Raw genomic sequence first — 144,179 nt, forward strand, 5'->3', positions numbered from 1 at the left:
TAGACATGCTCAAGTTATTTATGTTAGTGTAGGGTGTGCTGCACACATTGGACTTCCAACTAGAGCACACCGCCTCACAGTTAACAGTAAAAGTATGGTTCATAGGCCCATATTACTGCATACAATAGCTGTATGATCAGCAGAGGCATTCAGGTCAGTTAGTGATACATCAATTAGGTTACTTACACTGTGTCTTCCAACGCCTCTGAAATAATGTACATTTGCTGAAGCATTATGACAACTCAGCGACACAATGGTAGGGATTAACTGAGCTGGGCTTGGGTCATTGATAAGTCAGTGTCTCAACGTAGCCTTATATTGCTGTGAAAGGATCCATGAACCCAAATGATTTGGGTGGATCCCATCCTCCATATAAAATGTTCTTTGTTTCCAGAAGGTATCAAAATTGTCAATAAATGTTACGCCAACAGAGCTGCAAGTTATGGATGGCTAAAAGTCTGCTGAAACTTTCAATGCCACGATTTAGGGAGGGCACAGGGCCAGATATTATGGGGCATTTGTTGGTGTCAAGCAGAGACCAAATCAGTTCTTTCAAATTCATCTTCAGCTGTTCTGAGCTGCCCTTCATAATTTAATTGAATCCCACATGAACTATGATAGACTAAATTTCCTGATGCAGATTTAAAATGTTTGGGAACAGCTTATTGATGTCCTGTACTTGTGCTCCTATATAGCACAACGTTTTGCTCCAGGGAATGAAACATTTCTCACCATTGAACTGCCCAATACAACGGCCAGAGAAACTGGTGCTTGATATAAGTAGTGATGTACAGTGCCTTCACAAACTATTCACACCCCTTGACTTTTTCCATATTTTGTTTGTGTTACAGCCTGGATTTAAAATGGATTAAACTGAGATTTTTTTGTCACTGGCCTACATGCCATAATGTCAAAGTAGAATTATGTAAAAAAAAAAATATATATATATATGGTTTATTACAAATGAATTACAAATGAAAAGCTGAAATCTATTTAGTGAATACGTATTCAACCCGTTTGTTATGGAAAGCCTAAATAAGTTCAGTAGTAAAAACTCTAAAAGTCTAAGCCCTAAGCCCCTTTGGGGGAGGGGGGTTCTACTAAGCTAACATAGAATTGTTTTAAGATACCACGGCTTATTTAGCTATTTGATTTGGAATTTTAGGACCCATTTAGGTATCCACATAATTTTCTTTTTAAATACTTTAATAAAATATTGAATTTGGCCTTTACTACTATAGCCCATAGAAACACATTAAATAACACATTCATAAATGGCAAAAAAATACAGTAAAAAAAATACATGATAAGGAATAAGGTTTTGAAGTGTCTGTCCTATATCTAGCAGATATAAGAAAGCTCAGGAAATATATATATATATATTTTTTTTACACATATTTAATCACTTACTTTTGTTGGCTTAAAACTACCTCCATACTTCCATTCATTTGAGTTACCTTCAGACGAGCCCCGTGATACTTGTGGGGTCATATTGTTTCTTTTTTTAGAAAAGGGTTCGGATGCTACAGACAGAGGTTGGCACATCAGCATTACCGACTTCAGACTTGTCCTGTGGGGCTTGTGGGGGTTGTAGAGAAAAACGGAGAACACCAATCCATAGAGTGGTCATATTAGTCCAAACCGTTTGGACACAACAGATGTTTTCGTAAGAAGACCGGTTTTCGGGATGTCTCATGTTCTGACAAACATCGCTGTCGCTCGGCAACCTTCCAGTCCATGCAAAGAAATGGTATCTCTAGCTTAGACTGACAGATTTGGATGTTTTTTTTAATTATGTTACTTAGATTGACATGCTTCAATAGACTCTGAAGGATTAATAGCTCTGAACATAGTTACCTGCATTTGATTGGTTCTCTTTGATTTTAAAACTTCACAATTGCCTTCAGATGAGCAGGAGGTATCAACATTCTCTATAACAAACCAAAGCAGGGCTCTGAGCCCCCAGCTGTAATAAATGGGGGAAATCGTTGTCACAGCCCATGTTTCTCTCTTCTTTAATGTAGTTACATGACTGTACTAGGACATTTATGGACTTCTTGATTCAGTGGTGGTGGATTAAAACAAAATCAAGCCAAACTGGTTTAAACACCCTTTGTGAAGGAGTCTCACAGCATACTGTGCAACAAAAAACATATTATGAACACTGAAGCATTGTTTGATTTTATTTTCCTTTTTTGATTCAATCTATTTTCCTCAATTTTTTTGTTGAGTACCTTCTTCCTGCTTGTGAAAATGGGGTTTGTATTGATGAGCTGGGCCCAATATTGATTTCCCATCATTCCAAGTGTGGACATTTTCTGGTCTATTATACTACAGTCGCAGCATATTCCCCTAGCAGCTGTAAAGTGGATATATGGACAACCTGACCTTGGCAATACGGAGATAATGAAATATCCTTAATGACCCTCCCTGAAAGATTTTACAGGCCCGACTATAGACTGCCAACCCATGTACAATAATAGTTAGTGGAGGGGGATTTTAAAGGCCTACCTAAATCTATAGCTTCCAGTACATATTGGTGAAACGGTTAACTCTTCTGTTCCGTAAAAGTACTGCAACCATTAAGGGCACATGGGTACATAATAGGCCCAAAAACATGAAACACAACCGGTGAGTGAAGTTTATTTTGAAGGGTACTGTTAGATATGGAATATGCAGAGAGAGTTTTGTAAGAGTTATCTCTTTGGCTTGCACTGGTTAGCAGTGGTAACCACGGTAACTTTTGTTTGGAGGCGCTTTCCTGTCACTTTCATTCAATGGATAACTAATAATTATTTTGTTTTACTAAGAGGGGAAATATGAATACTGATGGTAATGACCTAATCCACCAATCTTAAAAACATATATATATACCTTATACTAGTTTTGGCTTAGACCTCAGCTGAGCGTATGCAGGTGAATACTGTAGATCCTTATTCACTCTACTATCTGACAGGCATTTCAGCGATAGGTACCGTAGCGAAAGACGATAATAACAGATTTTGAACATGAAAAGAGCGTCTGTGTTGTATGATTGCCATCCAGAGGCAATCATACAAATACTGTACATCACTTCTAACATTGTTGCCATAGGATAATATAAGCCTAACCATCATTATAGTGGACAGCATCACACTTAATAGGTGTTTGTGAAAGGGCTATTGTAGATATTCCTAATGTGAAGCAAGAGTTGTTTTACAGATTTGTAAAATAACAGTTACACTTGTACTTATTGTGTGGGAAGTCCTTTGAGCGTAGGTTTGTGATTTAAATAAGGTCCTGGCCATCAGTCTGTGTGGCTTTTCTGGGCCTAAATTGAGGAGGGCTGGTGCAGAGGCAGCTGGCTGAGCATGTCTGGTTCAGACACGGCTGGTACATAATGACTATAATCACAGCAGATAAGCAACTGGTGCATGGGAAAGGGGGAGGGACTGAGGGGGTGAGGGAGATAGAAAGAGAGAAAGAGTAATTTAATCTTTTGGACCGACATTTGTATGAAAGCTGTGGGATTTGTGGGAGATGCCTTTCAGTGAATGACATTTAGATTACAGAGGCACCCCTGCTGACATCACGGTCAATACCACCCTCTCCACAACGGAGGTCCTAAGACTCAGCAACACCATTCTCAGAATAAAGCAAACATATTTTACAAGCAATCATTTTTTAAGCCTGTAATCATTTAAATATGGACATGCTCAGGACTTAGAATGAATCAGACGAACATTCATTTCAGTGGAATCTATGATTGCTTTGTTATCTATATCCAATCTAGTGCACTCACTTTCACGGTAGTTTAGCAAAACATGTTGTATTTGATCCTTTAAAACATTAATTGGTCATGTACTGTACTGTACAATTTTGTATTGCATCAGCTTTAGGGTGGGTTTATGGGATATTTGAACAACACTTGCGTTAGGTAGAGAATGCCATCTTCTTTGTCATCATCATAATAATGATCATCATCCTCCTCATCATCATTATCATCTTATTTGTCGTTATCACTGTCATCATCATATTGCATCTCATGAGTAGTCGTAAATCCACATATTTGGTGACCTCCTGTACATTGTTAAGTTTGGCCCCTGATCTACGTATATGTGGACACTAAAACAACAAAATAACTACCCTCATCAGTGTAAGACACAATAACTTAGTCCTTTGCTCCTTCCCTGTTTCCTAATATTAAAGAGATCACATATTTCCCTGCTGACATACTTCAAATGTATCTCAGATTAATGATATATCACGGTAAGGGATCTACAAAAACCGTTAGAAAGCCTGACACCTTGATGTCAGATTTTTTAAAATCTGCAAGTAATCTTTTTGATTTATGAAAGTGTGTCCAGGTTCATCGAGAGTGATTTCAGATTTATCACATCCTGGTTAGAATTATTAATGATTTTCAATTTGTAAATCTGATGCTGCCATGTTCTGAAGTGCTCCGCAGAATCACCAAAGGCTGATATCGGGGTCTAAAGCTTGTTCCTGGAACCATGATTACTTTATCAAAATATCGCTACCTATGAGTTACATTTCACTTATTTTCCTCTCTTGCAGAGTCTCTCCACTCACCTTCATTTATTTCTCCTCACGTACAAGTGCGAAACACATTTTTCAGAAGTGCCTCAAAACAACACAGCCACAACTTACTGTATTTCATTGCCCGGCTAAACTTTTCAGGTAAATAAAACATGATTCTTATATTACTGTTGACTAAATAAAGTTATTTGACCTTCATTGCCTCAAAAAGTTTTCATACCACAAATGTTCAGTGGGGTAGAGAAAGCCACAAAGCTTGCATAAAAGGTAGAACGGCTGTTCAAATATTAGACAATTATGAGTTATGACTTTAAAGGTACTGTTATTACAATTTACATTTAAGATAAACAAACAAGCCAAGTTAAGTTCCTGACACATGCACTTTTCCACACATACCACGCCTTGAAGTGTAACATGCAGACAGCTATATTGTGCAATTATTGATTAGCAGAAAAACTAGACCATCACTTTTGAGATGGTGGACAATGTCTTACTGTTGAGGTTTACTAGATTTTGATGGCTATGATATGTCAACACATTCACAGATCCCCTTCACTCTCCCACTCTCATGGCAGCAACTCAGAGCTGTACTCACTCGTTATGAAGGCTATGTGGGCATTCTGATTGCAATATACCCATGACAGACATGAATAAGGATGGCAATTTGCGAGTTGGCAGTATTACCCCACAAACATATATTGTTTGGACACCTCTGCTGAAATGTGTGTGTTTCAAAAGAGTAATTTGTAACTAACGAAGGCCAAGTTTGCTCTTACCTGTCGAAATGTACATATAAAATCTCTTTTGGTTTGCTTTATTCCAAAGTAATAATTGCTGCATGTTATTTATATACTGGCATACCTATCAGGCTACGATCAGATACTATAACCTTGAAGTAAATAGTGAATCTTATGTGAGAATAACCCCCTAAATAAATGGTGCCCCATGTGAGGAGAATCCACTACTTCACTGTCCAATCTGTTACAGCAACAATTGTACTCTCTGTTTAATTGGTTGACTTTTTCATGTTCCTCTCTTGCAGTAATTTGCCAGTTGGTAAATCAGTGTGATACAGGGTTTATTGCTTTTTGGTAAAGAGCCCAGGGGAGTTTGTGTGTCCTAGTGGGGGTAATTAAGAGACATGAAGGAGTGGCAGGAAACAACTGTGGGAGTTCACACTAAATGATGGCCTATCTCCCTCTCTAAGTGATAACCCCATCCAAGATGCAACATTTATTTCTGTATAAGATACTATTGCTGGAAACACTCACAGAGATGCCCTTGCCTTTAGCATAAAGTGTCAACTGATCAGAAGAGCAATTTGTGCTTAAAAGTTAAAAGTTAAGAAAATATTTACTAAATAAACTAAAGTAAAACAATAAATGAAAAGTAGCACAATAAAATAACAATAATGAGGCTATGTACAAGGGGTAATGGTACCGAGTCAGTGTGCGGGGGTACATTAAACAATGCAGGATATTACCTTCACTCCAATAACCTGTAGAAATAGTGTACATCTTTCAGCTGCAATGCATTAAATGTGACATTCTTTTTGAAAGAGCCCACCATATTTAAATTGTGAATGTTTTCTCAGGTTGGATGGATAGCTCTGGTGTCGCTTTATCCTTGTACCAACTCCCTCTGTGGTGGGGATGGAGAACGGCTCATATTCCCCACCCTCTCATCCCATTTCCATTCATTGTGCTTGCCTGGGGACATAAGGCCATTAACCCTCCAGAGCAGTTGCCTCTTTTCCATTAATGAGGGTCTGGTGCTGCGACAAATGCTGTCATCCATATTGCTCAGCTTCTATATGTTAGATTTGAAGAGATATTATGGGGTCTTTGATCATTACCTTTATTGCGACAAGTATTTTCAGCTAATCCACTGAAAATCCACAAACATTCCTTTGTGTGTGTTTTTTTTACAGCCCGTTGCACACTAAATACAGCAAACCTGAACAATGCCATTCTGAAACATCATCCTGACTCACTCTCATTCAGACATGCAGGTTATTTTCTCATAAGGAATCAATAGGAGGATGGAGAGTGAACAGGGATGTGTAGATGTGTTAAGCAGATGCTCTGAGAGGACACAGAGACAGGCTGATTTCTCTAGGGGGAGCGAGAGGAAAAAGGGAAAATGTGTTCCATACCTCTAGCTAGACACAATTGAAAATGGAGTTTGAATGCAAAACCCTCCATTGCCCCAACTCCTCTCTGAGCTGGGAATTCTCATTGGACGAAAACCTGTTTGTGCTAATTTGGTTTGATGTGCCTCAGTCTGTATGCCTACCTCTCAATGTGGTCATGTGTCCCAGAGGGACTGCAAAGGTGAAGGGTGACAGTTCTTCTAGTAGGATTGTACATTTAATTCATAGCTGTAGAGGCTAATGAGAGAACTGTAATGGAGGCATTTGGGGTTGAAAAAGTCAAGCAAAGGATCACTTCCAACCAGCCCCTACTGCCATGACATACTGTGACAAACGGAGCTGTAAACAAACAGGCTGCCACCCTCTACAGACTTGACTACAGTAGTCTGACAACCAAACAAATTAAGGATGGCTTATGATGAAGTATTGTGGTCCAAGAGGGTAGACTGCAAGTGCCAGGACTTCATTTGTGTCAGACTAGCAATGATGGTAAGTCATTCCTGTGGTGGGCTGGACACTGTGCCAGGTTTTGATATCCATGCCATGAAGACACGAGACACAGATTCTGGACAGGCCATGATGTCATTTCTAGTTGCATCACTTCCTGCATGTATTCTCCTTATATCCATACATGTGGATGAGACCAATTTTTGCACAAAACAAGCAATATCTTTTGAACCACGGCTTAAAAACTCAAAGTGCAAATTCATGTGATTCTCCATGTAGTAACAGAGTCTCGGAGGTCTATAAAGCCTTGGGCCAGAGTATTTTATCCATCCTGTAAATAACCATTTCATTGAGAATGTCAATGAGGAGATCTGGTTACCTATGCTGGATCGGAGGAAGAGGGAGACTTAATTGCTCCCAGTGAGTGCAGTCTGAGGACTTGATTAGACCTCCAACCACTTCTCATGTTCTTCATTTGTATGGCGACAACCTTCCTCCTGACTGAAATCAGGCTGGGGTCGTTCCATGTCTACCGGTCTCCTGAGAGTCATACCCCAATGACTCTCCAACCTACTGACTACATTCCCTCCATTTTACTTCACATTGTTACCCAGTGAAAAAATATATACCGTGTAACTTCAATTAATAGCCTGGTCATTTATTTGCTTTAATCACTAGGCAACTGGTGCTTATTAGAGATGGGCTTCTACTAGAGCCAAGTGTCTATTTCCTTAATGCACGCAGCTTTTGCTCAGTAAAATGTTGCAAACACTACACTGTTTATTGTGACCAGTATGACCAGCATAAACATTACAATGGGTGGCAGATAGCCTAGCAGTTAAGAGCATTGTGCCAATAACTGAAAGGTTGCTGGTTTGAATCCCCGAGCCGACTAGGTGAACAATCTGTAGATGTGCCTTTCAACAAGGCACTCAATGAAAGAGTCTGCTAAATGTAATAATAACAAATCCATCTCGATCAGACGTGCAATGGCTTCCTGTAATACACCTCTGATTTCGTGCTTCAGCACCATGAATTTGATGTTGTGTTTTCTTTTTGGTGGTGCCATGGCTAGCAACGGTGACAGAACATTTTTATGCACTTGACCATGGGAATATCAGAGCTGTGTACATGGTAACATTGTAAACCATTCATTAAGACCTGCCATTTATTTGAAACAGGTGTTAATTTGTTGAAATGTGTGCCCGGCTATTAAAATGTTTTACATTATTCATATCAAGACAATTAGTAAAATAAATATGTGTTGTTTTTTTAAAGTACAAATCATATTAATAGAAAAAAATATTAGATGCCTTTTACTTGAGTAATTGTCTTATTCTGTGACTGAATAATAGTATCTTCACTCCTGTATTTCAATTATGTATTTTGTATTTTTGTACAAAATTAATCCAAATAAACTGTGTTGAGGGAACTGAGGACAGACAGAGCTGTTATCTCTTAAGTGTACTTTTGCTAATTGTATTATCTCAAGGAAAAAAGAGGAACTGCAGCCAGCATCATAAAATGAAAAGAGAAAACCACAATAATAGCGCTCAACTGAGCCGCCTGCCATTAGCAAGATGAATTAGTTGGGTCCATGCTAGTGACAACAGCTACAGAGGGAAACTGATCCTGGTGCCTTGAAGACCTGAGCTCCCAGACACCACCAGGAAGCAGACACAAGGCTGGGCAGACCTCCAAGACCCAGTGGACACACACACACACACACACACACACACACACACACACACACACACACACACACACACACACACACACACACACACACACACACACACACACACACACACACACACACACACACACACACACACACACACACAGAGAAACATAGTTGGCACAGAAAAGCATACCTACATACAATGAATAATCTGAGATCTAAGATACACATTTTTGCAATTATACTTGAGGGAAATTCCAGTATTACTTTTCATACAACATATAAAAAGCACTGACTTTAGTACTTTGGTACTTTGACAAGTGAAACAACGGATGCAAAAAATAAAAGCATACTAATTGCGAAAATTACTTTGCCCCTTTGCTGTATTTTACTTTTAGCTCATGTATTTAAAAGAATCCTTTATTTTGCATGGTCATTGCCTGGAGCCTGGCTCCCCAGTGGACTCTACTCGCCATTCTATCCAGAGGCCTACATAATAAAGTGAGGACCCTTGGTCAGAGGCAGGTTACATGGCAAGCACTGCTGCACATAGGTGACATTGACTACAAATGAGGTTTAATATTGGATTCCAGGCTGGCGGCCCTTGCCCAGACTCCATTACACCAGGGAGCCAGCAGCCGCATGCAGAAATTTGTATCAGATCACATACAGGAGTATTTCAAAAATACGTAGCTAGGGGGAGTGAAAGTCACCTGAATACCATGTTTATGTGGCTAAGGAGGTTCGCTGATGCAAGACCTGAAGACTTGTGTTAGCCGGAACTGATACCTAGTCTTCACGCTTTAGTTATACCTTAATGTTTTGGCTTTGGTGAATGCCCCAATATCATTACATTTATACACAACTAACACTTAAACAACATAAACCAATCAATGTTGTGCTGTGTGCCCAAATATTGTTGATCGAGGAGGCAATGTATTTTTGTGTTAAAAACAACTATAACTGACCATTGAGTCAATTTAAACCTGCTGTTATCAGTTCCATTGAATTTCACATTAACACGTTTGTTTGTCATGATAGTTTTCTTGAATGTTCAGTATCTATATACTCGTCATTTTTAGTGGCCATGGGTGCTGGGATGATTGATGACATGTGAAGTATGACATCATGCCAGTGGGTGGCTTGTAAGAGCGCTGTACCAGTGAGGTCACTGGTCTCCTAATGACCTCCTCAGGGTTCACAGCAGCAGCCGCCTTCTCTTCGGCCCTACTGTAGGTCTCCCCCTCTCCAACCCACCCTGGCCAGCTCAACGCTTGGCTAGCCTCTGAGCTCATTGTCTTTAATCAAGAGTTTGGGGTATTAAGTAGTAATTCATTTGGAATCTCCTTGCCCTTTGTTGATAGAACTTTTTCTGTACACATACAGTGGTGTTGCTATGTATCTATTGATGTTGATATTGTGGATCTTCATTCGTGATAGCATAACTTCTTTCCTGCTACCTCATACTAGTGGGTATAATGTACAGTACATATTCATGAGCTTTAACTGGTCAGGTCACAAAAAACTCATGAACTAAAAGTATGCTTGCATTAAGTATGCTTACAAGTCCTGTAACATGGTTACTATTCCTAGAGAGAGCTACTGTACAGCCTTTATGGTGGTCGCTAAAGATCTGGTTGCCACACAAACATCGCCTCAGCAGACTAGCCACAGCCTCACATCAGTATTTGTTCTGCTCTGAATCATAGGTGGCCCAAAGCTGTCTTGATAAATAGCTACTCCAGGCAAGCATGGAGTATGCTCTCTGACACTATAGGTCACATAACCTTGTTGTCGGGACTAAGACTAATGCAATGTGAAGTGTCAAGTTATTATACTGAAACTAGACTGTGGAGCAGAACCCGAACTAGTCTGGTGATAGGAAATAGGTGAAACAAGGCAAGGTGAATGTAGAAAGGTCACAGAACAAAGAGATAGTGAGGAGCAAATGAGAGGGTACGGCCGGGGAAGTATTACACATTAACGGTGGCCTGTTGGAGCTGGAAAGGGGCATTGGGGGTGCTTGCTAGTTGATGTGAATGATAATAGGCTGCACAGAACAATTGAACACGTGATATGTAATAGCTACTCAATGGAGACTTGGTAGCACATGATGCTTGTAAGGAACTTGTTTGTTTATTTCAAGACTAAATAATGCAATAATAATTCAACTCTCTGTGTCTCCTGAGCAAATGCCTCAGCACCTGCCAGAGATTGTGGTGCGGTGCCTATTGAGAGAGATGCTAGAAGAAAACATGCTATTATAACAAAGCCAAGTAAACTCAAAGTAATTGTCTGCAGATGGTGAAAACAAGCCACAGCTGTTAATATAGAGTGAAACATGAGCTATAAAATATAAATGTAGCAGCAAGGGATTGAGAACACACAGCACCAGACCAAAAGCAAATGACTTCCCATTACAGAATATAACCTACTGATCTGACTGTGTTCTAGGTACATAGAGCATTTAAAGAGAACAATCTATGACTTGCTCATAAGGGTAGGAGGAAAGAGAGAGAAGGAGAGAGAGAGGAGAGAGAAAAGGAGAGAAAAGGAGAGAGAATGAGAGAGAAGGAGAGAGAGAAGGAGAGAGAGGAGAGAGAAAAGGAGAGAAAAGGAGAGAGGAGAGAGAATGAGAGAGAAGAGAGAGAGAAGGAGAGAGAAGGAGAGAGAGAAGGAGAGAGAAGGAGAGAGAGAAGGAGAGAGAAGGAGAGAGAGAGAGGTCTGATTTCACTGATATGCCTTTTTCTCTTTTCTCTTTTTTGGGGGGTGGACTTGATGTCAGTGTACTTTACCAGCACAAAGGAATCCCGTGCTTGCTGACATGCCTCTGCTGAGAGGTAAAGAGAACATCTGTCTCCTGTCACAAGCCTTCACAGGCCTGCCATTACCCAACAAGGGTAAGATAAGCCACCATCAGTTTGGGGAGGAGGCTACTTGAAGCCTTGTTGCTATCCTCATATAAGAACGTACATTGTACTAGCTAAGGAGAGGGAAAGATGGTGGAATGGTTTCAGTGTGCTTTGAAATGAAATTGAGAATGAACTCCAGAGATGCAAGGATAGGTGGGATCAAATGTTAATTAACTGTACTGTTTATAGCTCAAAGGCCACTTAGGACTCATGTCTTTATAGAAATCAGCACTCCAGATTAACTCAGTATAGTGAGTCCATGCCCCATAATGCTCATACTCAATAAATCAAACTAGTCTACAGCTTGAGTCGTGTGCTATATGGACGTGATGAAGCAAGTTCTGATGAAGTAAAAGGAGTGCATTATAAAATAACCATATCCACTGAAGGCAAACTGAAGTTTTTGTGTAATGAGTGTTGACTACATCCAGACTACATCCAGCTTATATTTGCTGAATTCCCTACAACTATCACATTGTCAAAATGCAAGAGGGCATGCAAAATACATGTCCATGCTTTTCAAATAATATTATGCTGCTTCTTTCAGAAGTCTTTTCCCGCTATTAAGGTTGTGCTGGTAGCCTAACGTTAGTGTAGTTTATTTGGTGACAGATGGCAATTTTAAACAGCAGAATAAGCCTACATAATGCTAACATACTCAGTAATTTACATAGATACAGAATCAAACCAAAAACAGCAATCATCTTCCATCTCCATTGCAATTTTCCTGCAGTGGAGATGTCTGTGCACATTGTTGTGTTGTGTTGTGGAAAAGCAATGCATTTGTCTATACATCACCCACCAAGCAGGGAGAGCCAGGCAGGCCCTGTGCAGTAAAGGCCCTGTGCTGTAAAGGCCCTGTGCAGTAAAGGCCCTGTGCTGTAAAGGCCCTGTGCTGTAAAGGCCCTGTGCAGTAAAGGGCCTGTGGTGTAAAGGCCCTGTGCAGTAAAGGCCCTGTGCTGTAATGGGTGTGTGGTGTAAAGGCCCTGTGCAGTAAAGGCCCTGTGCTGTAATGGGTGTGTGGTGCTTCAATGAAATATTAAAGGATCCTAATGAAAAATAGGAAGATTGCCTTTCGCTGCAGAATTACAAATGTGTCTATTAATTTATATTTTAAATCATACCAATTTCATCTGGTGTGAGTAGAGCCAGGCAATAAGAGCAGTTTAAATTTTAATGTATAAACATTGTTTCCCTATTGAAATGTAACATGGGTCTTTGAACAATGTACTAGCAGCAATAAATCAACAAGAGTAGAAAATTGCATGTCAAATTTGCATTTAACAGAATATGAACTCTACCTTAATAAAATCAATTACATCTTTCTTTAATTTAATTGGCGTCAGCTCAGATCTTGCAGAATGCTAATATAATTCAAGATTTCCATATTTAATGATGCACGATTTTCATGGTAAACTTTACTTGGAAAATGTTGTCTTCAATGAACCTTAGAGAGAGCTCTAGTAGGATTCTTATTTGATAAATGTAACTTCTTTATTTCTAAAGGTCTTTTGGTCATTTTTCTTATTTGATTATAAAAAGCCTAATGGATCATATTTGAACAATAAAGAAATACTTCAATGTTTTTTTTACTTAAATGGGTCTTGTGTATTTATTAATGTTACACACCGCATAGGGGTCCTACTGAATGTTAGTGATGGAAAGTTTGACTATTTTTACTGACTGATCTTTTCGCCTCGTTCAGTCAAAAAAACGAATCTTTCGACTAATTTCGTTCATTTGAGTCTGTAATGCCCAGAGCACGCAGGACCCCCTACCGGCGAGCGATGAACTGAGGACTCGAAAGTGTTATGATTCTTCTTCTCATTTAAATGTCGTTCACTTTAGGGGGCTTATTGGAGCTTTAATTTCTGACTGAGACTTGTAAATGTGTGCTTTAAACAATCAAAATTTATTGAGTGCTAATTATACAAATATGATTACTTCTTGGTACATGTATTTTTCTTCTCTATGCTTCCTGCAGCATAATCTATTTTCCTGCGCGCATTTATGACAGACAGTTCATGGTCGGAACACGTTTCTGGACTCGAGCTCCTGAGCGGGAGGAGCGTATATCAAACCTGCTGTAGGACTCAGTGCGGCCAGCAGGTCAAACAAATTACTAAAATGAACAAGTCATTGAAACGAATCATGCCTCTCGAGTCAGTAAAAAGAGTTGTTAAAAAATTATTTCCTAACTGCACATCACTACAGTATGTGCAGTACTCATTCGGAGTATGAGTAGTAGTATGAGTAGTAGTTTGTTACAGTATTGTTGAGCTATACAATATCAATACAACAGTAACAAATGATCTATTCACACTCTTGGTTCATACTGCCTGATGTAGGTATAGCTACAGTAGCCAGTTTGCCAGGTGCTAGCCTAAATTAAATAATGCCACATGAATTACAATGCTGGTCTGTTTTAAATTTGTGGTATTTAATCCATCATTTACAGTTGAAACTGAGCTTTCATAGCGAATATATTTTTTGGTGTATACCATGCTCTTAGCTAGTGTTACGTAGAGTAGATGTCCGCGCCCACATAATAAAAACATTGCCATCAAAATCCCCCTGTTTAAACAAGAAACTATCTGTAACTCTCACGAACGTGTTCTACGTTTTATTCTACAACACCCACAAGCTTCACCAGCCTCGTGTCAACTCGCTAACGCTGGCGTTCCAACTCCGAGCAGGTCTTCTCACAAAAACGTCTGTCAAATCCGAACAGTTTGAGCTATAGACTATGACCCAACCATCGAAAAAAAGGGACTCTCACGAACATTAACATCTTCTCCGTTTTGTTACGACGCCTACAAGCTTCACATCTGAAAACAACCCGATACAGACCGGTAGAACATGAATTAAAATTAATAGGATTTTTTTGGAACCAGTGTTACACATGTAACCTTTTTTTAAATTATTGCAATGATTTCCTATATCTCTCAGATGCATCTCAGACACCTCAAACCATACTTCCTTTAGATTTATTTTTGGATGAATGTGTTATTCAATGCGTTTCTACGAGCTAATAGCACTAAGGCCTAATAGCACGAAGGCCAAATTCGATGTTTCATCAAATATACAATGCATTCAGAAAGTATTCAGACCCCTTGACTTTTTACACATTTTGTTACATCACACCCTTATTCTAAAATGGATAAAAACATTTCTCTCATCAATCTATACACAATACCCCACAATGACAAAGCAAAAAAAGTTTTTTAGGCGTATTTGTAAATGTATAAAAACAAACATTTTAATATCACATTTGCATTAGTATTCAGACCCTTTACTCAGTATTTTGTTGACGCCCCTTTGGCAGCGATAATAGTATTGAGTCTTCTTGGGTATGACGCTACAAGCTTGGCACACCTGTATTGGGGGAGTTTTTCCCATTCTTCTCAGCAGATCCTTTCAAGCTCTATCAGGTTGGATGGGGAGCGTTGCTGCACAGCTATTTTCAGGTCTCTCCAGAGATGTTCGATCGGGTTCTCGCTGGGCCACTTAAGGACATTCAGAGACTTGTCCCAAAGTCACCCTTGCGTTGTCTTGACTGTGGAAGGTGAACCTTCGCCCCAGTCTCTGGAGCAGGTTTTCATCAAGGATCTCTCTGTACTTTGCTCCGTTCATCTTTCCCTCGATCCTGACTTGTCTGCCAGTCCCTGCCACTGAAAAACATCCCCACAGCATGATGCTGCCACCACCATGCTTCACAGTAGGGATGGTATTGGCCTGGTAATGAGTGGTGCCTGGTTTCCTCCAGGCGTGACGCTTGGCATTCAGTTCAATCTTGTTTTTTTTATCAGACCAGAGAATCTTGTTTCTTATGGTCTAAGAGTCTTTAGGTGCCTCTTGGCAAACTCCAAGCGGGCTGTCATTTGCCTATTACTGAGAAATTGGTGGAGTGCGGCAGAGATGATTGTCCTTCTCTCCAGAGGAACTCTGGAGCTCTGTCAGAGTGACCATCGGGTTCTTGGTCACCTTCATGACCAAGGCCCTTCTCCCACGATTGCTAGGAAGAGTCTTCATGGTTACAAACTTCTTCCATTTAAGAACGAAGGAGGCCACTGTGTTCTTGGGGACCTTCAATGCTGCAGAAATGTTTTGGTACCCTTCGCCAGATCTGTGCCTCGACACAATGCTGTCTCGGAGCTCTACGGACAATTCCTTTGACCTCATGGCTTGGGTTTTGCTCTGACATGCACTGTCAACTGTTGGACCTTATGTAGACAGGTGTTTGCCTTTCCAAATCATGTCCAATCAATTGAATTTACCACAGGTGGACTCCAACCAAGATGTAGACACATCTCAAGGACGATCAATGGAAACAGGATGCACCTGAACTTTATTTCGAGTCTCATAGCAAAGAGTGTAATACTTATGTAAACAAGGTATTTCTGTTTTTTATTTTGCCCTTACATAGCTGCATGTTTCCCTTTTCAGTCGCAGTAAATGCACAGTTCCTTTCCAAGGAGTACGCTACGAAAATGGGAATAAATGGATGTCAATTTCCATTTTAATTTGGTAACCAATGACCCATTGAGACAGCCTTTCTACCACAGACAGACAGAATAACTGGAATTAGAACAGCCTGACATTTCAGTTAATTGCACCAAGCATGTCACCTTCGCAATAACCTCCAAACCAGGTTCAATTAAGTCTTCACCTTCCAGCCACAGTTTCAAATGAGAGCAAAGACCACTTAAACAGTGCTATGAAACAGGAGAGGCATGATAGTTTGTAGCAGTCTTTTGAGACAAGTTCCTATTGGAAAGTCACATTGGGTAATTATATTTTGTACACTGAGTTCTGTCTCTGATCAATTTATTTTTTCAATTAGACATATTTCCTCATCTTCACTCTAATCTTCATAATTGGCAAGCTCTTCAATACTCAGCTCTTCGCATCTAAATGCATTTCCATGCAGACATCCATGAGAAGCTTACTTCACTGTCCAATGGTTTTTACATGTTGTCTGTTTAGGATAATCCAGGATTTGGATTAATTACAAATCTGCAAACATCCCAATTAATTTAGTTGCATTTGTCAGAGGACTCAGGCAACAAATATAACTATTAATATAATCTCGTCAGATGACAGTCTAGCACGTCATTTTTGTAGGCAAGTCAGTTAAGAACAAATTCTTACTTACAATAAGAATTTTAAACCCTAACCCGGACGACGCTGGGACAATTGTGTGCCGCCCTATTGGACTCCCAATCACGGCCGGATGTGATACCGCCTGGAATCGAACCAGGGTCTGTAGTGACACCTCTAGCACTGAGATGAGGTGCCTTAGACCACTGCACCACTTGGGAGCCCATGTAATGGCATCTTGCAAGCTGTTCCTCTTATTTATATAAAAGCAAATGCCTGAAATGGGCCCTGAAGTCTTATAGCCTTGTCTGGCCCTGTGGATAAACCATGCTTTCTTTAAGGGTTGATAGTTTGATATTTAGCATGCCACAACAGAATCAATTACCTAGATTGGTCATACTTTATGCAATGACTGTAGGGGTCTTATGAGCCATATATAGATACGCTATTACTTTTGGCTTTACTAGTTTCTGTTATGCATTCTGATCATGACTGAATGTCAAAGTCAAATAAATGTAAATTATATTATATATATATATATATATGGCGAAAGATTGTTAGTGGTAATGTACAAATTAATAATAAGAACAGAAATTTCAATTTTTAAAGCAAAACGTTTATTCATGTTTGAAATTACACAGAACTACCACAAGGAAGACTTTTCAGTCCAGGGTGTAGTCGGGTTAGAAAGAAACACTAAACATTTTTAATACGTTAGAATCACTGCCACAAATCATTTTCCATGACTTTATCAGTTTCAGAATCACATACAATACAAAAAAGAGAAAGAAAGTTTGAACCCTGTCAAACAGAGCTTGAAATGTACAGTTCTGAAAACTGAAACCTCTATGTATTACAGTTTTTATAATGATTTTTTGTGTGAATTAGTAACAAGATGAGCAACATTCAAAATGTTCTTCAGTATTTACAACAGTTTTACTGTTTGGTGTTAATTTATGACCAACATTCTCCTAGCCCCTCCCTCAAAATCCACCAATTAACAATTTTGCACCTCTCCCTCTTATTTTTAAAAATGATTTAAAATTATTCTTAGTATTAATATTATTGTTAACATCATACATTTTCTTGTTTTTGTCTTTTTGAAGTTGCAATAAAGCAACATTATTTTCTTAAGATTAAAATATACATTAGATTACATGAACAAAAACAAAGAGTTTATTACAAGATGTAATCAAAACCACTAAATAAAAATGTTAAATAAAAAGACAAAAACTATGGTGGTGATATTGTTTAGAGGTAGTAAGTGAGCACTCTAAGCTATAGAAATGTTGAAAATCTATTGGTTTCTATGAGTTTGAATGAGGTAATAAAGCTGTGTATTGATTGGTGGGATGTATAAATACTCTTAAGCTATATTATATACAACATATTTTGTGTGACTGGTATCTTGTCACATGCCTAAAGGAAGTGCTATAACTGGTTGGATTTACTGTTAGACCCATGACTATTTCAACCAATAGCCCAAAATAACATATTTGAATATCACATGACTTTCACCTCACACAGAATGTTAACCTATATAAAGTTGTCATTTTCTATGCTTGAAGATTTTGTCCCAAAATACAGTGTTATCCCATTAGTCTTGTCAATGAAAGGACTGCATGTCAACGAAAGGACTGCATGTCAACCTGGTGGTTGTAAGGCAAAACTAATATTGAAAGCAACTCCTCCAAGCTGCCAGTGAGTTTACAACAATAGCATTTCTTATTTGCTGCACTCCTTGCGTTCAGTGATGGAACTGCTACTTTGTTAGTCAATATACAGTAGGTAAGATACCAAGGGAATTAGCTGATCTAAAACAAAACACAAATGATATGAAAAAGAGATATATTGCATTTTAAAACCAAAACATTTTAGAATGCATATGACAACACCAAATGCCATCCACTTAGGAATAAATTCAGCTTGGGGAACATCACTTCTTAAATCAATTGTTAATTGAAATGAATGTTGCGCAATAAACATCTGGGCCTTGTTTGATTGGTACATGTATGTGCTTACCCCTTCAAATGACAGACATAAAATAGAGAAATGGTGAAATATAATCATGAGACTGATGGAGTTTGAGCGAAGACTTCACTGAACTACCAAGAAAACATCAGGTGTCCATATTGTAGAACATCATTGTGAGGGGGGTTGAGGACTCTGGTAGATGTAGCAGACAATTAGTTCTGAAAAAAAGTTTTGTTTATCCTCTCTCGTTGGTCAGTCAGTGAAAGTTCCCGCTCTACAGCTTGGGGATCAGATGCATCGATAACAGATCAATTCGAGGTATCAGAGTGCACACTTCCAGGTCCTTCTGTCGGGGAGATTACAGAAGATGGAGTCATTGCATCGTGCCATCCCCCATTAGCCTAGGAAAGAAGCAGAAGAGAAGGGATCAAAATGAAATACTACAAATGAAAGAAGTCCATGTTAACAACATAATGCTTCGTAAGGAACCTATATTTGTAATCAAGACCAGTTATTAAATGTTTTCATGTGAGGGAGAATAAGATGACTCTGTACAATAAAATATATTTAGTAATACAGATAACCAAAATACAGGTAAAAGAGTCATTCTTATTGTGTAGAGTATGTTTGTGTACATATGCTCATTTACTAATTATTAAATAAAAATAGGTATCTCCTTTGATATACAGTAGTATGCAGTACAACTGGAAAGCCAATGGCCATTCTCTGCATTATACTAGCATCAGCCATAAGACTCCTAGAAACAAATGTGCCTTATGCCTCAGCCAATGGGCGCGATCCCTGAAATCAATGTCTAATCAGATTTCAGCAGTGGCAGACAGCTTGTCGCTACATATTCTTATGTCAGTCAGGAAGAAGGAAGGCTGGGGGTGGGTGAGGTGGGGAATGCTGAGTGGAAGTGACGGGGCAGGGCCTTTCCCAGAGAGCCAGTCTGAGCCATCCTGACTCCGCTTGGCTCGCGGCAGGGACTAGCCTTTGCTGGATCCCCTTCGTCACCATCAACAAAACAAAAGGTTAGCGTATGCTAATTAATCTATGATGCACTTCATTATCAAAACAATCCATCTGCATTACTGTACATTGGGGGCTCGAGCACTCGTGGTTCATTGGTGGAATTAGTATTTTGATGATTTAGATCGCCTGGAATAGGTCAATAAATAGCTTTATCTGGTCTGCTTTGTCACAATGTTGGTACTGCATTGAAATAAGAGTATTGCTGTATGAGAAGGCCTCTCCATCTCTTTAAATGAATTATCCAAAGCATGTTTTTGTTGTTGCCTGGATGTTTCTCCTCTTTTCACGTGCTATTATTGGATGTGTTGACTTGTCAGTAATGTTGTTTTTCAGAGTATGTTTGTGTGGTGATTAATTGAGCTCTGGCCTAAACAGTGAAGGAAAGTGAGAGAGTGAGAAACACTTCAGTTGAGCCTGCTAGAGGTTGACACTTCTTCTAAAGGTCTGCGGGCTAAAAGGTGTTCAACAAAACCAAAATGACACCAAACGCTTTCCGAGAACACTAATGACGGCCTGTGTTATCGTGTGTGTGCTTGCTTACATGGTACCCCCCCCCCCCCCCCCCCCCAAAAAAAAGATACTATACTTCCAAATATGTATCCCACTTTGTGAATGTCAAGTAATAGTCAAGTATGGAAAATAAAACATCTAAGCGGTTCATTGACAAAGGTTGGCAATGTCGAAAGTATTAGGTTCACCTCTTTGCAATACTGAAAATGTATAACTTTTATATGACTCTAGCAAAATTTACATATTAGCTCATGATATTAAAATGCCTCTCAATAACAATAGCTGTCATGTTGGGAAGCTTAAAATAACCAAGCCTTCACATCACTACTGTCCAAACCATGGCAACATGAAGACAACAAATGGTAATAGTTTCTCTCTGATATTGCAAAGGGAAATATGTCAGTAACCATTTCTCTCTCTCCCTCTGCCTCTATCCTTTCTCATCAAACAAATTCATCTTTACTCTGATGGCTTCAGATTATGCACTGTGTTACAAAAAAGCACCATATCAGCCCTCATCAACGAAGATGGGATTCACGTCTGGAAAAGGCTGCAGGCGATCTCACTTTCATATTTTATCACGGTGATAAGGATATGGCAAAGTCTCTGAAGCATTTCAAAACAGCTAAACTAAACATAGAATACAACTAAAAGCCTACTTATGTCATTTTGCTTTCAGTCACACAAGGTATTACAAGATGTTTATAAAATCAAAAACGGGGGGATTTTAAATCAAATGTATTTTTATTCTACCTGCACTATGATCTAGGTGTGTTTTATTAAACTCTGCTTTTATCCTCCTGCAATGAAAATGTGCCAACTTTTCTACAATCTCTAATCTCCAGTGTCATGTTTGCTCTATCCTTTAAGAAGCTCAATCACTTGCTGTGGCAGTGCTGAATGGAATTTCTCACTTCCCTGGCTCCCAGCTGCTACTATCTATTCTCCTGACATCCTAGATTTCCATTAAACCTTTTAAGTAACATTCAAAACTTTTTTCTAAGAAAAGTAAATGTATAACGGGTCAAGAAATAAAATCAATTAGTGCAATTCATTTGCCTAAGATGGCACTTTTATCAGACAGTTGGCAGCAATGCGGGGTGTTCTTTATCTGAGCTAAGACTACTACCATTATGTGTATAACGTTTACAGTAGAATGGATCCAGTTTGGACAAGGTCTGCTCAAGGTAATGAAAAATAACCACTGTCTCCAGAATGGTACCTACAGGAAGAGGAAACCGAGATCACTTACATTCAAGCCATTTGGGCTGTACATAGTGTTCCCCCCCAGAGCTTCACTGTATCCTGCCGTCTGACTGATAACATGGCGCAGGGTATCCACCTGTGGGGAGAGAGAGGGTGGGCATGGCTGTCAACTCACTGTGGCATGGGGGTTTACATGAACACACATGCTCAATGCCACATTTCAAAACATACAGGACTTACTCCATGTGGAAAGGGACTATGAGACACAGACAACACATTATGGTGGGTGTTTGCATTATCCAATGTATGTAGAGTATATCCACTGTCATCTAAATGTCTACTCTACCTATGGCTATGTGGAAAGTTATTGCGGAAAATGTCTAAATTCTAACATTGAGACATACCATTGGGAAAAGCACGGCCACACTACACACATAAAGTATTCAAACATACAACAATGTGTTTTGTAAACAAAACCATATGCACAAACAAATAGAGGGGAGGAATACATCCGAATGGACATAATGACGAGGACATGTTGGCTGTAACATATGGACAATACAGTTGTATTGTACGGACATGATTCATATGTTCTTTAAAGTGTTAAAGCCATAAGTCTCTAGTTCTAAGGGGTTCATCTGACATGCGTATGATTATGCTCCTCTATGTGTCTCTGAACCTGAAGAAATAACATAATGGATGACAACAACAATATGCAACACAACCAAAATGAGACAAAGACAGGAAAGGATACAAGAGAGGAATGTAGGGGACCATAAAACCCAACACCAACCCAAGAGCTCAAGTCAAAGCCAAATGCATTCACAAAATGGAAACTTCAATCGAGTCTGTTACAGAGATTAAATAAATCCATTTTCTGGAGGCTTTTATAAATAATTGTTGATAGCAATGGGGTGGGATATTTTTAGGTAGGCCAGAATATTCCATCCAAAGCGAATTAGAGTCAGTAAAAAAGAAAATGGAGCTCACAGTGTGGCTCACTTTTGCAGTGGAGACCTGACTGTGGGAATTTGAGCTGGCCCAATGTGGGCAGCATATCTTAGTTACTGTACTTCAGACTGCACTGTGGATGGCTCAGCACACAGGCAAAACTGGGACGGCTCTGTGCATTTGCACACAGGACCTGTCCCTGTTTTTGGCTCCTACCTGTGACTGCACATTGACTCCGACTTGTGCCCCTTGGTAAGAATCCCCATTCAGAGACTGCATGCTCAAGAACATGTCCCCAGAGTTTGGGAGGTTAAAAGAACCTAAAGAACCTGAAAAGGGAAGATGTAAGTAGCTGAATAACTATATAGAGGGCTACGAGGGAAGAGTACACACTAACTTAACACACACAAGCGCACAGAGAGACACAAACGCAGATACAATCTACTGTACATAGGAACACAACGCCCACTACTATACTCAGTTACTAGATTCCCAGAAAGTAAGCAACTACAAAAGGAAAGGACGGAAAGCAAGGAAATACAAGATAGAGGAGAGGATTATGGTCGTGTCAGAACTCTGAGAGGCTATACAGATTTTCCCCAAAAAGGAGGCAAAACAAACTGAATAAAAATCACATGACACAAACAGAGATTCAATATGTGGCTGGTGGCTTTAAGCTCCCAATTTGTTCCACATCCCTTAATCCTTATCTACTGTTAGTGGGGAAATATCATATACCAATGACAAGGACAGTAAGAAGCTTATGAAAAGAGCAGTACCAGTAAACATGTTGGTTAAAAGAGTGTTTTTGCTCTCTGCAGAGTCCAGCTGAAATTCTTCATCTTTCATCTGGAATCCTGGGTGCAAGAAAAAGGGGACCACTTCAAATAGCTATCGCTTACCAGATCACATCCCTTTGTCAGGTCAGCCAAGTCCAAAATCACAGTCATTCTCCTGGACTATATATACATTGTGTTGGATGTCTTTGTATTGTCATTTGTGAGTCCTATTCATTAATAATTGTGTGCATTGTTGTTGTTATTTCACATTGGTAACCTATACAGTCTACTCTAACTGCTCCCAGCTATTATTTTCAATCTCTCTTAGAATAAAATGCACTACCATACAGTGGAGCTACAGTTTGACAAATTAGAGGGGGGTTTGAGGAAAAGTCAAGGGAAAACAAAACCTCAGTGACATCATTTTGAATTGTCTTTTTGCCAGAAATACATCTGTTCTCGGTTCACAAACCAAGAACGCACTCTTTATGCATGAGTTTGCTTGTCTTATTTGGCATCGACTGTCTCAAAGACAGGAGACTCTGTGATCCCCAGGCTGGGAGCAGTGCCTGTCACTCCTGTCTGTGTGAATGGTGCGTGACTGGGGGTGAGGCATGGGGGGCTGGGGGCTGAGGGCTGGGGGTGGATGGCAGAGTTAGGGCCTGCACAGGGGTGCCTACCGGAGTTGGGTGTGGTAGGGGAGTTGGTCTGGCTGTTCTGCACTGCGGCGGCCACTGCATGCGCTGCTGTTACTGCAGTCTTAGCAGCGTACAGGTTAGCTTCTTCCTGGAACTTGCCTATGTTCTTCTTGTACCGGATTCTCTTGTTGCCGAACCAGTTGGATACCTGGGGGAGAGAGCAGAGGGAGAGCCGAGGTGTCAGACGTCAAGCAGCCAAGGCACTGTGCACTGAGCAGTGTGATTGTTTCAAGACGTTTGGGTCCATCAAGTACCCAATTCCCAGCCCCTGCAGTAATGTCCACTGGGTATGCAGGCTAATTAAGCAATAATCAGGAATCACTTGTGCGTTTTCATAAAAGTGAGCATGACATGGTCTCTGTTTGTCTCTTGACAAAACCAACACACCAGGGGTTGCTCGTCTCCCACAACACAAACTGAAAAGTTCTCCTGACTGTATTACATTGCCAGGCCTATTGCTAAGGAAACAAGTTCCGCCATTACACTCAAAGAAATGTATAGACTTGTTTGCTTCTGCCTTGGTAGTAGAACTTGCTTGTGTTTTTAACAGATACACAGTTTAATATTAATGAAGGATATTGTGTACTACACCAGTGCAGAGCATCAAACCCATGGCTGGCCACTGCACATTCTGTCAGCCGGGCTGCATAACACAGGACACAGGCATTGTGGCGCTATGGTGAGGTCAAAGAGTAACAGGGAGACCTAAAGTGCCTTCACAAACTATTTACACCCCTTGACTTTTCCCACATTTTGTTGTGTTACAGCCTGAATTTTAAATGGATTAAATTGAGATTGTGTCACTGGCCTACACACAATCCCCCATAATGTCAAAGTGGTATTATGTTTTCAGAAATGTTTGCAAATTAATAAAAAATGAAAAGATGAAATAGGTTGAATACTTATTGACTCAAGACATTTGTTATGGCAAGCCTCAAGTTCAGGTGTAAAAATGTGCTTAACAAGTCACATAATAAGTAGCAATAATAGTGGTTAACATGATTTTTGAACAACTACCTCATCTCTGTACAACACACATACCATTATTTGTAAGGTCCCTCAGTAGAGCAGTGAATTTTAAACACAGATTTAACCACAAAGACCAGGGAGGTTTTCCAATACCTCGCAAAAATCTGACTTTGAATATCCCTTTGAGCATGGTTAAGTTATTAATTACACTTCGGATGGTGCGTCATTACTTTCCTAACTCAGTTGCCGGAGAGGAAGGAAACCACTCGGGGATTTCACCAGGAGGTCAATGGTGACTTTAAAACAGTTACAGAGTTCAATGGCTGTGATAGGAAAAAACTGAGGATGGATCAACAACAATTGTAGTTACTCCACAATACTGACCTAAATGACAGAGTAAAAAGAAGGAAGCCTTTACCGAATGAAAACTATTCTAAAACATGCATCCTGTTTGCAATAAGGCACTAAAGTAAAACTGTAAAAAATGTGGCAAAGAAATTCAATTTATGTCCTGAATGCAAAGCATTATGTTTGGGGCAAATCCAACACAACACATCACTGAGTACCACTCCATATTTTCAAGCATGGTGGTGGCTGCATCATGTTATGGATATGTTTGTCATCGGCAAAGACTAGGGAGTTTCTTAGGATAAAAATAAATGGAATGGAGCTAAGCACAGGCAAAGTCTTAGAGGTAAACATGGTTCAGTCTGCTTTCCAACTGACACTGGGAGACCAATTCACCTTTCAGCAGGACAATAACCTAAAACGCAAAGCCAAATATACACTGGAGTTGCTTATCAAGATGACATTGAATGTTTCTGAGTGGCCTAGTTACAGTTTTGATTTAAATCGGCTTGAAAATCTATGGCAAGACTTGAAAATGGCTGTCTAGTAATTATCAACAACCAACTTGACAGAGCTTGAAGAAATAATAATGTGCAAATATTGTACAATCCAGGTGTGCAAAGCTCTTAGACTTACCCAGAAAGACTCACAGCTGTAAGCGCTGCCAAAGGTGATTCTAACATGTATTGACTCAGGGGTGTTAATACTTATGTAAATGAGATACAGTATGTCTGTATTTCATTTTCAGTAAATGAGCAAACATTTCTAAAAACATGTTTTCACTTTGTCATTATGCAGTATTATGTTGTAGATGGGTGAGACATAGTTATGAATTCAGGCTGTAACACAACAAAATGTGGAATAAGTCAAGGGGTTTATGAGGAACTGTTGCATCCATATGAAATACAATCTCAGGACAATATCTGCTGTGTCTCTTCAAATTGAAACCTGAAACCTCACTTTAACAATACTAGTAAATGCTAACATTAAAAACTGTATAGGGTTCAGCTTCTATATTTCTAAAGTGCAGTTTCTATATTTACATTTCTACATTTCAATATTTATATTATATCACTATGACTACTACTTCAGTATTACCGCACGGTGATAGAAATAAAACTGTCTCTCATAGTAGAAAGAAAGATTGACATTTTCTTTGCATGGGGTAAAAACCAGTGTGTGAATGCTGGCTCTGCAATAATAGTGGAATAATAATGAGATTAGGTTTGTGTTTTAATAGTCCTATAAATTAGAGTGGCCTGTCGCCGTGCTATGGCTCCCCTCTCAGCTCCTACAGCCTGCTGCCGGACCAGCCAAAGAGCATCTGCCCCTAATGAAGCTTTATTTAATTTCCACCCCTGCGCTTACATTTTAATATCTCCAGCAGCCCGCCAATACTGCAGCAAGCGCAAACTGACTGGATTTGCATGACATCAGATCGTTTCTATCCTGCATGTCTCTGTGCTTCTAAATCTTTAATATCTAGGCAATTAAAATTAATGACCATTCAGGCGAAGCCACTGTTGGCATGGTTTCCTTGACATCAATTGTTTGATGGGTTTACCTAGAGGTTAAACTAACAAGCAAGGTTTAATTGGATGCAATGAAAGCCCTAGCCATCATCCTTTTTACTTAACCTGCTTACAGTGGTTTTTAAGGGCAGACAGGATGCAGGCAGTCTCACCCTTTGAGCCAGATCCCCAACAGCATTGCAGACCATAGAAAACCTCTCTCTGAGTGGTATCATTACTGGGATATTACTGTATATATTTAACAGGAAACAAAAACACATTACCCTGCTTTGAGAAATCACTTTAAGGCAAATGCAATGACATTGTTATGTTTTAGTAAATGCAGAACTAAATTAAGTATACAATTATCATTATTACAGTTAATTAAAAAAAATGCATATAATAACAGTGATGATTCTGCGGTATAGTACTTGGGCTAACATTTAAGAGAGAAAAAACAAAGCATAGGTAAAAACAAGCATCCAGCCATCTCTCTAAAGCCTCTGGCCTGTTTCATCTAATAGTAAAGGCCAAACTGAGCTGCCTGTCTGTGTGTGCTTCTGGGTAATGGCTGGAGCTGCCTTTAATCCATCCTTTATGAAAACACATGGTGGACCAAGGCTGATGCCGTATACCCGTCTGCTTCAATGGCATCTATGGGCCTCACAGCGCATCATAAAGAAGTCACTTATCAGCAGCGCTGTGTTAACACAAGGGCCACAACATAATGAAAACTACCTAGCCCACCACAGCCAGACACTTTATGCAGCCCATCTACATGGCATTATAGTGCATAATAAACACAATGATAATGACACTGAGCTTGGATTAGCAATATATGAGAGGCCTTTGAACATTTTTATACCGGTAATGATCATCATTGTGACTATCACTGGTTTTGGTTATGCTATAGAAACAGTAGTTCTGTCAGAGATATTTGCTTCTGATTCTTGATAATAATTCACTATCTGGTATTCAACAGTGTTACATGAATGCTTGAAATAGAAAAGTATTGCAATCAATTCATCAAAAACAGAATTGCTTTGACAGGATGTATAATGGTGAAATGGTATTTAATATATCAGTATATCAGTTTGTGATGACCTGGTCAGTATTATTCTATTATTCAGGACAAGCTGTTATGACTGTATTTAACCACGGTTTGGTGTTGTTAGATTGCACAGCCTCAGCAGTGTTAGCATCACCTAGCCTGGGTACTAAGGGGCCACTTCCTCTGGTCTACACACATTTTTCTCCTGCCCACTGAACTCTGGCTTTGGTGATTCACAGGTTGCGCTAAACATTGTGTAAATGCAGGCACTGTAAGGTAAGGACCAAAACCCAATCCACAGAACTAATTCCCTTTTATCTTGTGGCAGACCGTGCATTCAATTGACTTCCCTATGTTAGTGGGAGCCAGGTTGAAAGACTGAATTACCTGACCTCAGCAGCTGCATCAAAGGGAGCGATTGTATAATGGCCATGCAGACTCCTCGCAAGAACATGACACCGGGTTTGTTCTCAGCGACCCACTAGAGAGGGCATGTAACAGTAGTTAATAATCCACTAACATTTCTGTCCCATTCCGGGTCAATACACGGCTCTTGTCATCGAAAGAGAATAGATGATCTTTCCCAGATCTCAATACAACTGGATTTATAAGGACTTCTTAGAGAACTCCTTAATGAAGCCTCACACTTGGGTCTTAATTATACAGACAAAGGTGGTTTCAGTGGCCGTGCTGCTACTAATATTATCAATAATAGAACAGAGAACATTAATACTTAACACATTAACCCAAGGCATCCCTCGCGCCCTCGCCTAAATTTATAACGACCTGAAATATTGATAAGTGTCGCTCAATTGAAGAGTGTGGGCTCTGAACTGGGCAACCACAGATTGCGGTGCTGAGTCGGCCATGTGTTCTGAGCTCTCTCGTTTGTCCGTCTGGAGGGCTGCCTGTCCCTGTTCGTGCCCTGGGAGCAGAGTGACCCCTCACAGCAGCACTGTCTGGAGAAGATATCAATTATGGCCCCAGACACATCCATAAACCAAGACACAAACCACTGCCGTCCAATCACATGCTTTCATTTAGGAGCCCAGTGTCACACATGCAAACTGACAGAGTGAAATAATACGACTGCATCCTGCATTTAGAGGGCCATTGCCTCATGAAGTGAGGTCAACTTTTAAACAACACCATTAGCTCCTTTCGCGTCACTGATGGTCGCTACAAACAAGCACATTTGGCCTCGGATGGTATAATCCGAGGATATGCTGTTTACTTCACCAGTAAATAAGTCATCCATGCCTTTTATTGGATGAGAAGTCCAATTCATGCTTGTAAGTGTTGGTGCACATGTTTTACAGATCTAAGTTAGGTTACTTTTTTTCAAAATGATGTTCATGCAATGAAACTCACACTCCGTTCCTTCTAGTCAGAGAAGAATATAGGCATTGTATAATGTCCACCCAAACCTACTTAATCAATCCATAAATCAAAGCAGTACATTCCACCTAGACATCTGTGATAACCTTCAGGCTGATATTTAATGCTTATTGATTCACATAGTTCTACTACAGTCATTGAAGTTCACCATTCAATTTGAGGTTATTTGGAAATACCCAAACACTCATTCTCTGGAGTAACTTTCCTGACTTCACCAGGCTCTCCTCTTATGCTTGAGTATTTTAGGATGACAAACTCAAAGAGGACTTGGCGTAGTCGAACTCAAAAGTAGTCAGCAGGAGTGTCTGCAGTGGCCTAGGCTTGTCAAGGAGAACCCTGCTAATGGGGCTTGAGATGAGTTCAAGTGAATTTGTAAAAGACCTCTTATTTCTGCATAGACTGATTTGTCCTCCTGGGAACTCCTACAGTGTCCTGTTTAGTGAAGCACTCAGAACAAAGAATCGTTCCACTTGTGAGGGTCAATGTCCACTCCTTCAACTAACATGAAGCACACAGGTAGAAAGCAGAACATTAGACACACGCTGCATGTTTTAAAACCAAGAAGGACATAACTAACAAATGATCTACAACTAACAAAAAATGCATACAGTATAGAAAACAAATGATTTGTGTTATAGAAATAACAAAAAAGTGAAATGATATGACATGAGACATCAAAACAGACACAGTGTGGTGACATGGGTGTTATCTTGAAATGGTATTTAACAATCATAAAAAATGATTAAAAGTGAGCTGAAAATACAAATGGAAATGTTGTATGATCCCTAGTCTTTGCATATGATTTGCTCACACACTGATGTGTGAGATTCAACAGCAAAATAACACGTTCTATGTATCACAGTGGAACTTGCTTGGTGCCAAACCTACAGTAAAGCTGTAAGCATGGTACGCCTACATTAAAATAGCATCGGATACATTTTTTTATGCCAGGATATCAGTCCATTTGTGTGAGGGAGGGGAGCTGTGTGCAGTGGTAGACTGTGAAGGTGCACATACAGAAACCAAGAAAATATACAAAGAATGAAAACAACAACAGTGGATCAGGAGAAGTCATGACATACCTGTGATACTGTGATGGTGCTTCCCACCCCCTGAAGGCAAAAAAGAATGGGCTTTTACAGTATCTGACTGCATGACTACACTCAATATACCCTTCCACACCCCCTCCCCACAGACAAGAGAGAACATTGCAAATCAGTGCTTCTTGTATAGGTTATTCTCAAATTGGAACAACCATGGATTAACATCTGAACTAGAATACAAAAATCAAAATGGTTCAAGTTGTAACAATAGTAGCAGAACAGAGTGCAGGAAGATAACAATACTAAATTGGTTTGGGTGTGGGGGCTGGGTGTGAGAGATTATATTGCCTTCAGGTTAACCCAATTATTAGGCTAAAGGTCAAGTGGGAAAGTCACATAAGTTGTCTGTAAAAACAAAATGTTTAGTGGGTGAAGCAGTGTCGTCTCCATGTACAAGCCACTGTGACCACACACGTACACCTTAAAAATCATATTTATTTACTGGATAACCTATACTGGTAGACATCCAGTCACCTGGACTGATCAGGCAGACAGAGAACACGCATGGCAGATGGGAATGAGAAAGAAAATGGCAGGAGACCCAGAGTGGACAGCTATTGAAAGGCTAACATACTATAGGCCCAGAGTGGACAGCTATTGAAAGGCTAACATACTGTAGGCCCAGAGTGGACAGCTATTGAAAGGCTAACATACTATTGGCCCAGAGTGGACAGCTATTGAAAGGCTAACATACTGTAGGCCCAGAGTGGACAGCTATTGAAAGGCTAACATACTGTAGGCCCAGAGATGACATATAGGGGGGCGGCAGGTAGCCTAGTGGTTAGAGCGTTGGACTAGTAACCGAAAGGTTGCTAGATCGAATCCCCGAGCTGACAAGGTAAACATCTGTTGTTCTGCCCCTGAACAAAGCAGTTAACCCACTGTTCCTAGGCTGTCATTGTAAATAAGAATTTGTTCTTAACTGACTTGCCTAGTTAAATAAAGGTTCAATTACATTTAAAAAATATATATGGAGGATTAACAGGCCAAGAGTTGACAGCTATTGAAAGGCTAACATACTGTAGGCCCAGAGTTGACATATTTGGAGGATTAACAGGCCTAGAGTGGATAGCTATGGAGAGCTAACCCACTGTAGGCCACTATTGAGGACACTGACCTCCCCTCCCCATGGCCACTGCTGTGATAGGCTGAACACGCCCTAACTGAGGTGTCATTAGGCTCAATGTCAAGGTAAGATAAAGACATTGGGCTCTGATAGTGCGGCATAGCCGTCCTTCCAGGCTGGTCTGGTGTTGCAGCCGGGGGCCTCATTTACTGCCTTTTCCCCCCTGATTACCCAACAGCCACTGCGTCTGAGACAAGGAATCTGCACCCACCTGGGATACTGTGATGCTGCACTTCTTGGCCAACTCCTCTTTGGCTTCTTCACTGGGATATGGGTTGCTGAGGTGCGAGTAGAAATACTCGTTTAAGATTTCCGTCGCCTGCTTGCTGAAGTTTCTTCTTTTCCGCCTGAAAAGTGAACAAAATGAGAGAAAGGCCAAGCTCATTAGCAAGACCAGTATTAACTCATCCATTTGGAACAGACAAATTGCACAATCAATCTCACACATAAATGGTGAAAATAATGAGGAATGTGGGTCTGAGACAGGCGTCAAGAGCGGAATATTGTGTCCTGCTTTCAGCACCATCCTCATCAACACACACCAAGTCATCCGGCGACCACTAGACTCACAAACACACACAACACAAACACGTACAGTACATTGCTTAATTTGGTCTGTTGGTCTCTGATCTCCAGTCCAAGCGTGTAATGTGTAGTGTTTAGTGCAGTGGATGGGTAGGCGTGGTGATGGAGAGCTAGGCCCAATTGCCCAGTCGGAGTGCATCTCGGTACATTATAGAAATCACAACATGCCCAGCTGAGCATTCTTCCTGAAGTGCCACAGCCCCAGGGAACTTCAGTGGGAACAAAGCAACTCTAACTAGATCCGGGTCCCCTTCTTCCCCCCAGGGCACTACTTACCATGTTATTGAGCATTAACTTATTTTGCCTTGTTTACTGCACTTCACGCGAGCAATGGGAAGCAAATGTGCTTCTGCTTGGTTTGCTTCAGCCCTAAACTTCCTCCCGCTCTCCTCAGAGCTCCACTCCACAAACTGTTTGTTATTACAGTAATCCAGAACACCTGCTCATGACCTCCACTCCACCAATTACATATGACTTTGTTCCTGCTTCATTTAATCTAAACTGCTTTCAGGTGCTAGCGGATGATTGTTTTGAGAAGACGGCTATAATACATAGCGAATACACTTTATGGCAAGATCATCTGTGAATATTTGCAGTGTGCTGTTTGACGCTGTATGTTGTGGATTCGTTTTTTCTCAGATAGGAAGTGCATTTCTCTAATGTTGTTATTACGATCATATGTCTACATACAGTTCTGTCTCTGGGTACCTTCCGATGCTCCAGGCTAGAAACATTGGTTTTGTGCATCACAGTGAAACACACAGGAACACACACACACATATATACACACTGACCTGGCATCAAGGAATCTGGAGCGCAGGATCATGACGGCCTCACAGGTGCTCTGTTTGAGCTGCATCTGGATGGAGCTGAACTTGCGGTGGATGATGCCCACCATGCGCTCGATCTCTTTGGGAGAGATGGGTCGCGTGCGGGACTGCTCCCTCAGCAGGTTCATCACATGGGTGGTGAACTCGTTACACGCCTGCAGAGAAATCACAGAGCACAACCCAGCCCTGTTAGTGTCCTCCTGGCTGTATCTTCTGGCTAGGTACAACTCTCTCAGTAGCTGACCCGCCTCCCTTGGTTAAAAGCATCTTCACTGAACGTGCAATTGAAAAACACAGCCCTGTATTTATACTACTGCTGAGTGCTTCAATGACTTAATAGGTGAAGTCATCTATGAATGCAAATGCCGATTTGCAATTTGGCTTTGGCCCAGCACAGAGAGAATTTAACCAGCTTTTTGTTAAACCAGTAGTTCATACATGATTCATTAGAATAACTAATTTACGTTGTGCACACTTTAGCTCATTACTCTGAGTAGAATTCGTTAAGTATTTACATTTAGATAATTAAACAGGGAAACACCCCAAAGAAAGATGCCTTCACTCCAGGCAATGCTATGTGCCGTCTCCTCCTCTCTCAGAATGAGAGAGTACATTTGTGTAATGTACCTCGCCGCCTTGCTGAGGCAGTGTTCCAACCTTTCATTTTCTCTTATAATACTCCTCTGTTTTATTGCTGAAGCTCAACATGGCAGCCTAATGAGTTGATCATATTCTCATTTTACTGAGACGACTGCACCACTCCTCAGAATTTGTTAACGAACCACAAAATATATACATGTTTACAATATTACAAGGAGAATATTTTGTTCCAGGTTTTGTACTCATGGTGGTTAATATTACTGGCAATATTTTTAGAACATCAGGGCAAAGTGAGAATGAAAAACATCATGCAAGCCTATGAAGCTTAAAGGTGTGATGTAAAGGAGGTTAAAGGTGTGACTCACACCCACCTGTTCGTATTTCTCCAGCTCTGTGTGGTAGATCTGTCTGATCTGGGTGAGTTTGGATCTGTAGTCTGAGTGTTCGATGGAGTTGTCTGAGGCCCCGCCCGAGGCTGCAGCTGCAGCGGCAGCAGCGGCTGACCCGCCCCCTTTCTCTGGTCCTGACACGCCCTCCGCCAGCAGCATGTTGTCCAGGCGCATGAGCTGGGGGTCAGGAGGGTCCTCCTCCTGGGAACCACGGATGCTGAGGCCTGAGAGACAACACAGAGAGAGAGAGAGAGAGAGAGAGAGAGAGAGAGAGAGAGAGAGAGAGAGAGAGAGAGAGAGAGAGAGAGAGAGAGAGAGAGAGAGAGAGAGAGAGAGAGAGAGAGAGAGAGAGAGAGAGAGAGAGAGAGAGAGAGAGGGAGGGTTAGACAGAGAGGGTTAGACATGATGACATCCAGACCTCCAGACATGACACAGACACAAAGGCTTTTTGATAAGTGGGCTGTTTGATAGGGACCTCCATGGTAACTGAAAAGTAATATCACTCCATTATTTGTTTAGTGTTCCTTTGAAACCAGAGGGTGAGTTTGATGGGCTCACCAAGAACCACACCTAGACACATATTCTCAAACAACTCCATGGCTGACTGGGTGATTTCCATTAGGGTGAAAAACACACAACAGCTCAAATTATGCAGCTAAAGTACCAGCCTCACAAGTATTGTCTTGTACAGAATCCTGAGCAGTGAGCCACTAAAATCCAAATTCACTGGATGTCGGAATTCTGGTACGTGCAAACATTGCAGGGGTAATTAACGCCATTACCTCAGCAGAATCGTAAAGCCGCAGTGTGAGACAGGTAGTCCCCTGTGGGCATGGATTGGGTACTTCCTGTGTATGGTCTGTATTCCTGTTGCCCAAACCTTCTTTAATCTGCACACTGTGCTGCTCACTGTGTGTACAGGGTGCCTTACATGACAGCAACATGCAGAAACTGACAAAAGCTCAACTGCAAGGTAGCGCTTCTATTCTCCGAAAGGATGAATATACCTCAAGCATGTGTCTGCCATTTCGGCATAACGCAGAGCCTTAAATCACAATTATCACTTTGTTTTCTGAGATTAAACACATATTTTGCATTATTCCACTTCATTTACAACAATCTGCGAGAACTACTGTACTACTACACTATTTCACTTTTGCCCCTGCTAATTGTGCACTTATTTACTGTGCAACTAAGAAACCTCAGGGCACACGCCCGTGCACGCACACACCCACAAATCGTTGAGTGCTGACTTTTGCTGCTGTTTCTTTTTCTTTTTTCTTTCTTTCTTATCTTTCAACAAATCCTGATTAGCCATCAGTCAGCATCGGAGCACACCTGCACGCATAGAGAATGTTGCCATGATGGCTGCAAAGAAAAAAGACTGCAGCAGGTCAGAATTACCAGCCAAATAGCCCTGTATTATTCAGTCCAATAAATGGATTAAAAAAACTGCACCCAATCTGCAGTAAACACTGAGTGCCCACTCAGACGTTATGATTACCAGAGTTGTCTCAATTCAATAATCTGCCTGCGATTCAGGGATTTCCAGCAGCTCATTAAGGCTTCATTAAGATATGGTGAGCCTCTGAATTCCAAATAAGAAGATTAGTGGTTCTATTGTGTGAGGCAGTAGCCTAGCAATCAGAGAGATCCTCTCAAATCAAATCAAATGTTATTTGTCACATACACAAGGTTAGCAGATGTTAATGCGAGTGTAGTGAAATGCATGTGCTTCTAGTTCCGACCATGCAGTAATATCTAACAAGTAATCTAACCTAAGAATTTCCCAACAACTACCTTATACACATCAAGATGGCAAGATGCAGTAGATGGTATAGAGTACAGTATATACATATGAGATGAGTAATGTAGTGTATGTTAACATTAGTGGCATTGTTTAAAGTGGCTAGTGATACATTTATTACATCAATTTTTCCATTATTAAAGTGGCTAGAGTTGAGTCAGTATGTTGGCAGCAGCCACTCAATGATAGTGATGGCTGTTTAACAGTCTGATGGCCTTGAGATAGAAGCTGTTTTTCAGTCTCTCGGTCCCAGCTTTGATGCACCTGTACTGACCTCGCCTTCTGGATGATAGTGAGGTGAACAGGCAGTGGCTCGGGTGGTTGTTGTCCTTGATGATCATTTTGGCCTTCCTGTGACATCGGTTGGTGTAGGTGTCCTGGAGGGAAGGTAGTTTGCCCCCAGTGATGAGTTGTGCAGACCTCACTACCCTCTGGAGAGCCTTACGGTTATGGGCGGAGCAGATGCCGTATCAGGCGGTGATACAGCCCGACAGGATGCTCTCGATTGTGAATCTGTAAAAGTTTGTGAGTGTTTTTGGTGACAAGCCAAATTTCTTCAGCCTCCTGAGATTGAAGAGGCGCTGCTGCGCCTTCTTCACCACGCTGTCTGTGTGGGTGGACTATTTCAGTTTGTCCGTGATGTGTACGCCAAGGAACTTAAAACTTTCCACCCTCTCCACTACTGTCCCGTCAATGTGGATAGGGGGCTGCTCCCTCTGCTGTTTCCTGAAGTCCACGATCATCTCCTTTGTTTTGTTGACATTGAGTGTGAGGTTATTTTCCTGACACCACACTCCGAGGGCCTTCACCTCCTCCCTGTAGGCCGTTTTGTCGTTGTTGGTAATCAAGCCTACCACTGTAGTGTTGTCTGCAAACTTGATGATTGAGTTGGAGGCGTGCATGGCCACACAGTCGTGGGTGAACAGGAAGTACAGGAGAGGGCTGAGAACACACCCAGTGTTGTGGATCAGCGGGGTGGAGATGTTGTTACCTACCCTCACCACCTGGAGGCGGCCCGTCAGGAAGTCCAGGACCCAGTTGCACAGGGCGGTGTCGAGACCCAGGTCTCGAGCTTAATGACGAGTTTGGAGGGTACTATGGTGTTAAATGCTGAGCTGTAATCGATGAACAGCATTCTTACATAGGTATTCCTCTTGTCCAGATGGGTTAGGGCAGTGTGCAGTGTGATTGCGATTGCGTCATCTGTAGACCTATTGGGGCGGTAAGCAAATTGGAGTGGGTCTAGGGTGTCAGGTAGGGTGGAGGTGATATGGTCCTTGACTAGTCTCTCAAAGCACTTCATGATGACGGAAGTGAGTGCTACGGGGCGGTAGTCATTTAGCTCAGTTACCTTAGCTTTCTTGGGAACAGGAACAATGGTGTCCCTCTTGAAGCATGTGGGAACAGCAGAATGGGATAAGGATTGATTGAATATGTCCGTAAACACACCAGCCAGCTGGTCTGCGCATGCTCTGAGGACGCGGCCGGGGATGCCATCTGGGCCTGCAGCCTTGCGAGGGTTAACACGTTTAAATGTTTTACTCACGTTGGCTGCAGTGAAGGAGAGCCCGCAGGTTTTGGTAGCGGGCCGTGTCAGTGGCACTGTATTGTCCTCAAAGCGAGCAAAGAAGTTGTTTAGTCTGTCTGGGAGCAAGACATTGTGGTCCGCGATGGGGCTGGTTTTTCTTTTGTAGTCCGTGATTGACTGTAGACCCTGTCACATACCTCTCATGTCTGTGCCGTTGAATTGCGACTCCACTTTGTCTCTATACTGATGCTTAGCTTGTTTGATTGCCTTGTGGAGGGAATAGCTACACTGTTTGTATTCGGTCATGTTTCCGGTCACCTTGCCCTGATTAAAAGCAGTGGTTTGCGCTTTCAGTTTTGCTGAAAGCGCGTATTCATCAATGTTGTTGTCCGCCGCTATGCGGAACATATCCCAGTCCACGTGATCGAAGCAATCTTGAAGCGTGGAATCAGATTGGTCGGACCAGCGTTGAACAGACCTGAGTGTGAGTGCTTCCTGTTTAAGTTTCTGTCTATAGGCTGCGAGCAACAAAATGGAGTCGTGGTCAGCTTTTCCGAAAGGAGGGCGGGGGAGGGCCTTATATGTGTCGCAGAAGTTAGAATAACAATGATCTATGGTTTTGCCAGCCCGTGTTGCGCAATCGATGTGCTGATAGAATTTAGGAAGCCTTGTTTTCAGATTAGCCTTGTTAAAATCCCCAGCAATAAATGCAGCCTCAGGATATGTGGTTTCCAGTTTACATAGAGTTGAATGAAGTTCTTTCAGGGCCGTCGATGTGTCTGCTTGGGGGGGGGGGGGGGGGGGGGAATATACACAACAGTGATTATGATCGAAGAGAATTCTCTTGGTAGATAATGCGGTCGGCATTTGATTGTGAGGAATTCTAAGTCCGGTGAACAAAAGGACTTGAGTTCCTGTATGTTGTTATGATCACACCACGTCTCGTTAATCATAAGGCATACACCCCCGCCCTTCTTCTTACCAGAGAGATGCTTGTTTCTGCCGGCGCGGGTGGCTGTACCGACTCCGATAGCGTGTCTCGAGTGAGCCAACGTTACAGTCTCTGATGTCTCTCTGGAAGGCAACTCTTGCTCGGATTTCGTCGACCTTGTTGTCAAGAGACTGGACGTTGGCAAGTAGTATGCTCGGGAGCGGTGCGCCATGTGCCCGTCTACGGAGCCTGACCAGAAGACCGCTCCGTCTGCCCCTAGAAGGGTCGCCGGCTGGGATCCGATCCATTGTCCTGAGAGGTGGGCCAAACAGAGGATCTGCTTCGGGAAAGTCGTATTCCTGGTCGTAATGTTGGTGAGTTGACGTTGCTCTTATATCCAATAGTTCCTCCCAACTGTATGTAATAAAACCTAAGATTTCCTGGGGTAACAATGTAAGAAATGTGGAAACATTGTTTCCTAGGAACGCGAAACGAGGCGGCCATCTCTGACGGCGCCGGAAGTGCCTGGCACTGACTGACCGACTGACCCAGCCAGGCACTGACTGACCGACTGACCCTGCACACCTAGTGAGTAGTGTGGTAAGCCTCTCTCTCTCTCGCTCAGACACATAAACACAAAATTGAGCTGAAAACAGTGACACTATATGGTCCTTTTAAATGAACATGTCATTTCTCCTATCACATTCCCCATTGACATTGGTGTGTTTGGTGTGTGTAGCTCAGATGTGGAGATGCTAATGCAAGACAAATGTGTGTCTATTCATGGATTGTCTGGATGTTTGTCTTGTAGGTGTAATGGTGTGAAAGTAGAGGATGAATGTGGCCATTTGTATTGGAGACACTGATGCTGGAAGAGTTGTAGCATCAGGTCTGCCAAGCCAAATCACCCATGTGGACAATATGCCATTAACTCCACTAACTCTAACCCCATCCCCATCATACCTGCAAAGATGCTAAGCTATTAGAATCGTATCTATGGTGGTGGCAATAGCTGGAGGTTGATCTACCAAACAGGTTTGCTCAGAGCAGTACTTTTGTCTACCTTTTGCTGCAGACACTTGTTTAAGTCTGCACTTTCCTTTGTGCTGGAGGTGCTAGTAAGTAGGTAGGCACGTTTTTCATGTCAGGTATATTAACTAGAACTCTGAGAGCAGCCGTTCACATTTCCACACCAAGCCCATGTTGTCACTTTCACTCCACTCTTTATCCAGGGGAAATACAGCTGGGGGAATTTACAGGGCTTTTCAGTTAAATGGACATAAATCACTGGTTTCATTCCAACCAAATAATCACAGGCCATAAAGAGCTCCTTGTCTCTTACCATATATTACCGCAAAGTTCCTATGAGCAATAATGTGGCCATTCAGAGCTTGGGAAAACAGACCGAGATATTAGGAAGTGACATGTAATCCTGTTATGAAGCTGACGTGTGGAGTGGCCATGACATTTTTATCATGTGTCCATTTCTATTTGGGAAATCAGCAGGATAAAAATGATTACTCTACTGGTCTGAGATTGTGCCGCCCCTCCAGCAGCCCACTAGGGTGTGTTTGTGCCAGAGCAGCTATTGAGCCCCATCCATAACAAACACGTTTGGAAACACTGCCACCCTCCACCTGGCTCAACATACAGTAGGGAGCAGCTCTCATTCAAAAGAGAGTGTTGCGATTTTCCTCACCAGGTCTATCTACTACTGTCCCACTGGGTAAAAACTGGTTGAATCACCGTTGTTTCCACGTCATTTCAACCAAAAACAATATAGTATATGTGATGGCGTTAAATCATCGTGGAAAACTGATTGGATTTGCAAAAAGTAATCAACGTACTGTAAGGGAATTGTCTTTTTTTCACCCAACTTTTAAGCTAAATCCAATATCATAGTGATTAAGTTTGGGGGGTATTTCTCGTTGAATTCACGTTAGTTGACAACTCAACCAAATGTAAATCAAAACTAGACGTGGGAATGACGCCTGTGCCCAGCGGGGTGTTTCTCTCCCTCTCCTTCTCACTCTCCTTGTATTTTTGTTTTCTCTCATCATTGAAATCTTTGTTCATGTTACTTAATACCTAATTTCTCCTCTAGGGTTGAAAGGAATAGAAGTCGACAATGTGATTAATACATTCATATCAGCGAGGTCTGGTCTGACTTTTTATTTGTACATGTTTCAATGTCGTATCTGATCCGAGACAATAACACATACGACAGATAAAGACAAAGCAGGCCTCTCTCCCCTCCTCTGTTTATGATAATTTCCGGTTTCAGGCCGTTGTCTCGTTCATCACCCCTGCTTGAAGTTCTGACAGTGATCTGAGCAGTGCCTCCAGCCTCTCCTTCCTACCACCTCTTTCCCCCTGTGCCCTCTTTTATTCCGTTGGCTTAGCTGACCTTTGGCCAGTGCTTGTTTACTCTCATCACTGAAGTGTGAGCTGGAGAGCCATAAAGGTAGAGCCCTGCTGGGTTAATGTGAGCTTCTGAGGAGAGGAGCAGCATCAGGGGCTGGAGCAGGGTTATCCACCAGTTCATACTGCAGCACTGTCATAGAGAACAGAGAGAATCATTTTTTCTAATGAGATGATTTTTTTATTTTTACCTTTCCTTTCTTTTAATATTTCTTCCACAGATTTAATCAGAAGCCTAATTATTTTTCTCTCTATAGCATGTGATTGGATAGAGGGCTAAGAATATGGAATAATATAAACTGTAGAATAGTGTCGTAAATTGCTAGCAAACTGTGTGCCTTGCTGTATTTGAAAGAACACATTGTATCTCTGTTACTTCCACTGCTTTCAAAATATCCTGTTCGATACACTTAACCCTGACCCTCTGCAGTTCCTTTTCTGCTCAATGCTTCCAACGAATGGGCCTAGCGCATATCTACACACTCTGCATCTAATTGCATCGATCCACAAAGGTCTCCCAAAGCTAACTAATCGAAACAGAATTTATTTTCTGTCAATAATTGCAAAGGTCATCTCTCTTAAACCAGGAGACAATCCCAGGCAGTACAGAGTAAGGCGGGCTGAGGTTCTCCTCTCTCCTCTCAGCCCTCTCTGTTGTGTGTATTAGTGAAGATCCCTGATTTCCACCATGTGATTAGACCACACTGCCAAAGCAACACACCAGAGACCACAGAGGACTTAAGAGGAACGCTATCACAAAGAGCACCGTGTCACTACAGCCTTGTTCCCATGTCTCTTTTGACTTAATATCATCTCAATTTTCAAAGCCCCTGGATCAGTGGCTGTCCTCTTTGGAAGCAGGGAAGTGCATCAAATTACCATTGGAAATCTTTTGTTCTGGCAAATCAAAAATAAAGATTCTCTTTCATTGATGTCCTTAAAGTCTTTTATAAGCTTGGCCTACATCCACATGGCACAGAGAATCTGGGAGAATGCCTGCGGGCTCTCTCAAGCATGTACATAATTAACATGCCATTAACACATTAATACACATTAGCTATTCCCAATGTTAATGGCAATCACACTGAGGGAAAGCTAGCACGCATTAGCCACATTTTGTTCCAATTTCTTTCTTACCATGAAAGAGCTGAAATGGATCCTGTCTAATTCGGGGGCTAAATCATTATATGTCCCCATAGACAGAAACAGTGGCTTTGACAGTTCTCTGCACATGTCTGTCAATGCTGCTCACACTCTCTCTTTCAAACTGCATCAATAGGAAAAGATACACACATTACATTACTATTCCATCTCAATAAAAAAGAGACTTCAAAGCATGCAAGTTCTCGTTGTATTCAATATAAACCGCAGAGGGTTTGACTTTAAAGGAAGAGAAACTGTGGGGATGAACAAGTGAGCATGCCGATGAAATGCAGAGTAATAGAGGATAAGAAAGGGAGCCTAAACTGGGGAATCCCTGTCCAGCATGATGCTGTATTTCCTCCCAGTATGGTGAGTGATAAGCTAATCAGGCCCGTTGACAGTGAAGTGGTACAGCCCCCTGGTGCTGGGTCAAGACTTCTCCCATCATACACCACCAGCACACTCTAAACGGACAGCATGGGAGGGTGGAGGGACAAGACGTGACAAAAAGTGGCTCCGGTCAGAGAAGAAGATCCCTGTCAGCTCAGGTAGCCTTTGTCCTTCGATGATGATGCTCTCCTCTCCCAAAGGAGGCTTTGACAAGGTAATGGGGCAAGGGGGGGGAGGGTACTCCAAATCAGAGAGATGGGAGGGGGGATGGGTTAGGGGGTGGGAAAAGATAACCCGAACAAACATCTTGTAGACATTTTGCCGAGTACACCAAAATGAATCACTGTCCCATTGTGGCACGGACATTTCTGGAATGTGACACAAGGCATGACAGGCCAGGGAGAGAGGATGGGAGAAAACTGAGGGAGGGAGACTGGGTAAACAAGGCCTAGTGTCACTTGCTGTGTCTGTGTGTGTGTACGTGTGTGTATGTGTATGTGTGTATGTGTGTGTCCACTCTGCTGGATGCTGCCCTCTCAGACTGTGGTGGGCAGGCGGCCAAATGGCGCGGTGATGGCTGACCAGGCCTCGCTGTGGCGGCCGCACGCGGCGGTCGGGAGACTGGCCAAATGAGTGGACAGGACCTCCGTTACAGATCAGCACACTGACTGACCCTACAAAACACATACAGGGATCAGCAGCAATCACCAACTCAATTCTGCCTGTTTACCTAATGAAGCATTTACCATCAATATTAACATAAACCTAGTAGAAAAATATTACATATTTATATACCTCGTAAAAAAATTGCATCTTGCTCTATTTTAGTAACAAATAAATGAGATTTACAATAAAGTATTCATCTACAATTTCAATATGACTAAGATCATTTGCTGCTTTTTCCCTCTTCATTTTATATCTTATGTACTTTTGGTTTTTAGCTGGTAGCCTCAATTTACTGCAAAGGTACCCAGATTTTTTATTCAGACCCCAAGCACATAATGCAAATGTGGCACTGAAAGCCACTTATGAAATACCCAAAGGCAACTAATCTCTCCTCCTCTCGTTCCAGCCTTCTCTGCAGCTTCCTAATTAGAAGATTGTATGAAACCAGGTCACACAGCAGGTCCTGTACACACAGACAACCAGGCATATATACAGATACCATTTCATCTAAACTGTCACGTCCTGACCTTAGTTCCTTTTTTATGTCTCTATTTTGGTTTGGTCAGGGCGTGAGTTGGGGTGGGCATTCTATGTTTTTCATTCTATGTTTTGTATTTCTATGTGTTTGGCCTGGTATGGTTCCCAATCAGAGGCAGCTGTCTATCGTTGTCTCTGATTGAGAACCATACTTAGATAGCCTTTTCCCACCTGGTGTTTGTGGGTAGTTGTTTCCTGTTTTGTGTTGTGTCACCTTTCAGGACTGTTTCGATTTTCGTTGTTTCCCTTTTGTTATTTTGTATTCTGTGTTCAGTTATAATACATTTAACATGGACACGTACCTTGCTGCATTTTGGTCCGATCTTTCCTGTTCTTCAGATGAAGATCGTTACATAAACATCATGTGCATGAAGCCATGCATACATTATTCTACAGGCTAAGGGTGTTATTAATCCCATGTTTTTACTGTATTCCTCTAAAGAAATGGTTTCGGGTTGAGGAATTGTGTGTGTGTGTGTGTGTGTGTGTGTGTGTGTGTGTGTGTGTGTGTGTGTGTGTGTGTGTGTGTGTGTGTGTGTGTGTGTGTGTGTGTGTGTGTGTGTGTTACTCATGCACACATAAACCATAAAGCAGCATTGGGAACATACAGCAGACCATGATCCAGTGCCAGACAAATTATTCTTTGCAGTGGCATTTCTACACGAGAGTTGACAGTCTATCATTTCGATTTTGTTGCAGTGTATCCACGGTAGAGACTGCACTGCCTGAAGGAGAAGGAGCTGTTTCCCTCTGAAGAATGTATTTTATAGAGAAGAATATGACTCCAAATTATAGATTAACATTCCCTTCACAGCCGAGCTAACGTATATAGTCCCAATTACACTTGGAGGCAGAGGCTGTACCGGTGGAAAATGGGTGTCTTTGACACACAAAAGAATATCATACTGCTGAGCGGTGAGAAATGCTGAGAAGCGCACCATACATTTGTTTTTACAGTGTTTATGACCTAAGGTAAATAGTGAATGTGATTTGGAGAGACAGAATGCTCAGGTCAGCCAAAGTCACATGTACCTGAACAGGAGCATCATAGCTGCTGGCGTATTGTTGTGCCTGATGCTGCAGGTTGCTGTGGTCTGCAGTGTGACTTTGAGGAGGAGCTGGACAAATCAATGTCCAGTCCCAACAACAGCATGTGACAGAAGCAGGCCAGAGAGGATGGACAGAGGAACAGAGACTACCAGGAAGGCTGCCAATCAACTCTTAATCAGCTCTCCTTTTGCTCAACGCATCACATCATATCCATCGCAAGAACAACTGTGACAGTACTACAGTGGTATTGGGGTTTAATACAAACTCTTATAATAGGGATTCACAATAAAATAAAAATTTCTATAATAATTCCAACAACAAATTGCCAAAGGGAAAAACCCTTTGTTTTTTGTGTTTAATTTGATTTTATGAGTAACTGTTCTGTATTTATGGTGCTACTGCTTGTTGTCTGGTATCCAGTGAACAAGGTAAAAAGGTTATTTGTTTCTAATTATTCTCAAAGTGTATTTTACACAACATTTAATGAGTTTGTCTGGAGGAGTGGCCATGGGCTGTGACTTCCTCCCCCAGTTATCCAAGATGAACCGTCCAGTCTCCCCCACGTCACCCCCATCATGTGAATCAAGTCCCTCTCCCTACTCAATTCTCTACAACGGCTTCACCGAAGCAAGACAACAGCTCCCGTGCCATCTCATCTCGGCGTACCGGGAGAGAGAGGGGGTTGGGGGGGACAGAGCGAGGGGCTTGCTCCATAATTACAGTAATTAACAGTTGCAGATTTAATTGGAAGGGAAGGCATTAACGGGAGGAACATTGTGGCGGCGTGTGCGGAGAGAACCTTTGCGGCACGGGGCTTTTGTGTGGTACACACCTAATGGAGCAGTGGCTTGCTAGCTGGCTGGCTGGCTGGGCTGCGGTAGCGCTGCAGCCCACTGCTGACACAACAAGCACTGGGTTCAGACGCCGGGGCTTGTCACGACTCAAACTGGAAGCAGATAATTAGGTGCCAGGTTAATGAGAGCATGGGCTCTTGATGGCATTTGGTTACTGTATGTGGGCAATTAATGATTTAGCTTTTGGATGGAAAACATAGCCCATTACTCAGCTTGGCCTCTGAGTTGGAGTGATGGAGTGGCAAAGGGCCGTAACTATAAACATTTTTTAAATGGCTAACGTTGAATACCTGCAGACAACTTGCAGTTCTATAACAGACGTTTGGAAACGAAATTTCCGTGTAGCCACTAGCTGACCTTTTCAGACTGTATTGCCGTATGTCACTGCTTCCTACGTAAAAAAATATCCCCATAGACATCAAGCAGACCATGAGGTTCCAGGTCAAATACAGTACATTGCATGCCCATACACACACAAGAAGAAAGAAAATGGGTACTCATGCCATAAGTGTTAATTCACGGTATCGCCGTTCGTAATGTGTTTGTGAAATCCCATACACTTTTGAAAAGCACTGCATTTTCATTCCATAGGATTTACTGGCGATGAATCCACAGAGAGAACTTAAGACATCCTCTTTCTCAGCCCTCCAGCCCAACGGCTCCACACCTCTTATTTTGGAGTATGTTGTTCTCTTGTCTGTGGTGGCCAATTAGAGTGGTATAAGATAAATGGGCACACACAACTTTGATGTCCATCTTTTTAATAAGCTTTGGTTAAGATGACATCTGTGTGAAAGGGTTCAATATCCTCACAGTGGGAGAGAAAAGAGGTTTATTCAGAAAAAACAAATCATGTAAATACTGTTTGAAGGTTTGGGCTGGGTTGGGGATCATCGCTTCTGCTGTGACTCTGCTGCTGATATTCATGATCATTTATAGCCCAACTTATTGGACATCTTAGTTCTGCAAATTAGCCAAGGAGAGATGATGTTTAGAGCTTTTCCAAATCGTTACTTTTATTAACAGAGGCATGTGCAAAAAATATATATTCAACTACAATGTATAATCCCCCCAAAAAAATATTTCATATTTCATGCATGGACAAAATATTTAATTGAAAATCATTAAAAAAAATAACTCTATACTAGTATAGAATATGTATCTGTGTAGCCTTTATGCATGGGTAATGTGTAGCCGCCTGTGACATACTGTACAGTGCATGGAGATATGATCACGTTTTTCTGAGCATATTTGTTGGGCGTCCACGTGTGTGTGTGAAGTGCGCATACCCGCTCTGGCCTGGGGACGTGCCCTTTTATATGTGTGTGTAACTCAGCCAGGAATAATGTAAATGTCTGAAGAGTCTTAAGACTGAGCAGGCCTGTATAAAAGCGCCCTGTTTGAGGCTAGTAAAACAAGTCAATAAATACAGACGAGAAGCCAGAGCTGTCTGCTGCGGGCTCTCCTGAATGAAAAGAGAGGTGAACTGCTTATTTTCAACATGGCACCACAAGATGACAACAGCATTATGAGCCCTCATACATTCTGACTATCACTCGCCACTAGCTACGTATATCTGTCAACATAAAACTCGCCTACATCCCAGATGTAAAAAACATCCACCTCCACAGAGAGAGCTGTGATGGTCATGGAATTTTGGAGGATGGTAATTGGCCAGCCAAATGACCGCGGTCACCTTAATAACCGTTCGAGTAGCAAAAAAATATCAACTTTTTTTTATACACATTTTCTTCTCTCCTCTGCTCCTAACTGCATGAGCTGCCCTAGAAATAGAATGAATCCCCATTCAAGACAATGATGGTATAGTGGGTGGACTGGTGGCCATAGCGAGTCTACACATAGGAGCAAAGTAGGAAGTAAAATACTGTATGTGCTAAAATATGTGTTGTGATTTGATGATTCAACTCAACTGACATTTGCACATATTTTACTTCCTGCTTTGCTCCAATGGGTACAGTCGCTATGGCCACCAGTCCTCCCTTGAATGGGGATGCCCATTCTATTCATTCAATTTCTATGGCAATTTCTTTGTTCCACAAACACAAATATATATTGGGGGGGGGGGGGGGGGGGGGGGTTATGATGGTTATTTTATTTTCATGACAGTCTACATACATAACCGTCAGTTACACGGTTATACAGTAATTGTGCCAGGCCTAACTGTCAGTCCACAGCTGGTTGTGTTGGGCAGTGACACAGTGTATTAAATGCTGCCTAGTTACTGATCCAGGTTGTGAACTCTCTCTCAAAGGCTACCTCTCTCTCTCTCTCTCTCTCTCTCTCTCTCTCTCTCTCTCTCTCTCTCTCTCTCTCTCTCTGTCTCTCTCTCTCTCTGTCTCTCTCTCTCCCTTTAAATGTTTTATCTCAAAAAGAACAGCAACAGGAGATGGCACCACTCTCTGACTCCCACCACAGACACCACCCAGAAGGTAGAGTTCCTTTCCTGTTTGCTCTCCAAATGGGAGGGTGATGACACAGACTTACCTAAATGGAAACACCATTACGAAGACAAACACTACACTATAAAAACTGTTACCTGATTACAGGTGAGAGCAAAGCCATGGCTTTCTACCTTTTACATTATGTCAACACTTCAGAAAAGCTAATAGGTCAGCAACTGACTGACTGGCCTCTCTTTGGTCTAGTCCATTTTGTGTTCTTTCCCTTTTCTCCATATCTGTTATCCCAACAGGATGTGTTGACCAATGGGAAAAGTTCCTCTGCAAACAGGCTACAGTACTGTACTGTATGTATCATATCTGTGGCTTTATGTATGAATACTCAGAGGTCATATATCACCACAGGTCGTATATCACATTGAGGCCATTTTCAGTCTTTTAAATAACACACCTAATATTCAATCGCTGTATGTGGATATCCGTTTTCCATTTCCTTTGCATGTTTTTAGGGAGGATTATGTATGAGTCATTCCACCTCAAAAAGCACAACATAGAGGATTTTAACACCCACCATCTCCCATTGTTCTGAAATCGTTTCTGTAGTTATCGTTGCTGAAAACATATTTTGTTGAATATAATTAGATGTCAGCAAAATTGATTGCACCCACATTTTAACTGACAGGATTCACATAGTATTCAAAAAAAATAGTACCCAACATCCCATTTGGAACATAATTCTTCTTAACAATGAGTAGGACATGAGGAATCCAATAAATGATCAAAAGCCACCCACGGACCCCCCACACCCCACGCCAATCCCACCCCAACAACCAGGACACAGTGTCAGTTCTCTATGTCTGACAAGTAGTATGGAGCTGCTACTTGGAGTATTGCTTCTTCATCCTTTGTAGTGTATTTCCTGTGAATATGGTGAAGTTTTTTTCATGTTCAGAGAAGCTATTCGTTTTCTACACAAAGTTGCAAAGAAAATGTTGTGATCCATTTAATAAACACAAGAGATCAGAAAAATGGATAATAGGGTGTGGTGGAAGTACTCAATGGTAGGAAGACGTTTGGTCCAAATCACATGTTGCTTACTATTTTTGTTGAATATTATGTGAATCCCATAAATGAAAATGGTCAATTTGGGTGCAATCAATTAGCTTAATTTCTCAGAGATCAAATACAATTTCACCAAAATAATGTTTCAGGAATGCTAATCTTATCTGTTTCCTAACTACAGAAATGATTTCAAAACAATCTGAGATGGTGGGTGTCATCACTTGCTGAAATGACATGGAATTACCCATATGAAGTATCATGGAGGCATGTACTGCACACATCTGCACAATAATGTGTGGAGTGGGAGGTGTCATAAGACAAATCTACAGGAACAAACATTAGTCAGTTTCTTTCCCCTCAGACAATACAACCACTGGTGATTATACACCAAATGTTGCAAGCCTAAAATCCTGTGATAAGCGATACAAATACCCTGGACAAAATGAAATGTATTAAACATATGGATTTCATAAATCTAGCCTCCCTCACTCTGGGTCAGAGGTAGAGTCACTATAGAGCCCAGCATGCAGTTTCCCTGAGCTCTGTTACTCAAAGTCACAAGTGCTCTGTCTGCTATAAAATTGAACACCAGCAAAAGCAGCAAGAAGCCAATAAAAAATGTCTCTCGGTCCAGGAGTTGTTGAGTTTCTCAGGGAACTTCGACTTACTAGCATGTTACACGGTAACTATTGTAAGCTATTCCAATGGTTGTGAATCTAGTACAGTATAACCTGCGAATCTGACACTTGGAACGGTAGTAATGATGTTTCATCATTACTACTTTCTGGCATCCATATTGATGGTGGATGAAAAATCTGGATCAAAACCGTCTAATTGAGACAACTGATCATCTTCATTCACTCAAAGACAAAGAGTTCACCCGGAAATAGGAGGGAGATATTCCTCAAGGTCCAGTGCACTGCAGCATTGCTATTCCTGTTCAAGATACAGTAGCTCATGTTAGTGTTAGCCCGGGTCCAAGCCGTACGCATTGTTAAACACCCAACTGGGATCCTTTTAACCTTGAGCAGCATACCAAAGGTAGAGGCAGCCTGGGGCTATGGGGGGACTGGGTTCCACAACTCCCAGTGCCATGCTGCTTCACAGTGGGGGCCCAACATGGCCAGATTGGTAGAGAGGCCTTGTGGTATAAGGGCTGAACACGGAGGAGGTAGGGGCTAGATGAGGGCCGAGGCACTAAACCCATTCATCTGGACCAGTGGTACTGCATTCATTTGAGTTGTTTCATTATTTTTGCTTTGATGTCCAAATGAGGCTTGTCTGGCCATCTCACTAAGCAGGGATACAGGGGGAAATTGCAAGAACATTCACCTTGGTAGAGACAGTGGTGGTATATGAGCATCTGCTCCCAGTCTGTTCACGAGACATTCAGGGTAATTATTTCTCTAGCTTGATGGATAATCTGTGATCACTAAAGATCAGAAAGAGCTAAGAAAAGACAGCCCGTAATTATCATTGCTCTGTGACTCTCCCTGATAGGTGAAGGACTTTTGAGCATCTCGTAAGTCAACTGCGCAACTTGTTTTAAGCAAACGAACACAGAAATCTTCAGATCCAGTCTGGCAACAAGGTCACACTAACAAAGGCAAAGTCTTCCCGACTAAAATACGTTGTTGGAGACACAGCATCTGTCATGTTGACTACAACTCAGAATGTACTGCTGTAGTAATCTTACAGGCCTCTTTAAAACAGATGCGGTCTATTTAAAAATAAAAATAAATCAGATATATGTTATAATTTTGGGGTCCATTGTTGTACAGGGTCAATAGGAATTTTTGGAATCTTGTTTTATAACAAAAGGGGGCACTGTAGAAAATACTACAAATGTCATATCAGTGATTATGTACCATGTGCTTCCATTAGTAGCTAGCATTTTTTATGCCATTTTAAAAGTGATAGCAAATAGGCTTTGTGTCAAAGTGGAGAACAGAATAGAAAGGAAACAGTAAGGAATGTGTGGAAATAGGTTAGGACAGAAGTGCAGTGGGCTAATAGATGTCCAGTAGTCCTATGAAAACCATGACTTTGTTTTCCTGTGTCCCTCCCTACCAGGCTGTCCTCAGAGCACACAGAGTCCGAGAACAGCCAGAGTGGATGACGGTAATACACTAGCAGACTAGGTTTAGCAGCCTACTGTATGTGTGGGCAGAGTGAATATGATGAATAAATTAGTATTTGAACATAGTAGAACCTTTTTTCTCTCAAGCTCATATTATTAGTTGTGCAAAAACAAATATACAGCCCCCACCCTTTGAATCATTTAAATTCCGATTTCCAAGTATAATTTACAATTTTTTTGTTGCGACAGTTGGCGGTTATTTAAAAACAGCGTAATGACAGATTAAAAAGTTGTCAAATTGGATATTTAAGAGGACTGCAGGCAGTTGTGAATTTTTAAAGGAATAACACAGATTGGAGATGAAATGAGGAACCTATATGCACATGTTATGCCATAGGGAAGGAATACATACATTTTCCTCCAGGCCACCTACTTTCTAATAAGGAACCGGGAGTGTATAGATGTGGTAATGTCACAGAGTAGAGTTAATATGGGCGAGAAATTGCTTTTACACAATGATGTCAAAAGGAATATGTCACTGTATGATCATGTGGAATAAAGATTTTTTTAAATTCTCCATGAGTTAGTATTTCATTAATGGTTTCATTATTCCCCTTAAGAATAAAGAAACCAGTCTTTTATATGAACCTTGAATCAGCTTCTATTGAAAGTGGTTAACAGCATTTTATTTTTCAATAGCAGCACAGATCTGTTGAAAATACCCATGTGGAACATAGGCTGTAATGTAACAGCTTTCTTATAAATTGAACAAAAGAGAAAGTGACAAGTGACAGTAATGGTATGACAGTTTTTGCGAGATGAGTTTTTGTAAACGTACAAAGCCAATGTGCTGGATGCAAGAGGGTTAAGTCTTAAAGACAGCAGGGTGTTGCTATTTTACACAGCCAAAGTAATTGATTGTAGGAACAATGTCTGATCAATACACACATACAAGCCTCTTCCAAACAAAGACCTGCATGTAGAATTCATATACAATATCATATCTCAAAAACAGATAGTTCTGGACAAGCATGCTGAAATAGCACTTGCTGTACAGACTGTTGCTCTTCTGGCTGTTATTATTCAACACTAACGATATAGTTTTTTCTGACCTTTGGTCATTTTGTTGTTGTTTGTTTGTTTTGTCTTTCACAAGCGTTTCCTTTCAGTAACTGTTACTCAGAAACGCCCTCATGTCCATACACACTTCCTCATGTCCATACACACTTACTCATGCAATAAGCATCATTGTCACAGTTCCTTCCCTTCCAAATGGCTCTGCCTCCACCATCTGCAGGCATTCCCAGACACCCCGCTTTGAGTCTGCCATAATGATGCATGACTAAGTACAGTTAAAGTGTTGCAGTCTGTTGGCAAAAAGCAGTCAAGCACTTTGCTATAGTGTCACTACGGATAAGCGAGACAGTTGAAGGTTGACGTTGGATAAAAGGCAGTGACAGGTGCTCTGTGTGTGTGTGTGTGTGTGTGTGTGTGTGTGTGTGTGTGTGTGTGTGTGTGTGTGTGTGTGTGTGTGTGTGTGTGTGTGTGTGTGTGTGTGTGTGTGTGTGTGTGTGTGTGTGTGTGGAGACCATGGCACAACAGCTTTGAGTGTGTATTTCAGTGGCACGTGAGATGAGGATGGACACACAGAAGAGAAGTGCTGCGCTAGGGTATATTAAATCTGGGACATGGTTTAAAATAAGCTCCTCTGCCAGGGAGTGTGGCCACAGTGCTGCCAGTGCAGCTTGGTCACGCCACCGCCACTGGCTCAGTACAGCCACAGCAGCTGGGCATCTCCCTCCACACAGGTGGCAGGACCCGGGCAACACTGGCACCGTCTCTTAGGAAGCCAAAACAGCCTGATGATGCTGGACTAAAAATACTGCTCAAACGGTGAAGGAAGTGTATGGTGTAAACACATGGTAATATAATTGAAACGATCACATTTATAATAAGAAATCCCTTGGAGAAGGCAACGTTACTCTTCTGAGAATGCCTACACAGAGTGCCCCAGCACTTGCAGTAAGCCTGTGAACAAAGTACAGCCTTTCCAGTGCACTCCTCATTAATGCAGTTTATTTGGCTTCTTATGCTGGGCTGTGAGAGCCGGTCTCTTTGGTGAGTCTATGGAGCAGCTGATGCCTGCTCTGTTTGACAAAGCAATCAGGGGGCTGGAGGTTCACTCAGAGCAGGGATTCTCTCTCTCCCTCTCTCTCGCTCTCTCTCTCTCTCCATTGTCCTGCTTCTGCCACTAGATATTCAACTTACAGTCAATGAAAAGCAGACAAAGAAATACCCGCTCCACTTTCTTTTGCCTGGGGTTTAATGTCTACAGTACATGCTGCATAGACTCACTCGCTCCTTTACCAAATGTAATGCTGCTATTGCTTTCATGTACATTTTTTAAAGAACGCTTTTTTTGTAGAAATGCTCATTTTGCCTCATCATTCTGTCACAAACCCTTCTCCTCTCCCTCTTTCTCCCTTCCGCTCTCTTTCTCTCCCTCTCCGCCGCCACAGACTACATAATTGATGCAAATGCTGTCACTTGCGTCAGGAGTGGAGGCTCTTCTGGTTAACTTCTCTGCAACACTTTATCGAGGAACATTAACTAGAGAAAGCAGCCTCGCGCCAGGGGTGGGAAATATGCTTGTCATGGGTCTCATTCAAGCTGCCATTCAAGGGACTACTTCAGGACTGTTTCATCAAGGTGATTGAGAACAAAAAAGTACTGAAGCAAATTCCAGCTTATGTTTAGGGGCCTCGGCACATACATTATTTATACTGGCCCAGCCCAGCCTCTCCACCCCTCAGAATACATCATTGCCTGATTCTCAAATATTTCTCCAGGTTTCATTCCATTTAAGCTATATCATTTTCGCATCAGGCTCGACAAACCATTAGGCACAGAGAGCCTGCTTTTTGTGTGTGACACAGACCTGAAATTATGGATTGCTGCTTTCATGTGGGAGCAGTTGGGGCTTGATGGGAAGTCTCTCACGATTGGTGAGCGACAGGGATGCAGTCAGAGACACAAACCGAGTTCCATCTAACAGAACAATGCTGGAGGAATATTCAATTTAAGCCTGTTTCTAAAAGGGTATAGATTGTTTTAATTTATACAATTACAAGTATGGAAATTCAGGATATTCTTATGTGTAGGTCCAACATTTAGCGTTCTAAAACTGGTTAGGAAAGATACTTGAAAGGCAGACATTTGCAGTTCTCAAGTATGCACATCGGCTACTCCCTCCGACTTCCAGCAGAGTGCTGTGCTTGTCTGCTCCTGCCTCCACCTTTCTCCCCCTCTCTCTCTTTCTCTTTCTCTCTCACTCCCTTGTCCTCTGTTTCTGGCCCAGGCCTGTGCTACAGATTAAGTGACTTGATCCTGCAAACATCTGAGGAATTCAGTTCCACATAGGGGTCAGAGCGAGGCCAGGGGATAGCCTTACAGGTCCTGGTCCATTAGCAGATCAGCAGAGGTGTCTCCAGCACGGCTCTACCGACAGGACAGGAAGAAGGTATCTTACAGGCTGCCATTCAACAACACTCATTTTCATTACAACCATAACCTCAGCCTGCTCACACACATGACCACAGAGATTAAAGAGGAAATGAATTAGTACCACACAATAGTTGTTTCTTCGGTAGCACGTGTCTTGCTTTATGTGTTGTACTAAAGAAGCATACCTTTGGAGATAAGACTTTAGTTAGTAATTGCGATGACATAGTTTTGAAAAGTGCACAATGATATATTGAGCAGTAATTTTTTGTTGTTGTTGTCTTTTTCACTTATTTGTGAACTGCACAACTCAATCTCACTAGCCTGCTGACTGGTTCTAAGTAGGTACTTCACAAATAAACAATACAACATATTTCTGGCCAATAACGAATATCTGGCTTCCTGGAAAAACATTTCAACCGTAATTAGCTTTCTCCATGAGAGGCTCAAATGCTTCAGATGGATTTGTTGACGCTCTCACTGTGTTGACTGTTCAACCCTCTGTGCCATTCAGAGGGTGAATGGGCAAGACAAAATATTTAAATGTCTTTGAACGGGGTATGGTCGTAGGTGTCACCGGTTTGAATGTGGCCAGAACTGCAAAGCTGCTGGGTTTTTCACGCTCAACAGTTTCCCGTGTGTATCAAGAATGGTCCTCCACCCAAAGGACACCTTGACACAACTGTGGGAAGCATAGGGGTCAACGTGGGCCAGCATCCCTGTGGAACACTTTCAAAACCATGTGGAGTCCATGCCCCAACAAATTGAGGCTGTTCTGAGGGCAAAAGGGGTACAACTCAATATTAGGAAGGTGTTCCTGATGTCTTGTACACTTAGTGTACACAATCCATGTCTAAATTGTCTCAAGGCTTAAAAATCCTTCTTTAACATGTCTCCTCCCCTTCATATACACTGATTGAAATGGATTTAACAGGTGACATCAATAACGGATCATAGCTTTCACCTGGACTCACCTGGTTCGTCTGTCACAGAAAGAGCAGGTGTGCCTAATGTTTTGTACACTCAGAGTATATTGTGGTAAGCAATTTAGGTACGCTATTTAGCTTGCTTGTTTTATGGCATTTACTTTGATTGTGATTGGCTCTATGTAGTAAAGCATATGGGGTGAAAACATGCCAGCATAAAGAAATGCTGTTAAGGCAGTGGTGTCCATCTCTCACTCACAAAGCCTTTCTCAGGAGCCAGGACCCCTGCATAGTGTGACCTGCTCAGAAGGAGCTCCTGTAGCTTACTGGCAACGCAATGTGAGTTTACAGCTAACACAGACTCATTTATTTGACTTATAGAGAGGCCCATCATGGGCAGGTTCTGTAGAACATGCTGACCTTGTCATTCTGGGGGGTAGGCTGGCTATCCCCCTGGGCTGCAGGAGCAGGAGCCTGTTGGTGCTAAAGTACTGTTACCCATCCACCCTCTGGCCCATTACAACACAACAGAAAGGAGATTTTTATGTGTGACAGCAGATCAGGTGTCTGCTGTAGGGTTAGGCATAACTAACCTTGTTGTAAAGTAAGATACAGTAACATGTTGGTCTTATTACTGAGACCAGCCTGTGGGATTGTATTAAATGTAGTACATTATATCAGATGAATAGGACATAAATGGGGTATATCTGGTTTTGCAAGAAGATACATATTTCCTTATACCAGGGCTCTCCAACCCTGTTCCTGGAGAGCTACTGTCCTGTAGGTTTTAACTCTAACCCTGTTCCTGGAGAGCTACTGTCCTGTAGGTTTTAACTCCAACCCTGTTCCTGGAGAGCTACTGTCCTGTAGGTTTTAACTCCAACCCTGTTCCTGGAGAGCTACTGTCCTGTAGGTTTTAACTCCAACCCTGTTCCTGGAGAGCTACCGTCCTGTAGATTTGAACTCCAACCCTGTTCCTGGAGAGCTACCGTCCTGCAGGTTTGAACTCCAACCCTGTTCCTGGAGAGCTACTGTCCTGTAGGTTTTAACTCCAACCCTGTTCCTGGAGAGCTACCCTCCTGTAGGTTTTAACTCCAACCCTGTTCCTGGAGAGCTATCCTCCTGTAGGTTTTAACTCCAACCCTGTTCCTGGAGAGCTACCGTCCTGTAGGTTTTCGCTACAACCTTAATCTAGCACACCTGATTTGAATAATTAGCTGGTTAATAAACTGAATCTGGTTAGTTACAACTGGGGTTTTGAGCGAAAGGAGGGTAGCTCTCCAGGACCAGGGTTGGAGAGCCCTGCCTTATACATATGCTGAGTATAAGAGAACCTAAGCATTCATTGCAATAGTCTTAAATATGGTTTAAAATGACACAAATGAGCCTTAAAGTAACTGCCCAGTGTTTCCTATCTTCTATGAAATACGACCTATAAATATTGTATAATTACAATATGAGTAAAATAGTTTTCCTTCTAAAAAATGCTATGTTAAAAACAGCTTTTCTGTATTGGAATGGTGTGGGCATACCCCGACAACAGAATGGTGTGTATACAGGTCATTAAAAATGTTCATGCAAGTAGACCGCTGATTGGGCAGCTCATCGTTCTCTAGACCACTAATTGGCCAGCTCCTCACAGAGATTATATCATGTTCTATGGGGAAAAAGCAAGCATTTTTTAAACAGTCTGAGATACAAGTTTGAGGTGGGGTTGTGTCTCCAATTTGTGCTTTGGCCACAAATATGAGTATAGGGTGAGTCAACAACATTATTTGGATATGAACATTTAAAAGTGAAATTTTCACTGGGCAGTTACTTTAAGGATAAAGGGGGAGGAGTGGCTGTAAATCAGGAGCAAGGAGAGCATCTTTTAGCTCCCTATAAATCCTTATTATTTCAAATAGCATTTTTGAAGGCTAGAGAGTAGAGCAGAGCATGTTCTCTTTATTCTGCAGTCAGTGGCAGACACGGTCAAGCACTATGGGTTAATGTAATATCACAGTTGGATGCATCCCCAAGCCACTTAAACTCCCTATTAGTAAAACAGTCCTTCTATGCACAAAAAAATGAATGTCTGCAGTAACTTAAAGAGCAAAGAGCATTGTCTAACCTACTTCAGGGAGTAGATATGTAGGGAGTAGATAACGAAGAAAAAATACAAGCTGTTTCCATTGCAATATGAACACCATATGAACATAATTTCAAAAAACAGCTACAGTTGGTGAAAATAATCATAATTACTAAGCTTTATTCAGAGTTTCTTAACTAACTGAGATATTCATAAACCCAATTTGGTCATAGGAGGAAGTTAGACTAAGTAGCCTATGGAAAAATGGAGTGTAAAAAACCCATGGTTCATCTAGTGGGACTGGCATATCAATTAGGATTCTGAATAAGAGTGTAATTGGAAGCAACAGGAGCAGAAAGAAGCGGAAATTCATCAAGGCAACCATGGAAAAGCACAAATGGGTTCTGAAGGAAAAGTAGAGAGCTGCTCCGCCACTCCCCTTCCCAGTCTTTGCCAGGAACAAAATCACCTACTATCGCCAATGCTTACCAAACAATTAAATCAGCAACCAAACAACCGGTCTTGATTAGTTGTTTCCTTCCCTGGACAGTCCTAGGAAAGTTAATGGTTTTGCTGCAAATATTGGGGAATTATTCCAGAACCCTTGGTCCTTCAAGTCAAATCAGCTGAGATTTTAAACTGGGTCTTAAGAGCAAAACGTGGCATTAAAGTTTTATAGCTCATGTGCTCCGCCAAGTTGTAAATTCTGTTTTCATTAAAAATAAGATAAAAGGGAGGAAATGAATCTAATGACTGTCTGATGCTCTCAGCATCCCTCCCGTCTAAAAGAGGGCAACGTCATTTTGTGAAAACTGAAATAGCTACGTGGTGTTTGGGTCATGGGCCATTTTCCAGGGTGTTTTATAGGTAGGTGGGTTTTATGGGGTGAGCGTGGTGAACACACATACAAATACAGCCAATGAGCACTGTCCTTGTGTTTTCAGAGTAGGACTGGCTGCCTGGTGACAGAGGCCCACTGCCCAGGAGCATCTGTCTCTCCACACGCCCTGCCTCTGCTGCCAAACAGGCACACTGGCGCAAGCTTGCCACACACTCATTGTGCCACAGCTCCACTGTCACTAAATGGCACGTTCTCTCAGCCCCAGTCCTCCCTTTTCATAGGCACAGGCTTCTCCAGCTGCAGCTTAATTTCCTGTGACTTGCCTAATTACTGTAATTAAGGATTAATTGCCATTAATTATTCACACATAAGCTCATCGCAAATCATGGGGTAAATGTCTTATGAAAGCTGCCATACAAGTCATGTATAAACACACTAGGATGCTCCAGGCTGCTGAATCGATCACTCAGCCCTCCAGCAAATCTCCACGCCACACTTAGGAAAACAGCGATAACTCTCCCCAAAATCAACAGTCTAGCCAGGTAATGGAGGAATCAATCCAAATGTTTTTTTTGTCTCTGTTTCAATTCATCTATTTCCAATGGTGCATCCGAACATCTAAAACATCAAACGGATATATGTGCCTGAAAGTGTTACTCAATCACATCCGTAAACGTTGCCGTAGCAATGTTTTGGTTTACCCGTGAGTCATGTGGTCAGAGATGATGTATGTTGGTACTAAACACAGGACATCACAGACTAAAGAAACCAAGAGGTTGGAAATCAAGTTAATGTGGGAACATAAACATGAGCATATGAAAGGGCTAATTTAGCTTTAAACTCTGCTTCTAATTCTATCCCTCCAGGTCAACTGCATGAGAGGATAGTTTATTCAAACTGCTATCACAGCAGAAAAGATGCCTGAAAACTGGCAGGAATTATCTTTGTGTGGCACATGGGGTGAATTAAATCAGTTAAAACATTTTCAGGAGGTTTCGGGGGGGAGGGAGTGAGAGATAGAGACGGGGTTTCACGGGGGAGGGAGTCAGAGATAGAGACAGGGTTTCAGGGGGAAGGGAGGGAGACAAGGTTTCAGGGGGGAGGGAGTGAGGGAGTGAGGGATAGAGACGGGGATTCAGGGAGGAGGGAGTGAGGGATAGAGACGGGGATTCAGGGAGGAGGGAGTGAGGGATAGAGACACGGTTTCAGGGGGGAGGGAGTGAGGGAGTGAGACGGGGATTCAGGGAGGAGGGAGTGAGGGATAGAGACGGGGATTCAGGGAGGAGGGAGTGAGGGATAGAGACAGGGTTTCAGGGGGAGGGAGTGAGGGAGTGAGGGATAGAGACAGGGTTTCAGGGGGGAGGGAGTGAGGGACTGAGGGATAGAGACGGGGTTTCAGGGGGGAGGGAGTGAGGGATAGAGACGGGGTTTCAGGGGGGAGGGAGTGAGGGATATAGACGGGGTCCTGCAGCAACAACCTCTCTCTCTCTCTTCTCTTGGAGCTACACAGACATAGATACACATTTACATGTGCCTGTGCAAAGCCTGAGAAATCCCCATGCACTTTTGAGGCAATAGTTTAAAAAGCTCATGGTTCATAAAACCATAATAATGGCCATGTAAATCTGCTGAATATGAAATGTCTTCGAGGGGGTAGCATGCAAACAGTATTTAAAATCAGACACTTTTACTAGCCCTTCAATCAGTCGTTCCAGTTTGGCCCATTTATGTGTTGAGAGACAGAAAACAAGATAAACTATGTAGTCCTTTACAGAGGCTCTGCACAACCTCACAGCAACCCAGCAAACTCAGTTCTAATATACAAGTCTGACAATTATTTTCAGATTCCTGGAGTGGTGTCTGGCAAAGATGCTGCTTCAGCAGTGACATGGAACTCCAAATCTGCTGTCCCAGGTAGTTTCTACATAAACACTACTGGTACTACTGATTGAACCTGGGGTGGGGTGCGGGTGCGGGTGGGAGCGGTGGCAGAGGGGGCACTAATTGTTAGGCTGGGGCCGTCTGTGCCAGATTAATGCAGGGAACATTTTCATTTGGGTACATAAGTTTGTTTGTCTGATTTAAACATTTATGTTAATGGACCTTCTGGCAGCTCTTTAATGCTTTATACACTCTTGTAAACAACTTCTTAGCAGATCCATCATTTAGCCATCCTCTCCTTGCTATCCTGCTCAACCCAAGTACTGTAGAAAAAAGAGAGCAGATAGAAGATCATTTGAGATCGAGAAATGTGGATTACAAGACCTCCTAACAGAGCTGGAGCCAACACTTGCAGAATTTCATAAGATCAGCATTATTGCAGCCAGTGTTTAATTTATAGAGCCGACCCAGGGCTGTTTTATGCGTTTACTAGATTCATGTGCAGAGCCATACTTTTTTACTGCTGTGGTCTTTGATCGAGTGAAATTTATTGGGATTAACATGCGGTTAAAGCGTGGTCTGTGATCCATTTCAAATCATTATAAGAAGCCACTATTTTTTCCTCTCTACGATTGAGTCTGCAAAGCTCAGTTATTATATACAAACATAAACTGGCAGGTTGTCTGTCAAGCCACTATGCAAGTCTCCCCATAATGCTATTACTGTACATTTTGAACAACTCCTTACAGAAAAAAATAAAACCAGTCCAAGTGTCATAAAAAGTTCAACTTTGTAGGTTAAATGTGTTACTCTATGTGACTAGGTGCTAATCATTACACATGTAGACACCATCACCTAAAACAACACCTTATATCCATAAAAAAAGTGTCTGGGGTAACGTGCTGTTAAAGCAGCCACGTGAGATACAGTCAGTGTGTCATCACCCCTACACAGTGAGTCAATGTGTGAGCTGCAAGACCCCACAGCTTCTGTCTGTAGCTAGCTATCTGTAGACCCCTCCGCCCCCACACAGCACACTCCCGACTCTCACCTCCACCCCCTGCATGACACCTCCCAGCACATGCATCACCGCCACTGCCTCTGCCTAATTGATACTTCCCTATTTATCGTCACCTTCCCTCTGTCAGTTGGCTAGGTTCTCCATGTCGCTTTGCATTTATGGACTCCCAACTGCCTTGATCTGGGTAATTAGAGTTTATGTGTTAATTGGTGTAAATACAAAGATGGGAGTTGCAGGCGAACATTTCACACTGCCAGCTATAAATTGTGGCTCTGATAAGTGTGGGCTGCCGTGTTGGAGGGACAGCAAAGTGTTTACAAGGGAACAGAGAGATTTCTGAAACTGATTTTATAGCCTCTCCTTTCAAGTGCAGCAACAAACTTTATGATGTGATTGCAGCAAAGTGCTTCTAACAATCCGTATGTATGAACACATGGTGAGTCGTGTTTAATATCTACTATACCTTGTTAATAAAATCACCATATATTCTCAATGTAATTTACTGTTTTGAGTATTTGTGTACAAGAAAATGGCAAATAATAAGCAGAAACACAAAACAATAATTTTAATAAATGTTAGCAATTAAATAAATAAAAATGTAAAGAAACACATTATCAGACAAAATATGCAGACCAATTACACAACTTTGAGCTGATTACAAATGTGCCCCAAGCCTGTGCTTTTCACATGCAAACACACAGATGGATGTTTCCTTTCCCCCCTTTTCATTTTCAATGTGGTTCTTTTTCAACTCTGTGGTGTCAGCAGATGTCCTTCTAACGGAGACAAAGAAAATGAGAAGGGGCTGGATATCATCAGCATAGAAATGAGGCTCCTCTTACTGCCCCCTCTAAGGCACAGCCACAGCGCCGCTCCAGCCACTGCACTACCTTTTCAACTTGCAAATGACAGTGTCACCAAATGCTATCCTTCCATCAATCAAGTCGGGGGGGTCATGAATATACAAAAGGCGAAGCGGAGACTGGCTGCCTCCCGCCGCTCTACTTGGCCCAATTATACAGGCTCAGCTTTCTCCTCTGCGCTCCCACTTTTTGTTTCAGTCTAAAGGGTACTGTCCTAGGCAGCCCCAGGCTTAATCAAGGTAGGTCACGCATACTGGCCCTCTCAAGTGGACTGCAAATGCAAGTTAAATGTGGACACCAAATGTCATCTTTCTTTTGCATCATTACTGCTAGAGGGCAAAGACAGCAGGGAACATTTCTGCACCCCTTACCCAGGCACATCCCATGTGCCGCATTCCTCCTCTTCCACCAGAACCACACCAAACTACAACACGCCACTCCCATCCCCCGCCCCAGCCTTCAAATTTCTGCCCCTTTCCCTGTCAGATCATAGTAGTGAATTAGCCTTCTAACGGATGCACTCCAATCCAGGGATGAATTAGCGCACTGGGCAAACTAATGACCTTCCTACTGAAGGTAGAACTGATAGTCCACGGCACTGCTGATCAATACCAAAGCCTCAGCTCTCCCTTTCCTGTTTCCCTTTTTGTTGATTTCTCAGCCTCATAACACACTATAGATACATCTTCAATACAAACATGAGACCCTTTGTTACCATGGGAGCCATAAGTATGAAACAAGGTGGAGAGAGAAAGTGAAGATTTCTGATCAGGGTTGTATGATCAAGAAAACTATACACACTATTCAGGCCAATCTATTTTCTTTGTCAGATAATTGTCATAGAAGTTGGATGTAAAATGCTAATAAAATACTGTGCCTACAAATGCAAGTATGGCTAATAGAGCACAAGACATCAATCACCGAATACAGAAACAACTGATGTACCTGTACCGCATTGACACATTTGTAGTGAAAGATGACTCATTTATCATCTTATTAAAAGTGATGACTCTAATTGCTTTGATTAGTGCAGCTCTGAAACAAAGGTTAAGTTAAGGCCCTTACTTTGGGCTTAGCCCAGAGTGGACGATGTGCTACACTATGTCTGAATTTGACACATAAATCTGTGCTGTACTGATGGAGGGGGAGTAGACGTTCCTCTGCGTCTGACCTGGTAGACTACACTTTGTTTTGACATGACCATGACCACTCCCTGAACTTAGTCAGTTTGGCATTTCCTTGAGAAGTCTATACTCCCTTTCTCAGATCTCTCAGACAGACAGTATCATGAAATACACAAAAGCATATTCATACTGTTAAAGGAGTCTAGATAGTTAGTGAGCGTCTAAAATACATTCGACAGGGTCTGTTTTGAATTAGCTTTGATCAGCTTTTTGAGGTGTTAATGTGGCAGCATTACCCTGGTAATCAACACACACACAGAGTCCCACAGGAGAGTGAGAAAGTAAAGGGTTAACCTTGGCCCACGGCTGAGAAAATAAATTACTTTAAATATGTAAGTGGACGTCAGAATGGGCCACGCAAGAGCAGTGTGGGTTTGGGTAAACCAACAGTCTGTCTCCAGTAATTTTTAGACAGCTATGATAAATGCTATTTGTCCATGACAGTCACATGAAATAATAAACCTTAGCTTGCTATAAACATTACCAAATCCTGACACTATTGATTTATAATGTCTAGCAGTGACATCAAACCAAACAACTGACAGAAACAATGCCGGGGCTTTAGGAGCAGTTTGTCAACTATTAATTCTGTCAAAGGGGGTTTCGGCTCTAAGCCGGGAGAGCTCGTCTTGCAGTTGTCAATCCCTGTACTGAGAATGAGTGCAGTGTGTTCGCGGGTAAGGGCCCAAGGTACTGCTCCGTTAGCCCTAATTACCCCCAGCCCTGCCTTGGCAACCACAGGGCCAGCCTCTGTTTAAAATGCATGTTAATTATGCAAATTATTAATTGGGCTGGTGCTAGAGGATTTGTGTTTATGCCCAGATTATAGTTAATAACTGTATCAAGCCGCATTTTAAGCCTGACCTATGACAAGTAATGCTGAGGTGCTGAAAGGGACATTTTCCAATACATTAGCTTCTCTTCTCTTCCAAGTCCATTCCCCATTACTACGAGCTGAATAAATGACATGTGCATTTTCCAACATAGTGGAAGGATACAGGGTATGAATACCCTCCTGAAATTGTACAGTAAGTGCATTACATCTTAAGAATAAGTAGCTATTCTTATGAAATTCATCTCGTGTAATACTATCTATTATTTGTATACAGTATATAAAAAAGCCAGCTGTTTATTTCACACGCATGCACACACACACACAAACATACACACACACACACACACAAACAAACACACAGGCATTTTGGAAGGGGTCCTATTTCATGGCTGTCCAGGATTAGCTGTCAGGCTAATTGCACACACCTGTGAGGGAGACCACACATGCCCTGTCACCACCTGCAATATGGAGCTGGCTTATTGCACGCTGTAATCCCCATACTACCAAAGTCCTGCCACCCAGCCTCAGCCCCGGCCCCAACTCTCAACATCTATAATGGAGTCCCAAGTAGACTTAGGTCCCTCTTACTCCACACCCAACCTACAGGCCCTCTCCAAAGTTCTCAACATCAGTCCTGTGTCCCCTGGCCCTAACTTTCTCAAATGCAGCTCAAGCCGTCCTGTGCGAGTATGTGAGTATGCAAACTAGCCTTCAAAGTTGAGCAAGAATACAACTCTGGGGCAAAGTTATGTCAAATGCCATAGTGAGCATGGTTGTGACTAGCATACCTTCACCCTGGCAATGACTCACTCACAGAGATCCTGATGGAGCTTGCAGGCCCTTTGGGAGCTCTGAGTGTTTCCTGGATGGGGTTAAAGCTTGATTTGGTGTGCAGACAGTCATGCATGAGTGAGAAAGTGCAACACAATACCCAAGAGCTATGAAAAGAATATCCTCGGCCAAAACCTTGACATTAAGGGATTAGATAAATACAGTGAGCTCCCAAAAGAATTGGGACAGTGACACATGTTTTGTTGTTTTTGGCTCTGTACCCCAGCACTTTGGATTTGAAATGATACAATGACTATAAGGTTAAAGTGCAGACTGTCAGCTTTAATTTGAGGGTATTTTCATCCATGTCGGGTGAACCGTTTAGAAATTACAGCACTTTTTGTACATAGTCACCCCATTTTAGGGGACCAAAAGTATTGTGACAAATTCACTTATATGCTTATTAAAGTAGTAAAACGTTTAGTATTTGGTCCCATATTCATAGTATGGAATGACTACATCAAGCTTGTGACATTACAAATTTGTTGGATGCATTTGCTGTGTTTTTGATGATTTTGTGCCGAATAGAAATGAATGGTAAATAATGCATTGTGTCATTTTGGAGTCACTTTTATTGTAAATAAGAATAGAACCTAAAAGGGTTATTTGGCTGTCCCCATATGAGAACCCTTTGAAGAACCCTTGTTGATTCCATGTAGAACCCTTTTCGTTCCAGGTAGAGGCGTTTTGCGTCCATGTGCAACCCTTTACATAGAGGGTTCTACATGGAACACAAAATGGTTCTAGGTGGAACCAAAAAGGGTTTTACCTGGAACCAAAAAGGGTTCTCTTTAGCGAACAGCCGAAGAACCCATTTGGAACCCTTTTTTCTAAGTGTGTAAAAAAAGTATTGTGTTATTTTGGAGTCACTTTTAAATAAGAACAGAATATGTTTCTAAAGACTTCTACATTAAACTGCATGCTACCATGAATCCTGAATGATGAGTGAATAATGATGAGTGAGGAAGTTATAAATATAATACCCCCCCAAAAATGCTAACCTCCCCTGTTAGTGTAATGGTGAGAGCTTTGCATGTCTTGGGGGTATGATATTTGTGCATCTGTAACGCTCACTCATCATTATTCACAAGTCATTCAGGATTATTCGTAATCATGGTAGGATCAAATTAAAGCTGACAGTCTGCACTTTAACCTCATAGTCATTGTATCATTTCAAATCCAAAGTGCTGGAGTACAGAGCCAAAACAACAACATTGTCATAGTCCCAATACTTTTGGTGTTTACTGTGTTTCTCAATCGTAATGGTTCACTATGCAGAAATTGCTCCACCATTTCCTGGTTGGTAAATTCAAATATTTCGCCCAATTTCAGTTTACAAAACAAGAAAGTATAGTGTAGAGAATCATTGTACCATCTAAACAATGATTTGCCATCTAAATCATTGTACCATCTAAACAATGATTTACCATCTAAATCATTGTACCATCTATTTTCAGCTGTTTGAAGCTGGTGTACAAAACCAGTAAAAGACAAAAAAACTAAACTTAAGAACGGGAAGCATACAAATAGCGCATATAATCCACTTCTTAGATTTGCTTTCAATGAGAATGACAGCTATATAAGAATGACAGCTTTACCCCCCTTTTTTCTCCATATCCAATTATAACTCCACAACAGGCTCAGGAGAGGTGAAGGTCGAGTCATGCGTCCTCCGAAACATGACCCGTCAAACCACGCTCCTTAACACCCGCCCGCCCGCTTAACTCAGAAGCCAGCTGGACCAATGTGTCGGAGGAAACACCATTCAACTGACGACCAAAATCAGCCTCCAGGCACCAAGCCCACCACAAAGAGTCACTAGAGCGCAATGAGCCAAGTAAAGCCCCCCCCCCCCGGCCAAACCCTCCCCTAACCTGGACGACACTGGGCCAATTGTGCACTGCCCTATGGGACTCCCAGTCACAGCCGGTTATGACACAGCCTGGGATCGAACCCGGGTCTGTAGTGATGCCTCTAGCACTGAGATGCAGTGCCTTAGACCACTGCGCCACTCGGGAGGTCCAATAACACACACTTCTATGTGAATTTGGTTGGGTTGCCCAAAAATGTACAGATTGCAGAATTAAGGCATTTTTTCCTTCAGTGAGCCAGGACACCATAGCAAGACATTTAACCCTATGACTCAAAAAGACATATGTATAAACAGTCAGAAGCCATTCTCTGATGTTAAATAAGAAAGTATTGTCAAATGTACTGATACTTAATGACATTACTTCACAGCAAGAGGGGTTTCACGCATTCCTGATAATCACCTCTATTACTAACCCGAGCTAGCTAGCTAACTGAGGCCTGTGCAAGGGAGGGAGCAGTATGAGTAGCCCAAAGGAGAGTTGTAATGCTGTTGAGATTGCACACTGTACATCACATTGAACAGTAAACACACTGAGAGTCACCGTGTGTGTACTATTCCTCGGCTCAAGTGCCAGCTAACCAGCAGTAAGCAGCACTTCCTCCAGTTGCTGCCTGCATTGAAATGGTTAAGAGAGCATTAAGCCATTTTGCTCAATAGCCTTTGATCAATACAAAGAAGTGCTTGGATTGCGTGTTCTGATTTATGCCCTGTGAACACATGCCTATGCACACACATGCCTATGCACACACATGCCTATGCACACATACAAACACCAACAAACACACTTTGCTCCAAAAGCGTTGCTATACCACACTAATGAGTTAGAATATCATGAGAAGGAAAGGCCAGTAACCTTTGGCAACGGACTGAAATACTAAAAACAGCCTTCCTAGGCACTTGTCTTACATCACCTTTGAATTTGAATTTTAGCCATTCGCTCAATTGATTTAAAAGCTAGTTTGAAGAGAGCCTAGTAGAAGGCTACTGTAAATCCTGCTCTCCTTTAATGTTTGCTGCAATTCCTCTGAAATGGGGAATATTGATCAGTGTGATTTCCCTGGGTAGCCAGAGCCAGGCAGAAAGAGTGACAGACATTCTTTAAGGGACATGGAGCCAAAAAGTAGAGGGGATGTTTTTTGCAGATGTTTTCTACATCCCAATAAGCTGACAGATGACAAGCATCATTTCCCCATGCTGCATGTGTTGTACGTGTTGTGCTGACAATGGTGGATTTGCTTTAAGGTGGGACTGTTGGCTACACTGGCTCTAGCTCATCTAATGGGTATTCTAATGGCTTTTCTAATGGGTATGGTAGGAAAAGCTCTTTTCTTCTTACTTCAAAACTGTGGAGCGGAATCTGCCATTATTTGCACTAGATCAAAGCATGTAATCATGTTTTAGAAATCAATAATTGCTATTTTGTCTGAATTGCCTGTTTTTCTTGGCTGGAATGTTAGAGCCCCTGAAACAGATGAGTTAGCTAAGTGGGTTAGCTAAATGGAGGGGCTTTAGCTGGTCAGGTAAAGAGTATGCATCAATGCCTGGGAACCAGTGAGTAGTGATCTGATGTTGGTTTTACATTATTAATTTGAGACACACAAGGTCATTGGAGCCTGAAAGTCCTGGGAACTGGTTGTTATCTTAACAAAGTTGTCAACCTGCATCTGCATTGACTGATATGGCACTGATTGATAACACTGGGCTGAGTAGCGGTTCTGGATATTCTTTGGTGATCTCTGAAATGTAAATGCCAGACATTTTGCTTTAAAAACAAAAACACAAAAGTGATTTTTGGAATACTGAAAACAAATGTTTATGCAGTCTGTTTGGTGGCAAACTGTCAGAACTAAACATATCCTTATTCCCTTAAATCTAGCTCAAATGCAAATGTTAAGGGAATATTGTCAAAACATATGGTCAGTTGGAAGAGAAAGCACACCTATTGTGTGAATTGTTTTATCCTAACCGGAAAATAAACATTTGAAAAACCTGTGAAATTTTTTACAAAAGGGTGGAATCCTGAGCAGCTGGCATGAAATTAACTCTTCTGTAGAGGGAATGCCAGTTTCAGAGCGCCTTGAGCATCGATTTGGAGCCAAGGCAGTAAACAGCTTTTATCAGCAATAATGATGGCATAATCCCAGTTAAAGAGGAAAGTAGCATATGGCATCAAGCTTACAACTGCAATCCAAACAAAGTAGGGGGGATTTTTAACACTATGTCCACTTGAAGGATATTGGATAGCCAATAGTCTTCTTTTTTTTCATTCACAGGTTATCATCGACACTGTTAGAGATTAACCTGACTCATGGGATTTATTTATTAATTAATTTTTGTCATGATTTGAATCATGCCAATACACATCATAAGAGTGTACTACTGCACCATAAGCACCATAAGCAGCATGGCACCATATGGTTAATAGCTTACAACTGGCAAGTGGGGAAGTATCCATGTTAGCCATGCTACCATGTTAAACAACTTGTCACAAGGTATCAGTCAAAAAATCCTGGATAGATATAAAATCAAAGTATAATACCTCAATATTGCAGTGATGGCTGCTGTATTGCGAGCACCTGCACGGACTAGCTACAGTAGCGTACAGCGTGTTTATGCAGAGCAAAAGAAGTCTCTCTACTGCCCCTAAGCAGCAAATTCAAATGTAAATTCAATCAGGCCTATTGCATGGCTGGGGCTTGCTCTGAAGTAGAAATTCACTGCGCCGCAATATCTATATTTCTGTTGTCAGTTCTATCGTATCTCCCTTCATTAAACCTATCAAGTTTTCCCTTTGATCATGCAACCAAGGCCAGAAGGCAGATTTGTTCCTGGAACAGTGTGCGCCTGCCAAGTTGCTCTCGAGACCGGCTTCAACCTCCTCCATTGATTTTCCTCCAAGCTGCGACCATTCATTGTTTGTGACATTCTCCTGTCGCCTCTTTAACACCCTTCAACCAAATCAATTTCATATTTTTGTCAATGCCTTGCAAGAGGATGAGCCTGATGGAAAGGGACTATACATGATTTAGGATGTCGATTTTCTACAACAGTTTTATCTGCAGTTTTTACGAGACTTTTACATGTAAGGACATAGAGAGGAAGATGTGCTGTCAATCACTGCAAGCTAACAGTCCTCTTAACCACCTCTCGAAACAAATGTTTAAAGGAAAAAGGTGATAAAACACTGCAATTCTGTGAGACAAGAGATACATCATGTATGTCTGTGGAGCACAAAAAAACTCATACTTGATTTAGCAAACAATGACAACAATTTAAAATACAATCTTCCTAGACTTGTACCTAAAAGCTCATTCACAAACTAGCAAAAGGTAAGACATATTTGTATTATGACCAAACAGCATGCACTTATATTTTATGCTTTACATTATAGGAATTCTAATCTTTTTTCTTTTTCTTTTTATGTTTAATTTGTTCTGCTACTTTCTCTCTCATCTCAGCAAGCGTATGCCATTCTGCTTCGCCCTCTATTATAGTCTTGATACCAGAGTCACAATGACAACAATAATAACAAAACTGACCTTGACTTTCGGCATGAATTCTAAGAGTACTATTTGATAAGAATATTAACTGTAGCCATAATGAGATGAATATTCCCTATTTAGCGTGGAAAGCTTTAGGACAAATTCCGAGGGGAGAGCTGCCTGCTCCAGCTACATGCTGGTCACTCTTGATGATTTATTGCCTCCTAGCTGTTCAATTTCACATTTTGTCCTCGTCATATCCCCGACTCATGATCATTCTGCGCTGACCCTAGTAGGGCAGGCAGGGAATATTGATAAAACAATTATCTGCTTGCCGTTCATTTGATTTTCCATTTCAATTACGGATTGCAGAAGTCAAAAAGAAAAAGATTGCAGCATTGATTTTTCCCCCTACCTTACAACAGGAAGGAGGCTGGGTGTGATGGGATGCTTTGGTGACATGAAATGGAGGCAGGTGAAGCGAGGCGTTCAGTAGCTTTAGGCTTTCTACATCTTCTTTTCTGTTGCCGTTATAAAGGCTTTGCTTTATGGCCTGTTCTCAAATTAGGTACAAAGACGTAATAGGGACCAAGGACGGTATTTTAAAATGCAACAAGATGGCGAATAAAAAAAAAATACAAAAAGGGTATACATGTTTACCATTGAAAATCTCAAACAAAATCTTAACCCAATTTCCGTCCCACTCTATAGGCAGAAGGGTTTGACGCCTGTCCTCTCTGAACTGCGATGGGATGAGCTGCCCTCCATGGGGGAGCACCATATTCACACCACTGCTGACCTGAGGTAAATCTGTGCCGGGTCCTCTGGAGGCCAGGGGCCCAAGAGGTCAGGGCACTTTGTCAGTGACACCATTCCATTCCCCCATTCTGATGTTCTGCCAGTGTGTATTTGTCACTCTGAAATGACAACATACTGTAGCTGTATCATACTAGTATTCCCCATGGCACTGACACAATCCTTACTCCACATGGGGCTGTGCTATGGTTGAGAGGATACAGTTTGACCAGACCAGACAACAGAGCGCTATGTACAGTATTCCAATAACAATTAAACTATACACAAATAAAGGCTGCAGGCATTTGAGTGCAAATTCTGTCATACTGGAAAAATCATGTAAATATGTACAGTGCCAGTCAAAAGTTTGGACACACCTACTCATTGAAGGGTTTTTCTTTATTTTTACTATTTTCTGCATTGTTGAAATAACACATATGCAATCATGTCGTAACCAAAAAAGTGTTAAACAAACCAAAATATATTTTATATTTGAGATTGTTTGCCTTGATGACAGCTTTGCACACTCTTGGCATTCTCTCAACCAGCTTCATGAGGTAGTCACCTGGAATGCATTTCAATTAACAGGTGTGCCTGGTTCAAAGTTAATTTGTGGAATTTCTTTCCTTCTTAATGCGTTTGAGTCAATCAGTTGTGTTGTGACAAGGTACGGGTGGAATACAGAAGATAGCCCTATTCGGTAAAAGACCAAGTCCATATTATGGCAAGAACAGCTAAAATAAGCAAAGAGAAACGATAGTCCATTATTACTTTATGGAATGAAGGTCAGTCAATCAGGAAAATTTCAAGAATTTTGAAAGGTTCTTCAAGTGCAGTCGCAAAAACCATGCTGCATAGGATAAGTTTATTAGAGTTACCAGCCTCAGAAATTGCAGCCCAAATAAATGCTTCACAGGGTTCAAGTAACAGACACATCTCAACATCAACTGTTCAGAAGAACCATTACTAAAGAACACTAATAACAAGAAGAGACTTGCTTGGGCCAAGAAACCCGAGCAATGGACATTAGACAGGTGGAAATCTGTCCTTTGGTCTGACGAGTCCAAATTTGAGATTTTTGGTTCCAACCACTGTGTCTTTGTGAGATGCAGAGTAGGTGAACTGATTATCTCCCCATGTGTGGTTCCCACCGTGAAGCACGGGTGACGAGAGGTGTGATGGTGTGGGGGTGCTTTGCAGGTGACACTGTCTGTGATATATTTTGAATTGAAGGCACACTTAACCAGCATGTCTACCACAGCATTCTGCAGCGATATGCCATCCCATCTGGTTTGCGCTTAGTGGGACTATCATTTGTTTTTCAATCGGACAATGACCCAACACACCTCCAGGCTGTGTAAGGGCTATTTGACCAAGAAGGAGAGTGATGGAGTGCTGCATCAGATGACCTGGCTTCCACAATCACCCGACCTCAACCCAATTGAGATGGTTTGGGATGAGTTGGACCGCAGAGTGAAGGAAAAGCAGCCAACAAGTGCTCAGCATATGTGGGAACTCCTTCAAGACTGTTGGAAAAGCATTCCAAGTGAAGTTAGTTGAGAGAATGCCAAGAGTGTGCAAATCTGTCATCAAGGCAAAAGGTGGCTACTTTGAAGAATCTAAAATATATTTAGATTTGTTTAACACTTTTTTGGTTACTACATGATTCCATGTGTTATTTCATAGTATTGATGTCTTCACTAATATTCTACAATGTAGAAAATAGTAAAAATAAAGAAAAACCCTTGAATGAGTAGGTGTGTCCAAACTTTTGACTGGTACTGTATTTCAAATGTCACAAAACTTTTACAGAAAATCATGAAGTCTATACAGAAGAAATGAGTAAGACATGGATGTGAAATTCTGATGTTCATGAGCATTGAGCAAGCCATGTGAAATACATTTATTAGCATATAAAGTAAATTATTCTGTAAATTATTTGGAACATTGGTATTGGGTTAAGACCTAATGGGAATCCTAGTAAAATAGCCTTCTGGGAGCCTGGGAAAATGTGCCTCAGTGAAGTGGCCGGCTCCTGGCCAAAACTATGTGTAGAGGGGAAGGGGAAGGGAGGGGAGGCGCTGACTTCACAGAGATGGCAGGACAGTGTGTGAGAGAGAAAGGGCGAACGGAGAGCGAGAGCAAGAGAGAAAGGGGGAGGCAGAGAGAGAGAGGGAGAGACTGCCCTAGGAATCTTCACCCATGGATGATGTTAAGTTCCAGTGTTGAGCATAATCGTGTAAAAACGCTGAAGACTTGAAAGGGCTGATGATAATGCTATTGCTGGCCAGTGATCCAGCACGGTCCCAGGCAGCAGCAGCAAGGCACCCAGTGCTCTACAACCTCCTATACTGCAGTCCGCTTCAGCGCACACAGTGGCTCCAGGGGAATTCACATGGCTGACCTTAAGGAAGTTTGGCTTTGATCAAAGTTTAGCGTTAGCAGGATTGGGCTGCCTGCTGCAGATCAGGCTAGGGGATCAGGGGCTAAAGCCTGGGCTAGGGGCCCTGGCAAAGATCTGTTCCCAAAGCTCCAGTGCACCTTTCCAAACCAGGATTCTGTTTGGCAATTAACGTAACGAACTGGACAACGTAAAAACGCATAATTACCTTCTTTATCCCCATCCATTGAGGTGCCTCTCCTACATTTTCTAACATGTTTACCACTCTATCATAACTGATAGGAGGGTTTGACCTGTCTCTAACTGAGGACTTCCCTATCCTACATCACCCAGAATTCATCAAACTGATATGTTATGATCATCCTAACTGTTAGTATTCTCACTTATGACTAGGGTTGCTAAGCTACCGGTAGTTTACCAAAGTTACCGGAATCTTCAGTAATTTTGGTAATTAACAGAAAATCTATGGCAATCTATTGTAACTTGGGTAATTTATACTTCAATATAAATATTGGTCTCCATATTTTCCCTGAGTTTCTAGTAGAAATGGTTCAAGAGAAAATAGCCTCATTAATGAAAAAAGCATCTAATCAACAATGGCAATATTTTCAATTAACTCCGCGACTCTTCTAACTGGCACCAGTTCGACGCCAAAACATTGACAACAAATATATACTGACATAGTAAAATAAATACAAATGTGTACAAAAAAATATAAAGGGTATTTCATGCTGAAACCCTCACATTAAACACCAGTGCTATTCACTAGGTTGATGGTTTATATTGAGGATAATGTTTGACAGATTTTTCATATTTATTTTAATTTTAAAATCATCTTATTTAATTATTTCATATATTTTACATGTGATAAAGACACACAGAGGGTCAGAGATTATTACAGACACCTGTGATAATCTGAAGTACCCAAAATGACCACTAGATGTCTTGTGATAGATTACATAAAATCCTTGAAAGATACCAAAATTCTGGTAGATTACTGGTAAACTTCAAAAGTTTACAGTAATATACCATCCCTTCACAACCCTGCTTATGACACAGGAAATAATATCACAAGTGCTGACACGTAAGCGTCTGTAAAATAACACTTTCTTGTAGACGTCCTTGTCATCAGCAGGGGTGAAACACTGCAGCCCTTGTTCAGAGAGCAGCCAACAAGGAGAGGCCATGGAAAGAACAGAGGGGCAGACAGAAGAGACAGAGAGGAGAAAGAGAAGAAGACCTCCAGTAGGGAGAGAGGTAGTGCTTCCAGGGCATATGGTGTGTGTGTGTGCATGAGTGTGAAAGATAGAGCCATGTGTCCATATGTGTTGCTGGGAGTGCCTGTGCTCTCGTTCCCCCATCCAACCTCCCAACTCGTCGATGCACAACATGTCTGCTCGCTCCCTTTTCATTTGAACACATTTACTAGCCCCAAATTTCACTTCAATCTCACCTCATCTCTCCATACTACATTAACCCCTGGCAATTGCCTTCCAAATGACCCCATTAAGCCGTAATTGCCTCAGCAGGCCCGCTCCCTCGCTTGTAATTCTGTGCAGCTCGCCCACCAGACGTTCCCCCGGCATTGTTTCATGTTCTGGCTCCCATCAGCGAGTTCAGATGCTGACCCCCCGCCATCGTGGCCGGAGCCACCGCTCCACTCACTGACCGCTAGCTAACAGAGGCACTGTCAGATGACTACTGCCCCCCCCCCCCCCACGCCACAGTGAGCTCACACACATTGGAGGCACCATGCATTCACTTCCTCCTCAATGACCAGACTCACAACCAATTTGATTGACAACCTTGCAGATGATACAGGAGCCATTAATTGACGATCAATGACTCTGAACTTCAACCTAGATTACCTCAGACTCAGACTATTTCAGTGTTATACTCCATTTACAATAACCGCCAATGGAAATATGCTATGGAAGTGTGATGTAATATATTTTTCTTAATGTGTGCCTATATCAGCTATCAAGAACCAAAGCCAAGATTTTCATGTGATGTGTTCAATATTTAACTTAGGAAGTGATTGGTGTGATATCTGAGCATTTACAGCCAATGAGCTAACAATCCATTTTTGCCTTCAGTATTAATCAGGTTCGTGTTGGGAGAGAGTGCAGCCAGCAGTGACACCCGCCATGGCACCTCCCAACATCGCCTCACCTTCCGTGTTCCCACCAGGGAGCTTGTGTCAGGACTGCTCAACTTTTTTGATGAGGGCCTCCATGGGTAACTAACGTGCAAATGCAGATGGGTGGGGAAAGCAATCCTGACAGTGATATATTGCAACTGGTTGCAGGTGTCAGAGAAGAGAGAGGCTTGGCCAGCCATTGGTGTGCGTGTGTGTTTGGGGGGGGGAGTAGGACTGATACCCCATCTCCTCTCAGCCACCATGTCCACACTGCCTCCCACAACTGGTTCATTACCCCATCAAAGCCCTCATCTTCTCCTCTCACAAACCCCTCTCTCCTCTGCTCTCTCTCTGTCTCTCTGCTTCTTAACAGCACTACTCAGCTAACAGCCTGGTTCATCTGAACATCCATAATGTATGTGACTTTTGAATACAGTACTGTTGACATACGTTCAATAGAAAACTGATAATAACAAATCAATACTTTATACTAGACTATACACTATAACATTTTGACGTACAGTTCTACATAAGTATTGTATATTTAACGAATCCACCCAATACACTACACAGGATACACATTCATACAATGTAAACACACAAACATACGCGTCGTTTATAGCCATTTCATTGTTTATTTTTTCAGTTTTTAAATAGCTCATTCATTTAAATTCATTATTTTCCAGAGCAAAATGTTCCCTCGGAATATCAAGGTGTTTTTGTTGCAAAGCTCTAACTGATCCAGGGGGATTTGGTTCCAACAGCCTGTCTCTCCCTGGCCTTTCAACACAAAACTCTGTGCTCCAATCAAAATGAACCACCAGGGATCCCCCTCCCCTCCCCCGAGCTATGCCTTCTCTGAGTGCTGTGATACCAGCATCTCTGCCATTGATCGCAGAGTTTTGCAAAGAGCACGCATGCTAGTATTTGCAGAGAACAAAGGCCTGTGCTGCCTTGATAAACTACTGCACACGATTAGTGCACCTAATGTCTCCAATATTTTTTTATTTTCTCCAAAGAATAGATCACTATTATACAGGTTAACTAGGGTCTCACACTAGTCACAACTAATATTTTTTTGAGAAATTGTATGATACTTAAAAAAATGTATTGATATCTTTGTGGTTTATAATTGACTTGTCATATATGATAAGTATATACATATACAGTATGTAATACATATACAATGTTTTGTGTGATGCAGTTCTATGCACTTCAATTGCTTTCATTATGTCCAATCTAATTTCAGACACTAAATACATTAAATGAAATACAGCTTTATTGATCCATAAACTTCAGCTGACACAAATCAAGGAAATCTAATACATTATAATTGGGATAAATCACAATTAACCCATGGCAAACTCAGTTATTGGTCGACCACTGACATGGTGCTAATTATTTCTGAAAAACTGTGTAATTCTTCCTGGCAAAGTTTAAAAATAACTCTTCTATAAATACAGTATGTGCTCGTTTATTTAATCAAAGGCTAATTTACTTCTGACAGAGAGTAAATTCCACTATTTTCTGTGAGGCTCTATAAAATTGCCATCATTTTTAATTAATTCTTAATTAAAATATATTACACCACAGCTTCTACCCATCTCTCTTGATATTGTAACATAATCAATTCAGAACCATTTACATATCATTAATTAAAAGCTTTCCTCTCTCATCCTTAAACTCATAATGAGGGCCTATTCCTCATTAACAACCTATAAGGTAGAATATAACAATGCAGTGGAGAATGGATGGCAGATTTTACAACGTGTCCTCTGGTTTTCTGCAGAGCGTTTTCTCATTCTAAAGTTGACTCAAATGTTGCAGTGTAAATTTTAAAGCACTGGAGGCCTATGGGTGAAACATCATCATGTTTAGAAATCACAATCAGAATTGTGCAAAAAGTAAACCTATCGTTCCCAATTTTGCAATTCAAAGAAAATACTCTTCTTTCAGAAAGGGGAGTTGAAATGTATTAAATGTATTTATAATGCAAAGAGAAATTACAGTTCAATATCAGCAGTCCTGCATTTTACTGTATAATGAATTGTGCAGTAAAATAAAAAATAAAAAAGCAGGCGTGTATTCATTACCCAGGCTTTAAAAACGCTGTCACGTTTCAAATATCTCTCCATCTTGAGCTCTCTCTTAAGGAAGAGTAATAATATCAAGTAATGGTAGGTATTGTTATGCCGAGGATCAGGCATATCCTGATTTTTATCGTCAGTCTCGCACAGGTGCTCCAGCGTTACTTGTCACGACTGCATGTCTGGGTCTTCCACACGTCAGATGGAAATCTCTGCACTTGGTGTTTCAGCAGGCTGACAGCAATTTATTTGAATGTTTCGTCACAACGGTGGTGCATATTGTGTTGGCTGCCCGCACACCAGAATGGCAACAGCTCATACCATTCTGACACACACATAGTGCTGTCACAAGTCCTGCCATATTAGCCAAATGGCCAGTGAGGAGGTGACACGTTTTTAATTCCTTATCCACAACCCAGATCCCGGGATATGTCTTATATTCAACCATCGAAACCACCAAAATGACAGATTTGTGCAAAATGAACTGAGTCAAAGACACACTAACACGTTCCACCAATGTAAGGCAATCAGACAATATTCAATAACAATGCTTGTGTGTTATAACCTCAGTCGTTGTTGAATAGTCAGTATTATTAAGGAGTTCTAGCAGGTGAAGATCAGCAGTCTCTCTGCACCTCCGGGTTGTACAAACAGCCTTTACCCTGATAAGTTTAGGCCCATGCCCAATTACACGCTTGCAAAGTCATGCCCAAGTAGAGAATTATGAATAGATCCTACCGCAGCCTCATCCTCTCACACAGTGTTAATACCACCGGCCCAAAGCAAACTAACAGGAACACACACGCACACTCACAGACATATACATACAGCTAAAACATTGCTGTACTTCAATCTGCAACCACAAACACTAGTTTCTAAGAGCAATAAACAGAGTAGGTTGACTATAATTGGCTGCACAGTGGATAACAATCATTTTCATGAATGAAAGAAAGAAAGAAATACATCAAGTTGTTGTGGCCAAGAAATAACAAGAAAGAGAGCATGTCATAAAACTGTTATGTATTGGATTCACACCTATACTAAATATTAAACTTACATTACATTACAGTACAGTACAGTACGGAAACAACTTCAAAGCCAAAATAGTTTAACACCAAGCTGTCAGCAAATGTCAAGAATCTTATTGACTTGGGAACTGACATGAATATGTTGTCTCTATTTTAGAAGAGGTACTTATATTTCACTAGCCAGAATAGCCCAAGGCTGGCTGCGTCAGTACATACCTACTACATACCTACTACATAATGTAAATACAATTCCTCGCATTATTCTGGAAGAACAAATTTAGCACACACAGGATAATCAGTAAGTTAATGAAATCCTCTCAAAGATAGGAACTCTATTTTTACACTGTGATAATTAAAGTACTGCACAGTTATAATTTACAGCCCTCGCTTAATTGCATAGGAAAAGTAAAATGGGAAAGGTCTATGAGGAGATTAAAATGCGGTGTGTGTGTGTGTGTGTGTGTGTGTGTGTGTGTGTGTGTGTGTGTGTGTGTGCGTGTGCGTGTGCGTGTGCGTGTGCGTGTGCGTGTGCGTGTTTGTGTTTCTGCTCTCGATGTTGGGTTGCAGCCTCAACAAGAGATTTCCATGCATCTAAACAAAAGCATTATATCTTTTAGCATCATGGAATCAATCAAAGATTAGGTAATGAAATATGTACTGTCCTATTTTCTTCTGCTACCAGGCCCTTTGACAAATCGAGCGCAATCCAAAATCTCCATAAATCACTATTAAAGAGAAGTATATCATCTCCAGCGCATATATCTTCCCCAGCCTGACCCGTAGACTAATGAGAAGAGGCCTAGACTATCTTGTCTGATTAATTAATTCAAAATGTCGCCTGTTATTCAAATGTGAGGCTGGTGTTATTTGAATAAGACTTGACAGAAATGCCTGAAGAAATCATTTCTGGTTTGTGAGGTTGCTGTTGCATTACTGATGATGGCTTATGGAAATGTTAGAAGCAGGGAGTATTTTCTCCCTCTGCGCCACTTCTCTCCCCCTCTCTCTCACCTCTCTCCCCCTCTCTCTCACCTCTCTGGTCATGATAGCTCAGAGAAGTGTGTCATTACTTCCACCCGTTCACAATTAGGGTTTTAGAACTTATTTCCACTGTCCTCTGTGTTTTTTGCATTCCGTCCCACAACTGGCCCAGATCTGCAGGGCAGTGCTTTGGCTCCACAAGAGGCATGCTGGCAGAGAGCGAGGTCATGGTTTTTACAACAGCAGCTCCCCACTGCTGACAGCCACTGCTGCCAAAGTGACACACACTGTTTGGCTTTCCCACGTTCATACAGCTAGCTCCACAGCCACATCTTTATCACGCCCCACGCCACACACAACTAATCACAATTACAATGTAACGTTACTCCTCACTCGGATTTCCCAGGATCGCTCCCTTTAGCTCACCATGCTAAATCATATACAAGGTAGGCTACACAATTATCAAAGGTGTACAGATAATAATTGTAAAATATCTGACTCTATAGCATGATTTTTCCTTAACCCTAGTTTCTGATCTTTACTGGAGAAAGCGGAGGAGACGGATAGAGTGGGGGTGGGGAGGAGAAAGGATGGAGGAATCGGAGTCCGTGGGTCTACGTGCATGAGGCTGGTGCACACCACTCTATCCCTTCCCTCATCAAGCATGGATTCTAATCAGGGCTCGGGAGATAAAAGACACTCAGTCATTAAATAAATTAACTCTTCCACTCCATGCTCTCCATCAGCACCCGGGAGAGGCCAGGCCGTGCTCGGCATACTTACAGACAGAGGTACCAGGCGCCCTCGCACCCAGCCTTCACTCCAGGACCTGACGGGTCGGCCGACCCACACAAAAACACACACACACACACACACACACACTACGTTAGGGGATATTTTTCATTATTTAGAGAATGTGGGGAACCACGCCTTCTGTTCTAACCCAGCTATGTGCACATTTGCATGGGAGGCCTATCACTTTGCATAATTGTATTAAAAGACCGAAAGCAAATTGAGGGCATTACATATACAGTACAGACTGACACAACTTACTATATGTAGTAAAACTGTAGAGATTTAAATAGTAAACAAACCCTTGCAACTATGCTGATTCAGTGACTTTGTGAGATTTTGTTGATGGGAGCTTTGAGCCTTCACACACAGGAAACAATTGAAATGACGAATGGTGAGATAGTAACTATTCAAATCACTGACAAGCCAAATCAAAGCTGACATTCTCTTCCTACGCACCCGTCTGAGAGCAGAGAGAGACCCTTATGAGGCTTACTGATTCACTGTTTAAAACTTTGACTTCTCTGCTGCTCGCATACACTCCTACCTTCCACAGTGCTACGAGAAAGAAAGTGCTACCTAAATATGTATCAATCATTCTGACAAAGCTAGTGCTTATTTGAGAAGCAGAAGTGTGGGAAATACACCGTGTCAGCAGAATGTCCATTGGCAAAACTTGCTTTTAGAATTTTCACTGCAATGTGCAGAGAGAAATGACCTTAGAAATCCCTTACAAGGTGCCTGGTATCATCCTAATGCATGCTTTAATTCTCCATTACGTAGAAATGAAATACCTGGTAAGGTGGAAAAGACATTAGTGAAAGTAAGGCCTGAACAGAATGCTCTGGGGATGTCTGTGGCACACAGGATTAAATATTAATGTGTCTGCTGCTAGGACACAACAGACACTCATATCATGGCTACTGCACATCAGCTCAGTGTGTTCACACATGGGCTCCCGAATCTTTCACTTTCAGAAAATCCTCAATGTTTAAGATGTTAAATTAACTTACTGTTGCTAATATCCCAAAACACACAAACTATGAAAAAGCACATTGTCATCATCCTTTCTTCACAACATCGAATATATCTTATTTTTGTTTGCTGTTCCTTTTCCAAGTGTACAGACATGATCAATCATATTGATACATGCATCTAGGTTGCCAACATGTCATTAACTGTGTTATAATATCTATAGACATGTAGTGGAGATATTAGGGACATCTGTTAAACATATCAAGCAAACATCAGTCAATACCTGTTATGTTGTAATATAAGTAATTCCATATATCAGTAGGTGCTTTTCCTTTCCCATGTACTTCCTAACAGCCATAACTCCAGGAAAGACTGAGTACTCCCAACAGCATGCTAGTGGACAGGATACCAGCTCACAAATCTGGGGAGCGGACCCATCCTAAATTCATTAGGAGGAACCATCCAATCTCCCACCGGAAAAAAGGGAGAGAAAAATAGCAGTAATGTACTCTGGGTGACCTCCACTTTCTAAAGGGAAGAGAAGCCAGCCTTTTTCGCTTTTCAATGCCCGTCAATGTGGAGTAAAAGGAGGGACAGCGTTCCCCTGCTCGCCGTCATTAATCATGGCTTTCTGGGAGCAAGAGCGTATTAATTTCTGTCATCCCAAACATCATTGCGTATTGTTATGGCACGGCTCAGTCCTCATTCACCACCAGGCGTTACCCGCTCGTCCTGGCTGAGGGAATACAGGCCCGGTGTGGCTATGTTTCAGAGCAAGAGGCCTTTATCCCTGGGGCTCTGACACCAATTAAGCCATTTCACCAAGAGACGAAAACAGGACCCGCCGTTTCACTGTAACATGAGCCAGAACCTAGTCGTTGGCCACTTGCCATCTTTCCATTGCTTCAGCCCACAAAAAATGAACTTCAAGGGCTTAGGTGAAGAAAAAGAAAGATACATTTAGAGTAAACTTATACATTCACCAACCCATGCTTGAGTAAATATGACGCGAGAAGAGGAAGGGGATTTCAGTCCCTTGTGTATTGTTCTAGGAGTAGAGATAGTAAATCTGGATCACTCAATAATAGAAGGTTTCTCTGTGTGTTCAACACCAGGAACCAATATGTTGACTTTAAAACAAATACAGCCCCATCATGGAATTGTTTTCATCTGACCTTCAATATATATTTTCACTTTTTTTAATCATTATCTTAATGTTGAGTAAAAATAGACAATCTCTGTCCCATTTTAATAGTATCATGTAAGGCAGTACAGTATTTATTGATGACTTCGAAGCTGGTCATCCAGTTGTCGTTAGACATTACATCTGCTTTTACGTTTTTATGGTTGCCTTTTGGCAGGCAGCAGAGTGGGGCTTGTCAGGGCAGCAGCAGAATAATGCAAGGTTTGTTATGAATTAAATATTAGAAATCTTAACACAGCAGCCAATAAGAATTATTTGCCTTATTAAAGCAGCAGCAGAAGACGCTGATTAAATTTTCATTGCATTGCAGTCTTTTTCCCATTTCGGCCTTCAATATATCATTCTAATGTGTGAAACATGTGGAACAATGGCTTGTGGAACAATGGAAAAGAGTCTTCATTTCAGCCGAACAAATAAGGATAGAACTTTAGAAAACACCTTTAGTGAAGATACATGTGGTACAGCAAGGGAGAAAACGGACTACAATCACACGTTGTTATTCGACATGGTATAGCATGTGTGTGATAACATTGATAATGATTTGAACACGGTAGCAGCCTTGCAATGTTGTACTGTTATAAATGCTCAAATAAAATCTGTAAATCTAATAGCCTACATCTGAAAATGCCAACACTTCTCTGAGAGAAAAACGGATCGCCTGTAAGAGTTCCATTCACTATACATGTTACTGTATTAGATGGATAATATTATATGAATCATATAACCTAGAAAACAAACGACCAATCATAAAATAGATAAACCCCAAAACAAATAACATCATCAAAATATATTTCCTGTGAACAGCAGCGGTGCACCTCTGTACTAAAAACCATTATGGCATGTTGGTTGTCCACATGTAATGTGTATGGAGAGTAAATTAACATCAGGCATCTATTGCCCCATGAGAAAATCTCTTCCCTGAAACACTGGAGCTAATGAAATGGGGACCTATAAATAGCAGTATCATTACTGACAGCAGACCAGTCTCTCTATCTGACCCTCTTTACACTAATAACTGCTATATGGCAATATAGCTCCACCATCTAACGATGCTGCGTTAAAACATTAAGACCAAGATTGGGCTCAGATAAAGAAACTCTATAGGAAACATCCGGTAACCAAACCTTTAGTTGTATCATTGTTATAACTGTGTCTTCCCCATGGTCCAGTGTCTCTGTTACCTGACCTGATCTGTGATCAGCTCTTACTGAATCAATATCACTTATCGCACCATAAGACACTTTCAGACTAGTCCCTTATAGGCTTGAACTGAATATTACCGACACAAATCTAGCAATGTATAATTGAGAAAATGTCATTAAGTAAACATGAAACAAATTGATTTAACAGACATACTCGCTGTCAAATCTATATCTGAAAGGAACCATCCAGCGAGGTCTGCATGGGTAAATGGTCATTTTACATTTTGCTGTAGACATAAACACCGTGGTGGGTGGATGGCTTTTTAAGCTTTTACGCCTGCTGACAAAATTATTGATGACAACACATCACAAATTGTACTTATTTCATATACACATGTCAGGGGAAAAGTATAAAATATTGAAAACAGCGTGGCTGGTGGAACATTCACTTTAAATGAAAATGTAATGTTTCAATACTGAGCACAATTTGGTTAACCTGCAAAGAATAGCTGCCGAGTCAAAGGTGATATCGAATTCATCAGCCGGTCTCTTTCTGGTCTGTAGAGCGCGCAGCCGCGGCAATATATTAGAGGAGATGCCATGCTAACAGATGCCGGGGCCCTGATAGAGAACAAGCTACCCCCTCCATGTTGCTGTGCCCCTAAAACATCTACAACATTTCAGTTCCTCCATCAACATAAGGGCATCATGTAGCCCACAGGGGGAAACATTATGACCTCTGGCCCCTGGAGAGGAAGGCTTAGCTACGCAACGATCACAAGGGATATAGTGTAGAAAAATAATGACATATTCTGCAGGGATTGAACATCTCGAGTAACTCACACGTAAGACAAACATATTCCCATTGATTTAAAAAAGAATAATTAAGCCAACTGAATTGATCAACTCCAATGAAATTACAATACCAGAATTCTGGCTATGAGTCAATATTCTATATGTTCATATTCACTGTGTTTTCTTAAATAACAAAGATTGGAGCAAACCGAGGGATCTGAGATAGAAGGTATTTAAATGAAACATGAGCTCATCTCCAGAGTTGGGGGTGGGGGAGCAGGGACCACATTTATTAAATGAGATTAGCAAATATAAGACAATGTCATTGATACCCAGACTGGGTCAATGTGGGAGGAGCCTTTCTTCCTGATGGAGGACGAACAATGCTGAGGAGGATCTGAGAGATTTATTCTAATTTTCTTTTCTATTATTCATCACGCTTCAGCAGCATGTTGGTTCAGGTGGGATACTCTGTTTGGTTAGCAGAGAGAGGCACCAGAACATTGAGGATAATGGCGAGTGCACAGAAAGCAAGCAAGGGCCATGCTGCTCCAAGCTTTACCGATGTCAAACGTGTGAACTAAACGAGTGGCAGACACGAAGAAGTATTCCTTGACAGCCACACTCCTACAGCTGTAACCCCTCAATTTCAATCAATCCTTCCCTTTTGCATCCCAAGCAGCCTCTCCTGGCTGCCACCGCCTGAAGATAGCTATTTCACCACCTCTGTCATGCCTAATTAACAACGCAGATGTACAATTTAGAAATTTCGCAATTAACCTACTAAAATATTGTTGGAGGATGCTAATTCTTATGCCAGTTGCCATAAAGACTCATTTGCATAACGTATGTGGAAAAAACAATTATGGGCTGTTGTTCGCATAGGAGCCCACAGAAAACGCTTCCAGCTATAGAAATGGGAGCGAGAGAGGCAAGTGCAAGGTTCTGCATGAGTACAGATGGAGGGACATCAGCACCAGCGGATTATCGTTCAAAAGCACCTCGTTCAGATCAGAATCAGATTCCGGTGCTGCTATATACTGTAGGAGTCAGGATAACAAAATACAACAAATACTCAGGGCATGTGAAAGCATGAGATTACAGATTTTCCCTCCCTATTGATACTGATATGCACCCTACTTTTTCTCTATTCTCTCTTTGTCATATGCTTGCTCTTTTTTCTCTGTTGTTAGGAGAAAGGAGGGAATTTGGGAGCTGCTTAGATAACAGCCCCATCTTCCCAATCCCCTGCCCGCTGCCCGATGCAGAGGAAGCACAAGTGGCCCTGCCATTGAGACGGCCAGGAACCCAGCTGTGAGAGAACCATTCTGCCGAGCGCTATCTAGTCACTGCAGCCACATCACTGAGGCACCCTCAAACAAAAAGCAGCCAAAGTCAATTGTCTGTCTGCTGAATAGCTTTCTGTTCCCCGGCATACATTGACTCTGGTATTGTGCGCAAATCAACACTATAAAAAAACAAATGGTAAAGAACAAGGCAGTCTTCACAAACATTGACTTGTGATCTTGGGCCATGGTAAGGATACTGATATCATTAACTTAGATAGTTTTCTCATTGTAATAATAATACTAACACAAATACTAATAATACTAATAAAAATACTACTACTACTACTATGATAATAATAATAATAATAATAATGGGATGTCAAATTAACAACAAACTAGATTAAGGTGGCTCATTAACTCTGTCAGAGAGCCTTGAAATTAATGTTCCCGAAAGGTTTGAGAAATGCTTACCCCTAAAACCTAACAATATTTACGCAAGGTAATGTTTTTACTCAGCCTTGCATGTGGTTTTAATTACAACCTCACTCTGAAATTAATTCAGCCAGTCCAGTGTTCATAACCACAGCGTGCACATAGATGAACAAACAGACACATTTTGTAGCATGTTCAGCAGTGTGTTCAGTAGTGTGAGGAGGCTAACATAATGCTGTCCAACACAATGCTGACATTCCCCTAGTCTGTTAGTGTAGCTAGTCTCTCTAATCCTTTGCTCTACACACTGGATGTGGGCATTGATCAGCCTGAGTCTCCTGCACTCTCTTACCTCTGCAGACCTCCCGTTTCTGAACTTGATGAGTCAAAGGTCAAGAAAACAACAGGTCAATAAGCAGCCAGGAGGAGTGCAGTGCAGCTGAGAGAGCTGTGAAGAGGACTAAGCCTCTCAGTGGCGCGCTGTGATTTAGATTGTAATAGTTTTCTGTAATCTCTTTCTATTGATTAAACCTCACATCAAAGAGGAGTCCTGCTGCAGAACCTCTCTTTTCCTGGTCAGAAATACCATATGGAGGTAATCTTTCACCGTTGTTATTCTTGCTGCTCCCGCTGCTGCTGAAAGCCTCTCTTCCAGGGTGAGAGAGAGGGGAAAGAAGAGCAAGAGAAAACAAACCCAGCACATCTGATTAGCACTGAGATCTCCCTCCACAATGCACTGTAGTTCTTCCTCAAGCTATGGCAGAAAGAAATGACAGCATACTTATCTTTTTAGAGTTTACTTTTCTTTATCTGCTCCTGACATGCTGGGCACAATTCAGAAGAGGTGTGGGAAAAAAGTAATGTCGAAGAACAAACCTGTGTGATCTTTTGCAGATTGCTAGTGTCAAACATGATGAGAGAGAAAATACAAAAAGGGCACAGAATTCTAGCAGTTTTAGCAATATCTCACATTCAGCTCATTGAAATGCAAAAACCAAGAGAAAGTGAAAAAACAAACCCCTCCTGCTAAAAACACTCAATTTACTGACAAGCAAATGACTTCATGCTGCCACTTAATCTCATTTCTTCCATAATGCCCTCTAATTAGCATATCAAAGTGAATTAATACTTCTAGGGTCTTAGCAATGAGGAAATCTGCTCTAGGTCTACAATAAGAGTGCCAAAAATCCTCCGAACACTACAAACAGCCTTGCATTGCAAAACCCATCTGTCTGTTTACCAGTCAAGTGCATCCCTCTCTCTTTCCCAACCACACAACACGGGCTACTGACCCAAGCGGAAAAATAGATTTAACTTAACCCCCCGCCCTTGACGCCATGCACCGAGGTCCCTGGTGAGTCTCTGAGATTCTAAGTGGGAGGCATACATACATTAATTCTCCACACAGGTTGAAATGTCCGTCGTATTTCTAACATACATATTAATGTAAAGATTCTAGATATATATCAGGTATTGTTCCACATTGTTCCCCTGGAGCTGTTTAAGAGAGCCTTGATACAACTACTCTACTCTTCTCCCAAAAATACATTTTCTGCGCAGTTTTGAAGCACATACTTTAAACATAAAATAATTAAAGCTGTGTTTGTTTGTTGCACTGCTGTCAAATTCATGGTTGGAAATGATTTTCACCGGATGGGATCATTGCATGGTTAAATGACATTGGGATTGTGTGCCACTTGAACAGACATGAAAGGGGCAAAGATTCACAGGGGCATGTGAATGGCCCACAGTGGGAAAGAAAAACAACCCGGTCAAGAAGGCCACCAGACCAGCTGAGCTCTGTCAATGGCTAAGAGGGGGGAGGCTGTGACTCCAAACCACATGTTAACCACACGCACACTCACACAGATACACGCACACTCACAGACACAGACACAGACACAGACACAGACACACACACACACACACACACACACACACACACACACACACACACACACACACACACACACACACAGACACACAGACACACAGATACACACACACTCAAGACACATACACACATCATCCATTCACTCTTTAAACAGATGTAAATACGTATGTTTGCTGTCATTGTTTACATGGCTACAATACAAACACTTCTGGTTTGATTTAGCCTGTTTTTATTTATGCTTGATACAGTGTGAACCAAGAATAATAATGAGCATTTTATATTTCCGAACATTGCTCTCTCCTTTGATTTACGACAAAATATCTTATCAAACTAATTGCATTGAATTGCATTATGTATCTATTGATAAAGTATAATCAAATGAAGGCACTGGAGTATCTGGTTACAATGAGATCAATAATGTCCACCTGTCAAATGTTTTCATACATATAAGATGTAGACAAAACTGCAAACAAGCAAAACACACACACACACACACACCTCTGAATTTTGAGGCACGTCTCAATTCAAAACAGAAAGTGGATTTAAATTCAGTAAAAACAATAACTTTACAGCTACTTCCAAATGCCAAACGGCACACAAAACACACACTGATCAGAGGGACTGGGATAGAGAAAATGTACAACCAGAAGAAGCATTATTACACAGCCATTTCTAAATTGAGTGCTCAAACAATGTAGTACAGAATAATATTGTTTAGTGGAAAAATACATTGAAACAAAGGCCATCAAAGGGATTAAAGAAGATTACAACAACTGAGCTGGTAAACAAGCTCATTTAAATAATTTGCATACTTGGAGACTCTATTCCTCATGCATATTTAATTAGATCTTTAATGTAATATGAAATATAAATATGTAAAAAGTAATCCAATATGTGCCCATGGAGATTTGAGTTCTACAGGTGGGGTTTAGATCTGAAAGCGTATAGGGAAACATACATATCCTGAGTGTGTTTATATTGATGCATGGATTCATCTATGATGCACACGCAGAAGCATACACAATACTGTATGCACAGTCGCTCACACACTATTACATCGAGCTAAACTATCCAGTGATCACATTGTCCCTTTTTCTTACACGATCGCACGCTCGCTTTCCCTCTTCCTTTTCGACAGGCATAAAGAATGCCTCAAGTAGGCAAGGCAGCCAAGCGGGCCCTTCTCCTGCCCCTGTGGACACCTCCTGTGGCCAAGAAGTTCATTAAGTTTTATGGTCTTCCCCAAGTCACTTCTGCTTATTATTAGCCCCACAAAGGCCACAAATCTGGCAAGCCATCACTATTTTGAAGCAGTAGCAAGTGAATGTCATTTAAGTTTTTTTGTATGATAGGCCACTTTCCTATGTTTTAAAATGGGTTTAAGAGTGTACCGGTATTTGACAGCTGTCATCCCTCTCTCTCTCTCTACAGACACCAATATACAAAACTTAGACCTGACCGGCATGTAGGGGAAAATGCCAAATGCTTACATTACTCTTGTAATCTGATGTATTGTCTCTTGTAGTCATTAACTAATGCAACTTTGCCATTGGTATCAAATATACCAAATATATCAAATATTCACTAGCAAGAGTAAGTATAATGCTCCTGGCAACAGATTGAAAAAAAACTTTCTACAACTTGAAATCTTTAAAATTAAAAGGACATTTTATTTTAAATGTATTTAATAAAGTTCAATATTTTGGGCAATAATAAGAACCTCTGCCTATTAAACTGTATAGGGTATTGGCCAAAAAAATAAGCCACAAACACTTTAACAATAATAATGAATTGCAATATTTTGTATATGTTTCATATACACCGACAATACTGAAAACTTGTATTTGTGTTTTACATTGCAGTGCAAACACATTTTTGTAATAGGTTTATATGTGAGAAGTTGACTAGCAGTAACCTCCTTTTGGCTCATAAAAATTGTGAGAGGAACCCTATCCATGAAAAAGACCTTCTCCAATAATGTGGGCATAAAATCCTTAGTATTTTTTGTCATATCCAAATGTTATATTATGTGTATTAGGTCCATACGATATCCGTCTGGCCTTGGAATGACTGGCTACCTGTCCTAACAAAAGCATCACATCATTGGCTGTGGTGTTTGTGGCTTCTTATGAGCATTCTCCTTTACCAAAACCTACAGGCCCACTCGACCTTGGGTAAACAACAGAAATTAAAAGGCGCATTATGATAAAATACTGTGCTATCAGTGTATCATATTTCATTTGCTGCATTTGCTGTGACGTCAGGATTGCATGGCATCGCAACGCACAAGAAAGGTGCACAAGACAGGTTAACCCACTATTAGCAACCTATTAGTTTGTGGATTTATTATGGTTAGAATTTGAAAAAGGTGATCCTAAAGTCGCATGGTGCCACAATTGTCACTCACTCGCTTGCACATGCACAAACTCACTCACACAGTGGACACACACACAATGTTGTTGTTTGGGGAGCTTGTTTCCCCTTTCGTGTTTTACACATCATCTTACAGAAGGCTACTATGATGACCAAACAAATGTAATATAAAAAAAATATATACTTAAAATTAATTATACATAATAATTAAAATCTTAAATCATGTCCTACTTTCTAACAATGTGTTAACCCTAATACAATTACTAATTTGTATGCTACCCATTTGTATTAGGAAAGTTAAATGATGTGCAGAGACTGGTTCTAAAGACTGTCCACGAATGCCTGGCAAATATTTTTGTTGTGTTGTTTTCTATTAGGCTACACAATGCTGTTATATATACACTTTACACCGTTTCATTGCACTTAGCTTGTCACGTTAGAAACGTCTGACTTTATTGATCCAATGAATGCTGTATGTGCGTTACAGATGGCAACAACGGTCAGATAGACTGGCGCTAATAATGTCAATAGTGATCCTGTGGTCAGAAAACCTCATTATGCAGGAGATTACAGTGTAACTGACACATTTTGGGATTAATTTAAATAGTGAAAACAGGGATAATCACTGTAGGCTATACTTTCAATGTTAATAAAACACAACGACGCATAGTTGAGATACAGCTCACATAATGGGCGCTGTGTGGTGTAGCCTAAAAACACCAAAGCCGGTGAATGTCCTTTATTTGTGGGAAACGGGAGAAAGAATGTGACGCACAGCGTAAACATGTGCAGGTTGCCAGCTTGTCCATGCCACGGCAATGGAACCATCGAATAACAACCCTCTATCAATTTGTACGTGAGAGCACATAATACATTTTTGTGGGGTATGGATGCTTCTCAACGGGTGAAACCATAGCCTACATTTCCCCGTTACAAATTTGCTCCGTTGCGGAGCTGATTCTGTCTCCCGCTTGATAACGTCGGATAAGGCTGCCTAGAGGAAAATAAAGATGGCGGTGTGCAAATGCGTTGAGGCTCCGCAACGTTTCCTATTATTACAGTCCTCGTGTTGTTTAATCCTACACTTTAATGCATGTGAAATCTTACCAGTTTTCTCTTTGATCTCGCAGAGGACGCTGAAGAGTGCAGGTTTCATTCTGTGGCAGTTCAGTCCATGTTTCCTGTTTCAGTTTGAGACAAGAACCAACATTGAAATATAGTCACTATAACACCACAGTTGTTAAAACTTTTAAGATATTACTGAATAATGTCCTTGCTCTTAACAATAACTTCGAGGTCTTGCTCACTTTGCACATGGAGGATCTGTAGGTAATGTTGACATGCATCTCAAAGTTCTAACATAAAGACTTATTTGTCAACACGAATGACAATGGATGCATTGTTTGTTGAAATACTAACTATTCTGTATGACTTCAAAGTTAGTTTAAAAAAAGTTTATTTGTTGAAAATTCACAATTGAAACTACTCAAGAGTGTACATTCAAAAGTGTTACTAATGGAAAATAACTTGCTATGGAATTAAATTAGGACATTACCCAACGTTATTTTAAAATATCATGAGTTACTGTGAAACACATTATTCTACAAATACGCATCAATCAATGTTTACAGTAGCCCAGCCTACCAATACGCAACATTATATGTAAATGAAATATATAGCCTGCACTTTCCCCTAAAAGTTTATGTAGACTCCACACTAGGCAAAGATGCAAGTGTCAAAACTGTTAGAATTACTGGATGACAGGTGTTAACTTTTTAATATATATTGGTCCCTGCAACTAATTGTCCGTGGGTTTCAGGTATGGAGCAGCATTGTATAGCCTAGCTACCTGTTATTACATGGGCATTCATTAGCTATAGTGCGTAATGGTGCGTAAATTGTTTTGTAGTGAAAACATATAAATGAACCAACTTTGCTTGCGCCTCGTCCAGACTTTGGTCAGTAATGGTCATTATTTGATGCAGAATGTCACCGATATCTTGTTTTCGCCCATCATCTGTCCCATCGTGTCCATGTGGAGGCTGCAGTCCCATGCCTCCTTGTACGGAGTGGCCAGCCAAGCTGACACCGCCGAGAGCCTGCATGATCCGGGCTTGTTCGTCCATAGTCAGCCGCAACAGAATCAATGCACTAAGCCACACAAACGGAAATTTAGCTTGAAAAACTCACATACAAAAACTACTAGTACATGTGTTGCGTTAAGGAGCTGAATATTGGTGATATTGCGCTTACGCGTATAAGAAAAAATAAATAGGTGAGTACCAGTGATGGTATCAATATCGCGTGTCCATGTAATCACTTTCTTACTATCTTGTTTATTTACGGTCCGAAGTGTGTGTAGTTATGAATGTTTATGTCCGAAAATGCATAAGCTATAATTCTTCAAAACTTCTTTGTCAAAATGACAGCCGCTGTCCCTCGTATCCTGCACGAGTCCTCTTGTCAATTCGTCTTTCTCTTTAGATTTGACGTGTTGGGTATTGCTGATCCTTGCTGATCTCTCATTTATTAGCGGTCTTCTTTTGATTATGTTTCCTCTTGCAATTCCTCTTGTAAATGTTCAAATCCCCATTATTGTGAGCGCGAAAAATATCCAAAGTGAAATTAAGCAATGAGCAAGTGAATGAAAATACAACAACAATTAAAAACAAAATACAACACTTAGGTAGTAAATGAGTACCTTCTACCTGTAAATGTATAGCAATTATTTCCAAGATAACTGCAAATTAAATAAATCATGAGCGGCATTGGTAGCCAAATGCAATAATACAAAATATGAAATGTAGAAAAAAGTTAATAGCGTTAGTGGAAAAATTATAGAAAAAATAACAGCGAGAAATTAATTAGGCTACACGCTTTAAAGCGATGCGCAAAAATATCTGCCTGCTGAAATTTATGAGCCCGAGCCTCTGCCTGTGTGCTTTATGTTGTTTGATGGCAGCGGTAGTGAGCGATTGACAGTGTGCCAATGCCACTCACTCAGTGCAGACGTGTCAGAGCAAAAAAATACTAAATCGGAATAAAAATGCACGCTCCGCCCTTCAGAGGAGGGGTCTATATTCTTGTCACTTCTCTCTGGAACCCCGAAAATAAAATGCTAGAGCAGTGCTTGAGATTGTTATTATAATGATGAAATAACGGTGGAGTCCCACTTGTCGTATGCCTTACCCGTGCACGTGCACCAAAATGCCGTCATTCTCCACACATAATAAAAAATTGGAGTGTAACACACAAAATAAAATGCTTAGCAGAGTTTTATATAGTTTGATACAGAACTGATAATGAATTGCACTGACTCTTCGCTTCTCAGGGCTATGCTATGTATGGTCGTCCCTACCAAGCCTTGCCTCATAGGGTAGGCAAGCAGAAGACATGTTTATAATATTGGAAGTAAACCTCATCGACCAATCAACGCTGTGTTTGAATGCGACTGACGACCAGGGTGACCTATTGCTGGCCGATGCATGGTCCTGAAAGCCCACCCACCACATCCCTTCATGTACTTCTACAAAGGACATAGAGGAAGAGGCGAAGCGAGAGGTTTCACTCTCCCCAAAATCTGTCCAAAATAAGCCTTATGCGTTTCTATGGGCTTATTTTGGACCTAAGCTTGTCGCCTTTGGGACAATTACTCCAATTGTTAGGGCAGAGACATGAACATCTCTTCATTATATACAGATCTCTGAAAGTATATAAACTTCTGATTGGTCGTTGCTACGGGTGACATCCATTGCACAAGCAGGCATCACTGCTCAGCGCTCCCCTGCAGTTGCTATGGCAGCAGACAAGTTGTTGAGCTGGATGCAAGGCTGCAACCATAGAGATCCTATTAAATAGTATTCTAGTAGTCTAATTCCTAAATCTTGAGCAACAACATTTAATCATCATCTACATACCCACCATTCATATAAGACAGGTTTTAATGAAATGTCACCATCATGCAAGTACCCCAGAATAGCAAGTGTGTGAAGAGTATCTCTGTGCAAACTTGTCGGAGAGCTCCACATGTTGGTGAGGGTGTAGGTCACACAAACTGTGGTGGTGCAATATGAACCACGACATAATAACTAAATGTTATCTTAATTCATTGTAAGTATAACATTGACAAAATTAAAAAGGCTATACAGAATCTTTGCCTCTGGGGGTGCTTTTGAGCCAACGGGGGTCCCCTAAATGAACAGATATTCTCCAGAAATGAACTCATCAGACAAAAAGGGGCTCATCCATGCCCATGAGCAAAAGCCCTGTTAGCCTAAAAGAAAAGATTATGTGGTTTCATTAGTTACAAAATATACTTAGGTACTGTACAGCCTCTAATGTACAGCCTCCCTTTTGGCTCAACAGCATTCCCAGAGCATGAAGTTCCATATAGCCTCTCTAATTCTGTCAAAACTCTTGAGATAAATTGCAACAAAAATGTAAAACTGTTATTGGATTATACAGTCATCATAAAATATAACAACAAAAGTGGTTTAGTGTTGTTTATCAGAAAGGAAGACCAAGAGGTTTTGCATTACAAAATAAAATCAAGATTACAATCTAGCCTTTGGGAAAAGTCATACCACTGAGTGAACTACACTATACTATACACCACCCTGTGTACTGTGTACCTTCACAAAATGAATGAAATACATTCAAGAGAGATTTGGTTCTGGATTGAATCAAGAACCTCAAAGGTCTGATGGTTGAGATCACGGCAAGCAGCTTCTAACAAGTGAACTGTGTGGTTCCGCTCCTTTCTTATTCACTTGACCTTGAAGTATCAGCTCAACACACTCTTGAGTTTAGTGAATGGGAGTCCCAGGACTACTGCATTTATCATTGAAATACCGGAGCTGTCAAGTCACACTGCATACCTGTCAAGGAGGGCTCAAAGGTACAGCTCGAGCTCCTCTCCTCTGTTGCAGTGCATGATTCTTCATTGCATTGCATACCATACCTTTTCACCATTGTTTTCAGTCATATGTCAACATAATTTATTTCCGTCCTATGACAGCCCCCTGCAAAAAGACACAGTACCATTGCAAATTCACCACCCTATGTTTACATAACCAGTCGTGCACTATTGTCATAAAACAATGTTTTCAATTCTGAAACCATATTATTAATCTAAAATATATTATTTATTCTACTTTTATTAATTTCCCTAATCATTTTCATTAGAAAACCATTGCAAAAATAAATACATAATAAAAGCCTCTTCTATTGCATTTATAAGGCGACTGCAGTTGATCTAAAAAGGAGTAAGACATAACCGAAAGTCAATTTTACTGTATACCTGGTATTTATTTTAGTTGATTTGGGTTAATTGAAACAAACACCACTTCGATGAAGAAAAGTTGAACACTTGAAATGAATTATTGCTGTTATGGCAACACCACTTGAATCAAGGGAAAAAAACATAAGCATCACATTACATTGCATATGAGATAATCTGATCATTTAGGATTGACCTTCTGTGGACTTTGTCAAGAATGGACATGGTATTGGAGGAAAGGATGCATGGGATAACATTATATGTTTAATGCATGAGGACTTATTACTGAGCCTCATCAACTCATCATTACTAATGAAATGAGGACTTTTAAAGCAGAGCATGCTCGTCTGTTTGAGCTACACATGAGTGTGCAGAGACAACACTTTGTCATCTGTTCAAATGTGTATTATGCTTTTCAATGTGACATCTGAAAAGACCCACAGGTGCCATAGAAAGCAGTGACTGTGTTGTCATATTTCATTTAGGCATCCTTCTGCAAAGCTGTAATTGCCTAATTAGCTTGTTAATTAGGAGATTAGCATTTACTGAGAGTGGCTTGCTCTGTTGTGATGGGAGGGATACAGTTTAAGTGAGGAAGTTATGGGTGTGTGATTTTAGAAGACTGTTGTCTGCAAGGGGTTAACGGAATACTAAAGAGTATTAAAAAAATAAACACGAAAATTCTGTAAACCACCCAGTGCTGTTGAACACAAAACAAATGAATCAACAACATTTCCAAATTAACTGAAAATCCAAATGTTTGTGCTTGAAAGCTGAGATCCCCAAAACAGCACCACTGGCCGACCCACCACCATTGTTATTGTTTTTGTTGCCGAGCTGAGGAGCATCCAGCATGGAAGAAAAAAAATTGCAGTACATATTGTGCTCTTCTATCGCACGTGCAATGATGTCAGAGGGAAAAAAGCGGTGTTTGTTGTTTGCTGTAACTTCTTTGTTGTTGTAACATTGCAAACGGACGTGGCCGTTTCACCATTAAGGATTGCAGCTTTAATATATCAAAATGATATGAATTAACAATGTGTATCTTATTGTTATGACTCATATTTTGTATGTTCAATAGAACTAGAGCTGCTGGTAATGGGTCTACCTCTGACCAATGGTACAAAGGAGCGGTGAGATGGATCCTGGTCTGAGTGTCGCCTCTGTTGAGTGAGATTCGAGGAAATGACCAAGCAGACGGTGCCAGAGACATTACTAACCAAATTATGAACAGTCTTTCATTTGGTTTGTGTACTTTGTTTATTTATTTCCCGGCATTTGTTCCATGCTTGTACTTTGTCTTCATTATTGCTGCACATGTGAAAGATGAGAGGTACTGTGACTGTTTGTTGCATCTGTTTATGGCTGTAGAGGGGTGAAGAAACATACATGCTGCCTGCTTTTGGCTTGACTTTTAGGATCTTTGCTCATGTTTGCGATAATTTTGCATGATACTGTTTCAGAAATATCAAGCTATGGACATTTTTATTGACAATGTGAGGTAAATATATTATTTGCTTCAGGCTCTAAAACCATGCTAAATTTGTATGAAATACAACATGCAACAGATGTTTTGTGATTGTGTATTGCCTGCATCGACTGTTCCAAAATGAATCTATGAAATGGTCTTATTCATGGAAAGGGATAACTGGTCCAAAAAATCTTCAATGCTGCCTACTTTAAAGCTGGAATCTGCATTAGGGGAAACAGCACCACTGTTCGCCCCCAGCGTATTTGTTAATTTTGTTCTGTTTATGAAATGGCGGAGAGGAGCATTGAGTATGGTGGTAAAAATGCAATACGTACTCTGTGGTTCTATTGCGCGTGCTATGATGTGCTATGATATGCAATGATGTGCTATGATGTGCTATGATGTTCAATGATGTGTATGATGTGCAATGATGTGCTATGATGTGCAATGATGTGCACTGATCTGCTATGATGTGCAATTATGTGCTATGATGCGCTATATGCTATGCTATGTGCTATGATGTGCAATGATGTGTTATGATATAAAATGATGTAAAATGATGTAAAATGATGTGCAATGATGTGCAATGATGTGCTATGATGTACAATGATGTGCTATGATATGCCATGATGTGCAATGATGTGTTATGATGTGCAATGATGTGCAATGATGTGCTATGTGCTATGATGTGCAATGATGTGTTATGATGTGCAATGATGTGCAATGATGTGCTATGTGCTATGATGTGCTATGATGTGCTATAATGTGCTATGATGTAATATGATGTGCTATGATGTGCAATGATGTGCTATGATGTCAAATGATGTGCTATGACGTAACATGATGAGCTATGATGTAAAATGATGTGCTATGATATGCAATGATGTGCAATGATGTGCAACAATGTGCTATGATGTGTTATGATGTGCTATGATGTGCAATGATGTGCAATGATGTGCTATGTGCTATGATGTGCAATGATGTGTTATGATGTGCAATGATGTGCAATGATATGCTATGATGTGCTATGTGCTATGATGTGCAATGATGTCCTATGATGTGCTATGATGTGCTATGATGTGCAATGATGTGCAATGATGTGCTATGATGTAAAATTATGTGCTATGATGTGCAATGATGTGTTATGATGTAAAATGATGTGCTATGATGTGCTATGACGTAAAATGATGTGCTATGATATGCAATGATGTGCAATGATGTGTTATGATGTGCAATGATGTGCTATGATGTGCTATGATGTAAAATTATGTGCTATGATGTGCTATGATGTGCTATGATGTAAAATTATGTTCTATGATGTGCAATGATGTGTTATGATGTAAAATTATTTGATATGATGTGCAATGATGTGCAATGATGTGCAATGATGTGCTATGATGTGTTATGATGTGCAATGATGTGCAATGATGTGCTATGATGTGCTATTTTGTCAGAGGGAAAAAAACATTGTTCGTTGTTTGAAGTAATTTCTTTATTGTTGTAATATTGCAAACAGACGTGGCAGTTTCACTATTACTAATTTCAGTTTTAATGTTGATTCTTTAGAAGTCCATGTGTGTGCTCTTTGCAAAGGTAAATACATATGTTTAAAATACTGCATCTGCCATTGCATGTTGTTAACTCCCACTGTCGTCATTAACTAATTTCAAGTGCAATTTTAGTGTAGGAGGGAAATTAACAAACCATTAAGAACGTTTTAAATGCACAATTAGCATGCTGTCATTTCTATGACATATTCATGAGCAGTCATTTTTATAGGGAATTTGCAGACCCTTTTTAACACAATATAGTCTAAAGTCTGTCTGAAAAAGAGGTCTCAAGATGGGCCCTGATTTAATGGGTCATTAGAAATGAGTAACCACCACTATATCAGGGTTAGAGCATGTGCCTCTCAAGTCCATGATACTGTACATTGGCAGCTCACCACTGTAATTTGAAAAGAATAAGATGAGGGCGCCAGGGTGTTTGTGATGTGATATGTGGTTTATGAGGTTGAATAAATGAAGCCAGAAAGATAAATGTACTCAGTCTAAATTAAGCTTGAGAATATGACCCTCATTGGCAGGGTCAATGACAATCGGCACAGTGAACCTTTTGCCCAATTGTTTCAACACAGCCTGATCTCACGATTTAACGTTTTACATTTTTGGGGTAAACGTTTGCCAACCCTTTACCATAAACCTAACCCTGACCCTAACCCTGACCTTACTCCTTACCCTTGCCTTACCTTAACCTACGGTCATCCTACAACTAACCCTCATCAATACAATATGTACAATTAAAAATACTGGAAATCCCAACACTATGGTTTGAAAGTCTTGTCCCTAATCCCAAAGTTCCTCCAAAGTACCCGTCAAAAGAGAGTCAGAAATTTAACTGTGAGAGGTATTCTGGGGGACTGTTTCTTAGGGAAGTCAAGACAGATGTGAGAGATCAGGAGCAGGCAGTAAGCACAAGGGGAAGGTGAGAGCTACACAGCTATACTGCTCCCCATGATCAATCATACTCTACTTGTCCTTCCTAGACTCCAGCTGTTACACTGTCTCCACTGAATGCACTGTTCTCTTTGCTTAAAATTATTACACAGGCTATAAACCCTGAGAGTGAGAAGACCTGTTAATGTGGGTCCATGTAGTGGTCGCAATAACCTTTAAGATTGGCCAGTGGTGGGTTGGACACGGGCCATATATCCCGTCCAATACAGGATCGAGGTTTGACTTGAGGAAGCATTTAAGGCCTTTCCCTTTTAATTGCCACTCACTGACTGTTTGCTGCAGTTCCATTGATTATTTTATGACTACGTTGGACTCAGGCCTTCATTTCAAGGCTGCACTGAAGAGCAAACAAAACAAAAAAACAAAAAAATCTGGCATTGTAAAACAGATCATGAAACATTGGCGGAAATTGAATTGTGTTGTTGATTAAGTAATTATGCATTGAATTAGCCCAACATGATAGTATTTGCCACATCAAACAATGCATTATAAATCAATGAGTCATCAATATGCCAGATATGTTACACAAGCAAAGCGAAGTACTGTGAGATCATTGTTATCCATTTATCATAGAAGAAGCTGTAACTACTGAGGATGCTAACTAGCAATAACGCTAATCATGAGTTCTAGTTATTCAGTTGTTAACATTTTTGGGAAAATATGTTAGGATTAAATATGTTAGATTTGGATTAAGCCTAGAGTATGTTCTCATCAAGGATAAAAGTTGTTTGTGTAATCATTGATGTGCTGTAGCCTATAATGATGTGAAACATCCTGATAACAGTGTATCATTCAATATACCGCTCTGACATTGCTTGTCCATTGTCACGACTCCCACCGAAGGTGGCACCCCTGCCTGTTCGGGCGGTGCTCGGCGGTCGTCGTCGCAGGTCTACTAGCTGCCACCACTTCCTTTTTCCTTTTCTGTTAGTTTAGTCTTATTAGTTGCACCTGTTCCTGTTTGTTTCTTGATTTTTGGTCTATTTAAGCCTGTTAGGCCCGCTTAGGTTTGTGCGGGATTATTTGTGTTCTCTGTCGGTTGTGGATGTGTTTTCATTGTTCTCCGGATCGTTTGCCCTGTGTTTGGGCTGGTCAGTGTTTATGCTCCCTGTGTTTGGGCTGGTCAGTGTTTATGCTCCCTGTGTTTGGGCTGGACAGTGTTAATGCTCCCTGTGTTTGGGCTGCTCAGTGTTTATGCTCCCTGTGTTTGGGCTGGTCAGTGTTTATGCTCCCTGTGTTTGGGCTGGTCAGTGTTTATGCTCCCTGTGTTTGGGCTGGTCAGTGTTTATGCTCCCTGTGTTTGGGCTGGTCAGTGTTTATGCTCCCTGTGTTTGGGCTGATCAGTGTTTATGCGCCCTGTATTTGGCGTGACCGTTTTGTGCCGGAGAAATAAATCGACAAATCACTGAACCCTCTGCTCTCTGCGCCTGACTCCTACCCACCAGTCCTAGTAAACCGTGACATCCATATATTTATTCTTAATTCCATTCCTTTCCTCAGATTTGTGTGTATTGGGTATATGTTGTGAAATTGTTCGATATTACTTGTTAGATATTACTGCACTGTCAGAGCTAGAAACATAAGCATTTCGCTACACCCGCAATAATATCTGCTAAACACGTGTATGTGACCAATAAAATTAGATTTGATTTGATTATACCCTGTAAACAACTTGAAACGTAGACTTTGAATATACAGTATACCGTCTTATTCAAATGCTCCCAGACAGATATTGTAAAGATTAGAAAATTAGAATGACTATGATAAATAAAGCAATTGTGTTACCTGAATGACACACCCACAATTCACATCAGTTTCTTGGTATCCTTCCGTATGATATTTAAATGGTACAGCACTTTTCCCTGCTACATTAATTAAACATTGTGCAAAGGTCATAGCACAGTGTGTCTAAATCACTGTAACCAGGCTGCCCTCAACTCAACTTGGGTGTTGACATCATGCCAGATATGACACCATAACTCAGCCTACTGCGATGGTCATTTGATAAATAGTGCCATAAATTGTTGACAAAACAATTTGTGATGTATTATGTTACCGACTGCTTATCAAATCAAGTAATCTGGCAGGGCGCTCCATTCATCAGTATAATGTCAGCTCTCGTTTGGGCGGGATAGAGACAACTTTCCTGTCCAGTGGACATATCGATCTGCTTGGAGAGATCAGCAAAATGTTCAGAGAATATTTGTGTAATTTTTCTCTCTCTCTCTCCACTTCTGCGTATCACAAGATATTTTATGACTTATTTTTCCCTTTTGTTGTTTTTATTCTGCTATGTTGAGAATCATGACTTTTAAAGTACTCTTCGGGACTTTTACTATACAGTAGGACCTGGACTTGGCTGTTATTGTAAGACTGCTTCTCTCTCTGAACTCGCACTGTTAAGCAGTAGACAGATTCACTTTATTTGATCCGTATCTGCAGTCATCTTTCATGACAAATGCCAGAGATACAAAAGGACACTTTATATTTCACAACTGAGAAAAATAGTTGATTATTATTGGACAGCAGTGTGTGATCATTTCCATCATCTCTATTCCTCCTTTTATGTGTCCTCGTCTTAAGCTCAAAGACATAAAAAGCAAAAAAGCAGGCAACAGAACGCTACAATGGAGAAAGTAACAGTGACTGAAAAATAAAAACCTTGTCCAAATGAAGTGTCTGTGCATTCAGGTACACTTACAGTATCATACATGTTAAAAGCAATCCCCGTATTTTGTGTTCCTATCAACAGAATACTTCAAACTCCTTTTGTTGAGCATGTCTGTCAGTATCATCACTGTGACTCACTTCTTTGTTGGCTACTCATTAAGTGAAATGTGAGCAATATCTGTACTACTCTAAAGCCATTCAGCCCACGCAATAGTCAGTTTTAAACAATGAAATATTTCATCTTAAAATAATGCCATTGCTCAATAGCAGTTGCATCTTCTTGATCAAGAAACAATGTCTACATAACGTCTCTTCATCATGTCTTTGCTGGAAGTCGGCTGTCCACCCTCTCATTTATAATGTTCAGTATCTGCTCGGCTGACAGTGGCTGACCTGTGGGCTTCAAAGAGACATTGAAGTTCTGCAAATAACCTGTCTATCATGGAGTTTGTCAATGATCACGATTTATCCACAGCATCTCAATGATGCCTTTAATGAATACTCAAAGTATGTTGGCAAAACTTTTTTCATCATGACTACATTTTAGACTGGCCTCTCCCTATTCCTCCTGCATGTTCTAGCATATAACTTGTTTTATTCTTTGCCATTGTCTTAATGCAATCTTGTTTGAAAAAGTGATCAGATGACATCCTGAACTGTACTAATTAGTATCCAGCAAAAAGGCCAGGGGATTTATGAAAGGGTTCACACTGACACTCATAAGTCTTACTTAGGCCTCGAGTAAAGTCACACAACCTTGAGAGCGAGGGAAACAGATTGCCCGAAAAACGTTAATGTGGTGCATTCAGCCTAGATTAATTAAAAAGGCAATTACAATACATTTTTTAAGTAGACAAATAAAAATGGATGTTTAGAATGATGTGTTCTTTCACTATATCTTCAACATTAAGAACATCTTCACTTCAGCTATGAGGAATATGTGTAATTTGTTAGGTGGTGATATCATCATGGCTATTATTATTTTTCTTACTGTAAAATGCGAATGAGTGAAACATGCTGATTTGAAAGCTTTGTGGTCTGCCAGTGAGAGCATCTTTAAATGCTGCAATTAAGCCCAGCTGTCAGTCTCTGGGGGAGGCGGAGGCGGAGTGGTGGAGGGAGTGAGGCTAGGGATGGGATTGGAGAGGGTGTGGTTGGAAGCTGGGACATCAATGTTCTTCCTTCCCAATGAGGAGCCAGGTAGGCATCTACTTGTGGTGACTTATCTTGATCGATAAAATATCCCTTACAAGTAATTTAGAAAGGTCTCACTTGTACTGAGAAAACTAGTCTTTTAAACCAAAAACAGGGGTGTAATCATTAGTCCAAACAGTTGCAAAGTGTTTTGTTTTGCAATGAAAATAAGAGTTCCTATTGAACAATAGGTCCCTCCACGTTCCGCTTCGTTTGATTACGTTTGGTTTCTAGAGAATGCACCCCAGTTTCCTAGTTACAAAACATTTCTGACAACAACATGGCAGTCAAAATTAGGGGATTTGACTAAGTGGCCTGGGTTGAACCGGGCTATGGCCCCTCGTGCGACCGGGCAAAGCTGGTGAGGGAGGCACGCTCTGCTCAAATTGAGAAGTAATCTGTTCCCCTTGGTCATGTTCTCAACAAGGCAGTATGATGCATGGTTCCGAAACAAACATACTCTTTTCCATAAAATAAAGTGAACTCCCAAAGTATTGGGACAGTCACAATTTTGTTGTTGATTTGGCTCTGTACTCCAGCACTTTGGATATGAAATGATACAATGACTATGAGGTTAAAGTGCAGACTGTCAGATTTAATTTGAGGGTATTTTCATCCACATCAGGTGAACTGTTTATAGATTACAGCACTTTTTGTACATAGTCCCCCCATTTTCGGGACCAAAAGCATTGGGACAAATTCACTTATATGTATTAAAGAAGTCAAAAGTTTAGAATTTGGTCCCACATTCCTAGCACGCAATGATTGTGTCAAGTTTGTGACTGTTGGATGCATTTGTTGTTTGTTTTGGTTGTGTTTCAGATTAGTTTGTGCCCAATAGAAATAAATGGTAAATAATGTAATGTGGCATTTTGGAGCCACCTTCATTGTAAATAGAAATAGAATATGTTTCTAAACACTTCTACATTAATTTAATTGTGAATAATGATGAGTGATAAAGTTACAGAGGCATAAATAGAAAAAATAAATGTGCCCGCTCTGTAGACGGCTATATCGGTCAGCTAATACAGGACTTGTCAAGGCCCAGTGCACTACATTTGTGAAATTTTGTAAAAATATAGATTTAGATTTTTCAGGGGGTACTGAAGCACCTCAAATTAAAGCTATCAGTGTGCACTTTAACCCCATGGTCATTGAGTATCTTTACATGCACAATAATAATTGGATATTAAACTGTAGGTAGATTAGGCAATAATCATGTAAACACCTTACTCTGCTTATCTTAATCGGTGTTGAATCAAAATTGAAGTAAGCATACACCGATTAAAAACACCTGGTTTTCTGAGCAATCTTTCACATTTTTACGACATGTAAACACCTTATTCAGCGTTACAGGTTTGTATTTGATATGCGCATGTGCTCACACTAGCCGAGCGAGCCTCCCTGTTCAGCGCGAGTGACTTAAGTTCGGAATAACTGAATGTATCTGTCTTAGAAGTCGTTATCACACACAAACGTTATATGTCAGAACTCAGAATCAAATATGCTTACCACGGTAGAATGTTTATTTTGATTGCCGATTTTCTACCAATCAGTCAGCCTGTTTTCAGATGTGTCGATAGAAACAGGATTTATTAGGCAAATCGTTCTTCATGCAAAGCATGTAAACAATAATGTCAAAGTGGAATTTTGTTTGTCGAAAGTTTTTGAATGCAAGTATTCAACCCCTTTGTTATGGCAAGGCTAAATATGTTCAGCAGTAAAAATATGCTTAACAAATTCACATAATAAGTTGCATGGACTCATTCCGTGTTCAATAATAGTGGTTAACATAATTTTTGAATAACTACCCCATTCTTTGTACGCCACACATACAAGTACCTTTAAGGTCCCTCAGTCGAGTAGTGAATATCAAACACAGATTCAACCACAAAGACCACTGATTAGTAGATTAAATTTAAAAAAGCAGACGCTGAATATCCCTTTGAACATAGTGAAGTTATTAATTAGGCTTGAAAGGTGTATCAATACACCCCGTCACCACAAAGATACAAGTGTTCTTCCTAACTCAGCTGCCGGGGAGGAAGGAAACTGCTCAGGGATTTCACCATGACGCCAATGGTGATTTTAAAATAGCTACAGAGTTTAATGGTTGTGATATGAGAAAACTGAGGTTGGATCACCAACATTGTAGTTACTCCACAATACTAACTTAAATGACTGAGTGAAAAGAAGGAAGCCTGTACAGAATAAAAATATTCCAAAACACTCATCCTGTTTGCAACAAGGCATTTAAGTAATACAGATTTTTTGGGGGGGTAAAGCAATTAACTTTTTGTCCTGAATACAAAGCATTATGTTTGGGGCAAATCCAACACATCACATCACTGAGTACCGCTCTTGATATTGTCAAGCATTTATTTTTTATTTATTTCACCTTTATTTAACCAGGTATGCCGGTTGAGAACAAGTTCTCATTTACAACTGCGACCTGGCAGGTGGTGGCTGCATCATGTATGGGTTTCCTTGTCATCGACAAGGACTAGGGAGTTTCTTAGGATAAAAAGAAACAGAATACAGCTATACGCACAGGCAAAATCCTAGAGGAAAACATGGTTCAAACGGCTTTCCAACAGACACTGGGAGACAAATTCACCTTTCAGCAGGACAATAACCAAAAACACATAGCCAAATCTACACTGGAGTTGCTTACCACGACAACATTGAATGATCCTGAGTGGCCTAGTTGGAGTTTTGACTTAAATTGTCTTCAAACTCTATGGAAAGACTTGACAATGGCTGTCTAGCAATGATCAACAATCAACTTGGATAAAAAAAAAAAATAATGGGCAAATATTGTGTAATCCAGTTGTCCATTGAGAATTCAAATAAAGCATTTTTATCAAAAGCAAACACTTTTGCATGTAAAAACACAAAATCCTACTCATTACTTGCTGTGATTAACCTGAATCACTTTTTCTTTTGTCGACTTCGCCTTCAACCAGAAGACGACACCAGGCTTACGCCCGGGAGGCAGTCCTGTTCCATAACGAATTCAATCACTTTTAACCCGGTGCAAAGTCCGTCCGCCCAGGTGCCCGGACCAGCTTAATCGAAGTCCCCAAATAGCTTCTCCCCTTTCTGTCACACTCACTCTTTCTGTGAATGCCAAACCATCCCCTCACCCCTAACAACTCACTCAGAGGGCCCTCCGTTGTCACATGCTGCTGAAGAAACTAAGAGGGTGACTATCAGAGAGTGGTGATGAGATCAATAACTCATCAACTTCGGGACACACTTCTGACTTGACTGATGCAATTCATGTTCCACTTTTAAATAATAAAACTAGCATGAAATTCAAATGAACAAATCCCTTTATGGCATATAGTTATCTATTCTTTGGTATAAAATTGCGTAAACATTGCAGTGCGTGTCAGGATAGCGCTTCAGCTCGGTGGAATTAGCCCTTAAACCCTAGATCATTTTCACTCCCTCAGCTTTGTGACACTTGTGCAAATGGTGGAGGAGCGCTTGAATGCTCAAATGGATGACCAAGGGGCGAGGGAAGTGGGTGATTTGGGTTTCAACCCCATTTCTCTCAAACCCGGAAGTGACTCTTGGTCACCTCCTAGTTTCACTATCCATTCTAGTGGGCGTTTGTAGCCTCTCTGTCCCTAAAGTCAGAGTAATCCATAACACATTCTATAAGAAAATGTAGTGTTCTGCAGCTTGGTGTTAAAAATCACAAAAACACCCAAAAATATTTTGTCAAGAAACCCTTGAATATTAATGTGATGTAGGAGCCCTTGCACTAGCCCTTTCTGCAGCAATTCTTGTAATTAGGCATTTTTTAACAATTTAAATGGTAGTGCTGAGATTAAAGGGACAGCTCTCATGAGCTCTTAAAGTCTGCGAGAAGCAGATAACATTCAACAGAGTTCAACAGAAATATAATACGTATGATGATTACAGTAATGGTCATTGGAGAGTTGAATCAAGAAGGCTGATAAATATTGGATGGGTCCCCCCCGTAATTTGACTGCTCCACATACACTACATGACCAAAGGTATGTGGACATCTGTTCGTTGAACATCTTATTCTAAAATCATGGGCATTAATATGGAGTTGGTCGCCCCTTTGCTGCTATAACAGCCTCCACTCTGGTGGAAGGCTTTCCACTAGATGTTGGAACATTGCTGCTGGGACTTGCTTCCATTCAGCCACAAGAGCGTTAGTGAGGTCAGGCACTGTTGTTGGGCGATTAGGCCTGGCTCGCAGTCTGTGTTCCAATTCATCCGATAGCTGTTCGACGGAAGTTGAGGTAAGGGCTATGTGCAGGCCAGTCAAGTTCTTCCACATCGATCTCGACAAACCATTTCTGTATGGATCTCGCTTTGTGCACAGGGACACTGTCATGCTGAAACAGAAAAGGGCCTTCCCCAAACTGTTGCCACAAAGTTGGAAGCACAAAATCATCTAGAATGTCATTGTATACTGTAGCGTTAAGATTTCCTTTCACTTGAACTAAGGGGCCTAGCCCGAACCATGAAAAACAGCCACAGACCATTATTCCTCCTCCTCCAAACTTTACAGTTGGCACCATGCATTGTGGCAGGTAGTGTTCTCCTGGCATCCGTCAAACACAGATTAGTCCGTCAGACTGCCAAATGGTGAAGCGTGATTCATCACTCCAGAGAATGCGTTTCTACTGCTCCAGAGTCCAATGGCGGCAAGCTCTACCCCACTCCAGCCGACGCTTGGCATTGTGCATAGTGATCTAAGGCTTGTGCGGTTGCTCGGCCATGGAAACCCATTTCATGAAGCTCCCGACGAACAGTTATTGTGCTGACGTTGCTTTCAGAGGCAGTTTGGAACTCGGTAGTGAGTGTTGCAACCGAGGACAGTCGTTTTTTTACCCACTACTCGCTTCAGCACTCACCGTTCTCATTCTGTGAGCTTGTGTGGCCTACCACTTCGCGGCTGAGCCGTTGTTGCTCCGAGACGTTTCCACTTCACAATAACAGCACTTACAGTTGACCGGGGCAGCTCTAGCAGAGCAGAAATTTGACGAACTGACTTGTTGGAAAGGTGGCATCCTATGATGGTGCCACTTTAAAAGTCCCTGAGCTCTTCAGTAAGGCTGTTTTATTGCCAATGTTTGTCTATGACGATTGCATGGCTTTGTGCACAATTTTATACACCTGGACAGCAACGGGTGTGGCTGAAATAGCCAAATCCATTCATTTGAAGGGGTGTCCACATACCTTTGTATATATAGTGTACTAAATCATGTGCTGCATATGTGGATAGGTGAACTGGGGCACAGGCCATAACTGTACTTTAGGAATGATTGTAGCTCTGTAGGAGAAGGGTTGTGGAAGACTTACTGTAACATCTACCATAACTTTAGGAAATCAATTTGGCTATTTTCTATTTAAAGTTGCCCCCCAACTTTGTTGAAAGATAGAACAATGAATGCTATTGAATTCAAATTTTGTCTAGGTATTTGACATTGAGGTTTTCAAAGAGAAGTTGAATAGGAAGCAAGAAAATGTGTGAAATTATTTAAATGTTTTCTCTTACTCATTTAATGGGGAGTGTCATCAGTAGGCTGTGACTGATTCAGACAGAACATCTGAGACTCAATTCAATTGTTTAAAAATAACGTTCCTCGTATCCCATTTTTTTGTATTGAGGAAGCGGGGGGTTAATGTAAGGTCCTGAATTCCTTCAAGATGGGTTTCTTTAGTGTTAGAGGAGGACATTATCATTGTGAAAAGAGATAGCATAAATAGGTCTGTTGACCATGAATAATTTTTGTAAATTTTGTTACTCTGGCATATCCTTCATTAGGCGTTCAGCATTAAATTAAAGTAGAACCAGTTTCCAATAGTAATTAACTTGAGTATATCAGGAGGCCATTATTCACATCAAAGTAACCTTTTAATAGCTGAGCCTTTAACTCCACTGCAGGTAATGACTTTAAAAAATGCTTATTAAAAGACAAATGGTAATGAGCTTTAATAAAGCAGAACAACTTTGAAATGAACAGCAGTTTTCAATAGAAAAGGATGGAGGGATAGGACCCATGATTGCATTAAATAGACTAATGATTCTTTATCAGCCCTCTCATGCGTACATGAAGTTAACATTAACCGTGATTGAGGATGGATCTCCGTGAAAAGAGGGGATTTTTCAGGGCTCTTTAGAGAATCAGATAAAATAAAAAATAACCCTGGTAATTTCAATTGCCGAGGACTGATAACACAACTCACATGACCTAGAACTAGTAGAGTGTAACAAAAATCTCTTTCAGCAGTTATATGGACTGTCACAATACAGTACTTATGTAAATGGTATCATTATAAAATGAACCTTGTTCATTATTTTAAATAGGTTCTAGATAAAGGGAAGTGGATTAAGATAGTTGGTCAAAGGGTTTAACATTATGGTTTAAAGGAAGGTGAATTGGATATTGGCTATCATACATATGCCATTTGCTGCTATGATTTCTTCTACACAAAATCTATACAGACAATGTGCATGGTTAATTCTATAAACCATTTATAAAAATGTGGATTGAACAATGAAGAAAATTGCACAACATTATTGTAATACTGCCTACTTAGCGAATGTAAAGTGTGTAACGGTATAGGCATACACACTTTAAATACATTATGATAAAGAAAAGACATGCAGTATGGACTGACATGCTGACTGTTTGTTTAAGATGTACATTAAGTTTCTCTATACCTGTGCTATAACACTGTAATTACTACAGTTCTACAACATGCACAATATTCCGTAGCTATGCAAACATTGCAATGCTTTTGATATAGGTGTTTTGAAGACCTATAGAATTATAGGAATTATGTAGGTAGACAAACAATAGACCGAAAGAAAGTAGACAAAGAATTACCAACAGAAAGAAGGGAAATAATTATTGTGTGAGCAGCTGGAGCTGGATTCCAGCTGACACCAGCACCTGGGTGTGCAGATCAGGCTGCCTGGGGCTGGCCTCCCTCACACTCCACAGCCCCCCTACAGCTCCCCTATGCCTGCTGGAGCTCTGGCTGGCACCCCCCGCCTACCAGCCTTAGACATAGGTAGCATTGCCACTGTGACGTTCACAGCCTTATTAAAGGGATGATTTGTGAAACGCCAACCTTTTATTTAATTAATCACCAACACAAAGCCATAAAACCCATCATTTAAAAATATACTTGTTAGTTTGCCATGTGCCTAATAGATCATGGTACATTAAAGAAGTGACATGATGATGTATTTTAAAATGTGGGCACCTGAAAAGACTGGCAAACTTCCCAATATTTTAAGGCCCTGTCAAGCCGTTTGGTGTGTCAGCATTTAGCGACATAATACAAATGCTTTGCTCTACCTACTGGTGACGACAGCGTCCTCTGCGTTACATCACTTTTTGTTTCTCTATAAGTTACAGAAAAATGTATGAATTTGCAATTTACAAACAATGCTTTCCTCCTTCAATGTTCTTCTTCCACTCAACATATTAATTAGTCATAAAAAATGAGTTCATTTGGAAGATAAGTAACAGGAGCTCTGCATGTTTGTTTTTTAGATGGCAAAGCTAAAGATATGTACATCTCAGCATGGGCTCTTTCAGGAAAATTATTGATAAAATGATTTGCATATACCTCATGAAGTTTCAGTTACGCTTTATTTTACAGTCTGTTATTTACCTAGTATTTACAAATGTAATAATTTAGTAATGACCTAAAACTTAATTCAAACAACCACCATTACCTACCATTTGGTACCAAGTAAGTTACGCATCGTTACCACACACTTCCTTCGTAAATACCAGGAAAATATCAGCTGACACAGGACTGTAAAACGTTTATTAATATGGTTAACTGATTGGTTTCCTCATAGTGAACTACTGTCTACCATCTGACAATTAAGAATTGAAATAAAACATGCACATGCTGTATTTGAATATGGAGACGACACATGGGGGGTGTCTACAATCAGGGAGTATGTAGAGAGAAAGATAATTACTGTTATTGATGTTATCATTACTGTGATGTGTCTACCGAGCTACCAGTCAATGGAATGAGGAGCTTGAACTCATTGTGTACAATGCACAGCACTGGTCTCTGCTGTGTCTGTGTGAAATGTAAAAACTATTAGCGACTCTCAACTGTCATTTCATTTTTATGTAACATGTCTTATCACATATCTATAATTACACTAGGTACCAGAAATTAACAATAAACATTTGTTCAGCACTTTTGGGGAACAATGTGTGTGAACTAAAGTAATTTGGTCTCTAGCCTTTCAAGATTACTTAAGTCAGGAACATGATGAATGCAATAGCAGGCAATGCTCCGATGCATCATTGTCACTCTAGCCCCTTCTATAAGATTTTTCATGGGAGTTGAGCATTTTATGATTAAGTGCAGTATTAGTCATTGTTTTGGAAGAAGACTTGTGCACTAATTTACAGAGGAGCGACAATCTATGGGGGAGTTTCCATTAGCCATGACAATGAACTAATGCTATAAAGTAAGAGTGGGAAAATGTGATTTTCACCCCTCTCTAAAACAGGAACTCATTTCACTTGTGGTTGGGAAAGTCATTCCACACTTGCAGGTATACCTGTGATATTACAGTTATTTTGTTAACATCAGTCTCTGTCTTTAGCAGGAGTGTTGTCATGCTGCACTGAAAGCTACATTAGAGGATTTATTGAAGTTGACTAAATAGGTACGTTTGGGGTGCATGGCATGAGCTAACAGAAATATAACCCATCTGAACAACAATATCAAAAGTGAGCTATTTGTTTTTGAATTTAGAAACGCATTAAGTCTAGCTTCCTTCAAGCAGTGTAATGTGCCATATATTACCTGCCTGGCGATGATAGAGGAAAATTGTTTTCAAACAAATGATAAAACATGCCTGCAGCGAACATGGAAAGTAGGGTAACAGCGTGCCTGCGAGATGAGAGTTACTGATTAAAATCTGTATCTTTATCTCCCTAAAATCTTTTCCACCGTGACGTCAATAAATCGATCAATTGAATACTAAGAAGCAAATGTTAGTTTTATTTGTGATTGCAGGGTTGACCTCTCATTCAGAAAATGTCACCGTTTTTTCTTCTTTCCTAGGTGGTATTTCTATAGAGATGAATGTGTCACGGTTGTCTCTACCTTCTTGCCCTTTGTGCTGTTGCCTGTGCCCAATAATGTTTGTGCCATGTTTTGTGCTGTTACCATGTTGTGCTGCCGCCATGTTGTGTTGCTACCGTGTTGTTGTCATGTGTTGCTACCATGCTGTGTTGTCATGTGTTACTGCCATGCTGTGTTGTTGTCTTCGGTCTCAATTTATGTAGTGTTGTGGTGTCTCTCTTGTTGTGATGTGTGTTTTGTCCTTTATTTACATTTTATTTTTAATCCCAGCCCAAGTCCTCGCAGGAGTCCTTTTGCCTTTTGGCAGGCCGTCATTGTAAATAAGAATTTTGTTCTTAACTGACTTGTCTAGTTAAATAAAATCAAAAATAAAACGGTGGCTAACTGCTGTCAGTACAGGTACTCACTTCCCTTGGAAAATATGATGTTGAAATACTCCCCAAGCAGATAAGTGTTTACACATGAGTTCCAGATTTGATTGGCTTCTGTAGAGAAGAGTGTGTTTGGATTAGACCTCAATGCATGCCACACCACTCACTGTATCTATATAGTATATACCTCTAACAGACCCTCCGTCTGAATGGGGATGGTTCTTTCATGCTTGGCTGTTTCGGAGGACGAAATAGAACGCACACTGGATTGGTTCCGGTTGTTTGCCTTGCACAGAGGTATTCACTCTTGCCTGCTCATCGTAACAGAACTTGTGACCTTTACAAAACGATAGATAGTCTGCTTATTTGTATGCAAAGTGTTTGTCCGTGTATTCATTGTGCACTCTTAATGGCAGTGTTCTTTGAACTTAATATACAGTAAATGGGGTAGCCACCGTAATATCAGATAGTATAGCTAGTTGCAAAACTTATAGCTGGCTGCCACTATTACTATAGTCATGCATAGTGTATATTGATGTATGTACAGTTGAAGACGGAAGTTTACATACACCTTAGCCAAATACATTTAACCTCAGTTTTTAACAATTCCTGACATTTAATCCTAGTAAAAATCCCCTGTCTTAGGTCAGTTAGGATCACCACTTTATTTTAAGAATGTGAAATGTCAGAATAATAATAGAGATAATGATTTATATCAGCTATTATTTCTTTCATCACATTCCCAGTGGGTCAGAAGTTTACATACACTCAATTAGTATTTGGTAGCATTGCCTTTAAATTGTTTAGCTTGGGTCAGACATTTCGGGTTGCCTTCCACAAGCTTCCCACAATAAGTTGGGTGAATTTTGGCCCATTCCACCTGACAGAGCTGGTGTAACTGAGTCAGGTTTGTAGGCCTCCTTGCTCGCACACACTTTTTCAGTTCTGCCCACACAGAAGGATTGAGATCAGGGCTTTGTGATGGCCACTCCAATACATTGACTTTGTTGTCCTTAAGCCATTTTGCTACAATTTTGGAATTATGCTTGGGGTCATTGTCCATTTGGAAGACGCATTTGTGACCAAGCTTTAACTTCCTGACTGATGTCTTGAGATGTTGCTTCAATATATCCACATAATTTTCCATCCTCGTGATGCCATCTTTTTTGTGAAGTGCACCAGTCCTTCCTGCAGCAAAGCACCCCCACAACATGATGCTGCCACCCGCGTGCTTCATGTTTGGGATGGTGTTCTTCGGCTTGCAAGACTCCCCCTTTTTCCTCCAAACATAACGATGGTCATAATGGCCAAACAGTTCTATTTTGTTTCATCAGACCAGAAGACATTTCTCCAAAAAGTATGATCTTTGTCCCGATGTGCAGTTGCAAAACATAGTCTGGCTTTTTTATGGAGGTTTTGGAGCAGTGGCTTCATCCTTGCTGAGCTGCCTTTCAGGTTATGTCGATATAGGACTAGTTTTACTGTGGATATAGGTACTTTTGTACCTGTTTCCTCCATTATCTTCACAAGGTCCTTTGCTGTTGTTCTAGGATTGATTTGCACTTTTCGCACCAAAGTACGTTCACCTCTAGGAGACAGAACGCGTCTCCTTCCTGAGCGGTATGACGGCTGCGTGGTCTCATGGTGTTTATACTTACGTACTATTGTTTGTACAGATGAACGTGGTACCTTCAGGCATTTGGAAATTGCTCCCAAGGATGAACCAGACTTGTGGAGGTCTACAATTTTTTTCTGAGGACTTGGCTGATTTTTTTTTTTTTTCCCCATGATGTCAAGCAAAGAGGCACTGAGTTTGAAGGTAGGCCTTGAAATACATCCACAGGTACACCTCCAATTGACTCAAATGATGCCAATTACTACCGCCCCGTAGCACTCACTTCCGTCATCATGAAGTGCTTTGAGAGACTAGTCAAGGACCATATCACCTCCACCCTACCTGACACCCTAGACCCACTCCAATTTGCTTACCGACCCAATAGGTCCACAGACGACGCAATCGCAACCACACTGCCCTAACCCATCTGGACAAGAGGAATACCTATGTGAGAATGCTGTTCATCGACTACAGCTCAGCATTTAACACCATAGTACCATCCAAACTTGTCATCAAGCTCGAGACCCTGGGTCTCGACCCCGCCCTGTGCAACTGGGTACTGGACTTCCTGACGGGCCGCCCCCAGGTGGTGAGGGTAGGTAACAACATCTCCACCCCGCTGAACCTCAACACTGGGGCCCCACAAGGGTGCGTTCTGAGCCCTCTACTGTACTCCCTGTTCACCCACGACTGCGTGGCCATGCACGCCTCCAACTCAATCATCAAGTTTGCGGACGACACTACAGTAGTAGGCTTGATTACCAACAACGACGAGACGGCCTACAGGGAGGAGGTGAGGGCCCTCGGAGTGTGGTGTCAGGAAAATAACCTCACACTCAACGTCAACAAAACAAAGGAGATGATTGTGGACTTCAGGAAACAGCAGAGGGAGCACCCCCCTATCCACATCGACGGGACAGTAGTGGAGAGGGTAGTAAGTTTTAAGTTCCTCGGTGTACACATCACGCACAAACTGAATTGGTCCACCCACACAGACAGCGTTGTGAAGAAGGCGCAGCAGCGCCTCTTCAACCTCAGGAGGCTGAAGAAATTCGGCTTGTCACCAAAAGCACTCACAAACTTCTACAGATGCACAATCGAGAGCATCCTGTCGGGCTGTATCACCGCCTGGTACGGCAACTGCTCCGCCCACAACCGTAAGGCTCTCCAGAGGGTAGTGCAGAGGGTAGTGAGGTCTGCACAACGCATCTGCCCTCCAGGACACCTACACCACCCGATGTCACAGGAAGGCCATAAAGATCATCAAGGACAACAACCACAACCAGCTATCATCCAGAAGGCGAGGTCAGTACAGGTGCATCAAAGCAGGGACCGAGAGACTGAAAAACAGCTTCTATCTCAAGGCCATCAGACTGTTAAACAGCCACCACTAACATTAGGGGCCGCTGCCAACATACTGACTCAACTCCAGCCACTTTAATAATGGGAATTGATGGAAATTTATGTAAAAATGTATCACTAGCCACTTTAAACAATGCCACTTAATATAATGTTTACATACCCTACATTACTCATCTCATATGTATATAGTGTACTCTATATCATCTACTGCATCTTGCCATCTTTATGTAATACATGTATCACTAGCCACTTTAAACTATGCCACTTTATGTTTATATACCCTACATTACTCATCTCATATGTATATACTGTACTCTATACCATCTACTACATCTTGCCTATGCTGTTCTGTACCATCACTCATTCATATTTTATGTACATATTCTTTATCCCTTTACACTTGTGTGTATAAGGTAGTAGTTGTGGAATTGTTAGGTTAGATTACTCGTTGGTTATTACTGCATTGTCGGAACTAGAAGCACAAGCATTTCGCTACACTCGCATTAACATCTGCTAACCATGTGTATGTGACAAATAAAATTTGATTTGATTAGATTTGAATTAGCCTATCAGAAGCTTATAAATCCATGACATAATTTTCTGGAATTTTCCAAGCTGTTTAAAGGCACAGTCAACTTAGTGTATGTAAACTTCTGACCCACTGGAATTGTGACAAAGTGAATTGTAAGTTAAATAATCTGTCTGTAAACAATTGTTGGATAAATTACTTGTGTCATGCACAAAGTAGATGCCAAAACTATAGTTTACGAACAAGTAATTTGTGGAATGGTTGAAAAACGAGTTTTAATGACTCCAACCTAAGTGTATGTAAACTTCCGACTTCAACTGTGCGTGTATAAATATATTATATGCATGCAATATACACTGAGTGTACAAAACATTATGAACACCGTCCTAATATTGAGTTGCACCTCCTTTTGTCCTCAGAACAGACTCAATTCGTCAGGGCATGGGCTCTACAAGGTGTCGAAAAAATTCCATAGGGATGCTGGTCCATGTTGACTCCAATGCTTCCCACAGTTGTGTCAAGTTGGCTAGATGTCCTTTGGGTGATGGACCATTCTTGATACACATAGGAAACTGTTAAGCGTGGAAAAACCCAGCAGCTTTGCAGTTCTTCACACACTTAAACCGGCACCCTACTACCATACCCAATTCAAAGACACTTAAATATTTAGTCTTGCTCATTCACCCTCTGAATTGCACACATACACAATCCATGTCTCAATTGCCTCAAGGATTAAAAATCCTTCTATAACCTATTTCCTCCGCTTCATCTACACTGATTGAAGTGGATTTAACAAGTGACATCAATAAGGGATCATAGCTTTCACCTGGATTCACCTGGTCAGTCTATGTCATGGAAAGACAGGTTTTCCTAATGTTTTGTGCACTCAGTGTACAAACACATGTGGTAGGTGAGTGTTATGTTTTCATGTGGATTCAACAGCAGACTTGATTGTAGCCTCTCCACACAGCAGTAAAGTAATACATTTTGGTCTATGGGGGTCTGGCATTGTGATGCTCTCAGTATAATTAAGTGGTATATTAGAAAGAGGGCTGGAATAAAACATGAGTATGTAAATGCAGCCTGGAGCTGATGTTGTAGTGATTATTACAATGCAGATAAAGCATTTCTCATAACTGCCTGTGTCTACTGAAGCCTCCAAAAACATCTGGACCTTTTAATTGAAAAATGGCATGGTTTTCTGCCGTGCTGGTACTTCTACTAATTGAAGTCAACAATTAAGACCAAAATGTAATTGAGAAAATTGCATTACTTCATTATGTGGTGTGTCAGTCACATGAGACAATTGGTTTATCATTGTTTATGGGTCACTTGAAAAGGGGCAACAATTTTGTTCCCAGTCACTAAAGAATAAAACAGTACTTATAGATAATGCTCAAAACTCCAACAATAGTTGTATCGCAAGGAAGTTAGTGGAACTTACAGTATGTAGTTTGGTTCAGCAATTTCAAAACGGATTACATTCTGTATAGGATTTGTATTTTGCTTTGAGGTATGCAAATTACTACAAGTCATTTGCCTCTACATTGAGGTCAATGTTCTACACCTACAGTTTGCATGCATGATCTGGGGGCGGCAGGTGGCCTAGTGGTTAGAGCGTTGGGCCAGGTTGCTGGATCGAATCCCTGAGCTGACAAGGTAAAAATCTGTCGTTCTGTCCCTGAACAAGGCAGTTAACCCACTGTTCCTACGCCGTCATTATACATAGGAATTTGTTCTTAACTGACTTGCCTAGTTAAATAAAGGTTAAATTGTACAATTTAAATAAAAACATGATCTGACTGTACAGTAGCAGCATTATTGTCTTACACTTCCTGGTCATAAAACAAGCAATTAGGTGCTAGCTACTAATGTGTTGAATGGTTTCTCCATAGATTTACCTCCCCACTTCATATTTAATTAAACCTGATCTCTGAGAAGATATAAATCCACATGTCCTTTGGCTGAGTGTGGGGAGCAGCACACCCCAATCATGTCAAATAAGACCTGCAGTCTGTGCATCTGATCTGGTCTAGGCAGGCAGGCAGCATCACTCCTTTGTCATTGTGATTCCACGTGAACATTCCTTCATACTCTCAGTCTGGAGGCTCCAGATTTGTGGTCCAGGGGCAGGGGCTGTTCATCTGCCAATATGGCACCACTTTGAGTGATGGGCATGTGGCGATGTCACTAATGATCAAGCCATAATGATTCTCTGACAGGAGAGGAGAGCAATAGATTGTCACGCGGGGAAGCTAAAGAGGTGTCCTAATGATCTATTCACAGACACAGCCAGAGGCCCTCCTATTTCACCCTCGCTCCACCCAACCCTACTAATCGGGCTCCTCTGCAGTGGAGGGGGGCACCATGTTGTCTTAATGCTGGCTAACTACGTAAACATCTGGCTCCTCTCTATCTATATTTTATGCCATTACCTTTTAAGCCTAAGGTAGAGCGTATTAGCCTCAGGAAGTTGATTTCCACAAGCATGAGCCTTCAACTTAGGAAGAATCATTGGGTTGTATGGCAGTGTTTTACCAGCATGTGTCCTATATAGAATCATCCCAAGTGGGAACATTTCTGTAGCACTCAGCAAAATGAAGAATACCTTACCATGACCTCTATTTTTATCAGATGCTCTGTTACCTCCTGTCTCCCTTTTCTTTTTTGAGTTCTTAACACCTCTGTAAAAATATACACACAAGGCCGCAAATAGACTGTATTTGTATACATACAGTGTGCATTACTACATCCTAATGTCTTGATTAGCATGCATGCTAACTTGGAAAGGGCCCCCTGCCATTTTCATTCTTTCCAGACAAAGTGTCTCTTCTATATCTAGGAGATATAAGAAATAAGAAAGCTCAGGAAATATATTTTTTTTTTGGACACATATTTAACCCCTTATTTTTGTTGGCACAAAACCTTCATGCTTCCATTCATTTGTATGTGTTACCTTTAGACGAGCCCCGTGATATTTGGGGGGGGGGGGGTGGGGGGGGGGGATAGAGCAAAACAGAGAACACCATTGTGTTCGTGAGAGTCTCCCCTTTCTATAAAGTGGTAGGTCAAAGCATTCGCATGCTATAGACGTCTTCGTGAGAAGACCGATTTTCAGGATGTCTCTTGGTCTGACTAACAGCGCTGTAGCTCTGCCACTTTCCACCGCAGTTGCGGAAGGGCGACATCGGCGGATGTGGTGGATTGAGATGCAGCTCATGCAAAGAAACATATCTCTAGCTTAAACTGACGGATTTTGATGGGAATTTCTTCGATTCGGTGCATCAATAGACTCTTGTGGTTTTTAAACTCCAACCATTTTATACAGTTAGAATATCCTTGGTCTGATCAAATATTGAATAAGAATGAAAAAGGAAAAAAATTGTTTTAATGCTGTTCATAGCTAAAAAATTCTAAAACAGATTCTCCTATAGTGTTGATCTTTCCATGGTTTTGACATGGCTTGATAGATAATAAGTGTTCTACCCAATTTTGATTCACGGCAACACTTCCGACCAGCATTGTTAGAGAACACTTTCACCCCATCAGTGTATTTAATTATGCCTGGACTAGATTCAACACCCCTCCTCTCAATATTATTTTATCTTATTTAAGGAAGAAAAGAAAAAAGCTGGAAGTACTTTTGTATTTTCAGAAAGTGTTAATGAGTGTCTGCTAAGCTTTCCCAGTTATCCATCATCCGGTAATGGAGGAGAGCATCCCTTTTCCAATCCGCTTCATTAAAAATGTTCTATTAAATCTAAATATGACACCATGTACCGCTGAAATTAATAGAGTTTCAGCATGTTTAATTCATCCTTATGGTGTTGAAATGTTCCTGGAATGTGTTAACCACATTGATTTTATTGTATGAATACGATTTAAGGAGAAAGTGCATCTGAACAATAAAATGCTCATTTGGCACTGATGCTGTATCATTACTATAGAATTTGGCATTACCATTATAGATCACCTTGCGGAGTGAATTATTTATGAAATCAATGGGCTTTTGATGCCTGGACTTCATGGGTGAGTTAAAAAGAAACTACAGTAAATTTGTCACTCCTTTTAATTTGTCACTCTTTTTTTGTGCCAGGGGTCAAAAGGCACAAAACTGGCACACAAAGGCCATTCAATCTCATTATATTAAGCAGATTACCCTATGGCACCAAAAGGACAGGTGACATCTTCAAATGAAGTACACACTTTTGATTTCACTCTGAGAGCCTTATTGGTTGATTTATTTATTTAGTTTGTTATTTGGGCTGTGTGCAGCTGCTTCCTGCCAGGTCTGTCCTGACACAGGCGTGTGTCTGCCAGCCATCAATGCCACAACTCTGTGTGCTGCTCTTAATGAGCAACTCTCCTTCATTAGGGAAACAACATCTTACCTGTCAGAATTAGCACAGACAGCAACCACTTACTCCAAGCTACACCTTGTCTGCTTCGATTAAATACAGTTCAAGTTTTGTATGTCCATTTTCTTTCAATCTCCAGATGGGTCAGAACATTGTACAGATAAGAACATCTCACTTAAAGCAATCACAGATCATGGACAACCTGGGGTTATGGGTTATCAGCACTGAATAACTAATCATTTGTGGCCACTAGGCTACCTGGGGCGACAGGTGGCCTAGTGGTTAGAGCGTTGGGCCAGTAACCGAAAGGTTGCTGGATTGAATCCCCGAGCTGACAAGGTAAAAATCTGTTGTTCTGCCCCTGAACAAGGCAGTTAACCCACTAGGCCATCATTGTAAATAGGAATTTGTTCTTAAACTGACTTGCCTAGTTAAATAAAGGTTAAATTAAAAAATGTAAAACATTAAATTAGTATTACCTAAAGATCACAATAAATGGGACCTTTATGTCAATGAGCAAGGTGCAAATATTGGACAACTATTGTATGTTTCAAAAATACAGATTAGCCACAAATGAAAATGTTTTGCTCTAAAAACAACTGGCCTTGTTTGTTGGGCTTTGGGTCATGTTTTCTTAAAGGGGGGGGATGATCAACTCTCTGACAGCACCAACCTGATAATTACCACAGAAGTCATGTTTTTTGTATTATCTCTAAGACAATATTTTGAGCGTTATTAGATATTTTTTTTGCAGAAGAAACAATTGATCTGACAACACCTCTGACGCGTGGCAATTATGTGAAGTAGGAGGTTTTGCAATTCAGCTTCAAAGAATTCAAATAATATTATTTTTGACATGATATGATGACCTTTAAACCAAGTCTTGCCAAGTTGATCACTTGTGGCGGCAAATGCATCTTTGTATTTAGAGTTTGATTCTTTAATTTTGAGTATGATACTACAAAGTCAGACTTATGTAAGTGCCTAGCGTGTAGGGTTAACCCTTTAGACCCCTATAGCGTATAGGATTAACCTTTTAGACCCCTATAGTGTATAGGGTTAACCCTTTAGATCCCTATGCATACCTTTCATTCTGTTATAAACTTGTACTAAAACACTGGTCAAGTTACTTCAGTGAAAACATGAATGTCACCTCCATAGATGTGTTAACACCTGGCATAAACATGCTAATGAATGCATTGCAATCACATTACATTTCTTACACAGTAGTGGATGGAATAATATCACACTCACATATAGTAGAATCAACAACAGTGAAATTCGTAACAAATCATATAAAATGGGTGATGGACATAATAAGCTTTTTGTGCTGTTTGGACAATTTCTGGGATATTTTATTTTAGCTCATGAAACACAGGACCAACACTTTATATGTTGTGTTTATATTTTTGTTCAGTATAGATCAAATAATTGTTGAACCAGTTACCTACATGTAGTTGGTTGGGATGGGGGTGGGGACATGAATACAGTCAAAATCGCATGTTGAAATTAGGTTGAAATGGAACCGTTGAAACAACGACCTCAAAAAGACGTCTTTTCAAATCTCAAATAAAACTGAAAATCAACATTTTTTTCATTTGTTCACTGGGCAGTGTGGTTAAGGTTAGGGTTAGGTTTGGAAACAGATTTTAAGAAGAGAAATTATAGAATTATAGTGGTTAGTGGTTCGAGTTCCTGCCCAACTAGATGTGCAGGCGTTGCATTGCATCAACATCAGATTGCTATATCATATCATGATGTGGTTAGCTGATATATTTAATACCTATCCAGTGACAACCCCAACTTGTCTTCTCGAGACATGGAGAAAGGCACACTAAGGGCTTGCATGTAAGGCGCCCGTGTAATTTACACTGAACAAAAATATAAACACAACATGCAACAATTTCTAAGATTTTACTGAGTTACAGTTCATATAAGGAAATCAGTCAATTGAAATAAATTCATTAGGCACTAATCTATGGATTTCACAAGACTCGGAATACAGATATGCATCTGTTGGTCACAATACCTTTAATAAAAGAGAAATGCTCACCAACAGGGATGTAAACAAATTTGTGCACATAATTGAGAGAAATAAGCTTTTTGCGCATACGAAACATTTCTGGGATCTTATATTTCAGCTCATGAAACATGGAACCAACACTTTACATTTATATTTTTGTTCAGTGTATTTTAGAATGCCTCATTTTGAATGATAATGACACAACTGAAGCCGGGCAGGCCAGCAGTGAACGCACAGTCCGCTTTGACACTCAGCTCAATTAGATTGCAGTCACACAAAATAATTAAAATGTCCTCACTCAGTTTTTTTCCCGAATTCATATAAATTGAAAGAGGTGGCAAAGGGGTGAGGCTTTACCATACATGCTAAATTAGACCAATGTATTACTTATGGAAACAACACAACAACACTGTCAGCAAAGATGATTGGCGATATGGATTATCCTGCTAGCATACAATCAAAGTAAAAGCCACAACTGTCATTGAAGGTGTTGTTGCCGATGTTGAAAGAGAGGGAGATTAAAATGTATGTTTTACTTCAAGGTAAGTCCTTATATTCAAACTTTGGGTGGCTAAGCTATCTAGACCATTTCAATCCAAAATGATTGACTGGAATAAATCAATCAACAGAATAGTGTTGACATACTGTGTGAGTAACTTTTTAATTACAGATGTATAGGCCTACAAGATGCAACCCTGCATAAAGCAAGCTCAGCCCAGTTAGTTATATTGTCCAATCACAGTTGTTGTCTGATTGTTTTCTGTGTCTCCAAATTTCGAGTTAGTGTGTCAACATTTTTAATTGCGTTTCTCAATTAATTGCATATCTCTAATTGCGTATTTGTAGATAGTATCTCAAAATGTATATTTATGTATCTCGAAATTTCGAGATAGGATCGACATTTTAAACGTAATGATGGCGGGAACGGGCTTCCATAATAATCTCTTGATATTTTAACAAGAGGGTCTACTTATTTAATCAATACATTTTATTAGCTCTCTCGCCTCACTTTCTCACTTAAAAAAATGAAATCCCTTAAACATTTAATACAATTTGTATGGCCTAAGTTGTAGAAGAAAAAAAAAATTCAAGGGTGCACAAAAGTGCATTTACAGTTGAAGTCGGAAGTTTACATACATGTAGCCAAATAGATTTAAACTCAGTTTTTCACAATTCCTGACATTTAATCCAAGTTAAAATCCCTGTCTAGGTCAGTAAGGATCACCACTTTATTTTAAGAATGTGAAATGTCAGAATAATAGTAGAGAGAATTATTTATTTCAGCTTTTATTTATTTCATCACATTCCCAGTGGGTCAGAAGTTTACATACACTCAATTAGTAGCTTTGCCTTTAAATTGTTTAACTTGGGTCAAACGTTTTGGGTTGCCTTCCACAAGCTTTCCACAATAAGTTGGGTGAATTTTGGCCCATTCCTCCTGACAGAGCTGGTGTAACTGAGTCAGGTTTGTAGGCCTCCTTGCTTGCACACGCCTTTTCAGTTCTTCTCTCAAATGTTCTATGGGATTGAGGTCAGGGCTTTGTGATGGCCACTCCAATACCTTGACTTTGTTGTCCTTAAGCCATTTTGCCACAACTTTGGAAGTATGCTTGTGGTCATTGTCCATTTGGAAGACCCATTTGCAACCAAGCTTTAACTTCCTGACTGATGTTGTCACGGCTGTTGAATGAACTGGACCAAGGCGCAGTGTGGTGAGCGTACATTTTCTTTTTATTTGAAAAGACGCTGAACAAAACAATAAACACTACAAAACAAACCGTGAAGCTAAAGGCTAAGTGCCATAAACAAAGTCAACTTCCCACAAAGACAGGTGGGAAAAAGGGCTACTTAAGTATGGTTCTCAATCAGAGACAACGATAGACAGCTGTCGCTGATTGAGAACCCTACCCGGCCAAAACATAGAAATACAAATAATAGAACATAGAATACCCACCCCAAATCACACCCTGACTAAACCAAATAGAGACATAAAAAGGATCTCTAAGGTCAGGGCGTGACAGATGTCTTGAGATGTTGCTTAAATATATCCACATAACTTCCTCCTCATGATGCTATCTATTTTGTGAAGTGCACCAGTCCCTCCTGTAGCAAAGCACCCCCACAACATGATGCTGCCACCCACATGCTTCATGGTTGGGATGGTGTTCTTCGGCTTGCAAGCCTCCCCCTTTTTCCTGCAACCATAACGATGGTCATTATGGCCAAACAGTTCTATTTTTGTTTCATCAGACCAGAGGACATTTCTCCAAAAAGTACGATCTTTATCTCCATGTGCAGTTGCAAACCATAGTCTGGCTTTTTTTTATGGCGGTTTTGGAGCAGTGGCTTCTTCCTTGCTGAGCGGCCTTTCAGGTTATGTCGATATAGGACTCGTTTCACTGTGGATATAGATACTTTTGTACCTGTTTCCTCCAGCATATTCACAAGGTCCTTTGCTGTTGTTCTGGGATTGATTAGCACTTTTCACACCAAAGTACGTTCATCTCTAGGAGACAGAACGCGTCTCCTTCCTGAGCGGTATGACGGCTGCGTGGGTCCATGGTGTTTATACTTGCATACTATTGTTTGAACAAATGAACATGGAACCTTCAGGTGTTTGGAAATTGCTCCCAAGGATGAACCAGACTTGTGGAGGTCTACAATTTTTATTCTGAGGTCTTGGCTGATTTCTTTTGAGTTTCCCATGATGTCAAGCAAAGAGGCACTGAGTTTGAAGGTAGGCCTTGAAATATATCCACAGGTACACCTCCAACTGACTCAAATTATGTTAATTAGCCCATCAGAAGCTTCTAAAGCCATAACATCATTTTCTGGAATTTTCCAAGCTGTTTAAAGGCACAGTCAACTTAGTGTATGTAAACTTCCGACCAACTGGAATTGTGATACAGTGAATTATAAGTGAAATAATCTGTCTGTAAACAATTGTTGGAAAATTTACTTGTGTCATGCACAAAGTACATGTCCTAATAAACTTGACAAAACTATAGTTTGTTAGTAAGAAATTTGTGGAGTGGTTGAAAAACAAGTTTTAATGACTCCAACCTAAGTGTATGTAAACTTCCAACTTCAACTGTTATTGTTGTTTTCCAAGTTGCCAGCAAACCTGAGTGTTATACTATGACACTACCAAGATCTACTCAGGATTTTTCTAAAGCTAGCCAGCTTCAGTTAGCATAACATTCCAGCTCAGGCTTCATCCATGTTGCAAAAGGTGGAAATTGATCCTGCAGCTTCCGCTAATTCAAGCAGGTTTCTAACTGTGCTTGCATGTTGCACATGGCTAGTCCAACGCCAAATTCTTCATTGAGACAACGCTGAAACCGTCATCCATGGGTGAGTAGGCACCACATAAAAATGTTGACGAAATCGACATTCTTGAAAAGTTATCCTGCAATTTCAGCAGGCTACGTTGGAAAATAGTCTAGAAGTGCTCCATCTTTCTTTTATTATGTGTGTCGTTAATTCCGTCTCTGGTGTGCTTTGTTGTGCTTATCAATGTATGAGCACCTTTTCCTCCCACGAAAATATTTGTATTGAGTCATACAGAAGCTTACTGCGTGTAAAGTTTCAAATGCATTCTGTCTTTACTAAATGTGTAGTGTGATATGTATTTGAAAATTACATGTAAAAAATATATATTTAATCATTCATCTTCCTCAAATATGGGGATGATGACGCACTTTACGAGAGGGAGAGAAGCTGATTTGATTGGTCCTCAACTCGCAGTTCAAACAGGATAAAGTGGAATTCTGAAGGATTTGTTGCCATAGAAATGTACCTGGCTAAAAGGGAAGCACCTTTCCTGTCAAAGATTATCCCGGATTGAACTCAAAAGTTGACCAAAGTTAGCTCACTAAGTCCTCTATCTCGTGTCGTAGTACACCACTCTAGCTTGCTATTGATGGTATTACCAATGTAAATACTAAATATAACTGACGGGATTAATTAATATGAAGTTACAGAGACCTATAAAATATTGCTAGCTACTAAGCACACATCCAGCCAAGATAGAATCTGCAATGATGTCTGTTGGTTGCACCCCGCTCCCAGTCCCGTTCTCTCTGTCTGCTTCGCTCTGCTTGCTGCGCCCGCCCACTTTCTGTCATTTTTGCATGAAGTGGAAGGAGGAGGGGTACTACCATGCATCCAAGCACCCTGATTGGTTAGGAATAGGGCAGGGGTGTGGAAGGTGATTTACAGGTGGTGTAGGTGAGAACCAATTTCTGTTGAGATGGCTCAGGCTGGCCTTTTTTAACAGAGTTCAGAAGTTGTGGAGAAAATCGCACTTATATTATGTGTCAACAAAACAAAGGAGATGATTGTGGCCTTCAGGAAACAGCAGAGGGAGCACCCCCCTATCCACATCGACGGGACAGTAGTGGAGAGGGTAGTAAGTTTTAAGTTCCTCGGCGTACACATCACGGACAAACTGAATTGGTCCACCCACACAGACAGCGTTGTGAAGAAGGCGCAGCAGCGCCTCTTCAACCTCAGGAGGCTGAAGAAATTCGGCTTGTCACCAAAAGCACTCACAAACTTCTACAGATGCACAATCGAGAGCATCCTGTCGGGCTGTATCACCGCCTGGTACGGCAACTGCTCCGCCCACAACCGTAAGGCTCTCCAGAGGGTAGTGAGGTCTGCACAACGCATCACTGGGGGCAAACTACCTGCCCTCCAGGACACCTACACCACCCGATGTCACAGGAAGGCCATAAAGATCATCAAGGACAACAACCACCCGAGCCACTGCCTGTTCACCCCGCTATCATCCAGAAGGTGAGGTCAGTACAGGTGTATCAAAGCAGGGACCGAGAGACTGAAAAACAGCTTCTATCTCAAGGCCATCAGACTGTTAAACAGCCACCACTAACATTGAGTGGCTGCTGCCAACATACTGACTCAACTCCAGCTCACTTTAATAATGGAAATTGATGGAAATTGATCAAAAATGTATCACTAGCCACTTTAAACAATGCCACTTAATATAATGTATATGTATATACTGTACTCTATATCATCTACTGCATCTTGCCATCTTTATGTAATACATGTATCACTAGCCACTTTAAACTATGCCACTTTTATGTTTACATACCCTACATTTCTCATCTCATATGTATATACTGTACTCGATACCATCTACTGCATCTTGCCTATGCTGTTCTGTACCATCACTCATTCATATATCTTTATGTACATATTCTTTATCCCTTTACACTTGTGTGTATAAGGTAGTAGTTGTGGAATTGTTAGGTTAGATTACTCGTTGGTTATTACTGCATTGTCGGAACTAGAAGCACAAGCATTTCGCTACACTCGCATTAACATCTGCTAACCATGTGTATGTGACAAATAAAATACAATTTGATTTGATTTGATTAGATTTTTGACACGCCAATGAGGACAACACAAGTTAGTATCAGTGATGTATTTAAAACTAAAGTTTTAAAATGTTGTTAATTTTTTTGTTGTTCATTTTTTATTTATGAAATAATTGTCAGTGACTGACATAACAGAAAAACTGCTGATGCACATACAAATTTCAAAATTGCATGTTATGTGTTATACTATTCTAACTCTGAACAGTAAGTTGAGATCCCGACTGAGTTCCTAAAATAAAAGGGGGGCTGCCAGTTGCCCATCCATGGTCTAGATGGTAGACTCCTGTAGGTAGATCTACATCTAGCCAGATGTGTGCAGTTGCTTTGTCAAATGGTTGCCCCCCCAACCCTTCTTAGACACTATGGAAAGGAGTGGGAGGCCATGGCAAATGGTGAAGTCAGAGAGTACCCCCTCATCATCAATCATGCATGGCAGCACAGAATAAGCTACTTCTACAGATAACGCTACTGGCACTACCCATCGCCATTCATCAACTCACAGACACCACAAAAAGCCAAGCAAAAACAGCTAACCGCACCTCCACCTCTGTGCCCCTTACCATCACTACCACCACACTGAGGTCATTTCTCTGCCAGCCTAGCATTCCATTCAATTTGTACCATATCAAGTCTTAGATTTATTTTAGAAACCCAGCTAGTTGTGTTCCGGTTCCGGTGGCATACATTGAAATACGTGGCTTTTTCATGGCTTTCTTTAGCAAAATAACTTCATTTCAAATAATTGTCAACATACAGGATAACATCACATTAAGGTGTGGGGCGTCCACTGTATTAAAAGGAACAATAGCAGGTCTATTTTGCTCCAGCAGCTGGCATATTCAATTGGTTTGCAATTCACCTGTGGGAACATGGCGTGTCTCAACACCCGACAACAGAAAGAGTCGGCCACTACTATCCAAGCGATTGTTCGTGAGGAATGGACCTTCGACTTGAAATGAAAACCAATAACTGAATCTCTTGCACTGCTCACTTCTAAAGTGAATACCTACTCAACTAAAGTGGAAAGTTTGGAGACAGCAGCTAATGTGACAGAGGGGCAACTCCATGACTTCGAAACAGCGTTAACTAAACTAGAAGAGGAAATCAATCTCCTAAAAAAGAAAACAGAATCACTCTAAAATCATTCCTGTAAATTGAATGTGTGGATCACAGGACTTGAAACTGGTGTGGAAGCGGGCAACCCAACTTCCTTCATGAGCAATCTTTTCTATGAACTCTTTAAGCAGAAAAAGCTGCGTCCCATACCGGGGATAAACATTGCACACAGCACAGGTCCTCTTCGGAATGAATCTCGGTGTACAGTTTTGAAGTCAAACAGCAAATTGTTCGCCTCGTAGAGAAGATGTTCAACATCTACCCAGATCTGAGTGCTGGACTGTTGAAACAGAGGGTGTCCTATAATGAGATGAGATCCCAGCTACGCAAGCTAAACCTGAGATGCGGCTTCATGTACTTGGCAAAACTCATCTTGAGCTTCCAGAATACAACACACACGTTTTCCACTGCGCCTGCCAAGGAGGCGCAAGACTTCTTGGAGAAGCACCTCAAGCCCAACAGACAAGGGCAAGAGCCGACAGATCTAGGCTCCAACACCAATTTGACTAGCTCAATATTCAGGTATGCTATCCACGCACAATAACGCAGTCATGGCTGTGATGCTGCCCTCAGCATAAGTCAATGATGAGGACACCCCCTGAATTGGGTAAAAAGAACACTATTATTATTATTATTATTATTATTTCTGACCATTGGACTTCGTGAATATTATATTGCCTATGGTCCAGGACATTTACACAACGACTTCAATGACAATGGACAATATATTGAAGTCTCATACAGACTGGGGTTGCTTCCTTGTGGGGCTACAGCACATTGCACCCGTATTGGCTAAACTGTTTAGGATAGATGGCCAGTCCCATATAGGCTACCACAAAATTCCTTTTAGTTTTTTCTTCCAGTTGATGGCTGTCCCCCTTCGTTTACGCTGCCAAATTTATATCCCAGTGAAGACTTGGCCTATAGGTCATGATTGATTATTGTGAAGATCTAGATCATAGACTGCATTTCTTGCACATACCCTCTTATTTTTTTCAGGTTTTTTGTACATAGTATAGAGCACATACATGCCTAATACAAATTGAGGGTACATTATGTTTAGGATCATTTATACCATTTTGCTAATGATAATGGACCAGGAGCTCTTGCTCCTACAGACATCCTGTTTGACTGTTTAGGCTTGTATTTCTGTTGTTATATTTAGCCTACTTTTTTTCCCTTCATTTCCTACCCTAATTCATCAAGTCTGCAAACGTACATTTAAAGATCTGAAACCCTGTAAAGATAGTGCAAGGCGGGGGGGGGGGGGGGGGGGGGACCAGGGAGGGAGGGCTGGGGGCTAGGGAGGGGGCAGGGGTTAGAAAAGGGGGTTGGTAGCTAGGGAGGGGGGAGCTAGGGAAGGGGGTGACGGAAGGAGGAATGGGAAGGGGGAATGCGTCATGGTTGGGTTTCTGGCGGGGAAAGGGTGGGTTTCCCTGTGGTTCCTACTTTTTGTTTCACATCCATGGGCTTATTGACGCAAAAGATAACAATTACATTATTAATAATACATAATTTTTTTAAACAATGGCAATGCTAGCTATTCTCTTCTGGAATTGAAAGGCCTAACTGTCCTATTAAAAGTTCCAGCTGTCTTGATATCCTAGCAAGAAACCATATTGATATAGCAATGTTCCAAGAAACACACCTGCTCCAAAAGAACTCACATAGAATATAGAACCAGTTGTACAAACTGGCTGATGTTTCATCAACCCCAAACAAACCTAAAGGTGTAATCATAATGATACATAAGAAACTCAAAATTACCATCTTGGGTAAAGGCAAAGACGAAGAAGGCAGAATCACTTCCCTTAACACTAGAACTGCTGGGCCTTAAGGGACCCCCCCTTCAAGTTAATGAGCATTCATTCTGACTGCAGCAATTCTTAACGGTGTAATTCATAAATTTCATATATGCTATTGCAAAAATTTTATAACACAATAGCCTTTCCATTAGTTTATGTTACTGTAATCTATATGTAAAAACAAAAACACCAACATTCAGAATGTAAACATTCTTTACAACTATGTAACAGAAAGCATATGTGTGTCAAATGATGAAAACATCAGTAGCCTAAACATCATTATAAGCACCAATTGTGCTTGATAAATAATGAAAATCAGCACAAAAGCAATAATGGCATTATAGTGAATATAAGTGTCAATATGACAGCAGTCAAACATAGTCCATTATTGTCAGTGCTTGCTATTCTATAAAAACTTGTTCCAAATGTCAGAACCATGGCAAATTTGTCTGTTTCCAGGCGTCACCTTCTAGTTTCTTTGTCATCAAAATGGAGGTAACACATGATCTCTCTGAAGCGATCCAGAGGTGTCCCATACATTTTGTGCTGATAATCGGCCCGTAGCATTGTCACCGGCTTGTTCTATCCAAATGGTGCTGTCTCTTCCTCGCTCCTGTCTCACCATGTCATTTGGTGGTAGCCCGGTCGGCTTTCTTGTGCAATAGGCCTCAGAGGTGTAGGCTGAGGCTCGGAATCCGAAGAATAATCATCAATTTCTTCGCCCCCATCGGAGTCGTTTTTATTCAGATTTTGTCAATTACGCACGCTCTCACTGTGTACTCCAAGTAGGCCAGAGAAGACTGATGAGACTGCTTGGACTGCTGTTCCTCATTCACAATTGGTGATTACATAATTATTAACATTCGCTTCCCCTTGCTCATCAACTCACCCATCATACTACTTCATTTATTTAATCTGTTGTTATATGTGTGAAGGTAGTTTTGTTATAGTTTAGGTTCAGTTTTGAGGCAATTATCAGGGTGATTATCAACTGGGTACGGCTCTTTCAAATGTCGGGAGAAGGAGCGGTCAAGGGCAATGGGGGGAAACCAAAAAAGGACATGCCCTCCTGAAACTGATTATAACTCCAGTTCTGTTTGTCATGTTAAGATTCTAACAACGACAGTGTGTAGTATAGAATTTAGGAAAAGTCAAGGACAGAGGGAGGCATGATTTAATAAAATGGTAGAGTAATACAAATAAAATAATCATGACTGCTTTAGTGGTTCTAGTGTTAAATGTATCCATAATGGAAAGAAAATTGCCTTTATTAATGTGGACACTCCAAATTTATATGATCTGAAATGTTTGTATTCTCTGAACAGCATATTGTTAGAATGAACTGAATTCCATCTGGTTATTGGGAAAGACGAATGCCATTTTGGACATGCGGTACAAATCTAATAAGACTAACTACAATCCACATGCAACCAAGCATATACTCTCCAACATATACTCTCTGACTACAACTTCATTTATGCCTGGTGAGCACGTAAGCCTAAAGCAAAATAGTATACTTTCTACTCAAACAAGCATAAATCATTATCACTAATTGATTTCATACTATTATCTACACCTATATTTTCTTTCATTATGAAAATAGAAATTCGACATATGAGCTTATTACTGCCAACTCCTAAAAGACGCACAATATGGTGTTTTAAAGTTTCATTACTACAAAATCCTACATTCATAAAGATCTATAAAAGTTCAGTCGGTGACCCCCGGATTATATGGGATTCTACCAAATGTTTTATTAAAAATAATGCAACTGCATTTGCATCTGGGTTGAATAAATCACAATTAATATCAGATTTGAAGGTAAGACCCAGGTGCAGACAGTGTCGAAGTAACAAAAGTTTATTAAATCGAACACGGGCAGGCAAAGGTACAGGACGGCAGGCCAGGCACAGGGTCAGGTCAGGCAGAGGTCGGTAATCCAGAGTATTGGGGCAAAGGTACAGGACGGAAGACAGGCTCAGGATCAGGGCAGGCAGAAAGGCAAACTAGAAAAACAGGAACTATAGACAAGACAGGAGCAAGCGGGAAAACGCTGGTAGGTTTGATGAACAAACAAACAGAGAAGACAGGTATAAATAAACAGGGGATAATGGGGAAGATGGGCAACACCTGGAGGGAGGTGGAGACAATCACAAAGACAGGTGAGACAGATCAGGGTGTGACAATTCAAGAAGATATCAGATTTGGAAATGTTGTCAACTGTCTTAGGGCGTTCTCAACAAACATTTTCAGACCAGGTAGCTATTACTTTTTCCAAAGTCAAGACAGAACTTAATTTATTGATAAGACAGAGAGCAGAATTTGCCATCAATCGTGTAAGATTCAACCATTACTTCCATGGTAATCGTAATTCAAAAGGCACTCACACATCTGAGCAATCTTTTTTGCAGGTGCATGGCAACAGTTGAACACAAAAGCGCTGACGAAGGCTGTGAGGCCGATAGGTAAGCTTATTAAAGACCAGTGATACTATCAAGAGCAGTGTGCGGTTTCCTTTTTCCTTCTTCCATGGTAATCGTCCCAGTCATTTATTGGCCAAAAAGCTACACAGTAATGATCAATTAGCTGATATAGCAACTATTGAATCTGAAACAAGGGAATTACTATCAGAACCCAAATTAATCAATCAAATATTCTCCCGCTTCAATAAAGAACTGCACACCTCTGATTGTAAATCCACACAAAGCCAGACTAAGTCCTTCTAAAAGAACTAAGGACTCCTCTTCTCTCAACAAAGGAAGCCACTCAACCTCGGTGGTCGGACCAGCAGGCTGCTCGGTGAGCTTTGCATCGCTCAGTCTCGACATGGTGGTCCTCAGTTTTTTGCTCTTGGCAATGGCCAGCCATTTTTGGATATCCATGCTGATCAAAGCTTAGCTAACTAGCTACTATTACTCAGCATACCAAAACTTAACGAAGTTAGTAGCTACTAGCTAGCCTATTATTAGCTGTCTAGAAAAGTTAACTACTTCTTTCTCTCTTTGACCCCACCCTGGGATCCAATGAGCTTCCTAAACAAGGTAATGAAGGTGGTACCTTGTGACATTGCATGGCAAGCTGCCCAATCAGAAAGCATTTTTTGTTAACTGCTAAAAATAACATTACTAATAATGTCAACATCCCCCCCTCCCTCCCCCCTCCTCAGATCATGAGTGCACACCCGACACATGGCCTCTGCCCCAGTCTACATTACTGGCAGGCCCAGTGGTGCTACATTGTGAAAACCGGGCATTGCAATTATTATACCATTTGTTATGTCTATGGGGAAACAAAACTGGGAAGGGGGAGGGGCACACATTTAATCTGGGGGGTCCACGTCCAGCTTTGCCACCCCGTAGAGCCAGCCCTATCACTAACTTTGATAAACACAGGTATGAAACTGTTTTCTGAAATCTTGTCGTCCCACGTCGAGACTTACAAATTCGTCCATTTGGGTTTGTTAAAAAGCATTTATACTCAGACAACGTCAGTCGACTATTACATATCTTAGATGCTTCATCAGAAACAGCATCTTCTTGGGTTGTATTATCTATCGATGCAGAAAAAACTTTTGATAGACTAGAATGGTCATATCCTTTGTCAGTCTTGGAACATAGGGGAATTGGTCCAATTTCATTAATATGATTAAAATACTATATCCCAATACCTCAGCCATAGTTATTACAGGTAATATCTGCTCTGCTCCGCTCAGAATCGCTAGAAGCAGCAGACAAGGTGATCCAATTTTGCCTTTGCTATTCTTATTATCTATGGAACCCCTGGCCCAAGTAATTCGTCAGTCGAAGGAAATAACACCAATTTCCCTAAAATCTACAGATCACTTCATCTCAGTATACACAGACAATATTTTATATATCTAGACAATGTATCTCAATTGCTCTCAAATGCATTGAAGATCATAGATAAATTCAGCATAATCTCAAGCTATAGAATTAAACCAACCAAATCAGCCCTACTGCCTCTCAAAACCCCAATGAAGGACATCTCGATTTATGGAATCCCAATCGTTTCCCATTTTATATATTTGGGAGTAAATATATTTCCTTCCGTAGATAAAACCATTGCCAGAAACAGAACGCTCAAATAAATGTAGTATGACCTCACTAGATGGAATAATATACCAGTTGTTTTGAACGGCAGAATATCTATTGTCAAAATGAATATATTACCACGTGCTGAATTTCTGTAGTTCAGTGCTTCACATGGCTCCCCCTCCTGGCTATTGGGATGAAATATATTGTGTGGTTTCAAAATGTATATGGCAAAGTAAATGATCCCTGATCAAAATTAACACATTTAGAAAGAGGGAAAGACTTGAAATTGAAATTGTATTTCATGGCACTAACATTTCGCCTCATCCTAAAATGGTTTAGACATGATTCTTCTGCCCCCTGGCTGAGAGAAATAAGGTGTCTCCTATTGCCCTGGAAGAAATGATCTTCACTGATATATCCATTAGTCAATGTAAACTACGCATTGGTCCTATTATTGCTCATGAAATTTATATTTGGTATAAAATGGAAAAACAATGTACCTGGGAATCAAAATGGCATGCCCATACTCCAATATCTCAAAATAATGCCTTGCGAACTGGAGGGCGGCCTTTTGCATCCCCCCAATTGCCCAAATTTGGAATGTGTACCCTTACCGATATCTGGTTTGAAAAAATTCCAATATTTGGAAGATACATAAACATTACCATTTACAATTTAGGTCAGCTATGTTGGCCTGTGGAGTCCCTTGGGAAACCCAACTACCAAACCATTGAATGATGGGATTTATGTTACGGCTGTCTAATAAGGGTCGGACCAAAACGCAGCGTTGTATGCAGACATAATGGATATTTATTAAAGAAAGACGAAACACGAAAACTCTTACACAAACTAAAACAACAAACGACGTAGACAGACCTGAACTTGAGCACTTACATATAGACACGAAGAACGCACGAACAGGAAAGACTAGCCAAACGAATGAACAAACGAAACAGTCCCGTGTGGTGCAACGGACACAGACACAGGAACAATCACCCACAAACAAACAGTGAGAACAGCCTACCTTAATATGGTTCTCAATCAGAGGAAACGTCAAACACCTGCCTCTAATTGAGAACCATATCAAGCAACACATTTAACCCAACATAGAAACACATAACATAGAATGCCCACCCCAACTCACGCCCTGACCAACTAAACACATACAAAAACAAGGAAAACAGGTCAGGAACGTGACAATTTCTAAATAAATTATCTGGGCTCCCAAAAGGACTGATCTCTATAAAATATAAACCTTTGGAAAGTTCATATTCTGAGCTAGCCATTAAAAAAAGTATGGCCCACAGATATAATTGAATCTGAACAACCCTTTAACTGGAACAAAATATGAAAAAATATGACCTTGGCATCCAAACCATCAATTTATACATTTTAAGTTTGTTCACATACTGTTTTTAACACCAAGAAGACGTTTTACGATTAAATTGGCCCCAACTCCCAACTGTTCACTGTGTCCCCTAATCAGGTAAGCACAATTGATGTGGGAGTATGATGTGGGAGTGCCCTGCAGTTAACTGCTTCTGGGGCAAAGTTACAAAATTCATTTAGAGGTAAATGAATGCTTTGCATCTATTATGTTACTTAACAATTCATCTTGAATCTCTCAGTCAATCAGAGAATATTACTGCTGGCAGGCAGCACTGCCGCACATTTTTTGGGGGGCTCTAAGATGGCAACCACCTCACAAGCTAGATTTCCATCCAATTGGTGACAGATTTTCATGTGAATATTCTAAAATCCACATAAAAACAACAAAGGTTGTGTGCGATGACGTAGTGCACATAAAAATACATTTTGCTGTTCAATTCCCATGTACCGAATAAAACATTTAAGTTAAATGGGTTTCCATCGCATTTTCAACTGAAAACTGATTGTAACGATCGTCTTCGGGAGAAAGAGAGGAGGACCAAAGCGCAGCGTGGTAAGTGTTCATGATGATGTTTTTAATTAAACTCAGAACACTAAACAAAACAATAAACGATGTGAACAAACGAAACAGTACTGTGTGGCGACAAACACTGACACGGAAGACAAACACCCACAAACCAAAAGACAAAACAGGCTACCTAAATATGGTTCCCAATCAGAGACAACGACTAACACCTACCTCTGATTGAGGACCATATCAGGCCAAACACAGAAACAGACAAACTAGACATACAACATAGAATGCCCACTCAGATCCCACCCTGACCAAACAAAACATATAAACATACAAAGCAAACTATGGTCAGGGCGTGACACTGATGGTTTTCTCACCCCAAAAAATTGCGTTATATTGCGGGTGTGCCCACTCGGATTTTGGCATGTGCGATCTAGCCAACAGCTCACAAATACGGTGCATGTATAGTCTACATGATGCGATTATTATGGACAAAAGAGCGAGATCATTTTTATTTGTCAAACGGCAGCCGAGCATTGATGATCATGTCACCAGAATAAGACCCTCTATATTTATTGGAAAGGAGCATCAAGTTCATCACCTTGCACTTTCACCACCCTGTGAAGTTCATCATAACTTATTTTATCTGTAGCCTAATACACTGCCTGCTTTCCAGACAATTCGTAGTGGGAGGACCACACAACAAGTCATCTCGTGACTCCAAGTTTACTTCAATATGATGGTTATTATATCAATATTTGAGCATAAAATGGATGGGTTTGAGGGAGACTGACGGGCAACCTTGGTTTCTGGGTTGGATGGGAAGGGGTGGGAGGCCTGGGGGGGGGCATGGTTTCCAGGTGGGGAGGGAGGATGCGGGCAAGTGGATGGGGTTATCTTTGTATGCATTTCTTTGATAATTTTTTTGTACCTATAACTCCCCCTCCAAAAAATATATATACATAAATAATTAAAAAGTTGGTCACGATTTTTTAAATAAAAAAATACAGCTAGATCAACAATAAAACAGAAACACAAGTCTGATGGATTGATGTTGAGGCAGGACCAACCAGAAGTGCATAGCGGTGTAATGGTGTGTTGAATACCTGAGGCTCCTGTAGAGAGAGGCACGGGGATGCATGGGTCTCACTACAAATGCGCTCTACTTTAGCCTGCACCTAAAACCGCTCTACTTTAGCCTCCACCTAAAAGTGCTTTACTTTAGCCCGCACCTAAAACCGCTCTACTTTAGCCTCCACCTAAAAGTGCTTTACTTTAGCCCGCACCTAAAAGTGCTTTACTTTAGCCCGCACCTAAAAGCAAGGCAGTTACCCCCCAACAACAACAACAACAACGGTGTCGATGACATGGCAGCCCCCCACACCTTTCGGATTCAGAGGGGTTGGGTTAAATGAAGGAAGTCACATTTTGGTGAAATGCATTCAGTTGTGCGATTGACTAGGTATCCCATTTCCCTTTCCCTAAAATGACTGCTGTTTTTCATTTCCGCCAAAGAGATGTGACGGCCATGGCAGTAATGGCGCTGATGAATGCCAGAATAAACAGACGGTGGGAGACAAGACAAAGAAGAAGATAAATGTGTCCAAGGGTAGAGTTCTTGGCAGTTCAGAATTCAGACAAAATCTGAAGTTCATATTGATCATCTATTCACTGAAAAAGGGTCTCCCAGACTTTATTCAGAACATGTGCCTATACTGTAGTTATGACAGCATAAGGTTCTCCTTTAACTGATATAGCTATAAACATTTACATCTCTCTCTCTCTCTCTCTCTCTCTCTCTCTCTCTCTCTCTCTCTCTCTCTCTCTCTCTCTCTCTCTCTCTCTCTCATATGATGACTTAATATATGGGAAGACATTCTGTGTTTGGAGAAGTGAAACGATATAGTGTAGCAGATCAGCCGTTCTGATCACACACAGGACCTGTCTGTGATCAGAGTGCTGGGAAGCCCTGTGCCCAGACACAGCTAGTCGATAGCCCCTACACTCCATCATAGCTCCACACTCTCCCTGGCACCAGCGCTTGGTGAGCTCTCTCTGGGGAGGAGTTGTATGGGGTGCAATGGCACCTTACTTTGCCAACATTATTGCACGGCTGGCTGATCCAGGCCTGTCTTTGGCAGGTGAGGGATGCCCACGGGTTGGGCATGACAGAAATGGAAGCCTGTGTCTCCCAGGCAGGAGCAGATATATGGTGCCAGGGCTGGACATAGGTGCTGCTGGTTTGTTCTGAGACTTTGCCATGGTAGTACAATGTATGGAAAGGGCCTTCTGTGCTCTTTTTCCCTCATTCTGTTCCATCATGGATTTTTTAGCTGTGAGGAGCCAACAGCTTTCAGTGCTTATCCGCACAGTGTCTTAAAACCCTGCAGTAAATCAGTGCCAGGGAAAGTGCAACGGAAAAAATCTTGTTAGATTTATCGGCTTAGAGCCTTGTAAACAAATGTTGAATGCGTACCGAGTTCTAAGCCTTTAAAAGTGTTTTGGAGCAGTTTGTCATTCTTTTTGCTGAGCTTTTTGTCTCTGGTCATTTTAGAGAGTGAGCAATAAAAGCATCTAAATGTAATAAACAAAACAGCCTTTTCCTCATTTAATAAGGACTGCTGTATCTTAGAAAATTGTAGAGTTAATTAGAAGTATTCATGCACCATGCTCTTGCCTAGACATGAAGCTTGTCTTTTATAGAAAGGAAGAGCTTACCTGTGGTTTAAAGACAGAAACACTTTATACTCTCCATATACTGGACCTTACCAAAGACCTCCACTTTAATCTGCTCTTGAAACGTGAAATTTAGATGGATATACAATGACAAATGCTCTGGGTTTTCTTAAAGCCAGCCCTTATGAGAATGAACAGTTGGCATTAATATTAATGCGTCATTATCACCTGTCTGGTCTCCTAAATAAGTGCAGTTGTGTCAGGTCTGGTATAGATCACTTGGATAGGGCACACTTTGAAAAACCACTCTTTGAAGAGCTTTGTGAATTAATTGGGGGAATTGCAAATCAGGTAAATTGGCCAAATAACTCATTGTCACATTCAATCAATAAACTTTGTAAATCAACTCATTTAATTTATAAATGATCTTATATAGATCAAGCGGCCAATTAAACAATTAGCAGACATTTAGCAATTAATTAATTTAACCATTAATCACACCATTACAGTTCAGATTTTAAGCCAGCAATTTTGGGAACAGGCAGGAAGCCTGGCGTTTGAGGCAGTACGTCATGGATGGAAAGTGCAGCTTGTGACACAGCTAGATTTACTGTGCTAAAAAGCAATGCAATTAGGAGAGAGGTTGGGAGACAAAACTGGGGTTCAGCGCATGGCCTCTGGTTTCAGAGGAGAGAGAGCTGAGGAGGGGTTCAGCGCATGGCCTCTGGTTTCAGAGGAGAGAGAGCTGAGGAGGGGTTCAGCGCATGGCCTCTGGTTTCAGAGGAGAGAGAGCTGAGGAGGGGTTCAGCGCATGGCCTCTGGTTTCAGAGGAGAGAGAGCTGAGGGGGGGTTCAGCGCATGGCCTCTGGTTTCAGAGGAGAGAGAGCTGAGGAGGGGTTCAGCGCATGGCCTCTGCTTTCAGAGGAGAGAGAGCTGAGGAGGGGTTCAGCGCATGGCCTCTGGTTTCAGAGGAGAGAGAGCTGAGGAGGGGTTCAGCGCATGGCCTCTGGTTTCAGAGGAGAGAGAGCTGAGGAGGGGTTCAGCGCATGGCCTCTGGTTTCAGAGGAGAGAGAGCTGAGGAGGGGTTCAGCGCATGGCCTCTGCTTTCAGAGGAGAGAGAGCTGAGGAGGGGTTCAGCGCATGGCCTCTGGTTTCAGAGGAGAGGGAGCTGAGGAGGGGTTCAGCGCATGGCCTCTGGTTTCAGAGGAGAGAGAGCTGAGGGGGGGTTCAGCGCATGGCCTCCGGTTTCAGAGGAGAGAGAGCTGAGGGGGGGTTCAGCGCATGGCCTCTGGTTTCAGAGGAGAGAGAGCTGAGGGGGGGTTCAGCGCATGGCCTCTGGTTTCAGAGGAGAGGGAGCTGAGGAGGGGTTCAGCGCATGGCCTCTGGTTTCAGAGGAGAGGGAGCTGAGGGGGGGTTCAGCGCATGGCCTCTGGTTTCAGAGGAGAGAGAGCTGAGGAGGGGTTCAGCGCATGGCCTCTGGTTTCAGAGGAGAGAGAGCTGAGGGGGGGTTCAGCGCATGGCCTCTGGTTTCAGAGGAGAGGGAGCTGAGGAGGGGTTCAGTGCATGGCCTCTGGTTTCAGAGGAGAGGGAGCTGAGGAGGGGTTCAGCGCATGGCCTCTGGTTTCAGAGGAGAGAGCTGAGGAGGGGTTCAGCGCATGGCCTCTGGTTTCAGAGGAGAGAGAGCTGAGGAGGGGTTCAGCGCATGGCCTCTGGTTTCAGAGGAGAGAGAGCTGAGGAGGGGTTCAGCGCATGGCCTCTGGTTTCAGAGGAGAGGGAGCTGAGGAGGGGTTCAGCGCATGGCCTCTGGTTTCAGAGGAGAGAGAGCTGAGGAGGGGTTCAGCGCATGGCCTCTGGTTTCAGAGGAGAGAGAGCTGAGGAGGGGTTCAGCACATGGCCTCTGGTTTCAGAGGAGAGAGAGCTGAGGAGGGGTTCAGCGCATGGCCTCTGGTTTCAGAGGAGAGAGAGCTGAGGAGGGGTTCAGCGCATGGCCTCTGGTTTCAGAGGAGAGAGAGCTGAGGAGGGGTTCAGCGCATGGCCTCTGGTTTCAGAGGAGAGAGAGCTGAGGAGGGGTTCAGCGCATGGCCTCTGGTTTCAGAGGAGAGAGAGCTGAGGAGGGGTTCAGCGCATGGCCTCTGGTTTCAGAGGAGAGAGAGCTGAGGAGGGGTTCAGCGCATGGCCTCCGGTTTCAGAGGAGAGGGAGCTGAGGAGGGGTTCAGCGCATGGCCTCTGGTTTCAGAGGAGAGAGAGCTGAGGAGAAATTTGACAAACATACACTCTCACTGTCTCCCTTTTTCTTTCTTTCTTTCTTTATTTCTTACACACACACACACACACACACACACACACACACACACACACACACACACACACACACACACACACACACACACACACACACACACACACACACACACACACACACACAAAAAACACACACACACACACACACACACAGACACACACACACACACACACATTCTTCTGATGGAAAGTACAAAATATGACCTTGTTAAAACACACTCAAGTTAATTTGGTTAGTAGTACATTGCTTCAGAAAATATATTTGGAAGAATGTCCTTCCATATCTTTTTTGAATATATTTGCAAGATTCTATAGAGAACACTCTAACATCAATTTCAATCAATATCTGATTAAGATCATATAATAATATATCTTATATAATAGATCACTAAAGGTCATAAAAACAAGTTGTTTTGTAACGACTAAGAAACAATGTAATGTATTTCAAATGAAAGGTTTATAGGTACAGTATAACGGCATACAGTACATAATCAGTTTGCTTTTTGTCATCCATTGGTGATGGATCCAGGTAGTGCTCTGCCCTGGCGCTGTCCAGGCCTTGAGTTGCTGATTACCTGATCCGTCTTAGCTCAGTCAGCGGGAGGTGACAGCCGCCCTCTCCCTGATACCCACTGACCACTGGGCTTGGCATGCTCTCTACCCATCTGCCCTCTCCCCTCCTCCTACCTACCTACCGACTCCCTACTCCCTCGTTCACACGCTTCTCTTTGCCTTTGCAGAAGGAATGGGGACTACTTCCCTGGTGCTGGAGAAGCGGAAGTCAAGGCGAACTGAACTCTTTCTGACTATGGACTCCTGTGTATCAATACGGCTTTGGCTCTGGCGGAACCCCCTTCTTTCATTCTGGCAATAAATGTAAGTTGCCCAGCCGGGTATTTTATTATGTTATACTGAACAACTATTTACTGTTTGCTAGCTACATGAACGTATTTGTATGTGCACCAACATGTTTCAGGTTGAAAGTTCATTGTGTAATGTCATGTTAACAGTTTTGCTGGCTTGAAATATGTGCTTACACATTTTGCCCTATAATTTATTCTTACATCATGTAATCAATTCAATTCAATTTGCTTTTTCAATTCAATTCATGTAATCTCTTTTTGTGTTTACGACTACATTCGAGACATTATTTGAGTGTAGGTGGGAGGAGTTTCCCCCCCATCATTATCTATGTTATGTCAGAGAGCTTCCATTGTCACAGATGGATCCACTCTGTTCAATTTCTACATGCTCCTTCAGGTCAGCTCAGCGCGTCACCATGTTTCATGGAGACCTCCGTGAATGACCATATGTCCCAGTCTTCCCCTTGTCCTTCTATCTAATGCCTACCCATTCCAGCAAGATTATGGCGTGGTTCATAACTGTCCCCATTACATTAAACATTTTATTTCACAAGTTTTGTTTTAGCTGGCATTTATTTCAATTTTATACAGATGTGTGAAATAGTAATGATAATCACCTAATTATTACTCATGAATGTTTTCTGGTTTCCATTATTTTGTACCAGGTGGTTGATTATGTTAAATTCTTCAGTTTCAGTTCCAGAAAGTATCCACTGTCATCACATACTTTATAGAGCTGGGCAATATAGACACAAATCCATAGCACGATAAATCTTCTGAATTATCACGATAACGATAAATAGAACTATAAGTTCATAAAATGAATGTGCACCACAATTATTACCCTTAAAACTGCTACTACTTTGAATGCTGTAGATATCATTTGTCCCGTTTACAATCACCTATATTAGCAAACATATTTGATTTCAAACTTTACATTTTTCTAGTAGGGCTCTATAGCTAATTTATTGTATTTAATGATTTCAGCAAAATGTCCAGTATAAGTGGTCAGTTCCGTTGTTGTCCACAGGACTGCAAAACAAATTATATGAAAATCAAATGAATAGTCTTTTTCAGTATTTTCAGGTTCTACATTCTGATTTGGTATCCTTTTTGGCAAGG

At 41.1% G+C, this 144,179-nt stretch overlaps 1 protein-coding gene across 1 annotated transcript; it reads right to left on the minus strand.

The window, feature by feature from the left end:
• Nucleotides 1-17,452: 17,452 nt before the first annotated feature.
• LOC120063199 (pre-B-cell leukemia transcription factor 3-like) lies at nt 17,453-93,368 on the minus strand. Its single transcript, XM_039013416.1, has 8 exons — nt 92,353-93,368; nt 91,528-91,601; nt 33,877-34,118; nt 32,870-33,060; nt 31,702-31,837; nt 23,967-24,132; nt 21,603-21,692; nt 17,453-19,206 (listed from the first exon to the last, which is right to left on the minus strand). The coding sequence occupies exons 1-7, from the start codon at nt 92,544-92,546 to the stop codon at nt 21,646-21,648; spliced, it is 1,050 nt and encodes a 349-aa protein (XP_038869344.1). The 5' UTR covers nt 92,547-93,368; the 3' UTR covers nt 17,453-19,206; nt 21,603-21,645.
• Between the last annotated feature and the right edge of the window lie 50,811 nt (nt 93,369-144,179).

Source organism: Salvelinus namaycush, chromosome 18 (genome assembly GCF_016432855.1).
Source record: "Salvelinus namaycush isolate Seneca chromosome 18, SaNama_1.0, whole genome shotgun sequence".
NCBI classification, from domain to species: domain Eukaryota; kingdom Metazoa; phylum Chordata; class Actinopteri; order Salmoniformes; family Salmonidae; genus Salvelinus; species Salvelinus namaycush.

What these genes read in the sequence shown, in the direction of transcription:
- LOC120063199 (XM_039013416.1), bottom strand. Translation starts at nt 92,546, where the DNA reads ATGGACGAACAAGCCCGGATCATGCAGGCTCTCGGCGGTGTCAGCTTG. An exon ending in CGAGATCAAAGAGAAAACTG is followed by an intron (nt 34,119 to 91,527) that starts GTAAGATTTCAC and finishes GTTGTCTCTCAG; the next exon opens with GCCTCAGCATCCGTGGTTCC. An exon ending in TCCAGATTCCTTGATGCCAG is followed by an intron (nt 31,838 to 32,869) that starts GTCAGTGTGTAT and finishes TTCACTTTTCAG; the next exon opens with GCGGAAAAGAAGAAACTTCA.